General features: G+C 41.5%; 4 protein-coding genes and 1 non-coding gene across 7 annotated transcripts; 2 read left to right on the top strand and 3 right to left on the bottom strand.

Moving 5' to 3' along the window:
* Window positions 1-89,158: 89,158 nt before the first annotated feature.
* Window positions 89,159-121,624, top strand: hsd11b2 (hydroxysteroid (11-beta) dehydrogenase 2). 3 transcript variants are annotated; one of them, XM_085408231.1, is made up of 5 exons: window positions 89,159-89,665; window positions 110,334-110,546; window positions 113,473-113,658; window positions 114,751-114,888; window positions 117,350-121,624. In XM_085408231.1, exons 1-5 carry the CDS (start codon window positions 89,386-89,388, stop codon window positions 117,751-117,753), a joined length of 1,221 nt encoding a protein of 406 aa, XP_085264357.1. In that variant the 5' UTR covers window positions 89,159-89,385; the 3' UTR covers window positions 117,754-121,624. The 3 variants fall into 3 exon arrangements, with proteins under 3 accessions (XP_085264357.1, XP_085264492.1, XP_085264436.1); XM_085408310.1 differs by lacking the exon at window positions 89,159-89,665 and adding an exon at window positions 109,694-109,868; XM_085408366.1 differs by lacking the exon at window positions 110,334-110,546.
* On the bottom strand, window positions 105,842-108,739 carry LOC146678128 (uncharacterized). Its single transcript, XM_085408110.1, has 2 exons — window positions 106,472-108,739; window positions 105,842-106,268 (listed from the first exon to the last, which is right to left on the bottom strand). Exon 1 carries the CDS (start codon window positions 107,124-107,126, stop codon window positions 106,572-106,574), a length of 555 nt encoding a protein of 184 aa, XP_085264236.1. The 5' UTR covers window positions 107,127-108,739; the 3' UTR covers window positions 105,842-106,268; window positions 106,472-106,571.
* Window positions 121,625-125,901: 4,277 nt separating the features above from the next.
* On the bottom strand, window positions 125,902-125,973 carry trnaq-cug (transfer RNA glutamine (anticodon CUG)). Its single transcript has one exon. It is a non-coding gene; the product is annotated as a tRNA-Gln (tRNA).
* Window positions 125,974-128,968: 2,995 nt separating this feature from the next.
* LOC146678125 (calcium and integrin-binding family member 2-like) lies at window positions 128,969-134,451 on the bottom strand. The gene is made up of 6 exons (XM_085410689.1): window positions 134,159-134,451; window positions 133,856-133,890; window positions 132,391-132,502; window positions 132,119-132,266; window positions 131,321-131,516; window positions 128,969-129,608 (listed from the first exon to the last, which is right to left on the bottom strand). Exons 1-6 carry the CDS (start codon window positions 134,207-134,209, stop codon window positions 129,587-129,589), a joined length of 564 nt encoding a protein of 187 aa, XP_085266815.1. The 5' UTR covers window positions 134,210-134,451; the 3' UTR covers window positions 128,969-129,586.
* A 1,047-nt stretch (window positions 134,452-135,498) lies between these two features.
* Window positions 135,499-143,814, top strand: LOC146678124 (isocitrate dehydrogenase [NAD] subunit alpha, mitochondrial-like). The gene is made up of 11 exons (XM_085408096.1): window positions 135,499-135,587; window positions 136,719-136,784; window positions 136,964-137,047; window positions 137,636-137,750; window positions 137,843-138,030; window positions 140,466-140,599; window positions 141,270-141,372; window positions 141,666-141,730; window positions 141,815-141,899; window positions 142,676-142,828; window positions 143,674-143,814. The coding sequence occupies exons 1-11, from the start codon at window positions 135,561-135,563 to the stop codon at window positions 143,755-143,757; spliced, it is 1,104 nt and encodes a 367-aa protein (XP_085264222.1). The 5' UTR covers window positions 135,499-135,560; the 3' UTR covers window positions 143,758-143,814.
* The last annotated feature ends 365 nt before the right edge of the window (window positions 143,815-144,179 follow it).

Raw genomic sequence — 144,179 nt, 5'->3', positions numbered from 1 at the left:
TCTAAGGTTTGGAATATTGTTTTTGCTATTGTGGGATGTTGTGTGTTAACATTCGTAGATACTACAAAAACAGTCCATAATTTTGTTGGGAGGTATAGCTTGTCTGTTAAGAAAATGTAAGCATTGTGGAAATGTGTTCACTGACTGCATATTGGGTGAACACGACATGAAATGTGTGAATGGTATGGCCACAACAGACCGATGCTGTGCTAATTGTGTTTAGAGTTTTGCAAATGTGACAACTGTTTGGACAAACGCTTGTTAGCGACTGAAAAAAACTGTAACAAGCAAGAAAACTACATGTAAACTTACAGGCCACATGAATCTGAGTGGCCACACACACAAACTCAAATACACAGTGGGCCAAAATTCAAAACTGGAACTAACGGGCTAACATTAATAATTATTGAAAAAAATCTTCCTCCAGATATAAGAAACAATCTTTTCTTATTGACTCAAACAAATTTTGCTGAAAAACTGAATATGGAACAAGCAAGGCTTAATACTAAACGATATATATTAGCTGTATAATACCAGTAGGCCAGCTCTAATAGTAATGGCTTTGCGGGCCAAATGTAATTACACTGCAGGCCAAATTTGGCCCGTGGGCCAGAGTTTGACACCTATGATTCACATCATGGGAAGTTTGTGTCTCTTGTCCCCCATGGAGCGGTGACTCAGCACAATGTGAAGGTGTGATCACATTCAGATTTCCACAACAGGAGTAAAACATGTGCACACACACGGTGCTGAGTGTTAACAGATGCGTGTCCTCTGGCTGGCTGCTTGGCTCTCACTCCTCTGCAGGTCTGATTGCTTGGTGCAGACTTAATTAATGCAGCGTGAAACTCAAGAATCTCTCTGAACAAACAGCAGAAAGCTGTAACCTCAGATGGCAGAAGACGTAATGAGAGCAGGATTGTGCAATGATATGATGGTTGTTTCATAACTGCTAACAAGCCCATATTTCTCCCATTGTGGAGCAGGTTAAAGGGGACTTCTCAGAATCTTTGTGTAATGGATATATATATACCGTATATATATATATATATATATATATATATATATATATATATATATATATATACCGTATATATATACCGTATATATATATATATATATATATATATATATATATATATATATATATATATATATATATATATATATATATATATATATATATATATATACGGTATATATATACGGTATATATATATATATATATATATATATATATATATATATATATATATATATATATATATATATATATAAATCCCCTCTCGCCCCTGCCGACGAGAGCTACCAGAGGCCTGGGAGCTTGAGGGTCCTGTGATCTCCGATGTAGTTCCTGGGACATCCTGGAGCCACTTGCCTAGCTTGTAAGTCACGGCACCCGGCACTCCGATTACCACTGGGACCACTGTTGCCTTTACCCTCCACATCTTCTCGAGCTCTCCTATGAGCCCTTGGTACTTCTCCAGCTTCTTGTGTTACTTCTTCCTGATGTTGCTGTCACTTGGTATCGCTGCATCTATCACGTGGAGGGAGTGGAGGGTGAAGGTAACAGTGATCTTAGTGGTAATTGGAGCGCTCGGTGCAGTAACCCCCCAAGCTAGGGGCAAATATGCATTTGGAGCAAATCTACCAAATCAACAGTTTTTTTTTTTTTTACTGAAACATATTCCAATTATAGTTATATAACAGACATAGACATAATATGTAGACTCTCAGCTTTCATTTGAGGGTATCAACATTCAAATTGGATGAAGGGTCCTTAACATGTGCCACATTCATTCTATAAGGACCAAAAGTAATTGGACAATTGACTCAAAGGGTGTTTCTGGGGCAGGTGTGGGCAATTCCTTCGCTATGTCATTATCAATCAAGCAGAAAAAGGCTTACAGTTGCCGATTTGAGGTGTGGTGCTTGCATTTGGAAGTTTTTTCTGTGAAGAGACAACATGCCATCAAGGGAGCTCTCCATGCAGGTAAAACAAACTATTCTTAAGCTGCGGAAAAAAAAACATTTGAGAAAAAGCAGCACGGTGGCACGGTGGTTAGCACTGTTGCTGCACAGCAAGAAGGTCCTGAGTCCAGTTCCACCATCTGGCAGGGGTCTTTCTGTGTGGAGTTTGCATGTTCTCCCCGTGTTTGCGTGGGTTCTCCCCGGGCTCTCTGGCTTCCTCCCACAGTCCAAAGACATGCAGTTAGTGGGGATAGGTTAATTGATCAATCCAAATTGCCCATAGGTGTGAATGCAGGAGTGAATACGAGTGCGAATGGTTGTCTGTCTCTGTGTGTTAGTCCTGCGACAGACTGGCGACCTGTCCAGGGTGTACCCCACCTCTCGCCCTATCACAGCTGGGATAGGCTCCAGCGGTCCTGAAAAGGATTAGCGGAAGCGAATGGATGGATGGATAGACATTTGAGGAATTGCTACGATTATTACGAGTGGAAAAAGCTACAGTTTGGTACATCCTGAAAAAGAAAAAGAAAAAACAGGTGAACTCAGCAATGCAAAAAGACCTAGCCGTCCACGGAAGACAACAGTGGGGGACAGTGTTGGGAAGGTTACTTTTAAAATGTATCCCACTACAGATTACAGATTACATGCCCCACAATGTATTTTGTAACGTATTCCATTATGTTACTCAATGAAAGTAACGTATTCTGAATACTTTGGATTACTTAATATGTTGTCATGCTTTTTACAGCTACATGAATGTACTATTGCTGTGTGATTTATTACTTTTACTGAAGGTTACTCTCCATACCAACACCAACTACTGTTTAAATCTTAATATAAATGAGTAACAGTAGGTGGACATTAGGTAAGGCTGCACTTTTTGCAGTGATCTCGTATAGAAAACTATTCCGCGCGTAAATAAAACAGGTCCGCGGCTCCGAACCGTAGTAAAGGGACCTCTGGCTAATACGTCGGGTTCGTGTCGGGCTCGTAGCTGAAAACTAGCTTTACTTTGTTATCTGGGTCAAGTTTGCTAGTGAGAGACAGAGAGAGGCGTTGAAAGGCTGCTCCAACCAAACGTATTGTTTCGGAAGAAAACACGAACACGGTGTACAGTCGAGTCTTAACAGCTTACTTACAGCTGGGCTACACTGCCCATGAGGCTACATTCTTTAGGGCTATGCCTGTAACACTCAGCCTGTTGCCTTCATATTAAATCATTTTGTGAATAATTTAAAAAAATATTTCTTCACGTCATTATGCTCGATGCAAGTAGAGGTGACGTGCCGCGAGATTGAGACACAGGCATTAGAGGCTTTTAATGCGTGTTTTGTTTGGGTTTCCACTGGCGTGGAGAGGGCATAGCCTTATGAAACAGGAGAACACCACCATGTAATCCCTTTATTTCAACAAAGTAACTGTATTCTGAATACCACATTTTTAAACAGTAACTGTAACGGAATACAGTTACTCATGTTTTGTATTTTAAATACGTAGCGGCGGTACATGTATTCCATTATTCCCCAACACTGCGTGATAGACGCAGCAATACCGAATGACAGCAACATCCCCAACACTGGTGGTGGATGATGATGACATTTGCATGGTGAAGAGAAACCCCTTGACAACAGCCAACCAAGTGAAGAACACTCTCCTGGAGGTAGGGATATCGATTCTTTGGACAGATGAAACCAAGATCAACCTCTACCAGAACCACAGCAAAAAAAAAGTATGGAGAAGGCGTGGAACAGCTCATGATCCAAGCACGCCGCATCATCTCTAAAACACGGCGGAGACAGTGTGATGGCTTGGGCGTGCATAGCTGCCAGTGGCACCAGGACACTAGTGTTTATTGGCACAGGACAGAGTCAGCTGAGGTGTTCAGAGACTCACTGTCTGCTCAAATCCAGCTAAATGCAGTCAAATTGACTGGACGGCATTTTGTAATACAGATGGACAATGAGCCAAAAAACAAGACAAAACAAAAAAACTGTTTAGTTTCCCACATTTGTATGCAATCTTTTTGCTCAGCCCACTTTTAAAATCCATTGTGGTAATGTACAGAATTAAATTAGAAAAATGTTGTCACTCTCTGTCCAAATATTTAGGGACCTAACTGTATACAAAACGGAGATTTGCTCAAGTCTAACGAAGCCTCATTTGCAACAGTTTTCCATGCTGCACCCATATGGAAAACAAATCCTCTCAACTGTTTGAATCTAATCACATGCTGCAGGTCCAGGCTTAGGACATCCTGTTGTCTATGGCGCAAATTATGTCCCTTTAATATGTGTACTGGAGATGATTCTCAAAAATGCAGTGGCTGTCGTCAAAGTGTCTGATCAGAGACCAGCAGCTGGAAGCTGTTAAGTCTACTTAATGTCTATTAAACTGTTCTCCAGAGCTTCAGCTGTTCTCCTTTCCATGAAGCTGTTGTGAAATATTAAACTGACTGAATTTTGCTGCAAAAACACTGGACCCCTACAGTTTAACTGAGTGTTCGCAGCAGTGTGGCTGAACTTTGGATATGAGGACAAGTATGTTACTGGCCAATGGGATTCACTCAGTTTTTTCCACTTCAGCACTCAGTTTGTGGTTCTCATGTTTATGCTTAAAGTCCTCTCTTACACTGTGGCTCAGACTGACCATACCCCTAATCCATTCAGGGTTAGGGGTATGGCTTGGTTAATGTTAACCTCTTTATTGAATCTTTGCTTGCTTAAAACAGCTTTTAACTGTCAAGGTATGTGGGGAAAAGCATTGCCTTTATTTACAGTGTAGCCCCTGTGTCTCCCTCTGTGTGTCAAAGTGGACATCGTGATGTGAGTATTGTTTTTGTTCCCACTCCTTGTGTTCTGTGTTTCTTTTTTTTTTTTTTTGAAAAAATTACTTTATTTAAATATCAAAATACACAATTACAAATACACATAATACAAGCACCATTGTCAGGGCTCGTGTGCGGAGGCGAGGAAGGGATGACCCACATGCAGGACTCGTGGTGCAGAACGAGGTTTATTGAATATGTAGACAACAGATGATAGGATGGATGGCTGGCTGGCTGGACTTAGCGGACTGGTAGACTGACTGACTGGACGGAACACACGACAGAAACAACATCATCAATGACCCGACACTGAATGGGTAGAACAGAGGGCTTAAATACACAGACTGGTGATAATGATGATAATGAGGGACCGGTGAGTACACAGCTGAACATAATGAACTAATGATAATGGGAAGAGGATTGAACATAATACACACAGACCAAGGCTAACACAATAAAACAGGAAGTGGAACAGGCAGTAGATAAACAGTGAGTGTGAACTGAAAACACTGGGTCACCGACCCAGGAACCCTGACAACCATGCACAAATTATTCACATCTTGTTTTACATTTTACAATAATAAAAGCTCCCACGGCAAGTTGTTACCTAGTTTCATATCTCTCGTTTTCCTTCTTCTCAGCTCAGTTACAATGTTTTTACGTACTATGAAACTACTTATCATTTTTTGTTCTATAACCCCTTTAGCCCTTGTTTTCCATATGTGTACATTTATAATGCACATCACCAACCAAAACAATCTCCTTTTATTTTCACTCATCTTTTCTTTAAACAAACCGTATCTTACTGATTTTGTATTATTTTCAATATTAAAACCTACTTTATCTATCCTCCTTATTTCAACCGTCCTGTAACATGATATCAATAGATGATCAAGAGTTTCGTCTTCATCACAATTCTCCATGGGGCATTTCTTTGTAGTAACGAAGCAACTCCACAGAACTACAGCTCTTACTGGGAGACGTCCGACAGAGATAAGCCACACTGTATCTCTCATGTTCTCGGATATTACTTTATCATATATGTTTTTAACTATTTTCTGATTTTCTTCTTTTTCCACAGCCTTATATTGTATCATACCTTCATTTTTTTTAGATTGATTTTATTATATATTTGTTTTGAGTTTAATTGTAAAAGATTTAAGCCATCCAATTTCCACTGATCCACAAGATCCCCAAACACTAGTTTAAAGTATGGCACTCCCGTTCGGGCTCTCCCTTTCATTTTTTTCCACAAAGATTTCTTCCCTTGGATCCAGTGGGTGCTTCGCTCAAATGCGCTATATACATTTTTTAGAAAAGGAATCATCAAAATAACGCTAAGATCTGGCGCTCCTAATCCTCCATTTTCTTTTCCTTTATACATTAATTTCCTCTGCGTTACTTCGCGGTTTCTTCTGTTCTGTGTTTCCTCATCCCGTCATGTGCTCCTAAATGTTCTCGTTCTCCCTCCAAGCCGTCTCTGTGTACTTCCTCTTTTACTTTGAAGGTCTGTGTCTCATGTAAGTGTATTCTGCTTTGCTTCCTTTCTCGTCAGTTCTGATTTCTCCCAGCTGTGTTTCCCCCCTGTCTCCCGTTCCCTTATTGCCCCTGTGAATATATAAGCCCTGTGTTTTCTCTTGCTGGTTGCTGGTTCTTCTGTGATGTCTTCCCCAACTCGCCCTGTGTTTCCTCCGTGGTCCTTCCTGTGTTCCTTTGCATGTCACTCTGTGAGTTTTGGTTTCACTTTCATGTATTTAGGTTTTCCCAGTTTAGTTATTTCTTAGTTCCTGTCCTCGCCATCTCCACCTTAAATAAACTCACTCCTTATACCGACCTGCCTGCACTTGGGTCCTCACTTTACCTCCACACGGCCTGCCTCGCAAGCCGTGACACACACATTCCAGAACAAAGGGAAACAAGGGACAGCAGCACAATACACACATACGGCCATCCAAAATAAACAAGTCCACAGAGTGCTCATGAACCCTGGGTCCCCCAGACCCAGGTCCTTGACATAAAACTGTAATCCAAAAAAGCTGGAATTGGACTTCATTTTAAATGCAACATCTTCTAGTTCTGAAAAATGCGGTTAAAGCAAAACCTCGTACTGGACAGATCACCTCAGATGGCAGAAGTGTATGTCAGAAGGATAACAACATTTTTTATTAAAATGTAAAAAATAATAGAAATGATTGCTCAGTATTAAGTGTCGTTTATTAAAACAGATATGCAGGTTGTAAGTCATAAAATAAATTTTTAATCTTTAATCTCAGTCCATCATTTAACTCTTAGAAAACCCAAACATACTCAGGTGGTTTTCGGTTCTGACTGGATTTGTAATTTCTTCACTGAACATAAATGAACTCATTTGTATAGCTCAGAACTGGTTCAGTTTACATTGTTCTCATGCCTCAGGATGTAACCTCTCAGACAGAGGTGCTAAAATGAGGTGATCTGACCTGTAATTATGCTATTCTTGCAAAAACACCCCACCCTGCAGCTGTTTAAGCAGGGCAATGCCCACGCACACAGTGCCAGAGTAGCGCAGGCCTTCAGCATTCCCTGGCCAGCATTTATTACCAATATGCGTCTTGTTGAACATGCCTGAGACATGCTGGGTCTACATCAGTCACAACCAATGACCACCGCACAGGTGAAAGCTGCAGCAACACATCCGCCACTTGTCCAGACAGGTGACTGAAGGTGTGACCAGCCTAAGAGTCAGGTTTTGTGTGTTTATATTTTGTTTCTATGTACCCATCATCACTGGCTGTGTATCAAGTACTATGACACATTTCAAGTGTAAGTAAATGTAAGAATAAACCGTAGCAAACAGTGCTGGGCGAGTCATGTAAAAGACTGTACAACATTCCTCTTTATTCAGCGTGACAAAAAACCCACGTCTCCTGCCTGACAACAACTGAAGAGTGAAAACAAGCAGTTTGTTTTCTTTTGTTCGATGTGTAACGTGAAGAGGAACACTAAGCAAAACCAAATGCTGCACTTCAGGGGAAGATCCCCCAGGCATGAGAAAACAGAAACCTCCATTCCTCAGTGGAGCTGTTGTCTTCTTTTTTTCACTTAGAAATTCATCAGGCATCGGCTGAGGCAGGGACAGAGGGTCTCTGACAGAGCACTTCTGTTTCACTGCGATGTCTCTGTTGGTCTGATGTGAAAGCAGATTAGGCTAACTTCTGGTCACCTTTGTCTGCAGTTTCACTCCAAAGTCTGAGCCCTGATTAGTTCACATGCGCTGCTCAGTGCTACAACGCATGTCCTAGTTTGTGTCCAGATATGATCACATTCACAAAGCCTTGCTTAGACACCTGTAGCAGCACGTAGTTTCATGTTCTTATGCTGAAGCATTTTGATCTCTGATGCTGAACAATGCTGCAGATTAGTTATTGACTTGTTATTGTTGGTGTGGCTCCAAAGTGTAGTGGCTTATGCATCTGCCTAACAAACCAAAGATCCTTGAGTCACTCCTCCGAGGAGATGGAAGTCCCTTGGGTTTTCATCAGGGAAAGCATCCTAGATAAAATCTACCAAATCAAATATGTTTGGCCACCCAGCGTGGCGACGAGGGAACAGCGGAAAGTAGCTTTTATTGTTTGTGTGAAACTAGTTTATAACAAAATATAACAATGCAACATTCACACAATTAGAGCGTGCACAGATAAGCCAAACCCAGTGTCCACTCACACACTGAGGCTTTACTATTAATCCTGTGTCATACAGAATCAATCATTTAAGATCAAAACAGTCAAATTTAATGACTACAACATTTTGCAGCTTATTGCAAGTTATACCTAAGTAGACTCCTTGTAATTGAGCATTTTAGATTAATTTATAAGTACATTTACTAAATCTGAGTACTTTCTCCATCTCTATAAGACAGTTTAAAATAATTAGATTTTGTACAGTTACTCAGACAAGTGGTGTTATGACATATGAAATAGTAGGTCTGTCTTCTTTTAAGGTACAGCAACTCCTTCATCCACTTCATAACTGTAAAGCCATGTCATCCACCTCAACAAAACATGCATTAATATCAAAGAAATACAACTCTGCGGTGTCGTTGGCGGCCACCTGGAAAATATCAGCTCTCCCCAGCTGGTTGGGAAATGGTTGCAGGAGGTTTCTGGCTGTTGCTTGGTGAAGCTGGTCACAAATAGACAAACAGTGCTTCAACAAAAACCTCCTCGTGACAACTTTGGCTGCTTGCTCTGCTCGCCTGTAGTTTGTATGGAAGATGCCGACTTGCAAACACTCATCAACTACACCAGGTTTCGTGCAAGCTTACCGACTTACCAAAGGGTTTCAACCTTCAAAGTAAAAATGGCATTTTTTGAAATGTGTTAGCAGCAAAGCACAGCTTTTACTCTGAAGGTGAACATTCCTTTGTTCTATTATTAGCTGCACTTCAAGTTTTGTGTTTTACTAGCGCTTGGTAGCTTGTTAATAAGTGTTAAAATAGCATCTTCCACGCAAACTATAGTTGACTGCTGCAATCTGTGAGTAACCAAAGCAGTTACAATGATGTTTTTGCTGCATTTGCATCCACACCCAGCAACAACCAGCAACCTTTAGCCAACTGGTTGGGGAATGCACATTTTTCTTTGGGGGGTCTAGGTCTCTGTGGCCTAAGTTGCTCCAGGTTGTGCAGCTGCCAGGATTTCATGCTCTGGTGCTTATGTAGTGCTTTTGTACTCTAACTGAACCTTTTTATTTTACACCTCATTCGTCTAATTACAAGCACATTCATACCAGCACTTTTTTAGCATTACAAATTCATGCACACACTCACACTCCAACGATTGCAAGGGTAACTTGGGGTTCAGTATTATGCCCAAGGTTACATGAAGATTGGAGCAGCTGGGGTTTGAACCGGCAACATGCTGATTAGTAGACAATATGCTGTATATCTCATGTCTCACACACATCTATATGAAGCCTGATGTCATCAAAAAGAGCTCTTTTCTCTGTTGTGTATTAAAAAATGATCATATTGCTGAACTTTTAAAAGTGGATCAGATCATAATGCATCTGACACTGTTCCCAAAGATATACACATCAATCACAGTCACCTCACACAGTGAGTTAACTTCTCTTTTTTCATACTTACCACAACTATTCCTGTCATTTTTCTTGTGAAGAACTAAGATGAACTGAGACACAGTCTGAAAATGTGTGCTGTAAACCACATTAATATGATTCTCCACCTCTCTCTCAATTGCTGTTTTTTTGTGTGGCTGCTCTGAAAATCTTTAAAATGTATCCTTCAGATGTGGTTGGAGAACAAATTACATGAAGCTGTTTTCACACTTCCTGAGTGATACATAATCAGGTTGTTCAGATGTGTTTTAAACCCATTGCTCTTTGAGTTTCTTTACAGGAATAGGCTTGTCTCCAGGGACCTTGCTGACCCAACTGCTGATAGAAATCTTTCTTGCAACAGATAAAAACAGCAAGTTTAGGTTGATATTTGGTCAGTTCTGACATAGAATCACATAACATGCATAAAACAGTCCACTGTGTTAAAAGTGAACTGAACAACAATGAACTGCAGTCCTTTCCAAAAACACATGCTGGGTGGGAGGTTAGAAAACAATGTTGCAAGCACCAGATTCACAATGTTGCCTTAACAAAGATGCATGGTTTTACAAGGACTGTCTAACTGGTTCCCACTTGTGGTTCAGTGATCCCCGCTTGACGTCACTGTAGCAGAATTTATGATAACATACTGCGTACAGATGACCAAAACGTTAATTCGTATAATCAGCGTTGGCATAACATTTGTCTAAAACCATAAACAGAAAACAACAGGCTTCCACTTGACTGGTAAAATCAAAATCAAATCTGGTACCTACATGTGCTCAATTTACAATATACCTGGTGGTCTCTGTCCTGCAAGACACCAATTAAGAAACTTCCAGCTTAACTTAGGTATCTCCCGGTCCCTAACCTGGTACTCAATCTATAAGTCTCAAACATACTACCTATGAGAGGTTCCCCACTGTTACCCAACCTAAAAATGTCAAATCTACTACCTACATGTGGTCCCCGGCCTGGTACCCAACCTAGAAGTTATTAACCTACAAGTCCTCCACCTACTATCTACCTGAGGATTCCCAATTTCTTACACAACAAAGGTGTTCCACTATAGAAATCTGACACATGCTGCTTATTTGGGACTTCCAGTAGTGGTGTCTTCCAAATCATCAACATAGTACCTTTACCTGGTTCCAAACCAAGAGGAACCAGGTAACTGCAGCTGTTTAAATTATTTTGAACAACTTTTAAAGTAAAAGGCACCAGGTTATTTTAGGACACATGCAGAGTAAGGTCAAGATCTTACGTAATCAGAGACAGACACAATAATTCCTACATAACTGGAAGTTCCCAACCTCAGTCTCTATTTATTTATTTATTTATTTATTTATTTATTTATGTAAGCATCAAAAGTCACAGCCGATTTGAAAAATCTCTGAACCAACCGAAGTACAGATGTTTTTTCTTTATCTTCCGTAACAGAAAAATCTGTCTGTTCTCCTGTCAATCACCTGTCCACAGATATGCACCTGGGACTTTTATCTGCAGTGCAGATGAAAATAGAAACTTATCTTCACATCTTATATGCCTCGTGCATTTTCAGGACAAGTTTTGGCTTCTTTTTGGTTATGAAACAGTCTCTTATCCACATTTAGCCTCAGTCCGTGATAAAAACTTGTACAGCTTGTTTTGCAGTCAGTTAAGATGTACCATGACAACCGATAAACAGAAATTATTGTACTCCAACACAGGAGTGCTCACAAGGGAAGGTTGTTTCCAATTATCTCTCAGGGATTTTTTAATCTGCACCCAGTCAGGTACCCAACCTAGGATTCGTAAATATGCTGCCTCCATAACGGCTCTAATGTAGAAATTTCCAGCTACTACCTACCCAGGCTGACCAAGATTCGAAGTGACAGTGAGGTTCCTAGCCTTGAAGTCTACTACCCATTACCTTCCTGGAATTTCCTGACATGTTTGAAATCTCATCTATTTACTCAAGCATCTCAGTAGAGTGAGTAACTCTGAATGCACTCTGAAGATTTCAATCAACCCAATTTAAATGTTTTTCTTTTACCCTCATGAGCAGAGAGATCCGCCTGTACTCCTGCCACTCATCTTCCCTGTGAGCCGTGGATTGATCTGATGTGCTGCCGGGAATCTTGGTGAATTATCTGGAGTGCAGCTGAAAATAGAAACCTGTCTTCTTATCTCTGCTGTTGTTTTGGTTTTCAGGGCAAGCTTGGTCTTCTTTTGTTTATGAAACGGCCTTTGACCCTGAGGTAACAACAGCCCCCGATGAAAACATTATGCAGTTAGACAAGCTGTTCTACACCAGTGACGAGTTTTGTTAGAAATCATCATGCGTTCTTTATTAACACAGGTTCATTCATTGCTGTGTCTAAATGGTTCATCGAGGTTTACAAAGTACTTCTAGAAAAAAAAAAAACATTCCTGCAGCCAAAATTTCAGACAGGCTGACAAGTTTCCACTGCACAGTCCTCTCATTCCTTTATTTTCTTTTCAAAGTAGTGAATCTTTGATGAGCAAGATAAGATGACACTAAAATGCAAAATTATAGGCCAAAGTTCACGTGACTATCATGACAGAATCCCATCATCATATCTCTGTTTTTTTAGCTGTTTCCGTGCTAATCAGACCGAGGTATCTTTAACCCTGACTCTGACTTTTCTGGCAGATTTATGTTAAGGTCCTATGTGAACTGACTCAACCTCCTCTAACACGAAACCACATGCCAGCATTAAAGACAAGAACCCCACAGACCTCAAGAACTGAAGCAGAACGATTTAGATAATACACACCTAGACAAACAAAACAGAGTTCGTGATGAAAATAGCTTTGCATTAAAAACAGTCTGTGTTAGCAATGGTATGTTGTTAAATGTACAAAAGATAGCATCTGATCCTAAAATCCAGAAATAGATCCCTAATTTTTTCCAGCACATTACAGCATTTTTTGTTGTGCAATGTTTAAACAAAGGCTTTATCAAAGAACAACCAGCAAATCCTCTGAGAAAAACAGCAGACTTTTCTGTCTGGAGGGACCGTTTTAAAGAGGGATTATTATGTTCATTTCCAGCTTCTATTCTTGAACTCCATTAAAGTAACTTGGAATGACTAACAGATGAAAAAAATCCTAATTTCTTATGCTGTCCTTTTGTGCAGGCCCCTGTTATCCTGTAAAACAGGCGATTTTAGTAGCAATTATAAGCTTTAAACTTACAAGAAAACAGAACTTCACCAGTGAAAAAAATGCTGCTTAGACAAAAGTGAATTAAAACATCTTTAACCAGGACACATGATTGCAACAAGATATATGTAGATGTATAAATGGTAAATGGCCTGCATTTGTATAGCGCTTTTCTAGTCATTAAGGACCCCAAAGCGCTTCACACTACATTCAGTCATTCACCCATTCACACACACACATTCACACACTGGCGATAGCAAGCTACATTAGATTAGATTAGATAGAACTTTATTAATCCCTCGGGTGGGTTCCTCTGGGAAATTCGATTTCCAAAAAAGCACAGCACCGACAGAAGTTACAGAGTTACAGAATATTATATATATATATATATATATATATATATATATAATACACACACACACATATATATATAAATACAGAGACAATATAAATAAAATATACGAAGGGGATAAATAGAATAAATAGGAATAAAAAATAAAAATACAAGTGAATTGCACATTTCAAGTATTGAGTCTATTGCACTGTTGACTATTTACAAAAGTATTGCACAAAAGGTATTGCACAGTGAGGTGAAGAGGCACTACAGCTTAGTTGTTCCCCCCTCCTTTGTCCTCCTGTTTCCCCTCCCTCTCCCCTCCAGAGAGGAGTTAAACAGTTTGATGGCGTGTGGGACAAAGGAGTTTTTAAGTCTGTTAGTTCTTGTCTTTGGGAGAAGCAACCTGTCACTGAACAGACTCTTCTGGTTGTTAATGGCCGTGTGCAGAGGATGCCCAGCATTGTTCATAATGTCCAGCAGTTTCTTTAATGTCCTTTTCTCTGCCACTGTCACCAGAGTGTCCAGCTTCATGCCGACCACAGAGCTAGCCCTCCTGATCAGTTTCTCCAGCCTGGATGAGTCCTTCTTTGCTGTGCTGCTCCCCCAGCACACCACAGCATAGAAAAGTACTCCAGCAACCACCGACTGGTAAAACATCCTCAGGAGCTTCCTGCAGATGTTAAAAGACCTCAGCCTCCTGAGGAAGTACAGTCGGCTTTGGGCTTTTTTATACAGGTGCTCTGTGTTGCATGACCAGTCCAGTTTATTGTCCACCCACAGCCCGAGGTACTTGTACTTGTTGACCACCTCCACCTCCTCCCCCTCTATCTGAACTGGCAGTGGACCTTCTCTGGACCTCCCGAAGTCCACAACCAGTTCCTTAGTCTTTGAGGTGTTGAGTTGCAGGTGGTTTGTGTGACTCCATGCGACAAAGTTCCTCACCAGACTTCTGTACTCCTCTTCCTGATCATCCCAGATACACCCCATGATGGCCGTGTCATCTGCAAACTTCTGAATATGGCATAGTTCAGAGTTGTAGCAGAAGTCAGAGGTGTACAGGGTGAAGAGAAGAGGGGACAGCACAGTTCCCTGTGGTGCTCCTGTGCTGCTGACCACTGTGTCAGACGTGATGTCCTTCAGCCTGACGTACTGTGGTCTGTCAGTGAGGTAGTCGGAGATCCAAGCCACCAGGCAGGGGTCCACCTCCATCCTGTTCAGTTTTTCCTGAAGCATACAGGGCCGGATGGTATTAAAGGCACTGGAAAAGTCAAGAAACAGGATCCTGACCGTGCCTTTTCCCCCATCCAGGTGTGAGTGGGCTCTGTGTAGGAGGTACAGGATGGCATCCTCCACTCCGACACCCGCCTTGTATGCAAACTGTAGTGGGTCCTGGGCATGTTGTACCTGTGGTCGGAGGAGGTTGAGGAAGAGCCGCTCTAGAGTCTTCATAAGATGTGACGTCAGTGCCACCGGTCGGAAGCCACAGCTGCCCTGGGGCACACTGACAGAGGCGTGCCTTACCGTATGCAGTGTGTGTTTTTGTAAATATAAACCTTTATTTATAAGAAGACGAGGCAGGACAAATAACTTTTCTCTTTTGTGGGGATTCATTGTTCTTTCTTTTGCTTCATCTGAAAGTCATCTGAGGTAAACCTCCTGCAGGCTGACCATAAAAGGCTTAAAGATTATTTTCCCCTAAATGTTTTAGTAATGTGTTTAAACTGCATTGTGATGTGTTTTTGGGTCAGTTCCAGAGTCCTGCTCACTTCCTCCTCCTCCTCCTCCTCCTCCTCCTTCAGCTGAACATTTGAGAACAATTAGCACATTATGATCAGGATTACACCCCATAAGAGGTCTATAGTGCGAGTCCTCGTGATAACTCGTGATCTATCATACGCAGCTCGGAACATTTAGCGTGAATTTTTAATGATGTTATTCAACAAAATCAGCGAAGGTCCTTGAACTGAAGCTTGAAAACATGAAAGTCACATTTACAGGTAAAAAGCTGATATATGAACATTTAAGTGTCTCCAGTAAATAACGAGAATGAGTTTGATACAATTTTACACTTTTTAAATTCTATGGATCTTGAAACTAAAACTCTGCATGTGTGGCTGTTTTTACTCTAACATTTAAATTTACATTATTAAACTTTTTTTTTCCTTGGTGAATAAAAATCTGAAATTTCTCAGCTAAACAAAACATTTTGCTTCCCGTCCCATTTGTGTTCAGACTGTGGTGATAAGCAGAACACTCTTTTTTTCGATACTTCCATTAGAATGTCCATGTAACACTCTGTGCACACAGTTTACTTGTGTACCACTATATTCTACTGAATATATACTGAACGTTAATACAAAGATGGTCAGAAATGTTTTGTAAATGACTTGCCAAACTTTTAAAATCATACATAACATAATTATCATGGAGAACAAAGTAAATGTTTGAATCATGCTATAAAACTTTTGCTTAACAGTGAAAATACAAAACAGGGAATTGATTGGCACCCAGTCTGCAATCCACAAAGCATCAAACCCCTGCAGCTGCTCATGAAGGTGGTGGGTACTCACAAGTTGGTCCCATACGAGCTGCTGCTCTGGGGATGGTTTGCCTCCCTGATCCCTCTTTGGTGAGGTGCTTTGGGCATGCCCAACTGGGAAAAGACCACAGGCAGAACCAGGGCGTGGTTTGGGAACACATGAGAAGTGTTGTAGGTAGTGAATAGGTGGAGGGAGGTGTGAGCATCTGTACTGAGATTATTATTCTCCTGCAGCCTGGACTAGAGCCCTATGAAATGGATGATAGTGAGTTTTGACCTGTAGTTTTTCTCCACACAATGACCTAGAATAGTCAGAAAACTTACACATTATGGACAAAAGTACTGGGCCACCTACTCTCCACACCCACTGAAGCTGCTCAGCCACAGTTGTTGTAATGCCAGGGGAGGTTTGGATCTCTGCAGTTATTGAGTCAGCAGAGCGTTGGCGACTTTTACAAACTCGGCAACCCCACTCTGTAACTTTGCATGGTTTGAGTTTGCTGTGGTTCCTAAACGCTTCCACTTTGCAATAATACCAATGACAGCTGATTGTGGATGATCTAGGAAACAAAAAATTCGATTTTACATTTCAGTCAAATTCAACGAGCTCATTAGAACAACCCATTCTTTCACAAATGTTTGTAAAAGCAGACTCCGTGGCTAGCTGCTTGATTTTATGCACCTGCACCAACAGGACTGAAAATACCTAAATTCAAAGGTTAAGATTATCTATAGGCTGCAACAAAAGCATGCTTTCTTCTCATTGGTCACTTTCTGCATTAAAAACTGAGAAATGCTGTAATAGCATTTTTTCTTTTTTATGCACAAATTAAAAACACTCAAACTCATTGGGAAGCATACTTTGTAAATTGAGCTCTCAGTATAAACATCAGTCTGCAATCGAACCTTGTCATTAATCTAGTTGCTGTCGGGGGGCCTCTCCAGCTGAGACCGACACTGCCTCTGTGTCTTGAATGTAAACTCAGGAAATGAGCTGCCATGGATAAATGAGCCGCACATGAAGGTCCCTGGACAGTCCACACACTCAGCTGGCGAAAGAAATTGAGAAAAAGTCTGAAAGCTCCAGCAATAACAAGCCATCAGCAGCCATTTTCCACTCAGTGGGACAGTAGGAATATTTACTCTTTTATTAGGAGACATTTTAAAAAAAAAACCAGGAAATGAAACAGTATAGAAATCAGTAGGATACCTTAAGGTTTGGGGGTGTTTTTCCTTATAAAGTTTATGGTATTTTCATTATTTTTGTTTCTTTTAGGCTGTTTCTGCCCAGCTTGCCTCAGAATCATGTGTCTGAAAAAAACAGAGCCAGTCATTTTTGGGAACTGGGCAGATAAAGTCAGTTTTTTCCCCTCCGGATATTAGCTCCAAAATAATGAACTTTACATAATTAATTATAATTATATAATAATTATAAAATTATAAATAATTAAATCGTTCAATAGTGCAACATAAAGGGCAGGAATAAATAAGGTGGAAGAAAAACGAAGAACATTAAATGTCTTGGACTAAAATGACATGTTTTGACATGTCTGCGATCGTCAGTCAGGGAGATCAGAGCTGAGATGTCCTGACTGGAAAAACCTCGTCACCTTTAGCCCACTTCCAACTCTGCGCCTCCACACCCACCTACTCTGGTTTACTATAACTCTGAGGAGTCAGCTTCGCAGCTGTGGAGGGTGTCTGAGTTAAGTGGGTAAGTTAGGAATGCTACAGCAAGCTCTGGTTATCATACGGATGTACTGGGATTGTGGCCATGACCTGATGGGAAATGCATGTTTTCTGTATAGGATGCATTCAGATAAGCACAACATAAGAGACTAAAACATTTATGCATTTAACTACTGCTACTTTTACTAACATTTAAAAGAACGAAAATAAACAGGTGCAAAGAGCTTTATAGGAAAATCCAGATACATCAGAGAGCCGGACAGAGCCGGAAATCCCATCACTAGTGGGCACTCAGTGTTACTGATCCATCCATCCATCCATCCATCCATTCGCTTCCGCTTATCCTTTTCAGGGTCGCGGGGGGCGCTGGAGCCTATCCCAGCTGTCATAGGGCGAGAGGCAGGGTACACCCTGGACAGGTCGCCAGTCTGTCGCAGGGCTAACACACAGGGACAGACAACCATTCACACTCACATTCACACTCACATTCACACCTAGTGGCAATTTGGATTATCCAATTAACCTATCCCCACAAGCTGCATGTCTTTGGACGGTGGGAGGAAGCCGGAGTACCCGGAGAGAACCCACGCAAACACGGGGAGAACATGCAAACTCCTGTTACTGATCCCAAAGGTGCAAACAAAGTGAACGCACAGGGGGGTTGTGAGAACAACTGGGAAAGTCCAAGTCACAACAACAGTCACTTCAAGGCATTTATATTTTAAGATAAAGACTGTTACTGTAGTTAAATTACTTTTCCACTGAAAAAGTAGAGTAACTAATTACTGTTCATTTTTAGGTATTTTAATTACAGTGACTTACAATTAAACTCGCTGAATATCATTATTTAATTTCAATAATTTATCTTCTAAACGTAGAAGTAAACACTTTAACATCGCTGTAGCGCAGCTGTGCGTCATTTTGCACCAGTTTGCTGCACAGTCGTATTCTAAAGCAGAAGATGTCGGACTCGGCCTTGTTCATCATCCATGGATAACACCGCGGCAACTCCTGCTAAGCAGGCAAAGCCTGATTTTACTTCAGCAGCACAGAAAGCGTCTGAAGGTGAGCTTAAAAAAATGATTGCAAGCTACGTTGTGGAAGAGATGCTACCGCTGCGTACTGTAGAGTCTCTGTCTTTAAAAAAAAAAAAAATTATTATCTAAAGAGTTTAATTTCTATTGTTTGCCCACTCAAGGTTTATAGGGATTTTAAGAAGTATTTAGTTAAATTACTTATTTAGTAATTAAGTTACTTTTCTGACACAGTAATTAGATAAGTATTTTAAATACAATATTGACTAAGTAATTAGTAATTAATTACTTTTTTAAAGTAACTTACCCAACACTGGTAAAGACCCTAAAAATACAGAGAAAATCCCAACAACCTTTGAGCAAGCGGTTGGTAACAGTGGGAGGGAAAATCTTTCTTCTAACAGGAAGAAAGTCCTGGCAGAACCAGGGGGTTGTTGGGGGTGAGGGGAGGGAGACAGAAATTATTAATAACTCATGATAATTAATGAGTGGTGTGTTACTGACTGTCCTGATAGGTGGAGTGGTTAACCATTATTAGCGAACTGGATACTACAGGTATAAATATCTAACAGAGTAAATGTGGGCCCCTCACATCAGGTGTGTCCTGTCCTCTAATTAAAGCACAGTTCAAAAGAAATTCTGCACTGTTTCTTTGCGCTGCGTGCAGTTATGTGTCAGCTTCAGTTTATTTTTATTTCACGACACATGCAATGATATGCTGAGCTGGAAAGGTATGACACTTCCTGATAGATCACAGCAGCTCAGTAAAACGTGCCCTAAAGAAGGCTTTACTCTACAAAGACTAATGACAAAGTGCAACAAGGCTGATGCTGCAGGCTGAGCTCTGATATCTGTGTTTAATTATCTGCAACGTCAGTTTTCACACTAACTGCCCTCTCCGGAGTTACACTTTCTTAAAGCATTCTCTGCAGATGTAGCATCTCACCGTCTGTAATTTTTCGGCACTGCTTTTCTGACACTGTGTCTGAACTTGTCCAACAACAGGTGTCCAGTCCCAGTAATCCTCCCTTCCACGCATTTGTTTGGGTTGGCGCTTCACCCACGCAGGCGCACAAGCATAGGGGTTCAATTCTCCCAGAACACCGTGTCCTGGAAATCTGTGTCACATTTTCGGCTGCCGTAAATAATGGAGCGCTGCCAAGAGAACGAACACCTAAACACACTAAAGGGAATGAGGCAGGACCAGAGGTGGTGTAAACACACGTTAAAATAACCTGCAGGCAAAAGTAACTGTAAAGAATGAGTTCAAGTTCAAATTTTATTCGCTACATGCAGTGGCAGGTTGTCCTGCAGTGGAATGAACCCGCCCGACCGTACACACACAACACAGACATCACATGGGGATACAAGTCAGAGAACGGATGCATGAATCAAACCAAATCAAATCAAATCACTTTTTATTGTCACATCACATGTGCAGGCACACTGGCACAGCACATGCGAGTGAAATTCTTGTGTGCGAGCCCCACAAGCAACAGAGATGTGCAAACACAACAACACAAACGAGCAAAATACAAGAATGGCCAACCTGAAACTAATAAATATATGTACAATATATAATAGTGTGTGCATTTCTGGATGTGTATACTAAATATTTTCCTACGTGTGTGTGTGTGTGTGTGTGTGTGCGTGTGTGTGTGTGTGTGTGTGTGTGTGTGTGTGTGTGTGTGTGTGTGTGTATACACATTTTTACAAATTAAATAGTAAAAAAATAAAATAAAATAATAATAATAATAATAATAATAATAATAATAATAATAATAAAATATATAAAATATACAGAGTTGAATATGTGCAAAACAAGTGGCATTTATATACAGTGTGGAGTGCATAATGTTGAAGTTCCAGTAGTGAAGCTGAGGTGTCTATGACGTGTTCAGCAGTCTGATGGCCTGGTGGAAGAAGCTGTCTCTCAGTCTGCTAGTTCGGGACCGGATGCTGCAGAACCTCCTTCCTGATGGAAGCAGTCTGAACAGTTTATGGCTGGGGTGACTGGAGTCCTTGATGATCCTCCCCGCTTTCCTCAGGCAGCGCTTCCTGTAGATGTCTTGGAGGGAGGGAAGCTCACCTCCAATTATCCGTTCAGAGCACCGCACTACTCGCTGGAGAGCTTTGCAGTTGTAGGCGGTGCTGTTGCCATACCAGGTGGTGATGCATCCAGTGAGGATGCTCTCAATGGCACAGCGATAGAAGGTCCTGAGGATGCGGGGGCTCATGCCGAATCTTTTCAGTCTCCTGAGAAAGAAGAGGCGCTGCTGCGCCTTCTTCACTGTTTTGTTTGTGTGTACTGACCACGTAAGATCCTCAGCCAGGTGTACGCCAAGGAACCGGAAGCTGCTCACTCTCTCCACAGCAGCGCCGTTGATGGTGATGGGGGTGTGTACTTCTCTGCACCTCCGGAAGTCCACTATCAACTCCTTTGTCTTTGCGACGTTGAGGGTGAGATGGTTGTCTTGACACCAGTGGGTCAGTGAGATGGAAATCTCCTGTAAAACGTACTAAACAGCAGACAATGAGATCTCAAACACCTACCAGGAATAAACACCCAGGCTCTTCCTCCAATATTTAACCTGCGATCTGCTTTATTCTCATGTTCTCCGAAACATTTTCCTTAATGAGCTGAAACTGCCTCTACACCCCCCCCCCTCAGCTAACAAACCGGCAGATAATCTATATCATTCAGCTTGTTCTGGTCCTCTGTTTGCAAACTGGGCGTAACCACATAGATAAACTGACACAGCAACTACAAAAAAAGCTTTGAAGATTATATTTATTTGTTTAACAGAGTCTGGTGAAGTCAGCACCCAAACCACGAAGTTCAAACAATGCAGAGGTAAGCAGTTTCTGTAGACCAGGGAGATCAAACTCATTTCACATCATGAGCCACACACAGCTTTGATCTTAAGTGGGCGGACCGAGTCAAATGGCTTTTTTCTGTGAATGAAAAGAAGTTTAACTACACACGTAATCCCTGAGATTTCTTTTTTTTTTATTTGCTTATCAAGAGATTATACAAACTTATATACATTGTATTGTATGCATCTTACATATTTTCTCAAACATTTCTTTCCCAATCATTTTAACTTTTTCTTGTTAAACAAAAAACAAATTAAAATACAAAAAACATCATACCAACATAAGAACAGAAAATTGAGGAAAAAAAGAAGAAGAAAACGTGAGTAAACTAGAAAAAATGTTAAATAAATAAATAAAAATGAATAAAAAACAAAATAAAATTAAAATTAATAAATAAATTAAAAAATAAAAAATAAAATAAAAGAATAGAAGGGGGGGGGGGCTTAAATCCTATGCCTACCTTACAAAAGAGTAAATTTCAAATTCTTTTCAATCTAGTCGCAGGTGGGTAAGTTGAATTGTTCTAAATACTAAGGAAAAGATTTGAGATATTCCACAAAGGGTCTCCACTTGTGGATAAATTTTGCAGAACTAACTTTCACTGTGAGTGAGATCTTCTCCACCCTCAAGAATGTCCGGACAGTATTAAACAATTGCAATGCAATTGCTTATCGGGGCCTGGAGCCTGGGGCTTGCTCGGGCCACTTCGGAGGTGGGGTGCCCCCGGCCTCTCGGCCTGGGGCTCGGTCACTCAGGCACGGCTGGCTGCCGGCGGAGCTCACGGGCGCGTCACTGCAACTCCCCCTGGCTTCTGCTCCGCGGCTGCTGAGTGAGCCCTCATCTGGGACTCTCCTCAGCTCTTTCTGGGACAGTGGCGCGGCTGCCCCTCTGTTGGTCTTCCTTGGTCTCTTGTGTTCTGGGGGCCTCTGGATGTCTGGAGTTTTGATCTCCTCCATACCTGCTTCATGCCCTGGAGGACGGGGCTGTGGCCCCCCCACACCCTCTAGCAGATCGTTACATGAAGGAACCTTTTAAAAAACAAAAAACAAGCGCGTCCATGCTCACAGGTGTACACACGGGTGATCACACCCACAAACTACACCCTTTTTGGCTCCTACCTCAAAGCACACTGTGTTCTGTTGATCTTATGTGCTGCACAATAATGTTTAATATTTAGTATTTACTGTCATATTCCCATATATCATTGTGATGTTGTTTATTCTATTACTCTTGTTCTCTTCTGCTTGTTTTCTTTTTTCTTTCTCAGCAGGTGACCCAGGTGATTTTTTTTCTTCTTTTTTTTCTCTGCTCATTCTGTTGGTTTTTGTCTTTTGCCCTTCTCCCCCGTCCCTCTTCTCAGCTGTTTCTCTTTCCCTCTTTCTTTCTCCCCTTCTTTCCCCCAGTCAAGTCTGTCCCGTATTCAGTAAGTGAAAATAAAATAAACAATAAAAGGTGAATCAAATGGACCATTATGACAAGGCTGGGATGGTCAATTTGGTAAAGTAAATCCGTTGGGCATCTTTCTTTGCCTTTAGACAATAATTCTGATGGCAAAAGAGCCAAACGGGACAGGCCAAAAAAAAAACAAAAAACAAAAAAAAAACAAAAAAACAATTGCAATGCAGAAGTAAAATACAGCGTCTAGCAAGAAGAGAACAAAAAGCCAAGATCTCAGTTTGCTGGGGAGTTATATATATATATATATTTTTTTTTTTTTCGCTTTTTTTTTTCTTCCTTTTCTAAAAAAAAAAAAAAAAAAAAAAAAAAAAACTCCTGGGTCACCTGTATGGAGAGAAAGAAAAACAAAAAAAAACAGGGGAGACAGCAAACAACAAAGAGCAACATAATAATAAAAAAAAAAGCACCATCACAATAAACTAGCTAGTCATAGATATCAATAGTTACTAAATAATAAACGATATTGTGCAGCACGCAAGATAGACAGCGCACAGTGTGCTTTGAGGCAGCAGCCAAGAAAGCTGTAGTCCGCATCTGTGAATACCCATGTGTACACCTGTGTGCATACCTGTGTGGATCAGCATGCTTGCATTCCAAAGGTTTCTCCATGTAATGATCTGCTAGAGAGTGTGGGGAGCCACAGCCCTGTCCTCTATGGTATCAAGCAGGTATGGAGGAGATCAAAACTCCAGACATCCAGAGGCCCCCAGAACACAAGAGACCAAGGAAGACCCACAGAGGGGCAGCCGCGCCACTGTCCCAGTAAGAGCTAAGGAGAGTCCCAGATGAGAGCTCATTCAGCAGCCGCGGAGCAGAAGCCAGGGGGAGTTGCAGTGACGCGCCCGTGAGCTCCGCCGGCAGCCAGCTGTGCCTGAGTGACCGAGCCCCAGGCCGAGAGGCCGGGGGCACCCCACCTCCAAAGTGGCCCGAGCGAGCCCCAATAAGCGGCCGCCAAGGAGTGAGCCGGTGTGTACCCGGACGCCCACCCCCAGATACAAAGAACCACCAACGCACCGATACCTGGGGAGTTATATTAAGACGGGTCCCTGGAACTCCAAATATGGCAATTAGAGGGTCTTCTCGGATCTGAATTCCAAAACCTCCTGAAAGAACAGAAAAGAAATCACTCCAAAATTTGATTTTTGATTAGGCCCAACAACCGTTGTGTCAGCAAGGAGAATTGGGAAATTTGGAAACAGTGATGAGACACAGTGTCTAATTTGCAAACAGAGAAACAAGTGAGAAGAAAGGTAGGCTAAATTTTGAGTATAGCTCTGAGAAACTAAGAAAGACATCATCTCTGTAAAGGGCTCTCATGGTTTTTATGCCTCTTTCATGCCACATCAAATTCATACGGAGCCCCGCAGGGAACATGGGAGAAAAAAAAATTAAGACGGACTTTTAGATAAGTAAAATCATCCGACCGAACGGTTGCAACGATAAGCTGTGTCCTCTTCAGTTCCAGTCCATTTAATTTCACATCTCTTCTCCTGTCCTTCTATTGAACAGTCCAGCACTTGCAGGCCCCCCATGTTCTCTTTAACAGCTACAACACTACTTTTCCCATACAGGTTAAATGGATATAGTCACTTCTGTTCACTATCGATCATCTCCTCACTTTCCAAAAATAACAAAAAATTTCCCCACATTTTTTTTTTTAAAGGAAGCATGTTTACCCTTTATCATAGACGTAAGTTTCTCCAAAGTGAGGGATTTTGACAGTGTCGACAACCAAGTTCTCAAGTGTGGTCTACTAATGGATCTCCATGATTTGGCTATGCTATATAGAAGATTGTGGTTTTTTGGTTAACTTTGCTCAGCTGGATTTCAGCGGGGAAAATTCCTAGGATGCATAGTTTAGGACATAGATTCAGCTTGACACTTGTAATATGCGCAATTACATCTAAAACTTCTTTCCAAAACTTTTGGATTTCTGAGCATTCCCACAGGCAATGCATCAGTGTGCCTTTTGACGTGAAAGCGCGTATCGCTCTTACTGTTAACAAGCAGCGGTGCTGCGGTGGGCACCTCGCCCGTGCCAAAGCACTCACAGGCAGAGGATAGTCCTCCCCCAGCTGCTAACAGGGCAGGAGATGTTCAACTATGCGTCCGAACTGCAAATGAATCACGCATGAGCGAAGCCGCTGCTCCCACACTGACTGTAACGCAATCAGTTCTTCTTTTACTGTTATGTTGTTTTGTGGATCACAAGGTTTAAAACAATTTATATAAACACACACACACTCACACACACAAAGTAACTCCACCAGAGTGCCAATTTCGGGTCACTTTTGCTGATCCAAGCCCGGATAAAGGAGCAGGGTTGGAATTGTGACATTAAAAAACAATAATTGCTAAAAAGGAATTTCATTCGTAATTCTAAATATATTCTAAATGCATTTAGGACGTTTTATACTGACTTTACGTCTCTTCCACAATATTCTGCTCTTGCTCTTGATGAAGGCGGTCGCACTTTTCTCCTCTCCTCCTCTCCCTTAGCTTCCCTGTGTAGCCTCTTATGTCCTTGTCTAGTCTCGTGTTTTTTTGTATTACTTTTCCCTGGAACATTCTCTCACAGTCTGTTCTCTAAAACCTAAAAGAGGAATTATGGATTTAATCAACTGGTCCCTAAATGCAATTGACACCCCTTTCTCAACGAGAAGTTTGGGCTTGGGTGAGCCTGAGTGCTAAAGATATCGACCTATTCGGAACCATGATAACAGGGTCCTTGCTGATCGGAGCTGGCTTGGCCCTGACTTATCGAAGAATTAAGAAAGCGGAACCGGCTGTTCAAACCCCCACAAGGCTGCCCGCTGGGATTGAAACGATGGGAAGAGGCGTGAGTTTCTCAAAATGGGCTCATTGAGTGCAGCACGGATAAGATCTTGGAGAGGCTTATGGCTGCCGTGAATACTCAGAATAAGATCTGAGTGCAGACTGGATTACATCTTGGAAGGGTTCGCTCGGAATAACATCTCTGAGCGCAAATTGGATGACATCTTGGGGAGGCTCACTGTGGTCGTGAGTTCTCAGAATCGGCTCTTTGAGCACAAGAATGACAACATCACAGAGCGCAAGTTTGATAACATCATGGCGAAGCTCACGGCTCTCCAACGGGAGATTGAGAGTGTTGGACTGTTAGAACTGCTTTGAAATTCATATGAGTTGTTCGCACTAAAGTAAAAAGCACCATCACTTCATGCGGATACCCTTTCGGCGCCAGCTGCGGTCGCAAGGCTGGAGCCGAATAAAAACACCCTGATAACGACTGTGTTCAGTCTGTTCCTTCCCATTCCATGCAAGGGCACCTGGGTTGGCTGGAAGACTGTTTACTTAGCCTGGCAGGGCAAAGGACACTGTCTCAGCTGAACTATGGACACACACACACACACAGTGGGGCAAAAAAGTATTTAGTCAGCCACCGATTGTGCAAGTTCCTCCATAATTTTCACCAGAGGTACACTTCAACTGTGAGAGACAGAATGTGAAAAAAAAAATCCATGAATCCACATGGTAGGATTTGTAAAGAATTTATTCGTAAATCAGGGTGGAAAATAAGTATTTGGTCAATAACAAAAATACAACTCAATACTTTGTAACATAACCTTTGTTGGCAATAACAGAGGTCAAACGTTTACTATAGGTCTTTACCAGGTTTGCACACACAGTAGCTGGTATTTTGGCCCATTCCTCCATGCAGATCTTCTCGAGAGCAGTGATGTTTTGGGGCTGTCGCCGAGCAACACGGACTTTCAACTCCCGCCACAGATTTTCTATGGGGTTGAGGTCTGGAGACTGGCTAGGCCACTCCAGGACTTTCAAATGCTTCTTACGGAGCCACTCCTTTGTTGCCCGGGCGGTGTGTTTTGGATCATTGTCATGTTGGAAGACCCAGCCTCGTTTCATCTTCAAAGTTCTCACTGATGGAAGGAGGTTTTGGCTCAAAATCTCACGATACATGGCCCCATTCATTCTGTCCTTAACACGGATCAGTCGTCCTGTCCCCTTGGCAGAAAAACAGCCCCATAGCATGATGTTTCCACCCCCATGCTTCACAGTAGGTATGGTGTTCTTGGGATGCAACTCCGTATTCTTCTTCCTCCAAACACGACGAGTTGAGTTTATACCAAAAAGTTCTACTTTGGTTTCATCTGACCACATGACATTCTCCCAATCCTCTGCTGTATCATCCATGTGCTCTCTGGCAAACTTCAGACGGGCCTGGACATGCACTGGCTTCAGCAGCGGAACACGTCTGGCACTGCGGGATTTGATTCCCTGCCGTTGTAGTGTGTTACTGATGGTGACCTTTGTTACTTTGGTCCCAGCTCTCTGCAGGTCATTCACCAGGTCCCCCCGTGTGGTTCTGGGATCTTTGCTCACCGTTCTCATGATCATTTTGACCCCACGGGATGAGATCTTGCGTGGAGCCCCAGATCGAGGGAGATTATCAGTGGTCTTGTATGTCTTCCATTTTCTGATGATTGCTCCCACAGTTGATTTTTTCACACCAAGCTGCTTGCCTATTGTAGATTCACTCTTCCCAGTCTGGTGCAGGTCTACAATACTTTTCCTGGTGTCATTCAAAAGCTCTTTGGTCTTGGCCATGGCGGAGTTTGGAGTCTGACTGTTTGAGGCTGTGGACAGGTGTCTTTTATACAGATGATGAGTTCAAACAGGTGCCATTCATACAGGTAACGAGTGGGGGACAGAAAAGCTTCTTACAGAAGACGTTACAGGTCTGTGAGAGCCAGAGATTTTCCTTGTTTGAGGTGACCAAATACTTATTTTCCACCCTGATTTACGAATAAATTCTTTACAAATCCTACCATGTGAATTCATGGATTTTTTTTTCACATTCTGTCTCTCACAGTTGAAGTGTACCTCTGGTGCAAATTACTATTTCACTGCAGGGCAACCTGCACGTGGCGAATAAATCCTTGATTGATTGATTGATTGATTGATTGATTGATTGATTGATTGATTGATTATTTCTCTCTCCAACAACGTAGGTTACAATTACATTAGCATGACCAATTAAGCAAATTAGGCGATGACATCAATTAGCGACTTTTAGGACAGCCAATAGCGATTTTCCTTACTGAGGAGTTGGCAACACTGGCAGTGTGACTCTGAAGTGCAGTACTGTATGTCGACGATGTCGACGAGACGTTTTGCACCGTCAAAAAATGAAATTGACTATTTGATTTCACCTGTCGCTGGTTATTTTTAGAACATAACACCCGCGATAAACGAGGGACAGCTGAGAAATATAACATTTGAATCCCTTTTCTCTTTTGCTCTGAGGCGCAGGGAAAAAATATCGACAAGTCGATGAACATCATTTACAGATATATTGGGTAAATGCCCGAGACATCTATAGAAATGTAAATCGCCACTTGATTCATTATTTGCTTAACTTGTTTTGGACCATAAACAAGGCACGAATAGGACACTGGAAACAAAGCTCCCCACAGGAGTTTCCGCATCGGAAGTTGCATATGCTAACGTGCACATAGTCAATAGGCAGTGATGAGTAGATAAGGGAGGCAGGTGAAAAATATGGAGAAATTGATTGAATTTCAAGTTTACACCAAATCAGGATAGGTGAATTTAGCCAGTAGGTCAGCTTATGAATATGCGAAGACCAGTAGTACATTATATAATTTGGTAGGGAAAGACCCCAATTAGAGGTAAACTGTTGTAATAAAGAGAGCCTCAATCAGCCAGGATCTGAGCAGTACCAAGAGTGACTGGGAAGATGATTTTAATGCTCTAGTAGGGGTGTATAATCTAAGTAGCTCAATGAGGGAGCTTGGCGCTATATTGTTAATGATTCGGAAGGTGAGCAGCAGAATTCTGAATTGAATGCGATACTTAACGGGAAGCCAATCTTTCAATCAAAGAGGCCATGGATCCAATTTTAAGGAGTAATAAAAAAAATTACAGGGGATTTTTAAGAAGAAGAAGCCATTCACCCTGACCACCTATACAGCTGTGATGAAGTAAGGAAAACTATCCACAGAAACCCAAAAAGCTGTTTGGTACCAGGTTGTAAACATGCTAAATTCAGAGTTGAAACAGGGTATTTTAACATAGGAGACCATGGAGATTAATGCACTTTATGAGCCAATCTTAAATGTCTGTAACAGGAAGTGCAGTCTGTCGCTCTTCCAAGCTCCTTCCATTTTTTATGACACGTGGTTGCTCCATGTGAAAACGCCGCAGACAGCTGAGGGGTTTCGTTCCTTTGCTGGAAGGCTCAGTGATGTGTAGTGATCCTGGTTCTTCATATGGCTCCTCCCACAAAGAAGCACGATCCTCTACAAAGTGTTCAAAGTCTGCAAGAGTTTTTGGTTGCCTTGTTTCTTTGTACAGCTGTTTCGAGTGTCTCTGTAGTCCTTTCACATCTGTTTGTGGTCAACTCATTCACTTTACAACATTAACTGCTCACTGCTATCCCTTTGGGTTAGTGGTCTGTGCAAAACGATTATAAAAATCAAACAATCCAACAAAATGCATCTATCTTGTATTGGGTGCCAAACAGCAGCACTTGCATGTATATTTGATTAACAATTCCTGGGTCTCGGGAGGTTTTGGCATGAATGATGGTGAAAAAAGAAAGGCCAACTTCACATTGGGGAGAAGTGCTTCATCTGTTTGTTCCTAGAAAACGGAGACAGTTTACTTCCCTGTAAAACTGACTTTATGGCCCACATGGCTCAGTCATAATGAAAGCCAAGCTGCATCTAGAGTTTAATATTAAAAAGAACCATTACATGCATTATTTAACCCGAGACCTTCGGAGAACAACAGGCGCACAATTCTCTGTTGCTTTTAATTTCCTATGCAGTTAAAAAACTTTATTTATGACTGCAATAAATGTCAGTGAGTCACAATGAAAATGTCCCAGCCACAGCCCAGACCAAAGGAAGCTAATTAAAACAAGTCCTGTAGAATCATGTATCTCTAAATTGTAGTTTGTCAAGCTCTAGCTTTATTTAAAGACAAAGGCATGCATTCCTCTTTTTTACTCGTTGGTTATCTTGCATCCAAATAAAATGCCAATAATTCAGTTGACCTCCAAATAACCGAAACCTGACAGTCTATGTTTCAGGGAGGAGGAGCCAGAAGCGTTTTCCAGGCTCATCCGACAACAGCTCAGACAATAAAACATGCAGAGAAACTCGGTGTTAATGATGGAGAACTAACCTAATAAATATCATGTAATCTTGTTCACAGCTATTTCCTGGTGAGTTCTGGCTGAACATCGATCTATCACTCAGAGTATTAAAACTTAAAAATGTCATGATCGTCTGGTTTTGGAGCCAGAGAACGTTTTGCTTTAGTTTAGCTTTCTGTTATTTATTAGTGCTTACATGTATTGCTTTTTTTTTGCATGACGCCTTGTTTGAGTTCTGAATGGTGTTATTTGATTTCATGTCCAGAGATCCTTAGGTTTATCAAGTGTTCCCATTCTCTTCCTCCAGTCTTATCTTTGCATTTTTTCTCCCTCGTTCCCCGTTCAGTTGTGCCTTGATTTATTTTGTTAACTGTTGTTCTCTGTGTTATTCATGTTGTTATTCCGTTTTGCCTAATCGTGCATCACACCTGTTACTTCTCACCTTGTTATCAGGTGTTTTTTTTAATTGCACACCAGATATAAAAACAATGCCAAATTATCAGAAGAAGGCAGCAGCAGGGTAAATTTCATGGTGTGATCCAGTTGAAGCTGTATCACGATTTTTCAGGCAGTTTGAACAAATCATTTCTGACAGCTGATTGACCTGAAGCAGTGTCTTACTGTGTGCCTGAGGTAAAATAGGATTACTTTATATTTCCATGTCAGTGCAGGTTTTTGAGCTACAAGTGCACTCTTTGCCAGCTGCAGTGGTCTGAGTGGTCAGATTTGTTTATTCGCATGCAAAAATGTGATCTGAAAATAAATTATTGCAGCAAATTGCACATCCGGTGTGTAAAGTCCTTTTGTCTGTTCGGTGTAGGAGATGTCTGTCTGCTGTTGCGTATTCCCAGCCTCTGCATTCCCATTTCCAAGTCTACCTTGAGCTCTCTGGTTCGGTATTCCCTGTTTTGCTTGTTGGTTTGGAAATTCTTCAGATTTCCTTGAATTAAAGACATATCTGAGTTTTATTCCTGGCTCCAGCATCTTGCATTGGGTTACGCCTTTTTCTGTACATAGCTGAAATATGAAAGGAAAATAGATACACCTGTAACTTCTTCAGAATGAGCAACAAACCCAGGAAAAATATGATAATTTCTATTTATTTTTTATTTGTCTTCAGCTATTTTTTTCTGTAAATGTGATTCAATTTATGCAGTGTGAGCATTCAAGTATGCATTGCACTCACAGAAGCACATTATAGCATCACCGAGTCATCCCTAATGGTCCTAGCAATCTTTACTCTGTGAGATCTATGACTATATTTATGACAAATAAGCCAAACCCTAAAAAAATTTCTTCGGTAAAAATATTTTTTGACATGCACCAGCTAAACCGCCCTGATAACACTGACCTTGGAGGACTATTTTCTGATAGCACAGGGTTATGGTTAGGTAGAGGGATGAACACGAGAGTTATGTTGTGTTATGTTAGGAGACTAAGTAGTGTTTCCTAGTTGGTCAATGACTCAATAAAGTGGATAACACGAATTAGCAGTAAGGTGGCCTCCTGGGTCCAAACCGAAGACTGTGTGTGACTGATCATTTCTGCTGTAACTATTTCATTTATTTCACCATTCCCCAAATGTCCTAACCCCTGCTGAACGCTGGAATGAACGTCCTGTTCTGTCAGAAAGAAAATCAAGGCTGGATGACAAATCGCTCCTAAATCTCAAAAGTAGCTGTCGCTGGAGTTTTTAGATTGGCCGGTGATAAAGAGGAAAAAGCTCCGACACGTGTTAGTCTCACGTGAGGCCACGGCTGAGAGCGTTATGGTGTCATATGGTCAGAACTAGAGCAAAGCAGCATGTGATTGAGCCAGAACTATATGAGAGTGCAATGTTTTGTGTTTTTAAATCGTATCTATCTCTAATTTGTGACATGTGGTTTAAAGGTTAAGGCAATTAAGGCTTCACAGTGAAAGTCGTCAAACCAACAGGTGATGGTTCCTGTGTTAGTCTATGGGAAAATAAAATCAATACAATACCATGCACCCAAATCTGTTTCCATACTTACTTTGATGATTGTAAACTCAAAGACTGACATCCTAATGTGACATAAAGGGGCCTGTTGAAGTTCCTCTGTTTGTCTCTGGATTGTTGAGTGTCAGGTTTGTCAGATAAAGCAACATATGATATAAAACTGTTATTTCCATTTAGTTACTTCCCTTTCCCACAGCCATCTACCCTCTCGGCATTCCCGGTACTTTTTATCACAGCTTTCACTTCCCTTTTAATTACTTTTACTATCAGGTCACAAGACTCTAAGATTATAAGCCTGTTCAAGAAGTCACACACCTCATCTGATACACTGAGTTATTAAAATGGCACACGTACTAAGGCAAGGCAAGTTTATTTGTATAGCACAATTCAACAACAAGGTGATTCAAAGTGCTTTACAGAGACATTAGAAACAAAAATAAATAAAAAGCATGATTTAAAATTGATTAAAACAAGCAAACAAACTAACTAACTAATTAACAAACAAACAAACAAACAAACAAACAAACAACAGTATATAAAATCAAAACAGATAAAATCAGTAGTTAAATGTAAGTTTTGAAATTTAAGCTTAAAGTGTGGATTTGGTGCTTTATTCAAATGCAGCTGAGAACAGGTGAGTCTTCAACCTGGATTTAAATAAACTGAGTGTTTCAGCTGATCTGAGGCTTTCTGGGAGTTTGTTCCAGATATAAGGAGCATAAAAGCTGAATGCAGCTTCTCCGTGTCTGGTTCTGACTCTGGGAACTGATAAAAGACCGGATCCAGATGACCTGAGGGATCTGGAAGGTTCATACTGGGTCAGGAGGTCACTGATGTATTTTGGTCCTAAACCATTCAGAGCTTTATAGGCCAGCATCAGAACTTTAAAGTCTATCCTCTGACGGACAGGCAGCCAGTGTAAAGACCTCAGAGCTGGACTGATGTGGTCCACTTTTTTGGTCTTAGTGAGGACTCGAGCAGCAGAGTTCTGAATGAGCTGTAGTTGTCTGACTGGTTTTTTAGGTAGACCTGTAAAGATGCTGTTACAGTAATCAAGCCTACTAAAGATGAATGCATGGACTAGTTTTTCCAGGTCCTGTTGAGACATCAGATCTTTTATCCTTGAAATATTCTTGAGGTGATAGTAAGCTGACTTTGTTATTGTCTTAATGTGTTTTTCTAAGTTTAGGTCTGCATCCATCACTACACCCAAATTTCTCGCCTGGTTTGTGGTTTTTAGATGTATAGATTGAAGTTCTCTGGTGACCTGTAATCGTTTTTCTTTGGCGCCAAAGACTATTACCTCAGTTTTGTTTTTGTTTAGCTGGAGAAAATTGTGGCACAACCAGTCATTGATTTCCTCAATGCATTTACCAAGAGCCTGTACAGGGCCTCGGTCTCCTGGTGACATTGTGATATATATTTGTGTGTCATCTGCATAGCTGTGATAGTTTATTTTGTTGTTGTTTATAATCTGTGCCAGTGGGAGCATGTAGATGTTAAACAGAAGGGGTCCCAAGATGAAACCTTGGGGAACTCCACATGTGATACTTGTCTGCTCAGATGTGAAGTTACCTTTTGATACAAAGTATTTCCTGTTTTCTAAGTATGTTTTGAACCAGTTTAGTACAGTTCCTGAAAGACCTGTCCAGTTCTCCAGTCGTTTGAGTAATATGTTGTGGTCAACTGTATCAAATGCTGCACTGAGATCCAGTAAAACTAGGACTGACATTTTTCCACTGTCTGTATTCAGACATATGTCATTAAACACTTTGGTCAGAGCGGTTTCAGTGCTGTGGTTCTGTCTAAAACCTGACTGGAAGGCATCGTAGCAGTTATTCTGTTTTAAGAAGTAACTGAGCTGTTGAGAAACTGCTTTTTCAATGATCTTACTTAAAAATGGGAGATTTGAGATCGGCCTGTAGTTGTTCATTTGTGTCTTGTCAAGATTGTCCTTTTTCAGTATAGGTTTTATTACAGCAGTTTTTAGTGATTCTGGAAACACACCTGATAATAAAGAAAAGTTGACGATCTGTAACAGGTCTGACTCTAAAGTCTTTGAGACCTTTTTGAAAAAACTTGAAACGTGTTTGAAAAAACACATACTAATACAAAGCACAGAGGAGGCAGTGAGGTGTGACCCACTGATATCATTGATGTTTTTACATTTACAGCCATGCTGATTTTCAGAGTTTGGAATTATATCTGGCTACCTCAAACTGAAGTCTTGCCATCTTACAGAAAAGTTGTCATGACATGAAGCACAGATTTCCAAAATGACACCCAGCACACAGATTTTAAGAAACAGAAAAAATTATAGATTTTTTGTTTTCCCGGAGAGTTACACAGGATTTTAGAATTGGAGTCAAAGGCAGTCATATCCGATATATTCATAATTGATGCCGCTTTCAGCATTAGAACCAAACTGGAGGGTGACTGGACGTCAGCGTGCACCATCTGATGACAGGATTTACATCACCTGGACAGCAGCATATATCAGGGAAAATAAAACACTTTGTCAGACTGCAGCCTGTAGGAATGTGGGTTGGATGTCCTAACTCAGCTCATAAATATCAAAACCCCATCCATTCTAAATCCAAGGAATTTCACTGGAGGAAGGAGGCATCCAGCTTTGCCAGTCTTGAAAAAGGATTGGCAGGGTTAGAGGGCAGGACTGGACAGCTGCTGCAGACAGAGGTGAGAAAAGGGGGTAAAAAAGAGAGTTTAGATCTTTAGATCAGTTTTCTATATTACAGAATGCAAATCTGACAACAAATGAGAAACAAATAACAAATTTTAACACTTTAAACACATAAAAAACATGCGATAACAGAGTGCCTGACATTAGTATTTTACTTGATGGACATTGAATCAGAAGACCTCAGGATTCAAAACTCCTGTGAGGCTGTTAGAGATAAAATATCTTTTCTGGTTCAGTCAGAGTAAAAACTAAGGAGTACTTAAGTTTGTGGTGATAGAGACATCCAGATATTCCTCTCACCGATGAGTCCGATTGTGGCTCACAGAGAACTTTAGAGGTTGAGTAAGTCTGACCAAAAGAGAAAAGATAACATGATCTTCATGACATACTGCCGCAGACACGTGATGTAAGAGTCCTGCGGAGGAGGTGGTGGTGGCGGAGGAGTAGGAGGAGGGGGTTTTGACTCACATGGGGTCAGAATCCCCTCCTCCACACCTCCCATTCAACTACATGGGATGTGCTCTGATTGGTTGGTTCAGGAGGACACAGTGTTCTTGTTTCATGCCCACAGTCATGAAAGTCTCTCATCTCTTCAGAGTGCACTTCAATAACCTACATGCATTTCCAGGAGACTCAGCAAAACCATAACCACTGCTTACCCTAACCTTACCCTGACATTACTGTACCCCTAACCTAACATTATCCTAATCTTACGCTTGTGTTAAACTCAGCATTCACCTCAGAACTCGGAGACTTTCTTTTTGTCCACTAAAAGGAGGTGAGCCCGCCACAATGAACCGCTTTAGTCACTAAAACAGCAGTAATACAAGTACACACAGATGTACCCACACACACAGAGAAACACACACACATGCAAATACACACACACACACACACTAGCTAATCTGGTCTTTCCTGGCAGCCTAAACACATCGGTCACATTAAGAGAATTGAGTAATTAAGGAGAGAAAAGCAGCATGTTCCCACTGATTTAATCAGTTTACGACCAGTGTGTGTGAGTGTATGTGTGTGTGTGTGAGTGTATGTGTGTGTGAGTGTATGTGTGTGTGTGCGAGCTTCAGGCTATAATACCCGGAATACCACACTGTTATATTTATTTATTTATTTATTTCCTGGGAATGCATTTTGGAAAAGTAGGGTCTGCTTTAAAGTACTGGCCAAAATACAGGACAGCGCCCCGGCTTCCCTGTTCCAGCGTCTGCTTTTGAGACTTTTTTTAAGATGCTAAACTTGGTAAGGTTACAGGATCTTTGCTGTAACAGTGAAGAGCTGCCATCAGGGCAAACCAAAACAGGAAGTGCATAAACCTCCACAAATCTGCTTATAAGACAGAGGAAATGCTGGAGAATTCTGCTGCGTGTAGGTTTCCTTATGGTGCCAAATGATACAAATAAATGCACATATCTCTGACTGGAGCTGCTCACAGATAATTCCACTGCCTTTAATCAGTTTGACCAAAGGTGAACAAATCCAGGCTAAAATTGGGTGTTGGAGGGAACGTCAGTGCCTGTAGGTGACATTAGAAGACTTTTACCCCTGCTTACAGGGTGCTGCTCTGCTGACAGCTTTCACGCATTTCCGTTGTCTTACTGGTTCCAAAACAAGCGCATATTCTAGTGTTAACAAGTTTCTATCAGATTTATGCCCAATCCCAATTTTCTGTGTGGCACAGCCCCTGCATTTTTCCAGGCTTCCGAATGAAGCATGGTCATTTTTAGCATTAGGTCACACCTAAAGTTCAATCTCCAAAAGAAACAGAGCGCTATCCTGCCCAGCAGCATGAGGGATATGTCCAAGGTGGGAACTGGGATTGGGGTTTTGTCTTCACTTTCACATGCAGGCTGTAGCATCTCAACCTGCTATTTGCTGCTGTAGCATATCAAGTGTGATTTGTAATAATCCACGCTGCATAACAGGATGAAAAAAAGCAGCACGTTGACATGTGCAGCTCCAAGCCACGTTTCCAGTTAACATAACGACGTACTCTAACACGGTGGCCTGAGCTCTGTTTTCCACAGTGGGTTCATCCGATCTTAATGGAAAGTTTAGGTCAACGTGTCTTTTAGAAAAGTCGCGTTCAATCCTGCTAAAGCTGTCTGCTATCTTTAAACTCCACCTCCATTTCTCTGCAGCAAGCTATTACTGCAAATCTGCTTATCAGCTCACCCACTCCATCAGGAACATTACGTTTGGAACAGAAACCACGAGAAGTAGTATTTACACCTCGGTCCAAGACAACAACAACAACAACAACATGCCAGAACGGCCGGCTCTTTATATAGCCGTGATGTCCCGGCCTTTAATCTCTCAGTGTTTGAGAACACTTGGTCTCACAGTACAGATTATCCAAACCTGATTCCTGAAAGTTGATAAACAAACCAATCAGCACCACTACTTTGATGATGGAATTTAAAGGCAACGTTCCTCTGGTTGAGGCAGTAAAACACTGGTGATGTGATGTGACCACAGCAAGATAAAAACCTCAGGTGAAGCTGGATCCATGGCGTAATGGCCTTTGCAGCAGTATCAAAGGTATTTAAAACATGGACGCGTTGAGCATGATGGAATAAAGTGTTCCCACTAGATTATAAATAACAGATGTTTTAACACACTTTATGGTTGCTATTTGAGGAACATTTCATTTATGAGCACATGTTTTAAATGACTGACCACCTGCTGCACTTGCTCCATGTTTCTGCTCTGAGGACGTTATGTACTAAATACTGAATAAATGCAGCGTTTCCTCTGATGTCAGTGAATGAAATGATTTTATTAGAATCTGAAACTGACATGCTGGCAGAGAAACCACATTCAAGTTATCAAACAGTTCTCCGGACATCTGTGATCTAACAAATAAAGAGAACATGTCATTTATAAATGGATTGCTATAAAAATGCAATCTATTATTATTATTATTATTATTATTATTATTATTATTATTATTATTATTATTGTTGTTGTTGTTGTTGTTGTTATTTATTCAGTATATTTGGGATGTTAAGCTTGACAGAAACTGGCAGTTTGTTTTTTGTTTGTTTGTTTTTGTTGTTTTATTGTAAACACTCCAAATAGAAAAAGCTGGAGGATGTTATGATGAAAAAAGGACATAAAAATTTGATTGATTACATTTGCAATGAATCAAATTTGCAGAAATTATAACTGAACATCTAAAATTCTAATCTATAATTCCTTTAAACAAGAATGACTCTTTTAGAGAAATTAAAAATAATATTTATAATAACATAAATGCTTTTTAATACAGTCATGGATGTTGTCTGCTTATATACGGATGACACTGTTTGTTATCTCTCTAATCATGACTGTTGAGTTTTCAATTTTTTATTAACCTAATAAAAATCTTTAAAAGTTGTTTTTTTTTCCAGACAAAGAAGTAACACTTCTGAGAACACAACCACTGCTCTTATTTGATTTTTTTTTTCACATTGAGTTCAGTAGCTTGTTGTTTTAACAGATGTGTTTTTTATACTTTTATATATACCAAAAAAATATTTTTGTCTTGACTATTCATGCAACTTTTGTGCAACAAACTTGTCATTGCCTTTGATTTTGAGAAGAGAAAATGTGTTATCATCTGGCTATAGTAAGTTAAAGTGAGTGGATGTGACAGTAGAGGAATTACTGATGAAGCTGTTTATGGCTTTTCGTTCCTCTGTCTGATCTCATATATAAACTTGAAACAAACAATCTGTAGTACCTCAGATGCAGACGGCCACCTCCAATTCAAGGCTGTATCATGCAAATTCAACACACACACCACGAAAATCACTCTAAATTCATAATCCAGTAAAACTATGAGCAAGACTCATGGTCAGATAATGAGTAAGAAGTTGGTCATATGCTTAATGATGTGACAGAAACTGATCTCTGAGGGACACAGCAGGTGTACGATCCTTCAAGTTGAAGAATTTTATTCCTCAGTGTATAGCCTAAAGCTCGCACACACACATTCCATTCCAAGATGGCTACATTTTTATTTTCTTTTACCTCATAAGTGTGAACTTTGTCTATGATAGGTTTGTAACGTAAACCTATTCGCTGGAACGTTAAGGACAATTTGCTACACAGTAAAAAGCAAGACACAAGTCACCAAAGTTCTTTGGGTCACTCATGCATGAAGGAGGCCTACCTGGAGCCAAGTGTCGTTCCACCCACTTGACCTCCGTCAGAGACTCTCAGCCAGGTTCCCCATAGCACTCCTTATATTGTGGCTACATGAATATGCATAGGGTCATTAATATATAACATCTTACATAGGTATACAAGTGAACAAAGAATACTGTGTGTGTGTGTGTGTGTGGGGGGGGGGGGGTCCAGAGTGTGACCCCATAAAGACTTCCCTAAACCTGCTGGTCTGGAAGCTCAGCAGTTCATCTAAACAAAAGGCACTTAGACTAAAACTGACATAGCTACGTTTATCCTACCATAAAACAATAAGACAAGGTACGACCTCTCCCATACTCCCAGGACGTAGGTGTGAATGCCAGAACACGCTGGAATGCACACCAAGCCTTTGCAGACTGCTAAAGATCACACATCCTATCACTACACAATCGATTATACACCTCTAAGCATATACGGTTAAATATTTCCTAATACAAATGACAATAATAAAATCTAAACCCATCAGTCTATAGGTTCACTTCCGAGATCAGACAGTCTCACTGCATAAGGAGATGCTGAACATTTCTGATTGTAATCTGGAAATCTGTTGAAGACTGCTTGTGCAATAGCTTCTCTCCATCTCACGTTCCTGCCTGCTCCGGAGGTCCATTTGGACACAGTATTGGCAGCTTCATCACCTTTTTCAAACATGTTTCTTTGATTATGTTTTTCTTATGTATTTGTGTTCATTGCTTATGAAAATGTGTTCATAATGAGTTGCTTATAATAATGATTATGTCATGGAAAAAACTTTTTGTGTGTGCGTGTGAATGTACAAGCTAAAGTGAGCAGATTAACCTATACAACAAACTTACCTTTCCATGCAAGAATGACAAAAGCAACTGCAGAAGAAGAAGAAGAGTAAATAACAGCGCGGTCCAGGAACAGATTTTGGTTTGTGACAGGTATTAGTGTCTCGGTCATGGACACCAGTGGATTTGGGATCAGGAGCTTTGAGGCTCAGCTGCTGCCAGCAGGCTCGTGACTATACAGATTAACTGTTGAGCAATAAGGAAGCCAGATTTTTGCAGCCCCTGTCACTTCAAAATGATTTGTCCCTCAGATCTGTCTGACAGGTTTGCTCGTTACGATTTCAGATGTATTAGCTAGGTGACAGCAGGTCAGAAAAGTCACAGTGTTATTCCTCAAACAACACAACGACATAAAAAAGCCCTCACTTAACCCTCGTTAATTCATTAACCCCTGATGAGTTGATCAAGGAGCCATAAAGCAGCGGGAGCAGCCGACGGAGGCGGAGGAAGAGCTGGAGGGGGGGGGGGGGGGGGTTGCCTCAGAGATTAATGAAAGACTTCAGGTTACACTCTAAAGAGGACTACCTTCTGAAGTTTTGAACATTTGTAAAGTAAAAATGATCGTGCAACATTAAACATGGCTGTATAAACAAAAGAAAGTGCATTCTAACAACCTGCTTGATCTGTTAATCATTAAGTGTCTGTGTGAGATAATGCTGGCAAGTGATATTATTGCTGGCAACAGCAAATAAAAATGTAGCCAACCGAGGCGTGATGTGTTACTGTAGAGGTGCTGGCCGAGTCCTCATCACATGAACTTTAACCAAACAAACCAATCAGACAATAGCAAACAAGTTTAGTCAGTGTCAGTGACCTCTCACAGATCCAATTACAGTTACCAGAATGTAATCCACCATTATCTTTCTCTAGATCCTGTAGTCACTATTACAGGAGTCTGCATGAAGTAAAAAGCTTTGGAACTATGTGATACTTAGTTTTTCTGTTATATAATTTTTCCACGAAAGATGTATTTTTATTTTTTATTCCTATTTATTCTATTTATCCCCTTTGTATATTTTATTTATATTTGTCTCTGTATTTATATATGTGTGTGTGTGTGTGTGTGTGTGTGTGTGTGTGTGTGTGTGTGTGTGTGTGTGTGTGTATATATATATATATATATGTATATATATAACAATTCTGTAACTGTAACTTCGGTCGTTGCTGTGCTTTTTGGAAGTCGAATTTCCCAGAGGAACCCACCCGAGGGATTAATAAAGTTCTATCTTATCTTATCTTATCTTATCTTATAATTTTACTGTATTGTGATTTAAGCTCCCACAGAGACAGTTACTAGCGCTGAGGGACAGAGAGGAATGCCAAGAGAGCCCATCAGGCAGCAAAAGGCACATGATGAGACTGAAAAGCAAATATCGTGGTCAACCAAGGGCCTCCGGGGAGGTGTCATCTCCATGCAGAAGGCCTGTGTGAACACACAAAGACAAACAAGCATAGACATGCTTTTTTTGTCAGATTTATTTCTCATTTATGAATCTCGATGTTTAATTGTACTCGTGCGCATAAGCCTCATTTCCACTAAAATCTTAAGCCTAAATAACATAAATAACATAACACAAAATGAATTCTTCTTCCAGGTATTGGAAGAACAGGTATGGGAAGAAATATTCAATGATAGGTAGACATCAACCTTTAATAAAGGGAAATCATTATTAAAAAAACAAATTCCTTTTCTGTATTACTAAAAAAGGCATCAAAATGGCATCAGTTTACTCAAGGAAAGAAAAAAAACATTGCTGCTGCGATGTGTATGATAGGACCCGCAATTATCAAAAATAAAAGTAAAAGATGAAATGATGAAGAAAAATACAAAAACCTTCCAATGAAAGTTGTAAATGGTAAATTGTGCATTTGGAGATGCATTTAAAAGAAATGCAGACTCTTCCTGTCTTCCCGTCCCTGTTTGTCTTCACTAAATCAGGCTTGACTTGGTTTACACTTGTTAAAATGTGTCCACACAGTCACAACACACATACTTCCATAATAAGCAACAATTTATGTGTGGGGAAAGGCCTATGAATTGTTTTTGTGTGAACACATCATTTATTTCTGAGAGGCAGTAGACCTGAGGTTGCAATCAGAGACATTTCAGCATGTAGTCCAATATAAACAAACATGGGTCAGAAGAAGGTCACACTCTTGATGGGAGCTAAGGTTGCGACTGCTGACCAGCTGACATCTATCATGTCAGTCATGTCCACACTCAGATTAACATGAGCTCACATGAAAAAAATGAAAGTTCACACGGCAGTATGTTGTTTACTGGTGAAGCACTAATTGTTAAATGAGGCGTATGCAGAATTGTATTGTTACTGTTCCTGTTTACTGTGAACATGGAGTGTTTTGACAGCATCTGAATCAGTATGTGTCCATGATGTAAGTACTCATGTCACGCGATCCTCTAATGAGAGTTCTGCCACAGACATATCCTGCTGAAGCCCCTCCAGCTCCACAAAGAGAGCATTCTTCTTCTAGCGCAGTGGGATAGGGATTTTGCATTGTAGCTGAGGGCCGACTGTCCCGATCATCTCCGTTCACATGTTCAGCTGAGTTATTTCTGAATCCCGATGAAGAAAACAGGTCAGAGTGTTCGCAGCCAAGCAGGAGTCCAGCAGCGATCATCTAACCCGAGTCTTCCTCATCCTCTTCTTCATGGGAAAAGGACTGAGCTGCCTTTCCATTTCAGGCTTCAGTGTTTTATTCACAGGTCTTGAAATATTAGCAAAAGATAATATTACAGGCTCCCAAGTATCTTAACTGTTCAAGATTAATTGCAGCGATCCAATTTGACTGATGCATCCTAAGTTTTAGTCTCAACAAACACTGGAATTAAATCTGTTTCTGATTCCACAAACGGTCTGCGAAAGTGAGTGTGAGTCAAATTATATTTGTGAACTTTCGGTAATGAGGGAGCTTGGAGCCGGTGTGTCTGCGACTCAGTCAGGTGACTGGGCAATGAGTTCCACCTCCTTTTTATCTGGCCGATCAATGTACTAATATTCAGCAATTGCTGTTAATAAATCAATATCACTTATTGTTGTGTATGTATTTGTATGTAAACTTAACCGTGATACAATATAAAAAGAAAAGGTAGGAGGACCCATGATTAAGCCATGAGGAACCCCACATTTATCATATATCAAGGTCAAGGTCAAGGTAACTTTATTTATACCCAAAGTAAATTTACCTTGCCTATGGGTATAAATAGAGTTACCTTGACCTTGACCTTGATATGTGATAAATGTGGGGTTCCTCATGGCTTAATCATGGGTCCTCTACCTTTTCATCATTTTTTTCTTCCACTGGCTCATTTATCACATTTATATTACTATTGCATGCCCACTCTACAGTGTCCTTTGGTCTATGATTTTATTCAGCACAATGAAAGTTTGGTGGATATAAAATAGATGTTAATGTCATAAAATTAAGATGCCGTGCTTTTATAACCTGCTTATCTACATCAAACTGTCAGCTCATATTAACACAAAGCAAGACTTCAGTCGGGTTTCCTTTTCACCCTTTTCTGTAAAGTCTGAACTCTGGAGGTTCTGGAAATGTTGCTTATGTCCATGTCCATCTTGTCACTTTTGTCTTCTTAATAAATTAATCAACAGAAACAGTAACAGGAATATACAACCGAAACCAACACACACGTACATTTTAGGATGTTGAAGATTCTTATCAATATAGGGTATTTATGAGATTATCATATTGCACAGCAACCACCTATCAGCACTGCAAAAAGCGTCCATCCGCAGTGTCAATGCACCTATAAAAGCATTACTTTACTTTAATTTCATAACAAAACTCTTTTATAGCCAGCAAATTTCATTATGCATGATATAGGAAGATAACATTCTGTTGCTATCAGTTATAGTACAGTACTGTGGAAAAATCGATAGACACGCCTCATTCCTTTAAATTCCTTTAAAGTCTCTTGTGTACTTTAATTGTACTTTACTGTACAATTTAAGAACATTACTTCCACCAATTTTGTCGGCACTTTCAGTACCACTGTTTGAAATGTTGTACCGTTTCAGACACTCACTTTTCTACCACTCATCTGACGTCCTCTGTATCTTCCAATTTCAAATTTGGATTCATAACTCCATAAACCCTGTGACCACTGATTCTTCTAGCACAGCGTAATTTGGTATACAACTGCCTTTTCTCCCTGTTTTGCACTTCACAAGAATAGCTTCTTGTCAGCCACCCTTCTACTGAGACCACTTCTCATAAGGATTCGAACAATAGATGGATCAGCTAAAGATCCAGATGTATCTCCTGCATCAGGTTGTATTTCTTAGGGACATGCCATTTAAATACAGTTCATCTGCTGTAGACAGTTTTTTTTGGTCTGATTCTACAGTTTGATGTCCAGTGCATGCCAAGTTTTTGGCTAAAAGCTCACCTTGTTGGTGCAAAAATACTCTTTTACATCTGTCAAACTGGAATCTTTGGCATTCCAGTGAACAAATGATGTGTTTTTGTGATAGACTGCTACTAATAAACTGATTAAAGATACAGTTTAACATGGCTGTTATCTGATATGTGTTGGTTCATCCCTTTATGAACCAGTTTAGCCTTTTATGCTTGAATGAGATCAGTGTTAAGTGGATTAACAAACAAAAAGAAATATGATCCTGGTCACGTACAAAGACCGTCTGGATCCTTGGAATCGTAATATAAAGAAATAAAAGGTCACTCACATTTGTTAATTGTAAAAGTTTTAACCTTGGCGTCCCTGTAGCTTCTTTTCCTCCCTTTGATTGGCTGGATTTTCTCGTTAAATATTTCTTTACAACCTGCAGCTATGCCTTTGGGGTGTCATTACAGTGAATAGCTGAACTGCTGGTGTGATTAGAGGTTATAAACATAATGAATTACAGTCTATGTCTTGGTGTTCATCTGAACAACAGACTGGACTGGACTCATAACTCAGACGCCCTCTACAGGAAAGGGCAGAGCAGGCTGTACCTGCTGCGGAGACTCAGGTTGTTTGGAGTGGAGGGCCCACTCCTGAAGACCTATGACTCTGTGGTGGCCTCAGCCATCTATTATGGTGTGGTCTGCTGGGGGGCAGCATCTCTGCTGGGGACAGGAAGAGACTGAACAGGCTGATCAGATGGGCCAGCTCTGTTCTAGGATGTCCTCTGGACGCAGTGGAGGTGGTGAGGGACAGGAGAATGGTGGCTAAGCTGTCATCCCTGTTGGACAACATCTCCCACCCCATGCAGCAGACTGTGACAGCACTGAGCAGCTCCTTCAGTGGGAGACTGCGGCACCCACGGTGTGGGACGGAGAGATTTCGCAGGTCTTTCCTCCCCACTGCTGTCAGACTCCACAACAAAGACTTTAACTGATCAAACACATCCACACATATGCAATAATCTTTCTGGCATTGTTGTATTTTTACTCAGTTGTATATAGAATTTGTATTCTATTTTTATCTTATTGTATATTTTAATCTATTTTATTCTACTGTATATGGTATTTTATTTTATTCTATTCTGTACAGTTGTGTACTGTATTTATTCTTATTGTATTCTAATTTTTGCTTCATAACTTTTGCACTGTCCAGTTCCTGCTGTGACAAAACAAAATCTTATCTTATGTCATGGTTCTGGGTTACTTCGACCCAGCGTTTTGTGTTAATTCTGATTTTGTTTTTAGGGTTGGCTTTGGTGTTTAGTGTTTTATCATCCCTACCTGTGTCTTTCCTCTGTTCTCTGTTCGTGTCCCTGAGTTTTGTGTTGTAAAACAGTAAAACCTTGTGTGTAGTTACAGTGCGTGTCTGCCTGTGTTCCTTGTTGCGTCGTCTGCATTACTCTTTTTTAGTTGGTATTTCACAGTGTCTCTCTGTTCTCATCTCGTGTTCCTCTCCATGTTGCATGTTCCAGGTTTATTAGTTTTTCCCAGTTTAGGTTCGTGTCTTTGTGCAGTCCTCGCCACCCTTGTTTCTGTTTATATTTCACCCTTTGTAAATAAATGCTCACCTGCATCTAGCCGTTTCCTGCATCTTGGGTCCTCATTTAACTCCACCGCACGACTGCTGTCCCAGCCATGACAGTCTAGATTTGCTTTCAATTTAGTTTTGTTCAAGTTCCCCATACGAAGCCAGCAGTCACCTGAAGGACACTGTGACCTTTGGATATATTAACTTGTCTAAATTCCAATGAGCCTGTGTGTTATATAATACATTTCTGAGCTACTAAAGCTCACCATCGGACTGTAAATGGATCAGAAACTACAGGGAGGCTGTGCTCTTTCCAAAAAGACGAATTATAATAATCCTCTTTAATTGTAAGTGTGTAACATAAAGTCATTATGATTTACACCAAATTAGAGGCTTTGGCGTAAATCATTTTTAATGGAATCATCTGATTAATAATGTGTTCTGTAGTAAAACCTATCCCAAAAAATCTGAGCTTCCATTTTGGTGAAATTCTAGTATTGTGTTAGCCTGTCACACTGTGCATTGTGCCCATAAAGTTTATGGATGAGGTTTGCTAACCGAGATTGTTAGCACTGCCATCTCTGGTATAAATTTGGTTGCACCTAGCTGAGCAAACCAGCATGATGGTGACCAAAAAGAAACAGCCGGAGATGCCACGCAGGCTAGATCCACCTTTTGCATACGGTTTATGGCTCAGACACGTGGAGAAAAATGTAGAAACAGAACATCAAAGAGATAAACAGCATAATGTTAACATCAAAAAGATAAACAGCATCAAAGAGATAAACAGCATTATGTTAAATTTGATTTGATTTGATATACCTTTATTAGTCCCACAAGGGGAAATTTCATAAGGCTGCCGACCTATTAAATGTTAAAGGACATAATGTTCTCTCATATTTCACCCCCCCCAAAAAAAAAGACATTGAGCAAACAATAAACGCAAGAATTCATGCCCATGACATCGGCAATATTAACACCGAGACAATCTGGACCACCTGATTAAGATTTATCTGATTGAAAAAAAAAAAAAAAAAAAAAAAAAAAAGATTTATCTGATTGATATGCATGTTTATGCAGTCCAAGATTCCAACAGCAAATTCCTGCAGTAATATACATTTTAAATCTTCTTAATCGATAAAAATTTCATAAGAAAACAAGAATCCTTTTGAGGCAGTTTGAAAGAAAAGCAGAGACAAAACATAAAAGTGGGGTCAGAGGTCAAATGAGACCTGATATTTGGGCACAAACTACAATTTGATATTTAAAACTTTCATATACCAATATCATATCCTAATGTTGCCAATACAAATAGAGGCAGTAAAGTTTTAAAGATAAAAGACATTTTGTATGAAAGTTTGACCTTATTTGATCTTGTAGAAGAGGTCAGAGTGATATTTAGAATGCTCAATATTATCACGTTGAGCTTCTGATCAATCTATTGATTTTGAAGATGGTCAAATGTGACATGATATTTTAAGTCTATATACAACACTTCCACTATGTTGACAATACACACCACATTTGTCAGAATCATAGTTTCCATTTTTCCAGGCTTTTTGTCAGTTTTGGACAATAAATTGTGAAGTTGACCTCGATGGATCTAAGCCAGATTTTAATGGACTGTTAACACGACCTCATTTTACACCCCTACACACTTTTATCAGAATCCATTCAGAACTTTTCAGTTTATCGTGTTTGCAGACCAGTGTTTGTCAAGTTACTTGAAAAAAGTAACTTGACTTGAAAAAAGTAAATATTTAAAAAGTAACTAATTACTGATTACTTCTCCCAAAACGTAATATCGTTACTTTACTGATTACATATTTTCAAAAGTAATTAGTTCCTTAGTTACTTTTTAAAAACATGATACACACCCTGAATAGGTAATAAAGCAACAGACCTTTCAGCCCAATTCTGCTTTTTCTACATAATCCATCATATAAAATGTAATCAAATGAAAACGTCTCTTTTTAAAAATTGTTTTATTTTTTAAGCAAAAATTAAATTATATGCAACAGTCTTTGACTTGAAGAAATTTGTTTAACATTTAAACCTATTGTCACAGTTCTGGTCATTTTGACCCAGCTTTTTCTGTTTCTCATGTCTTGGTGTTTTTTCTGTGTTAGGATTTATGTTCTGATTCTTTAGTGGTGCTGTTTTGATTATTATTATTGTAGGTTTAGTTCAATATCAAGTGTGCGTCTTTGTTTTTGTTTCTTGTTTGCTGTTTTACTTTGAAGGTTCGTGTCTGATGTCAGTGTGTTCAGTTTTACTTCCCCCCTATCGCGTTAGCCCTAATTTCACCCAGCTGTGTCTCCTTCCTGTTTCCCATTCCCTGATTACTCCCCTGTGTATATAAGCCCTGTGTTTTCCTTTGTTCTCTGTTGTGTTGTGTCCTCTACATGCTGTATGTTGGTCTCCTGGTCCTGTTTAGTTTCGCTATTCCAATTCAGTCTGTGATACCTATGTTCATATTTTTGGTTTTGTTTTGGTGAGTAATTTTGGTAATTTATCTGGAGTTTTTTCCAGCAATAAAATCTGCTATTTGAGTTTAAGTCCCATCTCCAAGAGTCCTGAATTTTGGGTCCACCACTCCTGCCTGCCTGCCTGCCACACAGCCTATCAGCATATAAAATAAAATAATTGTTTGTGCTTACACTAACTCTTTCAAATAGATGCAAGTAAAACACAGCAGAAAATAAATAAAATCAAAGATTAAGTGGCACAGAGTCCTGTTGCTTCTACATCTATTTTCACCTGTTTAGCAGGAGTGGAGCAGGTGGTGATTTGCCCGGTGCCACAGCGGTCATGTCAGTGGGGGGATCTGGGGGTTTCTCTGTGATTTTCACATTCCCATGGCAGTGTGCTCAGTGGGGGGGGGGTTTCGCTGTAAAAATAAGTTTTCTTCCCATGCAGACTGTACAGCAGATGTAACCCAGTTCCTAAAATCATTTCAAACAAAAGAGAAGAAAAAGTAAAACATTTTATGTTCATTGTTTCTGTTCTTACTGTCCTAGTTTGATGTAAGTGAAACGAGATCAATATATTTATTTAAACAAAAAAAGGGGACAGAGATTTATATATTTGTTCTGGTTAAACAAGGGTTAAGTTTCTCCAAGGGTTGATGAGTTCTGATGAGAGCCTATTGTCTTACTCCACTCCTCGTGTGTCAGCCAATCGGTGAAGCTCTAGGCAGCTCTTGTCCCGCCTTAGTATCAGCTCCCAAGTTTTCAGTCTCTTTCTTCTACAGCCGAACAGAGCAGGCAGACTAAAACTTTGTTATCGGTATGCTGGCGAAATTAACCCCTAATGAGTTAAAAAATACCATCTAAACTGATATTGTTCACAAAGTATGGTTTTGCACTTGTTGTCGTAGAGGACAGAGCGAAACTGGAAGATTTACTGAGCGGTGGCTTTACGGAAACACTGAGCATCCACTCGATGGCGGTAAGCTAAATGTGGCTAATCAGGCACGTGATGTGCGGAGTGTGGGTACAGTTGTTGGGTGTCTCTGGAACGCACTGTTATGCTAGTTAGATCATTAACTAAGTCATTAACATGTGAAAAGCTGCAAATGTTTAAAGCAGCTGAAAATAAGTTTATGAGAGATAATTGTAAGCAGACTTTATGCTGCTTCCTGCTTAGTTTTGATGCCAATCAGTTATTTTACAATGCTCAGTATTGAATACCTGGAGGTAATTTTTAGTGTATTTCCACTTGTGCTAGTAGGCTTATGGTACAAGCGGGATTAAGCACGTCTATTTTAATACTCCTATTCGTAGCCTGAGTCCTTGTGCTTACATGTTATTGAAATTACTTGCACTTTGTTCAATTTCTGATAAGCATTTGCATATTATTCCATTTCTTAAAAGGGGTAATATACTTATTTATTTGTGATTAGATATATATGTACAGTGAGTTTATTTTGATGGATGTATGAATGTGTGTGTGAATGGGTGGATGACTGGATATGTAAAGCGCTTTGGGGTCCTTAGGGACTAGAAAAGCGCTATATAAATACAGGCCATTTACCATTTACCATTTAATTAATGTTTACAATGAAAGTGAATTATATGGTGACTATAATTCCTGAATGTTTGAAGCCTTGTAGATCATCTTTAATCTTACTGCAGGTTACAAACAAGTATTGAATCTTGATACTGTGAAATTTTGAATACTGTGAACTTTGACCCTTGATATTTTAACGTTGTACAACATGACTGAACTGATGATGACTGAATTGACGATAGCTGATTTGAATTGTAGTTACTGCAGTGTGACACTACTTTAGTTTAATTTGTGAGAGTTATTCTTAAAGTGGACGTGACATATATTTGACCATTGTTTATAGGTCAGGTTTTTATACGGGACGAATGCAAAGACCAGGTCAGCGATTCCAGAACCCAGAGTGTTCCAGTGTTCACTGGATGGCAAGATCCTTGGAGACAATATACATACACACGCACATTCATTCGCACATTGATGGACTACAATCCTCTACTGTACAAGTAGTACAGTAGGACAGACAATCACACACACACTCCTCATCGGACGAACTCTATTGCAATACACCCGTTTGTCATGGGCCCCACCGGTACCATTTGGACTTAAAAGGACTAATTCTTTTACTTGTGCACGATTTTAGTTTTATTTTTTTATTTTTTTTTTTTTTTGCTACTTTGGGGGAAATTTTTACACTGGAAGTTCTGTTAAAACCTGTTGTAATACTGTGTGGTTACAAAATTATTTTAAAAGGCTTTTAAGCCACACAGCTGTGTTTGTCTGGGTTCTTTGCCATTCATGTACCAGAGCTCTAAGAGTCGTTCTTAATCTTCTGATACTAGCCCAAATTACTCATTACCTTGGTAATTATCTACTGGTACTGTATATAACTCCACATAAGTGCTACACAGACGCTAAGGTTTTTGTCACTTTTTACGGAATCAAACTCATAGTAAGGTCAGTACTTCCACACTTTAAACGCTGCACGGTCGTACTCTCCCCCACACTCTATATATTATCCATTGTTGATCTACACACGTCGGTTGCTGCCATGAACGTCGCACGCGCTTACGTCATTGTCATGAGAAACACTGGCAAACAAACTCATGGTAACGCAGTAATGCAACGTGCTTAAGGGAAAGTAACAGTAATCTAATTACTTTGTTTGCAAAAGTAATCCCTTACTTGTTACTTGAAAAAGTAATTGGATTACAGTAGCGCATTGCACATAACTGCCTATCACTGTGACAGACTGATGAAAACACACAAACACTACCACAATCACAGCCTCCTTAACGGAGGTAAAGATGTCTGAATTCTATCATCAAACTGAACTTTGGTTTGTAACAATGTCCGGGAAACTATTGCATCCTCATTAACATGCATATTTATGCAGACCTTCGTCCAACAATTCAGAATCGGTCTCTTTCTTCTTTCTAAACCCAGATGTTCTGTATGTGATGCTCCTTCATGGCCCGGAAGGTTATGAAACAGATCAATTGGCTCGACTTCAGCATATTGCTTCAATGTACTGAAAAGGAGCAGACAACATTTTTGTCCTAGCTTCCTGGTACACGAGTTTGTTTTCCTGGGAAAAATGAATGTCGCTTTGTGTCTGTGATGAGCCAGAAACATGTTTTCCACTGTGAGATAGAAAATATCAGCATTCATTTAATAATCTCATGTTTCAACCACATGACAAGCAAATACAGGGCAACGAGACACAACTTGTTCTTTTTTTTTTTTTTTAAAGAAAGATGCTGTTGTCTATGCACCCAGGGTTAAAATTACCTAATCAAAATACAGGTGGTATTTACCACAACACATACACACAGGTCTTGTCCACAACTTTTCTTGCTTCAGCATCAGAAAGTAAAAATGATCCAGCGTGTACTCTGGCCATCCTTGTGGTGAAATACAGAAGCACTGCAAGTCACAAATGTAGCAGTCACAATGGTGTGGTGTCTCTTTAAGACAATGTAAGGTAAGGGTTAGTGTGCCCTCTGTGTGGTGTATTAGAGCAACGTGGTTGTGCAGAAGTGTATGTACTCGGAAGGACTTTATATCTTTCAACTCTTTGACTTTTTGCAACGTTACAGGTTGTAGAAACACTTTGCTTCATGTATGATAAGCAGCAGCCGTTCAACCAGGCCTTGTAAGGCTGACGAAGAGAGTGTGCATTAAAGGACAAGCACTGTGGAATTCCCAGTATCAGTGTGGTCGTGAGTTTTTCTGACTGTCCTGTTAAGTGTTACTACTACTCCTCTCAAACACTGAGTACATCCCATGTTACACAAAGTAATCGGAACAGTTTGACAGGGGTTTGAAAACTTGCTGGAAATTTGAGTATTTAAATCTCCAAATGTCTCTGTAGCCCCATAAAAAACCCAAGAAACAAAACAATTTAGCCAGGCTTTAAAGACCTCTTAAATGTCTGTCACATTTTCACCTGATATGAGTCTTCTGTGAGTCCTACACACAAATTTCATTTGGTTTTTACTTTCTTTTTTAAATTATTTTTTGGTTACATGCAGTCACCAAAGAGAGTCTGACTGGGAATAAACCTGGTTTAAGAAAAGCTTCCTGCACAAGGTTTATTCCCTATCCTCTCAGATAGTACAGTGATCACTTAGCAGCCGGTCCTGTTCGTGCTTCTTAGCTGCTCTAAGAACTGCCCTCAGGTCTTGGTTTTCCACCATAAAACCCACTGGTGTCCAGGGTGATCAGCTGGTGTGGGCCACCTGAGGAGATCTATGACACACTGACCTCAATCTGAAGCTCCTGTGTTCACCACAAGCTGCTAAGTAGGCCAGAGCAGCTCTCACTGCTCAGTGCTCTGTAGGTGGTCTCATGATGTCACATTGTTGTAATAGATGCATTGTGCAGTTTAGCATTTTCTTGATGAAATGTGTAAGACATTCACAGAAAAAGACTTGATTGGGATGAGCGTGCATGTTCCTCTAAAACCTGTCTATACCTTTCAGCATTGATGGTGCCTTTCCAGATGTGCAGGCTGAAAATCCCACAGTGATTAACGCATGCCCATACCATCAGAGACGCAGGATTTTGAAGTGAGTGCTGATTAAAAGCCTCATTAGTACATATCTTACAAATCGACTTCCAAATTCTGATTCATCCAATCACGGAACTAAGTTTACCACTTGTTCAGTCAATTTTAAATGAGGTTTAGAGAAGACAGAAGAACATCATGTTCCCACGTGGTTTCTTGTTTGCATGACAGAGCCTTAACCTGCATTTGTGGATGGCACAGTGAATTTTGTGTAAATGTTCCTGAGCTCGTGCAGTGATCTCCCTGACAGAATCATGGCTTGTTTTTAGGGCACTGTTTATTTTCAGCTGTTTGTGCACAGAGATTCCTCCAGATTCTCTAAATCTGTAGATGATATTATGTCCCGTAGATGATGTGATATTGAAAGTCTTTACAATTTTACATTGAGGAACATTACACAAACACATATTTTATTCGGCTGCTGTGTGCTTGGAACATTTGCAACAGGTGGTGGAAATGAGAGTCATTTCTTGTTTGCAACTAGATATGAGTCTTCTGTGAAACCTGCACACAAATTTGGTTTGCTTGGGAAAAACTAGGTGTTGGTGATGACAGTCTCACTGGGAATAAACCTCAAGAGGTTTTTAGAGAAGCTTTGTGCACAAGGTTTATTCCCTATCCTTTCAGATAGTACAGTGATCACTTAGCAGCCAGTCCTGTTGGTGCTTCTTAGCTGCTCTAAGAAGTGCCCTCAGGTCTTGGTTTTCCACCATAGAACCGGTTGGTTTCCAAGGCGACCAGCTGGTGTGGGCCACCTGAGGAGATCTGCGACACATTGACCTCAATCTGAAGCTCCTTTGTTCACTGTTAGCTGCTAAGTAGGCCAGAGCAGAGGCCGGCCAACTCCCACCGCTTCATCCTAACGCTCTGCAGGTGGTCACATGACCATGTTTCCAAAGCCATAATGTTTTTAATAGCTGCAATATGTACTGTAGGTCCCTCACCTACAGTACAGCCTCTGAGCATTGCAGTAGAACTCCTCATTGAGAGTCTAACCTTTGGGGAATCACAGTGAACAACCTGACACATTTTGAAAGAAATGAAAGTTACTTGAGCAATTAAACCCATATCAGAACTCAAAGTGCTATAAAACAAAATCGCAACTGGAAAAAAGTTGGGATGCTGTGAAAAATGTAAATAAGTACCGAATGCAATGATTTGCACATCTCATGAACCCATATTTCAGCCAGAGTAGAACATGAGCAACATATCAAATGGTAAACTGAGAAAATGTACCATTTAAAAACAAAATATATTCGCTCATTTTCAGTTTGATTGCAGCAGCATATCCTGTTGGGACAGGGACACGTCTCCACTTTTAGCATCCCATCTTCTTCTAAAAACTGTCAATAAACATCTGGGAAATGAGGAGACTAGCTCCCTGTCATTTGGGCGAGGAAGTTTGTCTCATTTTTGTCTGATAGAGGATTCTGGCTGCTCAACAGTCCTGAGTCCTCTTTTGGTTTCTTGGTGTGCTAAATGTCTGAAAGTTCTGGACAGCAGGCAGGCAAGCTCAGAAGCCATGCAGTTTAGCATTGTCTTGGTGAAATACGGAAAGGCCTTCACTGAAAAATATGTCATTTGGATGGAAGCTTATGTTGCTCTGAAACATATATACCTTTCAGCATATATACCTTTCATAGGCACTGAGGCATCCCCTTACCATCAGAGACGCAGGTTTAAGGACTGAGCACCACATGGTTCCACACCTCTTTAGTCTGGAGGATGTTTTCTGACAGGATCTTTAAATGGTCTGATTTTAGAACAGTTTTTCACTTTGCTTCAGTTCATTTTAAATGAGGTCTTCACAAATGGCTTCTTCTTCACATGATAAAGCTTTAACTGGGATTTGAGAATGGCATGATGGACGGGAAGTGTTCCTGAGCCATGCACTGATGTTTTCTATGCTCTATTGTGAAGAAAAAAATATTGATTTATGACATTTTCAAGTCAGTACATTCTGTCCTTATTTACATTTTGCATAGCTTCCACTGCAAGATGCCATTGGGTTATCTAAAAGGTCAGTAGAAATTGAAACTTCATCTGTTTTTTACTGATCAGTTAGTTTGTGCAGCCTCAAGTAAAAATGACCAAGTTTAAGGATTTCTGCAGCTGTTGCAAGGTTTGTAGGTGTAGGTGACTGTGGGCATCTGTCACAACCACCAAATATGCAAATTATATTCTGTCCAAAGCTGGGGAGACTGGTTCAATAATTTTGATTGATTCTGACTTGAACATACTCAGAGGGGCTGATGTTCAAGACAGTATCAGGAAAAACCTGTTTGATCGATCGATTGAAAACTATTTGTGATATAAAAAAAAGAAACTGCAGCACTGTTATGGAAGTTCAGAGGTCTCCACTTGAAGTGAGTCAGAGGTTCTCTGACTGGAGGCAGACATCACTGTTTAGCTGTCTGTGGGGGATCAGACTTCCGGTTTGGCGATGAGTGAGTGAGGTAGACACGGCAATAGCTCCGCTTAATTTCGATCTTAAAACTCCAAATAGACCATAATTATACGCAGTAACCGAAACTTAAACTACTGTCTGATAAAGTGGCTGGGTGTCTACAGGCCAGTTGAAAATGCCCAAAAAAGTTTCGCCAAAGTTGGACACACCGGACAGGGAAGGCCCGAGTGAAGCCTCCGGCCACAGTAAAGACGCCAGCGGAACCGTCACGAGCACAAGCAATACAGTGTTGGGGGCTATTGCGGCACTCCGCTCTGAACTGGCAGGTGTTAAGTCTGAAATTTGTGACAAAATTGAAAATAAGATCTCAGAAGTCACAGCAGAGGGGAGATAGCCAGCTTGAAAGCCGAGAATGACAAAGCCATAACAACGTTAAGGAACGAGATAGAGTCACATGGTCATACGCTGCAAGAGCTAGCCGACACGGCTAGCGGCTCATCCGATGCAATACGGGAGAACAAAGTTGAGACGCTTCGTGGGCAAGTGACATCGCTTTCTGAAAAATGCCTCGACCTCGAGGGACGCTCGAAGCGTCAGAACCTAAGAGTGGTAGGGGTGAAAGAAGGCAAAGAGGACGGGCAGAATGCCAGGGAGTTTGCAGGGAGGCTGTTAAAAGAAGTGCTTGGTCTGGACGAGACACCTGTGATTGACAGACCCCACAGAGCTTTGAGAAAGAAGCCCGGAGATAACGAACCACCCCGACATCTTATTGTAAGAGTTCACTACTGCCACACCTATGAGGACATCATGAAGAAAGTCATGGGCACCCGGGATATAACATTTTGTGGCCGGCGGATTCAGATTTCCCGGGACCTGCCGCCTGAGGTGGCAAAGCGCCGAGCTACGTTCACCGCTGTGAGGAGGATGCTACGCGACAAACCGGGGGTCAAATACGGACTTCTTTACCCAGCCAAACTACAAGTGTCTCACGATGGTGTTGAGAAGGTTTTTACTGATCCGGAAAAAGCACAACAGCATGCAGAACGCCTCATCGGCGACGTGGATAACGGAAGATCACTGGATCCTGTCCCACGTGAGATAAGGGCAGATAATGCCACAATACACCACCCAGAACGCGAATAACCTCTACACAGGTGACATCTAGCACTTTACTACTGACAGGGTTTTTTTTTCTCTGTGTACCTAAGAGTCAATAATCCGGGCAGCTTGCAGTTAAAGGTATATGTTAGTAACGTTATACTTGTTAATGATGTTACATGTTGCGGGTTCACACTTGGTTTTAAGGGCTTGTAGTTAGACACCCTTTAACTTGTTTTTGAATAACTGTATTGTTTTGTTTAATAGTGACAATAATGTACCATCTGATCCTTTTTTTTGTGATATCTGGTCTATGCTTAATGTCTTTATGGAGCTACACAGAGCACTTGTTATGTCGGAGGTTGCGACAGAGGATGGTTGGAAGTACGCATGGTCTCGTTGGGAGGATGGCAGGTTCCCCTCCCTGCTATGACCTAGGTGTGTGTGTGGTTTTGTTTGTTTGTTTTTCTTTTTTATTATTTCTGCTGTGTTTACTTTGTATTTTCATGGGTGGGGTTGTTGGGTGGGAAGGTGCTATGGTAGAAAATGTTCTAGTCAATATGGGACAATACACATAAATCACTAACAGTATGGCCTCAATAGATGGTGATGGAAATGATGGGGTGAACAGGAGAGGGCTTGAAACCTTTTGCACTTGGAATGTGAATGGCATCAGTGAACCAATAAAACGTGGTAAGGTGTTGGCATACCTAAAGTCATTGAGATCAGATGTTATTTTCTTGCAAGAGACGCATCTTGAAAACGATGGACATTTCAGGATTACAGCTAAGTGGATAGGGCAGGTTTATCACTCAAGGTTTTCCGCAAAGGCAAGGGGTACAGCAATAATTATTCGTAAAAATGTGCCATTCATACATAAATCTACCCTGGCAGATAAGGAGGGGAGATATATCATGGTGGTAGGAGAAATTCAGTCTATATCAATCACATTGCTGAATGTCTATGGCCCGAACAGGGATGACCCAGAGTTCTTTAGAAAAACGTTTAGCTTGATCCTGGATATTTCAACTATAAACTTGATACTTGGGGGAGACTTTAATTTAGTTTTAGATACCTATCTGGACAGGTCGTCAGCTCAGAGAATTGCACCATCGAATGCTTCTAGGTTTCTGAAATCGTTTATTGATAATGTGGGTCTTGTGGATGTTTGGAGAACGTTGAATGCAACCGGAAGGGAATATTCCTTTCATAATACGTACTCCCGTATAGACTACTTTCTATTAGATAGTAAACTGTTACATGGAGTCCAAAGTAGTAAATATCATAATATCCGTATATCAGATCATAGCCCAGTGTCTATTTCACTAAATTTACTGGAATCAGGTGGTAATTATAAACACTGGCAATTAGACCCTCAACTTCTTACGAGGAAAACATTCTGCAATTATTTGGAAGAACAGATCAAGTTGTTTTTTGAGATGAATGAATGAAGATGATGTATCACCTCTTTTATTGTGGGAGACGTTTAAAGCATATGTTAGAGGCTGTGTCATTTCTTTTCAGTCGCCTGAAAAAAAACGTAATAACATGGAACGCATTCAGTTGGAGGTTCAAATACAAAAACTGGACTCTGAGAATGCCAGACAACCATCTGTACAGCTACACAGTAAAATATCAGCTCTGAAGTATAAACTCAACAACTTGCTCTCAGATAAAATTTCCAGGGCCTTCATGTATGTTAAGCAGGCCTATTTTGAATTTGGTGATAAGCCACATAAATTACTGGCCAGGCATCTAAGGAAGAGGGAAAGTGATAGGGCCATTCATGCAATCAGGTCAGACTCAGGGTTGTTGACTAATTCTTATAAGGATATTAATACTGCTTTTAGACAGTTTTATGAACAGTTATATACATCTCAGTGTAATGCACCTCCTGAAATTATGCAGGATTTTCTAAGCAAATGTAACTTGCCTACATTGGCACAAAAGGACAGGACATCTCCAGATGCAGACTTAACATGTCCAGAATTGATTAATACCATACGCTCCCTGAAAAACTGGAAGAGCCCAGGACCTGATGGTCTATGAAATGAGTTTTATAAAAAGTTTAGCAGTTTACTAACCCCATATTTGCTGAATATGTTTAATATGGCCTTGGAAGATGGTGCACTCCCACAGACCCTGAATGAAGCAACTGTGACTCTCATTCCAAAGAAAGGAAAGGATCCAGAATTGGTCAGTTCTTACCGACCAATCTCTTTATTGAACACAGATCAGAAAATACTGACCAAGTCTTTAGCCAGGAGACTTAGTTCTCACATAGGTAAACTGGTTCACCCAGATCAAACAGGGTTTATCCCAGCAAGACATGCATCTCATTACCTGAGACGTCTTTTTGACATTATTTATTCCTCTAGGGATCCAGATAAAGACCTAGTGATATTGAGCCTTGATGCAGAAAAGGCCTTTGACTGTGTCGAATGGTCATATCTATATGCAGTATTAAGTAAGTTCGGAGTTGGACCTAAATTTGCCAATTAAATGTAGTAATCTTGATTTACTAAATCGTTTTCCCTTTAGAAAAACATCAGAAAAATTTTCATATCTTGGAATTGAAGTTACTAAGTCATACAAGTCATTATATGAAGCCAATTTTGTGAGAATTCTGGATACATTTAACATGAGGTTGAATTTTGGAAATCACTCCCACTTTCCATGATAGGTAGGGTGAATGCGATCAAAATGATTTGTCTCCCCCAACTCCTATATCTGTTTCAAAATATCCCTGTGTATCTAAAAGCTACATTTTTTCAAAACTTGGATTCAGTCCTTATCCCTTTTATCTGGAATTATAAGAGCCACAGGATAAAAAAGGCCCACCTTTGTAAAGAGAAAATACATGGTGGCCTAGCTTTACCAGACTTTAAAAATAACTACTTTGCAGCTAATATGCAATACATAGCTTATTGGCTAGATGATACAGTTATAATGGGAAGTTGGTTGGACATGGAGCAAGAGGACTGTATGCCTTATTCTCTTGGTGCAATTGCATTGTCTCCTGTTCGTTTTAAAAAGACGTACTACAACTGTAATCCAGTTATTCACAATACAATTCAAATCTGGAGACAGATCGTGAAAGAGTATAGACTCAGAGCCTTCTCGCTTTTGACACCTATTACAGCTAATCCTGCATTTAAACCCTCCGTTTTAGATGGGACATTTGATCGCTGGAAGGAAATGGGGTTGCGAAATGTGGGACACCTATATTTTCAGGGCTCTTTTGCTTCATTTCAACAGCTTAAGGAGAAGTACAATTTATTAGCCTGTGATATTTTTAGATACCTTCAAATAAGGTCCCAACTACAACAATTTGAGTCTGCAACTCCAGGTAAGCTTGACCAATGCCTGGTGGATTGTATAACAGAAAAGCATGCAGTTGCTTTTATATATGAGATATTACAGTCACTCCGGCAGAAGGATACAGGTAAAATAAAATCAGCTTGGGAAAAGGAATTAGGGTCAGACATTCATAATGATATCTGGACTAAAGGGCTACGTTATGTTAATTCCTGCTCTATCAACGCCCGACATAGATTCATTCAGCACAGATTGCACTACTCGAAGACCAGATTACATCGGATATTTCCTGAAACGTCACCCATCTGTGATAAATGTCAATGTGCAGAAGCTGATCTGCTTCACAGTTTTGTAATGTGTACCAAATTACAAAGTTTTTGGGCTTCAGTTTTTTCTTTTTTTTTCCAAACTTTTTGATGTGCAGTTAGACCCCGACCCCATTTTGATTTTTATTGGACTATCGGGACAATCTAAAAAACTTAAGAGCACACAGATTCCCCTCCTGTCCTATGGCCTGATGTGTGCAAAGAGACTGACTCTCCTCCTATGGATTTTGCTGTGTAGATATGAGAGCTACACTATCCTAAGTGAGATGGATCAGAGCAGGTTTTTACCAGAATCTTTCAATTAATCATGTTACACAAGATCCCAACATGATGCAAACTTGTGCCAAAGACTTCAAAGGCACCAGAAGGTTTGGCAACTCAGCCCTATGGGAAACCCCTTGATTGCCTCTGAGTGGTCCAGATGTCGGGTGAACAATGTTTCACAAAAACTTTGGGAGACCTTTTATTTCTTTCTCTTTTCATTTTTATTTTTTTGTGCTTCCAGAATAAAAGTTGAAGCTCTAAGCATAATATTTTGTGCATAATTTATAGAAAAAAGCAGAATCGTGTGACGCTGTATGCATGCACATGAAAATACATGAGGATTTGGGAGGTTAAATCCCAAGTCATGATCTGATTGTGTAAACTGAATTTAATTGGCTTGTGTGTTATGTAAAACAAAAACAGCTAGGGGAATGCTCACATGCCAATCAAAGGATGAGAGTGGTTGCTCCGATTGCAGCTCTTTGAGACCTCATCCAGCGAGCCTGTTATCAGTGAAAAGACAGAAAAGTTCCTCTGTGCTCACACGAGGTGGTGCCATCGATAATGGTGACAATAGGAACTGCTGATCTGGTTGCAGCATCGCAGACTTGTGGGTATTTTTACCTTTATGCTGATTGCAAGCTTGATTTTCTGGAGCCACAGTTTACCATATTTGGACACGAGGGTGGTGTGGGAAGCTATCACTTAACAGATACATGCTAATGAGACATCCAGTTTCATCAGATGCTTGCTGTGTCTCCCCATTATGCTCAAGGTGGCTGTAGCAGAGGCACAGGCAGGAGACACTGGTTTGTGTCCCATTGTGATCCTTTGTGTTCTGTTTTTGTTTTTTTTTCTACTCACGTTGTAGGTTTCAGTGCCTAAAACTATATAATTAGGGTTAGAAAAAGATAAGAGCTTAGGTAATGATGCTCACTGGAAAGCAACAACCTGGGAGTTGCTGATCTCTCGGGACTGAGAGTACCTGAGGCCACGGCCCCAACTTTAATCTTTAACTAAATCCAAACCGATGATCATGAAGGGGGAAATCAACAAAGACCAACATTGTGTGGTGTTTTACTCTTTCTTTGAAGCCAGCCTCAGTTTCACACTTGTTTTAATGCCCAACTTCCTACACACCTTTATGTCTGTTAGAACATTAAAGCATTTCTCAAAGTCTCCCAGCGTCTCATTTAGGAGTCCACAAACAGGGATTTATGTGGTTCATACACTGAGTCATAACTGTGGTTAAGAAAGATGGTAGTTTGAGTAACACCAGAGCTTCCTCGTTTGCTCACTTTTCCCTGTAAAATCACAGCAACAAACCACACAGTGACCTGATTGTAAGATGACCCTCGTTTCTAACATCTGTTTTAGAGCAAAATGAAGGAAATAGTTTGACTCCTGCATATAATCATTAATAATCTCTGGATCACGTCCTCTCCTTCCAAGCTCATTGCCTGTGACAGCTGTAATTCTTCTGCTTCGTTTTTGCAGCTGTTCTTTACAGAAAATCCTTATCTGTCATAAAATGAAAGAAAATACAGAGAAGCTAACACCGATACATTACAAACTGAGTAATTTAAATACTTTTAATTTGAAAGCAGAAAACTCCCACCAATGCCTGTGAATTATATACTTATGTACTTGTAGTCAAAGGAGCTTGCAAAGAAAAGCGTCTGGACTTCTTTAAGTTGCTTGAAGACGTTTCACCTCTCATCCGAGAAGCTTCTTCAGTTCTAAGGTCAAATGGTGGAGAGTCCCAGATATAAACCTAGTGGGAGTGACCCCCACAGAGGGACAAAAGGACCCCCTGATGATCCTCTAATCACCTGAGCCAAGGTGTGAAACTGGGTGTGGGTCCCAATCAGCCAGAGTTTCGGGTGTGTTCATTGTGAAACCTGGCCCCACCTTATCATGCGAATTCCTGAGGTCAGATGGCCCAGGATGTGAGTGGGCGTTAAGGCGTCTGGGAAGGGATCTCAAAACTGGATTATAGATGGCAGAGAGTTGGTGTCGTAAACCCCCGCCTCTGTTCAAAGATGGTCGCTCACAGTGGACATAGATGGCTTCTTTCACTCCTCTTTCAAACCATCTGTCCTCTCTGTCCAAAATGTGAACATTGGCATCCTCAAAGAGTGTCCTTTATCCTTAAGATGCAGATGGACTGCTGAGTCTTGTCCTGTGGAGGTGGCTCTTCTGTGTTGTGCCATGCGCTTGTGAAGTGGCTGTTTGGTCTCTCCAATGTAGAGGTCTGGGCATTCCTCACTGCACTGTACAGCATACACCACGTTGTTAAGTTTGTGTTTTGGCGTTTTGTCTTTCGGGTGAACCAGTTTCTGTCTGAGTGTGTTGCTGGGTCTGAAATACACTGGGATGTCATGCTTGGAGAAAACTCTCCTGAGTTTTTCTGATACACCGGCTACATAGGGAATGACAATGTTGTTGCGTCTGTCCTTCTTATCCTCCTTCGCTGGTGTCTGGTCTTCTTTTCTGTGCCTCTTTGCTGACTTTAAAAACGCCCATTTAGGATAGCCGCACGTTTTGAGTGCTTCCTTTACATGTGTGTGTTCCTTCTTTTTTCCTTCAGGTTGATTGGGTCCCACACCCAATTTCACACCTTGGCTCAGGTGATTAGAGGATCATCAGGGGGTCCTTTTGTCCCTCTGTGGGGGTCACTCCCACTAGGTTTATATCTGGGACTCTCCACCATTTGACCTTAGAACTGAAGAAGCTTCTCGGATGAGAGGTGAAACGTCTTCAAGCAACTTAAAGAAGTCCAGACGCTTTTCTTTGCAAGCTCCTTTGACTACGATGACCTGGATGACTGAGAACCTTCACAGACTTATGTACTTGTATTTTTTCATACAAGCCATAAAGGAGCCATTTCCAGCTTTTGGCTTGACAAGGATTCAGCAATGCTTTGACAAAGTGTTGAAAATACTGTCTTGAAACAGACTGAAAATAGTGAGGTTAGGTAAGAGTTAGTTAAATTCTGCATTTGCAGGTTGGAGCACAGTTGGAAGGTTGTTGGAGGATAAGTCACCTGACCTTTAATACCAGTGCCCCAAGTTCAAGTCACATTGCAGTTTTTTCATAAATCCTTCTCTTGTTTTTTTAAATATGTTACTAATTACAAATGTCCCACTTGGTTATGTTTAGCCATTAAAAACTGCTTGGTTCAAGTGAGGCATGAAAAGCTCTTGAAGAGGTTTACAAAAGTATTCTGTCTTGGATTGTGTGTCTTTTTTAAAATATCTGTTTGGGCAACTTCTGTAATGGTTAAGAGTAATTCTTGGTCTTTAGATTCTTTGGGATGTGTTGTTATTTAAGATGCTGGTATCAGTAAAACAGTGTGTGGTGAAGAAATAAATATCATCTTCAATTTGAGCCAGTGAGTAAAATGCTTTATGATGTCCAGCAGCTCTCTTTGGTCTCAGGGCCCCATTTCAGCATTAGATCGTTCCTCTAATCTCCCAAGCATTTGTTTTATCACCCTGTTTAATCAAGATCTAATCTTCTGGAAGAGTCTGGAGCTCTGAAACTCTCCGATCGACGTACACCATAGCAGCCAGCCGCGCCTAGGCCTGTATTTAGGCAGTTGTCCAAAATTAAATTGGATTCTAGGAACTGCTGACCGGCTGAAGACCTGAAGTTTTTTGTTTTTGGCAGCCTGGTCTTGGCCAGAAAATGGCAGGCTGTACTGGGTTTCTTTTATTCACAGAGAGTTCGAGGCATGTTTGGCACAACAAGCTACAATCAGACCCAGCTCGACCAGGCGGAGGAAAGCCGTTTTTTCTGGAAGTCTACTGTGGAACAAGTGCACTGTGGGACAGACAGAACTTTATTGCATAAGAGAAGATTTTTATCTAATTACACTCCAAGAACAATTTTTGTAGCCCCATGCTGCTCAGGCGAACTTTAGGTTAACCTTCAACTGGGAATCTCAAAGGAAACAAAGAACCAAAACTGGATGGGAACCCTATGAATATGAAGCTACTGATCAGGAGATTATTTCCATTTGATGAATGTTTAAATGTCTGGACCCAGACCCAGCCTCACTCTGTGGGGCTGTGTATTCACATCATGCGGTACCTAAAGAGCTTCATGGCTTTGACATCATCGTCACCAAAGTGATGAAGGCAGGTGCCGGTCATTTCAACACACTTATCAAGTGCTAACAACACAAAACAGAAACACACAAGTGGTAGTTACAGGCCAACTAGTGGATGTAGTGCAGCTTTCAATAGTTAAACACTGAGATATATCTGTTTGGTAGAGCACAAAGCTAAAAACACTCCAAATTACTTAAAAGTTCACATGAATTTGTCTCTCGTGCAGCAGCAATAAGCCCCATGGATGATCTTCCTACAATGATACAACAATAAGACACAGCAGGTACGTCTCAGGTGAAATTATGAATTGTACCATTATCCCTGAAACTAAAGCTGCAGAGGGGGATCTTACCAGCTCCTGAAGATTTAACTCAGAATCTGGCAGCAGAACAGGTAGCAGCTCACTGACAGAATTATGGAATAAAACCACCCAATTCATCAGATTTTTTTCAAATGAATATGACTCCATGATTTGCTTTTTTGTTGTTGTTTTAAATTATTTGTTTGGGAGTGTGAACATATTGTACCAGCTGCTTCACTTTAGCTGTCTCTAGACTTCAGTCTCTCAGCTAGGTGTGCCTGACCAGCACTGAAGTTGGTCTAATGGGAGCGTGTGGTATTTCAAAGCAATGAGACGGTGCACAACAGCGCAGCTTTGACTCCTGCATAATCTACAAAGGAATCTGTGTGTGTTTAAAATAAAAACAAACCAAAGTGTCCTCAAACAAATAAAACTCAACTAAAATTAACTCAAAGATAATCAAACTTGTCATGCTTGACTGCCTCCAACTGTGTCAAAGGCAACAAGCAATAGGTGGCTGAAGGTGAGGCTTGCAACAAACTTGCACAAAGGCAAATAGAGAGATAGCCGAATATGTTTTGGGTTTTTAAAAATGTTAGCAGTTAGCTCGCAAGCTTTCTGACTTAACCCCCAGGTAAACATGAACAATCAGATATACCACAACTGTCGCTGGAGATTCTGAAACTTGTTCTGATGCTACTTTTGGCTGGTGATATAGAACTAAATCCTGGACCTAATTCAAACATCAGTGATTTGGACTGGCTACAACTAATTAGCCTAGTTAGCCTAGGCCTGCCTGGGCCTCCATTTCAGCTGCCTGGGCCTCCATTTCAGCTTCCTGGGCCTCCATTTCAGCTTCCTGGGCATCCACCTCAGCTGCCTGGGCCTCCATTTCAGCTAGCTGGGCTTTCACCTCAGTTGCTCGGGCCTCCACCTCGGCTGCCAGGGCTTACGCCTCAGCTGCCTGGGCCTCCAACTCAGCTGCCTGGGCCTCCATTTCAGCTGACTGGGCCTCCACCTCGGCTGCCTGGGCCTCCACCTCGGCTGCCTGGGCTTACACCTCAGCTGCCTGGGCCTCTAACTCAGCTGCCTGGGCCTCCACCTCGGCTGCCTGGGCTTACACCTCAGCTGCCTGGGCCTCTAACTCAGCTGCCTGGGCCTCTAACTCAGCAGCCTGGGCCTCCACCTCAGCTAGCTGGGCCTCCACCTCAGCTAGCTGGGCCTCCACCTCAGCTGCCTGGGCCTACACTTCAGCTGCCTGGACTTCCACCTCAGCTGCTCGGACCTCCACCTAGGCTGTCTGGGTCTCCACCTCGGCTGCCTGGGCCTCCACCTCGGCTGCCTGGGCCCCCATCTCAGCTGCCTGGGCCCCCACCTGCTGTACCCAAACTACAGTCTCCGGTAAAGGGTTTCTCATCATTAAATGCTCATAGTATTGTCAACAAAAGGACAAGAAATCCTGCTATTAAAATTTACAGAGGAACAAAGATCTGCAAGACATTTAATCAGGCTAAAGTAATCTGGGACACTAAAAATAAACCAAAGGGGCTTCTATGTGGACACATTAACATTCGCAGTATGTTACCAAAGCATGAGCAACTGGAACATATTCTAAGCAATTCCAGTATTTCTATTTTGGGTATCTCTGAATCTTGGCTCACAAGTTCTTCCCCTGAGTCTGCGGTTGTCTTTCCAGAGTACACAGTATTCAGAAGGGATAGAATTGGAACAAGAGGAGGAGGAATACTTGTGTATGTAAAAAAACACCTGGATTGCTCTTTACTTAGTTCACCAATAGATGTCGAAATAGAACATATTTCTGTTAAAATCACTCTTTCCCCAGAAATGTCATTTACGTTGATCTGTTTATATCGCCCTCCTTCAGCAAAGAATATTTTTTATGAACAACTACAGATATTACTTAAATATCATGCTATAAATAATAAGTCTAATGAAATAATTGTAATGGGAGATTTTAATGTCAACTGGGACTGTGAAAAGGACAGAAAAACACTCAAGGACATAATGGAGACTTTGAACTTTACTCAACACATTGAACAACCCACAAGAATAACAAGACACTCTAAAACTAAAATAGATCTGGTTTTCAGTAATAAGCCCGAGCGAATTATTAAATCTTATAATTTTATCACTGGTATTTCAGACCACAATTTTATATTATTTTCTAGAAAACTTATAAAATCACGGGTTAAGAATGACTTTCAAAGTTCATCTAATAGGAGATCCTTTTATGAATTATGCTCCTCCCCTTTGTGAGTGTGGACGCTTCATCTCTTTGCTCTTGAATGCTTTGCTTCTTATATTGATTTTTATTGATTTTTATGCTGATTTTTTCCCTTTTTTCCGTGTGAGCTTACCTGCGATAACTTCTGGACACTTGTAGATCATTAGGACTAGAGTGTTCTTAACAGAAACAGCAACATTTTATGGTTACCTTGTCCTCAGCGCTCCATGTGTCTGTGGCCTAGACACAGCTGAAGCCTGATTACAGCGTCTGGGCACCGAGCAGCCTCAATAGCCTGGAAAGGTGCTAACCGCTAGGCAAACTAGCAACAAGATGCCTTCCCTCTCCACAGATGACTACCACAGCCTCCTGCAGAAGATTGCAGTACTGGAGACAAAAATTCATCGCTTAGAAGTAAACGTGGAGGTAAATGGACTGTGTGGAAATGAAACAACCTTGCCTTTGATTCAAAACAATGGCGATGAGCAAGCTAGTACACAGCTAAGGAGCACAGATAACATGACCAAGAAAGTAGACTCTGTGCATTATTATAAATCCTCAAGTGATAATCCCCCCTTAGACTGTCTTGGTGCAAAACCAAGACATAAATCATGTCTCCTGGAAGGGGGAGGACGTATCACAGGCAGGGCACAGCGAGCTGAAATCTCTGAAACCGACTGGCCTTCACTTCCTACGAGACAGAGAAGCTCTTCTACCCCTGTATACGGGAGGAAACAGGACTGGACAACCGTGAATAGGAAGGTTAACAACAAACCTCCAAAACAACTGAATGTGAAACTGCAGAACAGATTTGCTCCACTATCAAAGGACCCTGGATCTATATCGGACAACCATCCATCTAAAAGCAGCGAAATAAGGTCTGAAAATCTGTTGAAAAGTGAAAGGCCACAGGGAAAGCTAAAGGCTAGGCCTGAAACTCTGATTGTGGGTGACTCTGCCGTAAAGGATGTACAAAGGATGTGCGGTAAGAACACTAAAGTCCTCTGCTTTCCTAACGATATGGTCAACAACCTGAAGGAGAGAATTCTTCAAATTGCAGATGAATATCCAACTGTGACAAACATTGTTCTGCATACAGGGTCAAACGATGTGTCCAAACAACAGTCGGAGGTTCTGAAACGGGACTTTACTGGATTATTAAATACTGTAAACTCTCTGAATGCAGCTGTATTCATCAGTGGACCTGTACCGCTGGTCAGAGGAGGAGACGAGAGATTCAGCAGGTTGTTTACACTGAATAAATGGCTTATATCAGCATGTGCTGACCACTCAGTGCACTTTATCGACAACTTTAATATTTTTTGGGAACGCAGGCATCTGTTCAAAGCAAATGGATTTAATTTTAACAAGTCAGGGGTGAAACTGTTCACCTCCAACTTGTTTTATTCCATACGTCATCCATCCGTGCTTGGTGCCAAGGCTGAGATAAACGAGGAGTTATCTCATAAAGAGGAACAAACAGTACTCCAAGAACAGACAAAGCCCAGCAGAAACCTTGAGGAGGAGCTCCATTTGCCCCCACCCGGGAAGAGCCTCAGAAAGGAGAGACATCCATGGCATCTGAGGAAGAGCCTCAGAAAGGAGAGACATCTAAGGCAAGAAGAGGGGTCCCTATTTGCCTCCAACTCTCTCAACAACACCAACGACCAGGACAAGGGACCACGACCTTCCCCAGTCCCCCAAACCCCTGACAGGCCATCACCCTCCTCCCCCTCCCTTTCTCCCTCCTCCCCACACCTGAAATTCACTGAGGAGATGATGGAGCGGGTCAATGCTGGGCTCAGATCTACCCCCCATCCCAATCCCTTTTTGTCCCCCATAAACCCCCCACCAGAGCGGCTAAAGGTTCGCCATCGAGCCCCACCCTCAACAGAGCAATCGAAGTCACATTGCCCAGCCTCGCCCCCCTTAGTTCCTCTTCATGCCCTGTCTCCGCAGTCTGATGCGTGATGTGTGAAGGGTCCGGGCTGTGAGGATTATGGCAGTGATGACTTTTCCCAGGAGAAGCTGGGACCCTGTTTACTAGAAGGTTTTAAAATTTCTGTACTTTTAGGTGACAGGAGACATGTGGCCTGGTCAAAACACAGAGAGCTGCACTCTAAAAGATCTTTAAACATAGTAAACATACCTTGTGTGCCACAGACTGCTCCCAAACACGAGGGGACAAGTAATACCTCTAAAACACTTAAGTTGGCTTTATTAAACATTAGATCTCTAGCTGGGAAAACATTTTTAATTAATGATTTAATCACTGAGCACAGCCTTGATTTTATGTTTTTAACTGAAACTTGGTTGGACCAAAGTAACAGTGGAGCTGTTCTCATCGAGACGACCCCTCCTAACTACAGTTTTATCAGTGAGGTCAGGGCGAGCAGGAGAGGAGGAGGGGTTGCTGTCTTATTTAATGAATCATTTCAATGTAAGCAGCTATCTCCTGGAAGTTTTCAGTCTTTTGAATATGTGGCTTTACAGCTGAAGGCCCCATCCAAAGTTGTGTTTCTTAATGTTTACAGGCCTCCCAAATACTGCACAGACTTTTTTAATGACCTCAGTGAACTGCTGTCTGTGATCTGTGTTGATTTTGACTGTGTAATTATTGCTGGGGATTTTAACATTCATGTGGACAACCCTCAGGACAAAGGGACTAAAGACCTGAGTAACACTCTGGGCAACTTTGGGCTGACTCAGCATGTAACAGAGGCCACACATAATAGAGGACACACTCTTGACCTACTGATCTCCAAAGGCCTGAGCATTTCAAAGGTTACTGTGTCTGATGTGGGCCTGTCTGATCATTACTGTGTTTTCTTTGAAAGTAAAATCTCAGCCCACACAAATATATCAACAACAGTGATCACAAAACGGTGTATAACTGAACACAGTAGTGCAATTTTTAACCAGGTCTTCCCATTAACACCTGACCTGTCCAGAGGGTCAGTCAATGAGCTCGTCAATAGCTTCAATGCTAACATGTTAAATGTAATGGACACTATTGCTCCCATTAAGGTGAAGGTTATCTCTGGAAGGAAAAAGTCTCCATGGAGAAACTCCACACTGGTGAAAAATGAAAAAAGAGAGTGTAGGAAAGCTGAGCGCAGATGGAGAAAAACAAACCTCCAGGTTCATTATGACATCTATAAAGAGAAACTTCACAATTATAATTTACAACTGAGTAGTGCAAGGAGGTCCTACTTCTCTGACATCATCACTAAAAACAGCCATAATGCTCGGGTCTTATTTTCTACAGTTGACAGGCTAACAAACCCTCCTGTGCCAGTGGCAGCTGAACTTCATTCAACCATGGCCTGCAATGACTTTGCCAAATTCTTCACTGAAAAAATCCAAAAAAATAAACAAGCAATTGGTACATCAACAGCAGATCCAGGATATGTACTGTGTCCACCAAAAAACTGTTTAAACACCATGAAACAGTTTCAACCTATTAACAGCAAAGACCTGGAGGACATCTTAGGTCAACTGAACTCCTCCTCCTGCTGTTTAGATGTCCTGCCGACAAGTTTTTTCAAAAAGGTCTCAAAGACTTTAGAGTCAGACCTGTTACAGATCGTCAACTTTTCTTTATTATCAGGTGTGTTTCCAGAATCACTAAAAACTGCTGTAATCAAACCTATACTGAAAAAGGACAATCTTGACAAGACACAAATGAACAACTACAGGCCGATCTCAAATCTCCCGTTTTTAAGTAAGATCATTGAAAAAGCAGTTTCTCAACAGCTCAGTTACTTCTTAAAACAGAATAACTGCTACGATGCCTTCCAGTCAGGTTTTAGACAGAACCACAGCACTGAAACCGCTCTGACCAAAGTGTTTAATGACATATGTCTGAATACAGACAGTGGAAAAATGTCAGTCTTTGTTTTACTGGATCTCAGTGCAGCATTTGATACAGTTGACCACAACATATTACTCAAACGACTGGAGAACTGGACAGGTCTTTCAGGAACTGTACTAAACTGGTTCAAAACATACGTAGAAAACAGGAAATACTTTATATCAATAGGTAACTTCACATCTGAGCAGACAAGTATCACATGTGGAGTTCCCCAAGGTTCCATCTTGGGACCCCTTCTGTTTAACATCTACATGCTCCCACTGGCACAGATTATAAACAACAACAAAATAAACTATCACAGCTATGCAGATGACACACAAATATATATCACAATGTCACCAGGAGACCGAGGCCCTGTACAGGCTCTTGGTAAATGCATTGAGGAAATCAATGACTGGTTGTGCCACAATTTTCTCCAGCTAAACAAAAACAAAACTGAGGTAATAGTCTTTGGCGCCAAAGAAAAACGATTACAGGTCACCAGAGAACTTCAATCTATACATCTAAAAACCACAAACCAGGCGAGAAATTTGGGTGTAGTGATGGATGCAGACCTAAACTTAGAAAAACACATTAAGACAATAACAAAGTCAGCTTACTATCACCTCAAGAATATATCAAGGATAAAAGATCTGATGTCTCAACAGGACCTGGAAAAACTAGTCCATGCATTCATCTTTAGTAGGCTTGATTACTGTAACAGCATCTTTACAGGTCTACCTAAAAAATCAGTCAGACAACTACAGCTCATTCAGAACTCTGCTGCTCGAGTCCTCACTAAGACCAAAAAAGTGGACCACATCAGTCCAGCTCTGAGGTCCTTACACTGGCTGCCTGTCCGTCAGAGGATAGACTTTAAAGTTCTGATGCTGGCCTATAAAGCTCTGAATGGTTTAGGACCAAAATACATCAGTGACCTCCTGACCCAGTATGAACCATCCAGATCCCTCAGGTCATCTGGATCCGGTCTTTTATCAGTTCCCAGAGTCAGAACCAGACACGGAGAAGCTGCATTCAGCTTTTATGCTCCTTATATCTGGAACAAACTCCCAGAAAGCCTCAGATCAGCTGAAACACTCAGTTTATTTAAATCCAGGTTGAAGACTCACCTGTTCTCAGCTGCATTTGAATAAAGCACCAAATCCACACTTTAAGCTTAAATTTCAAAACTTACATTTAACTACTGATTTTATCTACTGTTCTGATTTTATCTGTTTTGATTTTATATACTGTTGTTTTTTTGTTTGTTTGTTAATTAGTTAGTTAGTTTATTTGCTTGTTTTAATCAATTTTAAATCATGCTTTTTATTTGTTCTTGTTTCTAATGTCTCTGTAAAGCACTTTTAATCACCTTGTTGTTGAATTGTGCTATACAAATAAACTTGCCTTGCCTTGCCTTGCCTTGAATTCATACCAAGAAGTCAGCGACAAAATGTAGCAGAAGCATTAGCATCAGTTAACTGGGAGCCTTTATTGTGTAGTGATGATCCACAATTCTGCAGCAGTCACTTCACTGACATTGTCAAGGATGTTATATCAACATACTCCATTAGAGGTCGACAAAAAATAAAGACAACATCTAATTTGCCCTGGTTAAACAAAGAGTGCAAGAATTTAATGAAAACAAGAGATCAATTACTAAAGCAGTTTCTGAAAACAGGTCTAACTCTGGATAGACAGAGATTTACTTCAATGCGGAATAAAGTAACAAGAAGTTTGAGACAGGCCAAAGCAAAAAATTTTATAAATATAATTGAAAGAGCCAAAGGTAATGGTAAAATTATCTGGCAACACTTAAATAAATTACTTGGCCGTCATTCAAACAAAAGTAAAAACACAATTGAACTTTATGTAAATAACTCTATTGTTAGAGAGCCTCTATCTATTGCCAGTAACTTAAACACTTTCTTTATTTCATCTGTTAAGGAGATCAGTCAGAGCTTTGACTCAGTCATATGCTCTGATAATGTGAATGATGTTGGTCAAAATTTGTTCACCATCACTCATATTTCAGACACTGAAGTTGCTAAACTAATTACAGGTTTAAAACAATCAAAAGCACTTGATGTATATGGTATTAACACAAACTTCCTAAAGGAACATATGGATTTTCTTGTACGTCCAACAACTCATGTTTTGAATATGTCTTTCAAACACTCCATTGTTCCAACAGATTGGAAAATTGCTGCAGTTACACCAATTTTCAAAGCAGGTGTGAAGACTGACATGGCTAATTATCGCCCCATAAGCATACTCCCGGTCGTATCTAAAATAGCTGAGAAGTGGGTGGTTAAACTCCTCACTGCTCACCTAGAAAACACCCAACCCTCATTACATCCATTGCAGTTTGGCTTTCGGGCACATCACTCCACAGATACTGCCCTGTGTATGTTAGTGGAGAACTTGAAGAGCTTGCTGGACAAGAGTCCCTGTGTTGGAGCTGTATTTTTAGATCTGAGGAAGGCTTTCGACTCTGTAAACCATCAGATATTGTTATCCAGATTGACTCGGTTTAATATCTCCAGTCAGGCTCTTCAGTGGTTTGCCTCATATCTCTCACACAGGAAACAGTGTGTGGTGTTGGATGGGGTTAAATCTCCATATTTAGACTGTGATACAGGGGTTCCTCAAGGATCTGTTCTTGGGCCCTTATTGTTCTCTCTTTTTATCAATAACTTACCTGAAGTCTGTCCAAATATATTTACTCAAATGTATGCAGATGATGCAGTTATATATACGCAAGCAAATAGTGTCCAGCAGGTGGCAAAAGATCTTACAGCTGCTTTAGCATTAATACATAGCTGGCTGGAGGACTCATGCCTAATGTTGAACACCTCAAAAACTGTCGGTATGTATTTTTCAAAACGCCCCTTAAACTTGAAGCAGTCAAACATATTCCTGGATGGAGTAGAGCTTGAATTAGCTCCAGAATTTAAATATCTTGGGGTCATTCTAGACCCAACATTATCCTTCAAGAGTCACATAAATAAAGTGTCCCAGGTACTTAAATTTAATAATCGAAATTTTAATCATATACGTAATACTTTAAATATGAATGTTGCAAAAACTTATTTTTACTCAATGATCATCTCTCATATGGACTATTGTTTGACGTCCTGGTCACTTGCTTGTCCAACAACACTTAAAACTATTGAAAACATTTATAAAAGAAGTTTAAAACTACTTGACAAAAAACCGACTTCCCACCACCACTGTCATGTGTTAAAAAAACATAAATTACTGAACTTCAATAACTTAGTGAAACTTAAAAGAGTGAGTTTAATATATAAAGTCTTACACTCCCTTGCTCCACCACCACTAAAGCAGTTCATTAGGCATAAAGAAAGCTCAGACAGGACCACTCGAGCTACAATCCGAGGAGACTTGTTTATACCCCACAGACGGACAGCATTTGGGCAGAACGTCCTTTCTGTCCAGGGTGGCCATCTGTGGAACAGTCTTCCTCAACCCATTAGAGAATGCTCGACATTCAATTTGTTTAAGGCAAAGGTTAAAAACTGGTTATGGACAAATCAAGTGTGTGATCATGTATAAGTTGTATAGTTTTACTGTTTTATTTGGGAACAGAATGGTGTGTATGTGTAAGTTTGGTGATGGAGTTTTTATTATGAATGAATGATGAATTTTTATGAATTATTATGTCTATTTTTATGCTTAAGGACAACAGATGGAAATTAGCCCTTGGCTATAATCTGGTATGTTTACATTCATGTCATTTTTTTTTTACATTTATGTTCATTAACATGCACTGTCCTAAATAAATAAATAAATAAATAAACTTGATTGATTTTTGCAGGAAATTCGAGAGTTAAAAACAGAAATAAGGAGCTTTTTTAATATTGTAAAATATATGGATGAAAATAAGAAAGCAGAATAAAATAACAGGATAAAAACAAAGTTTAATTGTGGTCAGACGTTTACATTCATTCATCGTGACCATGAATGTCAAGATTTTTAAAGATTTTAATGTGTTCTTTGAACTGTTGTATTTCCATAAATATGTACAATACATTTGTACATTTACTTAATCTTTTAGTTAATGGTGCTAAATATTCCACATTGTCTATTAACTTGACAAGTCCAGTGTTTATTAACTTCTCGTTAATAAGCAACTGAAAATACCAAGATTACCAGTTCCAACAATTACACATAAGTACAAATTATTTTGATGTGTCACTAGTTCGCCAAGGTCAAACTGTCACCATTAGATGTAAGACAATTTGTTAGCATGTTCGAGAACAACTCAGGAACCACCAAGGCTCAAGTCTGCTATGAACTTGAACCCGCTAGTTTTATATCTCCATGGACTGAGAGGGTGCCAGCCAAGGAAGAAACCCCCTGTTTAAAAGTAAACACTTTCAAGCATGACTGAAATTTGCAGCTGTCCACATGGACAAGTCAAATGCTTTCTTGAGACAAGTTTGATTGTCATGTGAGACAAAGACTGAGCTGTCTGGCCACAATGATAAGAGGTTTGTTTGGAGGAGTAAAGATTCCGTATCATTTTTGACGAGCATGATGGTGGTAGAGTCATGCTCTGGGGTTGTTTTGCTGCCAGAGGTGCTGGTACATTGTACAAAGTGGATGGAATAATGAGATCACCTCCTAATTCTTCCATTTCACTTCAGATCAACAGCTAGGTGGTTGAAATTTGGACACAGTTGGGAGTTTCAGCAATAAATCCAAAAACGTTCCCAAAGCTCTGTCCTCAGTTTGTCTTCCCGTTCTTAAGGATGTTTTCTTGACAGCCACATTTCCACTGAGACCCTTTATGATGGCACTTCAGTGGATGGATCGACTGAAGGGCTAGATATACAGTTGCAGTCAGAAGTTCACATACACTCATCATCAACATGAATGTTATGACAGTTTGGGGCTTTACGTGGTTTCTTTGAACTGGTTTTTGGTTTTTCTTGGTGGAGTGATTGTACAGATGTACAGTATGATTTTACATCATACTGCATAATGACTTTAAAAAACAAACTTCACAGAAAAAGTATGAAAATATCAACTTTAAGGTGTATAAACACTCTCACCGTGGACACTGGTATATATTATACAGTTGTGGGAAAAAGAAAGTACACCCTCGTTTTTATTGTAAGGTTTTATATACCAGGATGTAACTAAGGACCTGGCCACCTCAAAGTCACTGAGTCCACCTTGAACTTCAGCTGTCCGACAGCTAAAGCTGGGACCAAACTGGGTCATGCCATAGGGCAATGACCCCAGGCACAGCATAAAATCTCCAACGGAATGGCAGAAAAAGAAGAGAATCAATGTGCTGCAATTACTAGGGGTGCAACAATACACAAAATTCACGGTTCGGTTCGGTTCGATACTTTGGTGTCACGGTTCGATATTTTTTCGATACAATAAAAAGTTCATGCCTTTTTAATTTGTCATTTATTAAAATTATAAATATATATTTTAACTCAAAAGTACAGTTTTAAAATTTAATGTTGCTGAAACAACAAAGTAATAAAAAAATAAATCTATCTGATCGAGAAATCGCTCATCTTTGGAAAAGAGAGTTTATTACAGAGAAATGTCTCTTTCCAAAATAAAAGCTATACTATATGCTTCTTCTGGGCTATATTCTCAGCAGCATATTAAACATATCAGGTCCCCATAAGGAGAATCATGTGCTAACGGCTGTCTAAATGACTCGGGTAAAGTTTGTAGCATGCGTGCTTGTTGTTTTTGTCTGCTTCCACTTGTCTTTGCACTAGGATGATGTTGGAGTAAATGTGCAGTCATATTCGTTGTGTTCCCACTAGTGCTGTCAGCGTTAATATCATTAAAATGACTTTAACGCCATAACGCGGCAAATCTCCGTTAATGAGCTACTGCGGATCGTCCCGTGCGTGGGGCTGGACGGCGTCAACACGTTAACAAGCTAACGGCGCTAATGCACTAGTTCCCACCCATGTAATTGAGCATTGCGTGGCACATCCGACATACTGTTTTACTTTAGTCCATGACGCGCTTACCTTCAGGGTCATACGTCACATGAAGACCAAAATAGTTCCAAACGCCAGATCTGAATGAGGGTTGGGGAGGTTCAATTTGCCATGTTGCAACGAGCTTAGCTTCTGTCTCGCTAGCTTGCGTTGCGCTCAGTGGATCTGCGCTCGACAGTGCAGCCTAGGCGGAGTAGTCGAACGCAGATCCACTGAGCTCTCAACACAGACAGCATCGTCAGAAGAAAAGTTGATAAAATAAATTAAAAATGTTGTATTGTTCGATACATATGCGCACCGAACCGAAAGCACTGTATCGAACGGTTCAATATCGATACAAGTATTGTTGCACCCCTAGCAATTACCCAGTCAAAGTCCAGACTGCAACTTGATTGAAATGCTTTGCCAGGACCTTCAGAGAGTTGTGCATAAACAAAAGCCTGCAAACCTCAATGAACCCAAGCCTGCTGTAAAGAAGAGTGGACTAAAATTCCTCCACAACAAGAGGAGACAGATAAAGTCACAGAGAAAAGCATTACTTGAGAGTTATTGCTACTGAAGTCGGTTACAGTGCAAAAATTTTGATCATGGGTTATCATTAGTTTCACAAACTCTAATAAGGACTAGATTATTTTCTAGTAATTGACAGAGGGTGAACTCTCTTTTCACTATGATGTTTGCCTCTTTCGGTTCTGTTTTGGACAGCTGGAAGCTCAGTGGTGCAGCGCTGAGAATTTAACATTACAGTTACTCAACTCCTCATTGCAGCGACAGGCTTTCATTATATTTGGGGTTTAAAACCTCGTGTGTGTTGAGTTTTACAGCACACCATATATGATTTAACATGACATGATCTATGGGTAGAGTTTGAGCTCAACATGAAGCATTTGAGAGGACGACTTAAAAAGATTTTGACTCAGTGTGAATTCAACCAACAAGCCTTGGTAATATTAGTGCCTTGCTTTGTGCACAGTAACCTTCCCCTGACCCAAAAGCCCTTTGAATCAGTGTTGATGTCTCAAGAAAGAGGTTGGTTCAGAATGTCCAGATTATACGAATATTTTTCAGGGAAAGATTATGATTTCCAGGATTCGTGGCTTGGAGGCGTTGTGTTTTTGTAGGAACAGCACAGTCAGTGGGGGTTTGGAGCCACTGCTGAAGAACAACATGCAGCGGAACTAAAGCTGAATGAATCTGATTCATTTGGGAACAATAAACAATTGAGAGTGCTCTGATGATGGAGAGGTTATCAGGACTCAGCTGAGTGAGAAGAGAACAGCACGTGAAGACAAAGTGTTCTGACAGAGAAAAAAAGAAAATGGGGATTCCCTTTTGTCAAGCATGTCAGTCACACACAGGGAAACAACTGTTATTCTCATTAATCCCAAAGATATTTAGGTTTTTAAGAGAGTAATGACCAGCAAATATCAGCCCAGCTTTAAATATTATCTGTTTATAACAGTGAATGCTATAATTACAATATTAAAATAATAAAAACCAAACCAAACAATAAGAACTGGAGAATATTTCAGGAAAGAGTGAAAGTGGGTTTTTTTCTAATGTCACCTGGATGCTGACTCTTCGTTAAAGTGGAAAATCATGGGAGTTCTGGCTGTTCCACCTTCAGTTACCAATTTACTTGCCGTCCCTGAACAGAGCTGACGTTTACGCTCCCCTGAGGACATCAGATAAAAGTGACTTCAAGATCGCACGTGACATGATAGATGATAGTGGCCTCTGGAAGGAATGTTTTACTGGAGGTCGGTCATAAAAAATTACTCCTAGGAGAGATTTTGGATCTCAGTGACATCTGGGCCGAGTACACACTGAGGGCCGAGACTTTAGCTTAGATTATGTGCATCCGCGCATTTACCGACTATGTAACCTGTGACACTGATTGTAATTGCACTTTATATTTCCAAATTTGTAACGCACTGGGGTTTGCTACGGCTTGTGAAGGTTATATTGTCAGTTTGAATATAAAACCTTGTCTTGTCCTGATGTGTGATTCCAGACGTGAGCTGGACCTGAGGTGGGAAGTAACAAACACTTCTTTACTGTAGTTAAGTACAATTTTCAGGTATCTGTACTTCACTTGAGTAAGTTTTTTTCTGACTACTTTTTACTTTTACTCCCTACATTTTTAAACAAACATCTGTACTTTTCATCTGTACTTTTAAACTGATTTCATTCTAAACAGAAATACATGTCTGCCAGTGCTGTTCATTTATTAATTATGACGTGTGATTCTTTTCCCCACACTGAACTGTTATAACCAGGTTAGTTTTCCCCACCTGCTGAATCCACTTTAACCCCTGGATGTAATTTTTCTTCACATTCTAGCTGAGTATAATAAAAATGTAAAAAAGTTAGACTAACGTTTTTATTCCTGTCTACTGATAATATTTTATCATTGTGTTAACACAGCCCAAGGTTCAGTTAGCTTTGCACAAAAACAGAAACGTCCTCCAAACAGCTACTATTTACTTTCTTACTTTGAGTACATTTCAGGGCCTGTACTTTTTTACTTTTACTTGAGTAAAGACGTTGAATCAGTACTTCAACTTTTACTGGAGTAGTTTTGAACAGTAGAATTTGTACTTCTACTTGAGTATACAGGGAGTGCAGAATTATTAGGCAAATGAGTATTTTGTCCACATCATCCTCTCCATGCATGTTGTCTTACTCCAAGCTGTATAGGCTCGAAAGCCTACTACCAATTAAGCATATTAGGTGATGTGCATCTCTGTAATGAGAAGGGGTGTGGTCTAATGACATCAACACCCTATATCAGGTGTGCATAATTATTAGGCAACGTCCTTTCCTTTGGCAAAATGGGTCAAAAGAAGGACTTGACAGGCTCAGAAAAGTCAAAAATAGTGAGATATCTTGCAGAGGGATGCAGCAGTCTCAAAATTGCAAAGCTTCTGAAGCGTGATCATCGAACAATCAAGCGTTTCATTCAAAATAGTCAACAGGGTCGCAAGAAGCGTGTGGAAAAACCAAGGTGCAAAATAACTGCCCATGAACTGAGAAAAGTCAAGCGTGCAGCTGCCAAGATGCCACTTGCCACCAGTTCGGCCATATTTCAGAGCTGCAACATCACTGGAGTGCCCAAAAGCACAAGGTGTGCAATACTCAGAGACATGGCCAAGGTAAGAAAGGCTGAAAGACGACCACCACTGAACAAGACACACAAGCTGAAACGTCAAGACTGGGCCAAGAAATATCTCAAGACTGGTTTTTCTAAGGTTTTATGGACTGATGAAATGAGAGTGAGTCTTGATGGACCAGATGGATGGGCCCGTGGCTGGATTGGTAAAGGGCAGAGAGCTCCAGTCCGACTCAGACGCCAGCAAGGTGGAGGTGGAGTACTGGTTTGGGCTGGTATCATCAAAGATGAGCTTGTGGGGCCTTTTCGGGTTGAGGATGGAGTCAAGCTCAACTCCCAGTCCTACTGCCAGTTTCTGGAAGACACCTTCTTCAAGCAGTGGTACAGGAAGAAGTCTGCATCCTTCAAGAAAAACATGATGTTCATGCAGGACAATGCTCCATCACACACGTCCAAGTACTCCACAGCGTGGCTGGCAAGAAAGGGTATAAAAGAAGAAGAACTAATGACATGGCCTCCTTGTTCACCTGATCTGAACCCCATTGAGAACCTGTGGTCCATCATCAAATGTTAGATTTACAAGGAGGGAAAACAGTACACCTCTCTGAACAGTGTCTGGGAGGCTGTGGTTGCTGCTGCACGCAATGTTGATGGTGAACAGATCAAAACACTGACAGAATCCATGGATGGCAGGCTTTTGAGTGTCCTTGCAAAGAAAGGTGGCTATATTGGTCGCTGATTTGTTTTTGTTTTGTTTTTGAATGTCAGAAATGTTTATTTGTGAATGTGGAGATGTTATATTGGTTTCACTGGTAAAAATAAATAATTGAAATGGGTATATATTTGTTTTTTGTTAAGTTGCCTAATAATTGTGCACAGTAATAGTCACCTGCACACACAGATATCCCCCTAAAATAGCTAAAACTACAAACAAACTAAAAACTACTTCCAAAAACATTCAGCTTTGATATTAATGAGTTTTTTGGGTTCATTGAGAACATGGTTGTTGTTCAATAATAAAATTATTCCTCAAAAATACAACTTGCCTAATAATTCTGCACTCCCTGTAGAATGTCTGTACTTTTTGCCAACTCTGCCAAAAAGGCAGTAAAAGAGCTGATGATCCTCTCAAATGTGCATCCTTAGCCAACATAAAGGACAAGTTAGCCACCTTAATGTGATAAAAGAAAGACTGTGCTGACCGGTCACTTGTGTGCTTCACTCTGATGCAGCTTCACTCCAGTACATCTGCCTACAGCAGGATACCTTCACTGTTTTCACTATTTATCTTGAAAACTGTTTAGATTCCTACTCACAACTGCTGCTCAGCAGATATCGACCCACATCATGGATCAATTCGCCAGATCAGGAACATGCAGCTGTGAATGCAGAGAAGAATCAGTACAAACGGGGGAGAGAAAAAGACACAAAGTTAAAGGTCACAGATTCTGCTAATTTTTTTCTTGGCCTCTACTAGAGTAACCTTGCTTGGTTCCCAGTTCAGGATAACCTTTATAATATACTTTATAGCCTCTCAGTTTATTCTGTCTTGTGGCCTCCTGCTTGGGACGTGCTCAGGATGCCTGTCTCACCTAAAACTTGGACTAAAATCTGTGACATGTCTGTTTCCATCTAATATATAAGTTAGTTGCAAGCATTAAGAAACATAATCACAGAGAAAATTGTTAAGTTTAGTTCTTTAATGCTCACCACTACCCACACAGTGGATATTCATCAGCAATAAGTCACTGTGGTGTCTGGGCAGCTGTCAGTGCTTTAGAGATTACATTTCTAATTCAGTAGATCGTCTTCTCTAGTAGAGCTCTGTTGCAGTGTGGTGGTAGATATACCACCACACTGTTGTTTTGAGCCTGAACATGAGGCTTCGTGGCCAGAAAGACACCAGACTGATCCTTTAAAGCTGCAGTGAGGTAGTGCGATCAGTTTAAGTAGTGGCTCGACCCCTGCAAGAACGTGTTATCCTCCAAACTGAAGTTTAGTCTGACTTAACAACTGATCACTGTCAAACATCCCGTGAGATTTTTCAAAGATCGTCAAGTTTTTTTGTTTGTTTGGTGTTTTCCTTTGGTAAAGTACAGTACATATCACTCTTTGGGTTTCAGTTCTGACATCAATTTAGCTTTTAATTTACATTTATAAACAGTGACCAGCACCTGGAAAATAAAGTCTTTTAATAGATAGCTTTAAAATGTTACTGGAAGCCCATAAAAAAGCGTCCATCAGCAGACCATCGGATTGGTTCCAGCACTGCCCCTAATTAGGAGCTGGGTCCTACCCAAGAGTTTGTGCTCGCCCTAGCATGTCCAGGCTCCAGTTTTTGCAAAGCTTCTTGTGACAATTTTAACTGTTGATGGTGCCTTACACAACACAAAGTAAATAGAACTAAACAGATAGGAGGAACAAACTGCAGCTTCACCAAGGTGACCCGACATCCTCTTATCTGTCGGTCAAGTTCCTGCAGTGCCTCTCCTGTCTTTAATCTTGCAGGTTGCAGGACATCCAGTTGAAACCGGCGGTCACGGTGTGAGTGGAAAAGCTGATCTGCAACACGTGGAGAAAGGCTCCTCGGCCCCTCCGGGGTGTGATACGTGTCAAACAGCACTGAGATTAAGGGAAGGGGGTTAGAGCTGCAGTGTGACCGTGCAGCTCAGCAGGCATGTTCTCAGCGGCGGGTAATCGTGTCAGACAGGTGACAAGACTTGCTGTGAACTGTTGACCTGAACCCGATGCTGCTCACGCCAAAGTCACAGAGGAGAAGGAGAAAAGAAGCAGGAACAGGGTTATTAGTGCTGAGACAATGGGCCTCGCTCTCAAACAGTGTGTACGACTGCTTTTCCTTACCTCAATCTGTTGCAGTACGCTGCAACCAAAGTTAGAGCTACCTTAGCAGCTTCCAAATTTGTACCCAGAATGATTCATGTTTGGATATTTTACAAAATGGTAACATTTATGTTACAGTTTTTCAAAGCAACAATAAAAAATGCTTGTGAGTTTAAGTAAACAGCAATGAAGAAAGGTTTCATGCATTTACCACAGTGATCATAGCTCACATTTAAATGTTTGTCATATAAAATTAATATTCAGAGAACAATCAATTCTTGTTGGATTTTATCGCTTCCCCTCTGGTTTCAGAGAAACATCCCACATCTGGGTGTTTTTTTCTGTTCTCGTGGGGAGTTTCTCAACTCATGCTGACACATTAGGTGCTTTTTGTCCTCCAACCTCCTTCCTTCTTTTTCGTTGGTCTCTAATTCTCTTTTTGATGTCAAACCTTCTTTTGTTGATCTGAGCCACAGTCCCAGGGGGCAGGCAGCCTTCACCACCTTGATTATTCCAGCTTTAGCACTGGACTACTTCTGGCTTCAGCTTTTGTTTGACACTGATTTTTCAGACTTTTTCAGAACACATCAAATACATCACAGCTGTCACAGTGATGCACACACTAAGGTAAATGAATTTACTCAAACAGAGAAATGAGCTTGGACTGACTGCTAACGCTGGACACATACAACCAACAAATACATTTTCGATTAAAAATCATACTCAGTGTGTACCTTTAATTAATCTCGCTTAATCTACAGTTTTGTGTGTGAACAAGGTAAGAATATTTCACATCAGTGTCTCTGAACTAACCTTTTGTGCTTAAAGGTCCACAGGGACCTTTGCCCTATGTCCAGGGAAGACATAAGGAACACTGGAAAGATTTATTTACATTTTGGCTGAGGTGTAGTCATGTTTGAGAAGAATGCAGCTCATGAAGAGCAGTTTGCTCAATCCTCCTAATCCTGAATGTCCTCTCAGCCTGTCACAGTACTTTGTTTAGTCCCTGATTAATTTGGCCCACAGCAATTGAACTCTGAAGGTTTTAATACCAAAAGCAAACAAAAGCAACTCTCAAAACATTAGCTGTCCCCAATACAGAGTACAGCATGTTAATACTTGCTGAGATTTGAAAGCTCCAAAAAGTCCAAAGTGCAGCGTTCAGTGGAACAGCAACGGGTCTGCTTTGTGGTCTCAGTTCACCGTTACCCGCCTGTGCACAGATCAAAAGTCTACTGACTGCCTCTGAAGTCATCTGATACATCAGTCTTGAATGAAGTCTTGGTTTTCAAGTATATAAGCACTTAAAAAGAGAACAGCAGACTAATCCTGAGTCACCCTCTCTGCGCGCAGGACTTGATGAGATGCTGGAAAGCTTCCTCTGAGAGTCTGCTCAGGGTCCACATGATTCATCATCTCTTTCGTGCACATCGACGGTTTGCTCTGTTACTTCACAGTAAGGAGTTCCTGGGTTCAAAGCTGAGCTGTGTAAAGTTTTCATGACCTCCATCTGTGTAAGATGTTATCAAAAACATGCTAAATGCCCTTGACGTTTTGAGCTGCCCCCCTACAGATGCCAACCTACGCTTCCATCCATCTTTGTTCTTAACTGCTTGTTCCATTTGGGGGAGGATGGAGAGATCCCAGCATGTCCGACATTGAGTGGGACTATGATGGTTTGGCTTTGACCATAGGACAAATGTGTTTTATCTGAGTACCACTTCTCTTCTCTCAGGTGTTGTGTCAGTTAGCCGTCTTCAGGTTTTTTCTTTTTGAGCTGTTAACTTTTGTAAATTAGAGCCAAATGAAATGTGGGACATAGGATAGAATCCAATACAGTCCTGCACGAAGTGGAAAAGCTAACGATCCTAACTTAGAGTTGCAGGGGGGCTGAAAGCTAATCCAGCTGTAATAGGATGAGATGTGGGCTGCACCTGTCCACCATGGGGCCAACGCAAAGTCAGACACACTCACTCTGACATCACAGGCTCAGGGAGGAATATGAACTTCACACAGAGATGGAAATGCTGACCGAGGGGCTTCTAGCTGTCAGGCGACTGCACTGAAAAACTGAAACTCTTTAGAAACAGCCTGGATGTTATCAGAAGGTTTCTCGTAAACATGATGTGCAGAGGCAGGTCTGTTCCCTGCAGCACTTTTATGGTGAGAAACATGAAAGACCACCTAAGGCCAGCAGCACCTGCTGTTTGTGGAGAAAATAAATTTATTGTTGACTTTTCCATAAATTCTTGGAAGCAGCAGCTCACCTGAGATGACGCGTGCCATCGTGCTGTCTTTAAAACGTTTACAGGTCCAACAGGTTCTGGAAGAATACAATAATAAGCTTTATTTATAAAGATCACAAAGTGATTTACAGCATGTCCAGATAAAACAAATCAGCACAATAAAACCTGATAAAAATCAAACTTCTAAAGGCGTGGAAAACAAATAACCAAATTTCCCATCATCCTGTTCTCATATCAAATTCGTCTTCCTGAATTCTAGCTAATATTGTGATAAATAACCAAAACAAAACAAGTCTGATCGTAGAAATGTTACACAAGAATTTAAAAAGTGGCTACTCAGCATGTTAGATGTGAACACACGTGGGTTCAGAGAAGACCTAAACCGCTTTGATCAGATTAAAAGAAAAAGCAAAAACAAACCTAGAGCTCCGAGACCAGCCCCGTCTCGTACAAATAACAAACCAAATTATTTGATGTCTTTCAGCAACACATTTATTCCTGTGTGTGCATGTTCAGTCCTTGAATGAGGTCCCTTGGCTGCAGCCCTGACACTGATGTGTAATTTACAGTTGTAGAAATAATGGATGAATTCATGTCAGCGTCCATCAGAGTACTTTCTTGGAAATTTATCACTTCTTTTTCAGAAATCATGAGCACAGTTGTCTGGAAATTAGTGTTACCCAATGCAATATACAAATGAAATCAATGACAGCATAAAAAGGGAAGCTTGATGGAAAAGAGAACAAAGTTAGTGTGAGCCGAAATAGTAAATTATGTAGAATTTGGCTCTTTGGAGCCAAAACAGAAGGAAATAAAAGAAAAGCTTCAGCATGCACTCTTTAGTGATGTTAGCTAAACAGCAAAAATTGCAACTTGTACTTTCCAGTTCTTATTCTATAAGTAATTTGGCCTCACTGGCCAGATTTAAACTGTGAGAATTTAGACTTTAGAGTAAACCCTGAAAAGACGTCATCAAATCCAGCTTGTCACTTCTTTTAATGTTCAAGCCTCTCGCCCCTGCAGTCAAAGCTCATCCCAGCTGTGTGTGGACTTGTTCTCCGAGTGTGCGATGGGATTTTCTGGCTTCTCCTGCTGTCAAAAACATACCAGGTTAACGCTCCTGTCAAAGTGGCGTCCTCACTCTGAGCCATCCTCAGATCAGCGGCTCTGAGTGCTTCTGCATTTTTTCAAATGATATAGGTTAAAGGCTTGGTTGGAGTTAGACAAAGGACAAAATACACTTTATTTTCTTTCAGCTCATCATTAAGAGCCAAACGTCAAACAAATGCAACGGCGCAAGAGTTAAGGGGTCGGCATTTGGCTGTTGCTCAACAGCTGTTAATCAGAGAACAGCCCAGCTCCTCTCTTTGTCCCTGGCTGGGAGTGTCAAGCACCAAATTGAAATGAGTCGAGAAAGTTGTTTCTGAGCCAAGTTTCAGTCAGAAGAAAGCCCAACAGTTCCAAGTCTCCTTTGTCTGGTCAATCTCAGCCGGCGCAACTGGAGCAGGTCGCGTTAACTGTTCGATGAGCAAACGTCGACCCATAAAAAGGAATATCCTGCATCCATTACTCAAAGGTACAGCGGGGAAAATAAGTATTTGACACATCAGCATTTTTATCAGTAAGGGGATTTCCAAGTGGACCATTGACACAACATTTCCACCAGATGTTGCCATCAAGCCAAATATTGACGTCATACAAACAAATCAGAACATATAAGTATACAAGTTAAACCACAATAAATAAAGTGAAATGACACAGGGAATAAGTATTGAATACATGGAGATAACAAGGGGCAAAATGACATAGAAAGCCAGGAGATCACCTGAAATCTGTCAGTATTGATAGAGAAATCCTGTCCCCTATCAGTACTAATTGATATCAGCTGCTTTAGTCCTAATTGATGGCCTATAAAGGCTCCTCATTACCCAGAAGGCACACAGGAAAGACTTCATGATGGGTAAAAGCAAAGAACTCTCTCAAGATCTTCGTAATCTTATCGTTGAAAAGCATTTTGATGGGAATGGTTATAGGTGCATTTCCAGAATGCTGAATGTTCCTGTGAGCACTGTGGGGGCCATTATCCGGAAATGGAAAGTGCATCAGTTCACCATAAACCTGCCACGATCAGGTGCTCCACGCAAGATCCCTGTCCGAGGAGTCCAAAGAATAATCAGGAGGGTTCTCCAAGAGCCAAGAACCACTCGGACAGAACTTCAGGAAGACCTTGCATCAGCAGGTACTGTTGTTTCAAAGAAAACTATAAGCAATGCACTGAACCGCCATGGCATCCATGCACGCTCACCACGCAAGACTCCATTGCTGAACAAAAAGCATGTCAAGGCTCGGTTAAAATTTGCGCAACAGCATTTGGAGAAGCCTGTGGATTATTGGACGACTATAGTATGGTCAGATGAAAGCAAAATTGAACTTTTTGGCAGTCATTCTACACACCATGTTTGGAGAAGAAATGGCACTGCTCACCACCCCAAGAACACCATACCAACAGTCAAGTTTGGGGGTGGAAGCATCATGGTTTGGGGCTGCTTTTCAGCAAGGGGTACTGGCAGACTTCATATTACTGAAGGCAGGATGAATGGAGAGATGTACCGGGACATTCTGGATAGAAATCTGCTGCCATCTACCAGGAAGCTAAAAATGAAAAGAGGGTGGACATTTCAGCAAGACAATGATCCCAAACACAAGGCCAAGGAAACAATGAAGTGGTTTCAAAGAAAGATAATCAAGTTGCTTGAATGGCCCAGTCAATCACCTGACCTAAATCCCATAGAAAATCTATGGAGAGAACTGAAGATTAAAGTTCATAAAAGAGGCCCAAGGAACCTTCAAGATTTAAAGACCGTTTGTGTGGAAGAATGGGCCAGAATCACTCCTGAGCAATGCAGACGACTGGTCTATCCATACAAGAGGCGTCTAGAAGCTGTAATCACCAACAAAGGCTTTTCTACAAAGTATTGAATAAAGTGTGTTCAATACTTATTCCCTGTGTCATTTCACTTTATTTATTATGGTTTAACTTGTATACTTATATGTTCTGATTTGATTGTATGACTTCAATATTTGGCTTGATGGCAACATCTGGTGGAAATGTTGTGTCAATAGTCCACTTGGAAATCCCCTTACTGATAAAAATGCTGATGTGTCAAATACTTATTTTCCCCGCTGTATATAGGCATCATTACAGTGCAAATACAAATACAGCGATGCAAAGAACTTAAAGGAGACGAGAGAGGTGCAGGGGGGTGCTGGTGCTTGTTTGAAGGTTTCGATTTTTAAAAAAGAAAATGTGTTTTTTGCATGATGTGCGGCAGTGTGACAAAGTAACTCCAACTGGAGCTTTTGTGTTGACCTTTAAGAGTGCAGTGCAGTCGTTATTGACGTCACTAAATTCGATTCATCAATACACTAATCGGTAATCTGTCTCAGTCTTCTGATGAGCTCCATGTGGCGCTGTAATGACCTCATACAAATTTCAACATAAAGTTCAAGCACAAAAGTTCATTCTTAAACCACTGAGCCCAACATAAGGTCTGCTTACTGGTTTTTCCTGAACACCGGGCGCTCAGAGCTCTGGAATTGGGATTTTATTTGTTTGTCTTTTTTTTAAACAGTGAATGAGATTTTAATGCGAGCTGTCAGTCGAACAAAGGACTCAGTCTGTCCGCTGAGTGAAAACCTTGTATCTCCACTTCTGGCAGCTTTCCTGCTTTCAGATCAGCTGCTGCACAAGTCAAGGTCACATTCTGACCTGTGAAACTCATAAAAACATTATCAGTAGAAACAGAGAAGTCATATAAGACATGACGTTTCCCGCGCCGTGTGTGTGTGTGTCAGGTTTGTGCTTTGTTTTTATTTTTATGTTAATATTGCATAAAAACTTTGATAAATGATCAGGTAATTCACACTCATGATTGTTCTTGAGCCAAACTTGCTCTCTCAGTGTGTGTGTGTGTGTGTGTGTGTGTGTGTGTGTGTGTGTGTGTGTGTGTGTGGGCTGCAGATTAGATGCAGGGCTACAGCCTTTAGTCCCTCCTCCTTCCCCTGCAGATCTCTATATATACAGTGAGTGAGAGAAGCAGCCGAAGAGCTCTGTACCGGCTGCTCGTCAGAACACAGAGTGTGAGAGGGAGTGTGTACAGCAGAGAGGGAGAGCAACAAATAGACACACACTCAGACTGAGTTACTATCTGACAGAGGGGACAGCACGCTCTTGTTTCTTTAAACTTCAAACTTGCAGCTGCAGGAAAGAAGGACAGACAGGTAAAAATTAGGCAGACAGGTAGAACAGGTGAAAAAGCCACTCATACTCTCCTTCAGTGATGGAAGACTACACTCTCCCCTTCTGGATTTACCTGGCCATTGTGACTGTGTTCATCGGCGGAGCCATGAAGAAGATCTTGGCGTCCCACCTGAACACCACCTCCACCGTGGTGGCCTGGCTGGGGGCCACCGTGCTGGTGGAGAGGCTGTGGGCGTTCTGCCTACCGGCCATGCTGCTCCCGGTGCTATTTGGCATCACCTTCTGCATCTACTATGCAACCAAGACCAGCCAGCCACGAGCCATGCTGCCTGCCCACGGCAAAGCCGTAATCATCACAGGTAAGAGGAGGCACTGCCCACTCATTCTGGTGTTTTATCGACACTAGAAATCAGACGTTTGTGTATTTATTCTGGGTTGGGTCTTATTTTCACAACAGCGTGTGTATGCAGTCTTTTTAGTTGTTGTCAGTTGTGCACTTTAGGTGAAATCCTCCTAATTTCTCCTCAATGATAAGGGTTTCTGTCAGATTTAGGATCCTGGGTGTCGGGAAGATGGGGAACTGGTTGCTCCAAAAGCATGAAAACCAACAATCTTTGCTTGAAAACAAGCAAACTTTGTAAATTTCTGAAAAGTGCATCATCAGATTTTGCTCAAACTTGTTTTGAGTTTATCAACGTATCTATCAGCAGGAGCATGTAATTTAAGATATGCTTATTTTACCCCGAGAAAAATCTGTCCTGAAATTACAGTACATCGGTGTTCTCTGTCTAAAATAAACCTCAAGCTGGCAGGAATCCCAAAGCTTATAAAGATCCCTGATCCTGTAATTTGCAGTTAGAATTTCATGCAAGCATGCAAAAGCAGAGCAGAAAAATATTAAATGCAGCCTTAAAACTTAATATTATACTGTTTTCAACAGAGCCTCTGAGGGGAAGGGTAGAGGCGAGCAGGCTTTCAGAGGTGAAAAGGAGAAGTTTTGTAATCTTTAGTGTGACTGTAAATGATCACAGACGTGGTGAGGTCCCGGTGTACTGAGCCCTCTTTAAAAACCATTCGAATCACCGCTCGGATCAAGGAGGTGATCTGATCCCAAAGGAAAACAGTGTGTGTTGGCTCTCTGTTTGTGTGTGTGACAGGGAATAAACTTTATGCACAATGGGCGCCTGCAGGGAGGGGGTGGGGGAGTGTGGTGGTCAAATGGGATTTCCCTTCACAATAAAAGTCAGCGTATAAGGGAAACGTCAGCGGTGTGTTTGCTGATCACAGATGACTGTTTTTGCTGCGCTCTCTGTTATCTGAGCACTGTGGAGTGAGTCTAATAGAAGACTTATATTCATGGGTTTGTGTGTGTGTGTGTGTGTGTGTGTGTGTGTGTGTGTGTGTGTGTGTGTGTGTGTGTGTGTGGGCTGACCTCCGTCTCCATGCAGCCTTAATCACACTTTTGTTGGCTGACATCCAGCTGGCCCAGGCCTCTTTGTGTCATAGTTAACGAGATAATCAGATCTACAGATTAATGCGTCACTTTAATCACACCACGCTTTGCTTTTGTGTAACTGTACTCTCCTGTAATCTCCGTAGAAGCACACATATAGTGGAAACTTTCCCAAACTGCTCCTCAGGTAACCCTGAAAGGTAGGAAACAGCCGTTACTGTGGAGACAGAAAGACGCTCAGCCGTTGTGTTAAATTACCTGTTGCTTCCCTGTAAATGTCAAACACAGATCACATTAAAAAATATAATGAAATCTGCCTTGATCTACTGAGAGGGTGTTCATTGTTATTCATTAGTCCTTACCTGTTGTTTTCTTAATTTATTACTTGTTTAGTTCTCCTAGCTTCACATTTGGAGAAGTTAAGCTCAGAAAATAGGCGCGAAGTTTCTTAATTTGGAGCCCAAGTTCTATCGACCAATCACATCCGAGCAGATAAAAAGTGCGTGTGGAGAAAAAACAAGAGGTCACATTTGCAATTTCATAACAGTGACAATGGTAAGTCTCGATAGCAGCCAGTGACATTCACTGCCATCCATCTAATTTCTTTCTAAATAATTATAGGGTGTGTTTATTTTTTATAGCTCACTTGATTAGATTCTATCAAGGCATAAAGTTAAAGGTGTGGTTCCGGCGATGTCTCTTCTAAGTGCCTGCTGAGCTTTCTTAATATTTGACTGACTGTGTTGGAGCCTATGGAGAATTTTAATGCAGTTATCCCCTGGCTTACATAATAACCTGACACTCCAGCCTCTGGCAGTCACTTTTGGCTGCAAACACTTAAGCTTCAAAACCAGACTTCACAGTGGCTACGGTCACTTTTTACAAACAGCTACTGTAATGATAATTTCCCATGACACACAGTTTCTGAGATTTTTTGACATATAAAAAACAGGCTATTACCAACGCGCATATTTCCTGTAAGGCAGCACGGTGGTTAGCACTGTTGCCGCACAGCAAGAAGGTCCTGAGTTCAATTCCACCATCAGGCCGGGGTCTTTCTGTGTGGACTTTGCATGTGTTTGTGTGGGTTCCCTCCGGGTACTCCGGCTTCCTCCCACCGTCCAAAGACATGCAGCTTGTGGGGATAGGTTAATTGGATAATTGCCACTAGGTGTGAATGTCAGTATGAATGGTTGTCTGTCCCTGTGTGTTGGCCCTGCGACAGACTGGCGACCTGTCCAGGGTGTACCCCGCCTCTCGCCCTATGACAGCTGGGATAGGCTCCAGCGCCCCCCGCGACCCTGAAAAGGACAAGCGGAAGCGAATGGATGGATGGATGGATGTTTCCTGTAAGCTGCACACGATCAAAAACCCAAATACTAGAGCAATTACATAAATACACACAGGTAAAATGCGTCTTGGGAGGTTTTCTGTGTATTTTTCAAACAAATAAAAGTTATGTTAATTATTATCATCCCAAACAAAGTGAAATGTCATTCAGCTGCACAGGATTGGCCCGTATTTCCTGTTATATTTTCTTGCTTTGTGGGGATGTCAGTTTGTTTGCAAACACCTTTACACTTTGAACAAAGGTGTGGTCCAGATCTCTGCCACTCACCTCCCACACAGGAAGGAGTGCTCCTTTGAACGGGAGGAAAAAAATCTAGGTTAAACAAATAAAGCCGTTCACGTTCACGCATTAAACTGCACCGGCACCAGTGAGTATAACACATCACACAGCATCCATCAAGCAGCAGACCTTTAGAAAAACAGATGTTAGCCATAAACTGGTCTCGGTGTCAGTCAGTCCACTTCTCTCGTTAAGAGTGAAATGTCTGGATGAACTGGCACAACGTTTGTCTCCAGTATTACTTACCCTACAGGCACAAATGATGGTAGGATACTGGAGGAGCAGAAGTCTGCATGAACAAACTCAAATGAGACGACACCTTTAGGGTGAAAGGATGATGGGGTATTAAACAGCAATAGCAGGAGCAATGAGATGAACTAAAACAATACTCTGACTACTCACCAAAAGACTACCTCTAATAGCAATGAAACAGCCAAAACTGACTGGGCAGCGCTGCAGGTTGATGTCCTGCCAACGTGTTAAGGAAACCTCTCAGAGCCTTTAGACTCTTTCAGAGGGAGGGAAGGGAGTCATGGTCAGAACTGCTGATGACGGACACCTTAAGATGGTAAGTTGATGAGAATCTAAGGTTTTCTAAAACGCCTGCAGTAGTCTCCTGCAGGAGATGGCCTAGACCAGGGGTGGGCAATTCCAGGCGTCGAGGGCCGGTACCCGGCAGGTTTTAGATCTCACCTTGGGTCAACACACCTGAATCACATGATTAATTCGTTACCAGGCCTCTAGAGAACTTCAGGACATGTTGAGGAGCTAATTTAGCCATTTAAATCAGCTGTGTTGGTTCAAGGACACATCTAAAATCTGCAGGGACAGCGGCCCTCGTGGCCTGGAGTTGCCCACCCCTGGCCTAGACAAATCCCAGTCCTCTACTAAGTCCAAAGCACCATCTTGCCAGAAGCCCACCAAAATGTAATGGTTTCTTTCATTGCTCGGGCTTCGTCTCTCCAAGTCTGATGAAATTTGATCCTGTTGACAGACAAACACAGCTAAAAACAAACTTGGTTCTGTTAGACACATTTGTATCAGAAGCATGAATGTCTAAACTACACATTTCATCAAACCACTTTCTCCACGTTGAAACAGCTGCGTTCAGTAACTAACAATCAAAATATTTCTGTAGCAAAACCTACATTACATCTATAATCCCTTAACTGTGAGTAATCAGATTTTCTTCCTTCTACTTATTCGATCTTTGCTCTTTTGTATGCCCGTCTTCTTTCATCATTTTATTCATGTTTTTCTCTCTCGTTCTCTGTATTTACTCAATTGTGCTCCATTTTCCTTCATTGTTTTCCATTTCTACATTTTACTTCCTTGTTTCATAGTGCTGTTTCCCTTTTTTGGAATATTTTTCACTTTCCTTTCCCATTTGACTCGTGCACTTTCTTATGCTTCCACCCCTCGTTTCTCCTCCCTCATCTCAGTCACTCGGTTCAACAGAAAGTTCATCAGAGTTCACCTTTTCATAAACGCAGACTTAGAGTTCACCTCATGTCGTAGTCAAGAGTTTTAAAAGTTTTAAAAACTGTTTGCAGCTGCATCCGGGGTGAAGTCTTGTGTAATACGCCTCTGCTTATTAACAGTCTAGAAACCGAGGCTTTGTTATTCAAAGGTTTGATTCTGCAAGCTTTGCAGTCTTGACCTCTGCTTACAGTTGGACAATTGCATTGATGAAGCAATGGCAACCTTCATCATGTCCTCACGTCGAGTTCACGCACAGAAAACTTTTCTTTCACGCAGTCAGGCAAATAATAGCAGGATATTAGAAAACATTGCTCAATGTTTGCACCAAAAGCATTTTGTTCATAAAAACACCACAGAAGGCAAGGAGTGAAAAAACCGTGTTCACTGATTCCACATCAACAGGAACAGTAAGTGAAACGTGGAGTCTCATTGTCAGCTTGGTCAGCAGAAACCTGTGATCCAACCAAAATGTCTTCAAACCCAGAAAGCTAAATCATAGATTTAAACTGTAGTGCAGTTTCCAGACAAATTCAATTTCTCAAGCTGAATCTTGATAAGATGACATGGAATATTTTCATTTGTAAACATGCAACCCTAGAATTTCATCTTGGATCCTTAAAACCTCTCTGTGAATCATAACAGAAGTATGCTTTAGACCTTTTAGTCCAAAAAGTCTAAAAGAAGATTGGAAACCACTGCATTCTCCCAAATGGTCCATAGAACTTCATAAAATACCCTTAAACATCTCTACAACCTCTGCGGAGACACCAATCATATTTCTCGTTTGCTCGTCCTAGAAGCTCCTGTGAGTTTCTTGAACTCTCGTGGTTACATTCCTGGGTTATTCCCTGTGTTAACGATGAAGTTCTCTGAACACAGATATTAGGTGTGAATGTGATATTACGACAGTTCTGATCACTTCCAGGTGTATCTCACAGCTGATTTATAGACCCCCATGACCTTCCAAGTCCAGCAAAAGGGAGAAATAGAAATCCTCAGACACATTTCTTTCACACCTCTTTAAACTTTTTCATGAAGCTCTAAACACTAAGCGATGGCTCACATTTCGTAGTTCAGCACAAACATTGGCTGTCACCCTTTTTCACTAACAGTGTTGTAACATCACAATCCTGACTTTTTCATCCCACATCTGTAACTTTTTGGGGTCATTTTTTAACCTCGTTTGATTGATGGCAGTCTTTGTATCCTATAACGTTTTCTGTCTGCAGGGTGTTATATTAACCAAAGGAGATTCCCCAGTACAGGAAAAATTGCCTTGGTAATCAAAGAAAAACGTTTTTCTTTCCCTTTTCCCCTTGATTAAAAGGGGAAAACAGTTGGAGGGTTTTTGGGGGGGTTTGTTTCTTTTTACAAAGACATATTATTACTTCTCTCCAAACCACAGGGTTAAGTTTAGGATTGCGAGCTGGTGTTGGGGTCTTCACTGATGATCACTTAGACCTCAGACTTCATGAGTGATTCGTGGTATTTTTGTCTTTTTCTTGGGAAGAACATTTGCCACACACTGTGCAAGTTTAATATCAACAAATTAAAATTTTAGTGGTTTTATGTGAGTTAGCTCTCCTGTCGGTGGCAGTTAGATTAGATTAGATTAGATTAGATAGAACTTTATTAATCCCTCGGGTGGGTTCCTCTGGGAAATTCGATTTCCAAAAAAGCACAGCACCGACAGAAGTTACAGAGTTACAGAATATTATATATAATACACACACACACACACACATATATAAATACAGAGACAATATAAATAAAATATACGAAGGGGATAAATAGAATAAATAGGAATAAAAATAAAAATACAAGTGAATTGCACATTTCAAGTATTGAGTCTATTGCACTGTTGACTATTTACAAAAGTATTGCACAAAAGGTATTGCACAGTGAGGTGAAGAGGCACTACAGCTTAGTTGTTCCCCCCTCCTTTGTCCTCCTGTTTCCCCTCCCTCTCCCCTCCAGGGAGGAGTTAAACAGTCTGATGGCGTGTGGGACAAAGGACAAAGTTATTTAGGTCTCTACAAAGTGTCTTTTCGACCTTATTCATATTTGTTCTTCTCTGTCTCTGCACACATTGTTTTCTTAACCTCAGGAGCCTCTCAGAGCCTCAGCCATAAATTGCAGCGCTGCTCCCCTTTAGACCTGGAGCCTCTTTTCTGCAATACCGCAGTCACATATTCACCTCAAAACCTCTGACCACAAACACAAACATTTTTTTATTCCTACGTATTCGTTTTTGCCCTGATCATATCTCAAACGGTGTCACTACCTTGACGTACGAATCATGACAAAGCAAACCAAACAAACCATCTCAAATACGTTTTCCACCACAGCATGATTCAACAAACAACAGGACTTACTGTTTCTGTAAATGTGGTTTCTCCTGTCGCTGTCCTTTAGCCATCAACCAAGAATCTGCAGCTCCCGGGGAACCTGAAGATGAATAGGATCATACGACGATTTGAGCGGACATATCAAATTAATTGTGTTATGTAAGGGGAAGGGGATCAGGGTCAGACAAACTTGTTTGTTCTTTGACGTGGCTAACACAGAAAGTGTTAAGCTGGGCTCAGCTTTTTCAGCACTGTGATGACGTGGTGAATTTTTCATTAGTCAGGCTTCCGCGTCTGCAGTCACACACTCGGTATACCGAGGATAGACCAGCGCATTAACAGGCGTGCTTTTCTTCTCTGCTCTTTGAGATGAAAATGCTCTTTAGGGGGGAAAACAAATTGGATGAATTCAGAATTTCACCAAAAAACAACAAAGATGAAGTACTTTAAATCTGCACACAGTATAGTTCCTTTTGAGACCCTCGGCTGTGTGTGGTGGCCCTTTGACTCAAGACTCAAGAGCTGGTCTCCTGGCCTTATGTCAATTTTGTTTTGAGTCTGAGAGCTAAAAGACATCACAGCATGAAACCGGCTCCCCCTCCCCACATTCCCCTCTGTTATCAGATATCAAGCTGCTCACAATAACAAAGCACAGCTCAAAATATCCTGGCAGTTGAACAGCAAGTGGAACTCAGCAGAAAGCGTTTGCAGCTATGAATCAGGTGTTTCTGCAGCGTGGAGCAGAGCTGAGGTATTTATTTCACTCTCACTCAGCGGCTTTTTTCTCAGGACGTGACTCTGGAAATCCTCCAAGGACACGGATAGAAACAACTTGCCAACGCCTCGACACTCTCGCCAGCAGAGCTCTTTCAGACACCCGCTGCACAAAAGAACAAACAGAACAGCGAGTACCGCTGTGGATCAGGTTGTAGGACCAGGACTTCTGGGAAACTGGGCGAGCTGCGGGGTACGTGACAGATCCCCACGGTGGCTGTTTCTGAGGGACACTGCAGTCCTGCTGGAGGAACATATGTGGGTGTGTGAACACAACGGCTCTGCGGTTGGTTCCTCATAAAGTTTGAGGAAAAATAACAGCTCGCTCCACTGATCAGGGAATGAAGGAATTCAGGAATCTGTTAATTATTATTGACTAATTACTTAGTTTAAAAATGCAGTGAAACAGTTCCAAGAGCGTCTGAGACCGCATGCCTCTGCCAAGGCTGAAAACTCCTTTCACACCATGCATGTGTTAATGCCTAATCTTAGCCCAGATAACAGTAAGATTATTGTGTAATGATTAAAACTTTCCAGTTGTGCTGTAAAACATGTCCATATTATTTTCAGAAACAAACAAAAAACAAAACAAGCATTGGTGAAGGTAAAGAAAAAGGTTCACGCATTAACAAAGAACTTTGTGTTTGAGTCGATCTTTTGTCAGATTCTGTTCGAAATGAAAACTCTGCATTTGTGAGCTACACCTGAAGGACTGGATGGAGGAAGTGCAGGGTGCAATGCTGTGACACCAGAAACCAGGTTCACACCCAGACTCTTGCCTGTGGCTGAGCCAACAAAAGCTCTTTTGTGCAGGTTTAGGTACTTTTCAGGACCTGAAACAGGATCTGAGCAGAACCAGGAAGCCGTCATAATGCTGCAGGTAGTACAGGTGGAGCCTGGAGTCAGGAACAGACTGTCAGACACAAGACATGAAAACTTATCCCTAACCTGGCGGCGGTGTCTCACACGTGTTTCTCTGTAAGCGTCTGAGTGGTCATTTTGCCTGTTTTGTAATGTTTTGTGTTTCCAACAAGAACAGTTAACAGATGAAGGTTCTGGTTCGGGGGCCATGAGCTGCGTGACTAGAGTCCCAGATTAGATATTGTGCTAGAACACTGTGTGATATTTTGCTGAAAGTATCATGTATTTATAACATAGGTATATATGATTTATATAAAGCAACTTTTTGGAGTCAAAGTCACATAAACCAAAACCAGTGTTTGCTTTCTTTTTTTCTTCAGAGGCAAAGACAAGTGCATCTCGTTTTCTTTTTCGTTGGCTCTGCAGCTTGACGTTAACAGTAAAAGAGAGATACTCCCATACAGCTTATGACAAAATTTGATCCGAAGTGATTGATGGCCCTAATCATAACCTTTTGACCTCCCCCCTCCGGAAGCGCGCCATCTGTCGCTAAGCGTGTCGAATTGCATCCTGAGAAGGGAGGGGGAAACCTCCGGAAGCGCGCCATCTGTTGTTGGGGAAAAAAAAGTTTTTAGAGGGAGGGAGTGCAGCGGGGGAGGAGAATAAAAAAGCAGAGAGGTGGAGTCCGTCACAATTTCTAAGGCACAGACGCAAGATGGATTTCCTTCTGCAGCCCAGCAGCGTTCCTGTGTCCGATGAGATCTGCTCTCCCAAAGAAGAAGGCTTTGAATATGACATATTCAAATACAGCATATTTACTATGGAAGGCCTCGATCCGGACCTTATGACCCTACCGGAAATACTCCGGAAGTGTCTAGTCATTTTCAGACCTGATGCGTCATGTTCCCTAAGCATGAGGGGAGGGGTATGGTTCCTGAAGCACAGCGGTGATGCAGCAGATGATTCTGTGATGTATAGAGAGACAGAGCGGCAGTTAGTTTTCCGCAAACTCATAGTTTGAATTCTGTTTCGATATTATGACAATTTTCTCTGTTTTTTACAATAGCGGATGTAATTTTACTTTCTTAAGCTGCACCGGCGTTTGTAATGGGAATAAAGAGTGACTTCCTGTAGAGATTTCAATAGTATTTTATTTTCCTATAATACAGACGCTGTAAAAAACCTTTAAGATACACCATAGCTTGTGATGAAAAGAAGAACTTTCTATCCGCTTGTAACCTACAGGCTGCCTATGTGTAAAAAATGAATAAATATCCCTTAGTGAATACTACTTTTCCTTTTGAGAGACTGAAAAACAAACCATAATTGCCGCGACAGGCGATCTTGTTTCACACACACACACACACACACACACACACACACGCACACACACACACACACACACACACACACACACACACACACACACACACACACACACACACACACCCCGCGGGTCAAGGAGGAGTGAGACAGCAGATATCAGTTTTTTCTCAATGCTTATAACCTATAACGCGCCCCCCAAAAAATATTATTATTATTATTAAAACATCTATATGAGGTAGCTTTTGCACAGCCTGCTCCTTGGTAGTTTTTTTCTTCATTACTTTTACAATGGGTTTTCTCAATAGACAGAAAATGATGACGCTGAGGAGTCAACAGCCGATATTATCATTGCTTGTAACCCGGTAAATAATTTCGTACATCTCCCTATAAAATAAGCCTTAGTGGAAAAAAGCTCATATTCGAATAAGTTTATTCCCCTCTGTGGGGAAAGAGTTTTTTTCCTCAGAGTCAACCATGAGGCGAGTTTTGTCAACAGGAGACGAGCAAGAATAACTGTTGCCCATAAAGTAAAACAAATATCCGCCTCAAAGTCGTATTTTACCGTTGCAGAATGTGGAAAACAGACAGCCCTCACAAGAAGCCCCCCCCCCCAAAAAAAGAAATTGGACACCCCAACTTTCCCCCCTCCCGACTGCGCGCACACACACACACACACACAAACACACACACACACAAAACAGAGACCCGAAGGATGAGAAAAAACAAAAAACCCTCTCTAACTGACAAAAGTACACCACTGGTAGTAAACAACATCACCCACTTAGGCAGAAATGACTTATACGCATAACACAAACTGAAAACCGGTCCATGAAAATCGTCTCTGTGCCAGAGTGTTTAAGGGTTTTCGCTCAAAGTTTTAATGGGATTTTTGAAAAGGATTTCCTTTGATCTTTTTTGATACTATTTATTTGTAAATTTTCATCGTCCTGTTGAAAGGTCCAGATCATCTTCATCTTTTAGTCAAGTTATCCTGAGCTCTCTGAATAGATTAATTGAATCGTTTAGTCATTGACTGCACACTGGCCATTTCCTCATCATGCTTTACAGTTAATATATGAGACCCATTTTATTGAAAGTTACCTATGGTCTGGTGAATATATCTCCTTTTCACTCATCTGCACAGATAATTTGACTAAACTGGATTTTAATTTAGGGACGTCATGAGCTTTTCTCTATCACTTCTCATAAACAACAACCGGTGAACTAGTAAAACAGAACTTCTTTTTTTTCTTTTTTTCTTTTGTCCTCAGCGCGGGTGAAAAAACTCGGGCTGCACGTAACCGAAGCTGCTCACTGCAAAGGTCGGTGCTGGTAACCAGAACACGGAGGGCCCCCTCCACCGACTCATACAACTTTTTTTTTGTCGTGTAGTCGTCGCCACAAACCAAAAAAAACAAAACAAAACATCTACAGCTTATACAAATTTAAATTACATACATACATTTAAATCCTACACTCCTCTTGCAGGATTGAGTAAATAGTTCGTACGTGCATGCGTGCATGGATGTTTTATGGTATTTGTGTTCTTGTGTGTGAGGCTGCGTGTGCATGTGTGTGATGTGGACTCAGTAGGATTTCTTTTGTGGTTTTTTGTATGTCTGGCTGGAGTCGTGCAGGGAACAGACAGGGTTGAAGAAGAGGTGGAGCAAGAAATGTTCTAGACAGTATTGCTAAGAGCAACGTGTTCTTTCTTCTGAAAATCTGAAAATCTTTTTAGGATCTCAGGATGGCCTGTGCACACGGACAGCTGTTTTCAACTGTGATGAACCCTGTCACTCCATTATCCCACTGTGCAAGACTAGTTTCTTGCACGTTAAATGCTGTAAACATGCACGTTTCAGTCAGCACAGGAGAACTACATTTAAAGCACGATGTCAGCATCATCGGGAACATTATGAATCTCACAATCTTCAGAGACTAAAGATTGCTCAGTATCCCTGGTACCAAGTACCAAATATGTACCGAGTTCTGTCACTCTGATGGTTGATTGAGCAGAAGGGCTGGAAGATGCCATTTTCATGGAGAATTTCAAGCCCAACAGATGGGAATTACCGTTCTTTTCCAAAGTTACAGCTGCTAGAGACGCAGTGGCCAACTCTACGGTTTTTGAAAATAGCTGCCACACCTACCCGCACCCTTTAAGATCAACCCACTTCCAGACCACGCCCTCTTCTGTTATTTAAAAAGAAGACCGCCGTCTCATTCCTTCAAACCTTTATTTATTTATTTATTTTTTAGCTCAAAAACAGAGAGAAGTATGGCCTCTACAGCCCTGCGCCACCCTGCGGAGGAGGAGGAAAGTTCTGCGGACGAGGGCACAATATTACCTGACACGTCCGGTTACTATCGACCCTTGGAAAAGCAGCAGCAAGCGGACGAGCTTGACGGTTGGGCATCTTCTTTGTTCATCGATATCGTGAAAACTGCTGTGTATCATCTTGTCAACCTCGTAATCAACAAGTACCTCACTGACACATGCAACGGTTGTATGTCCGATCAACCCCACCAGAAACAGCACGAGTGTTCGCGAGTGTTGGAGGATGACTTTTACGCTGAAAATTATTACAGCATCAGAAAAAGACTCCTCACCCCTCGTTTCATTCCATCCATTCATCGGCTGCTGATTGCTTGCCACATCAAAATGGACGACGTCAAAGTCTGCATGGTGGCGGAAACTCTCTTGCACGAACTGAAATCGGAAAGGAAAGTCTTTGACGCCATCGCCGAGGCATACCACAATCTGGTAGGGTTGGACATGGTGAAAATCAGACAGCTACGGTTGGTCGCAGAGTTTTACAAAGGGGGCTGCTAATTTTTTCTCTGACAGACTGATTTTTTCATTCTTAGAACATGTAACCAGCATTTTACCAAACAATGTATTCTACATATAGTGCATTTAAAAAAAAAAAAATGTACCCACGTAATCGGTGATGAATTGTGAAGTTACAATTCTTTTCTGAAAAAGCATTTTTATTTTTGTATATAAATAAATGTTGATGTTGTGCTATGGGATTGTATGTTTCAATTTTACTTATAATGTGCCAAATCACTACAACAGGCGGCTCAAGGCGATGCCATCCAGAGTAAGGATCTTGTTAGCCACAGTGTTTCTAAGATTTTTACGCCCCGTTACAATAACCTTAGTTCTATCTGAACTTAGAAGCAGAAAATTAAAGCTCATTATGTGTCTAAGACATCCCGGCAGTTTAACCAATAAAAGCGGGTATCATATGCATAGCAGTGAAAATGTATGCTATGCTATGCCTTCTAAAGCGCGTATAATGTAAACAAAACTGGTCTTTGCACAGAAGCCTGTGGAGCTTCATAATTAACCTCAGTGTGTGAAGAGGACTCTCCATTTAATAATAGCTGTAATAAAATGTTCTGGCCAACAGTGTTAAACGCTGCACTTGGGTCTAGCAGGGAAGATTTCAACTTTTCAATATGAATGAAGGCTGAAAACTGATTAGATTAATGTCTGATGATCTTTTCTGTGCTTCTTCAAGTTTGTAACACCAAACATATTAAAGGATGATGTAAGGCTCACAGGAAGAGTTTAATTAGACACACATTTACTATTTTCTTTACACTCTTTCTTTCTTGACATGTTTAATATGCTTACTATCAGAGGAGAAAATGACCCTTGTGTAGTTTAAAAACTTTTTATTGAATCAAACTGTAATGTTGTTGAACTCTGACGGACGTGTCTTTTAATCTTGTCAACAAATCCTTAATCACCTAAATCTGCCATTTATCATCTAGTAAAATGTTCCCTCTGCTTCTGTTGCACATCTCCCTGGACACTCTCTGCTTCACCCGTCCTGTGCAGGTGGTCCAACCCCTGCCTGCCTCCTTAAACTGGGGTGTTTAAATCTCTTTACCTCTGTTGTGAACTTCACACAAAGTTTGTGGTAACAAAATCAAACTGACGAGGATCTCGTTTGAAAAAGAAAAAGAAAAAAACAAACAAAAAAAAAAAAACCCACACACACACAGTCACGAGACAAAATAAAAACAGACTGCTCAAAGCAAAAGCAGAGCCCTCGCAGCTGGTAGTACAAAACACAGCGACAACATGCGTATTAGATACCCTCAGTGCCAAAAGCATAAATATGAAAAAAATGGGATCACCAAGAATATCCTAAAAATGGCGATGAGGTGGGTGTTACAGTGGAAAAACAAAAAGCAGCCAAATTTTCATCTGAAAATGTTGAATTTTAGTAAAAACAATGCTCTGTAGTGTGATACTGTCGTTACAGACAAAGCAGATGTTTAAAGCCTTCGGATGCTCATTTGAAATGCACACATTCTCCTTATCAGCTGGAAACATTAAAGCCGTAAAATGACTTTTTTCGAACGGATAAAAACTATTGAACAGCAGCAATAGTGTTTCCTGCATTTAATCCATCACTACTATGTTCTATATAAATCCAGATTCCTTTTATAGTTTGCAGTGAAATTTGTTAAACCATTGCTTAATGGGACAGAAGTACAAGTCGCTCTTTACTAACACATTTGTAGATGAGTTTATTGCTGAACAACACAGCTAGCAGTCTCACACACTCTTTAGGTTTTTTCAAGTTATGTGTGTAATGGTTTAGTCTATCAAACCTTACCCTTTTCTCCCCAGTATCACAACAGTATGACTCCCAAAGTACGGCTCAGTAAACAACCAATGATTCTAAAGCCAGAACAGAAAGATACAGTTGGAAGATGAATGATTGCGTTTTTATGATGCGTAGTAAAACGACCCCCTCTTCTTCTTCTCTGTGTTGTTGTTGTTGTTCGTGTGTGTGCGCGCGCGCGTGTGTGTGTGTGTGTGTGCCTTAGAAGTCAATTAATACATTAGCCATACTTAAAAAACATCTGAATTTCATTTAGAACTGAGATTCTAAGTTGTAAGCAGAAATCTTATGCACAGCCAGAAACATGTTTCCCCCCCACTTTCACAATGCTGAGGTGTCAAATCCACAACCCCCAACAAATGGTTTGTTACACGCGGGTGTGAAGGGCAAGCTTTACTTACACAGCCTCACACACACTAGATTTTTAAAGTTTTTGGGTACAGGGGTTTAGCCGCAGATGCAACATCCACTTTTGATAAAGATCACGCCACCTGTTTATTTCTAAAGAAATTAAGCATCTTTATTAAGCTCTTATTTATAAAAGTCTACACAATAATAGACACAGTGTGCTCTGTGACATTACAGTCTTCTACTTCTGCTTCCATCGGTTTGCATTTTAAACTCCCGGCCTTTCAGTTTGTTATGAACAACTTTATATCACAAAATGTTAGAAATATAAAGTGAACCATGCGACTTTTTTTTTTTATTTTCTGTTTGATGGAAGGACTTAAGACACGAGTTATTTAAACAATTCTAAATGACAGTGTGATGGCCATAGCACTTTATGTGGGCCAAATGTGTTAAGGATAATGTTTATCAATGTAAAATTGCAAAGAACTTGTGGATAGAATATAACATTTTGTAAACAGTTACCTCAGAAGCTGTACTGGTAGATCTATGTATGTAAGGTAAAACTATCCACAGTACTTCCACTTAAGTAGCTAAACACATAAAGTCACCCTTACCAATAATCCGCTGCTCCTTGAAAAAGTAGCGCAAACAGACAACTGACTGAGCAATGATAAGTAGAGCTACCCGAGGCCGAGACTCAAGCAGAAGAAATTAAAAGTTGTTGTTTTTGTGGCTCGAAAAATTAAAGAAAGTATGTTTAATAATTCAACAAGACCCGCACCTTCAACACATGTACATTCAAATTCTGGTACAGGCTCAACATTGCTGCTGTTCAATAGTTTTTATCCGTTCGAAAAAAGTCATTTTACGGCTTTAATGTTTCCAGCTGATAAGGAGAATGTGTGCATTTCAAATGAGCGTCCGAAGGCTTTAAACATCTGCTTTGTCTGTAACGACAGTATCACACTACAGAGCATTGTTTTTACTAAAATTCAACATTTTCAGATGAAAATTTGGCTGCTTTTTGTTTTTCCACTGTAACACCCACCTCATCGCCATTTTTAGGATATTCTTGGTGATCCCATTTTTTTCATATTTATGCTTTTGGCACTGAGGGTATCTAATACGCATGTTGTCGCTGTGTTTTGTACTACCAGCTGCGAGGGCTCTGCTTTTGCTTTGAGCAGTCTGTTTTTATTTTGTCTCGTGACTGTGTGTGTGTGGTTTTTTTTTTTTTTGTTTGTTTTTTTCTTTTTCTTTTTCAAACGAGATCCTCGTCAGTTTGATTTTGTTACCACAAACTTTGTGTGAAGTTCACAACAGAGGTAAAGAGATTTAAACACCCCAGTTTAAGGAGGCAGGCAGGGGTTGGACCACCTGCACAGGGCTGGTGAAGCAGAGAGTGTCCAGGGAGATGTGCAACAGAAGCAGAGGGAACATTTTACTAGATGATAAATGGCAGATTTAGGTGATTAAGGATTTGTTGACAAGATTAAAAGACACGTCCGTCAGAGTTCAACAACATTACAGTTTGATTAAATAAAAAGTTTTTAAACTACACAAGGGTCATTTTCTCCTCTGATAGTAAGCATATTAAACATGTCAAGAAAGAAAGAGTGTAAAGAAAATAGTAAATGTGTGTCTAATTAAACTCTTCCTGTGAGCCTTACATCATCCTTTAATATGTTTGGTGTTACAAACTTGAAGAAGCACAGAAAAGATCATCAGACATTAATCTAATCAGTTTTCAGCCTTCATTCATATTGAAAAGTTGAAATCTTCCCTGCTAGACCCAAGTGCAGCGTTTAACACCGTTGGCCAGAACATTTTATTACAGCTATTATTAAATGGAGAGTCCTCTTCACACACTGAGGTTAATTATGAAGCTCCACAGGCTTCTGTGCAAAGACCAGTTTTGTTTACATTATACGCGCTTTAGAAGGCATAGCATAGCATACATTTTCACTGCTATGCATATGATACCCGCTTTTATTGGTTAAACTGCCGGGATGTCTTAGACACATAATGAGCTTTAATTTTCTGCTTCTAAGTTCAGATAGAACTAAGGTTATTGTAACGGGGCGTAAAAATCTTAGAAACACTGTGGCTAACAAGATCCTTACTCTGGATGGCATCGCCTTGAGCCGCCTGTTGTAGTGATTTGGCACATTATAAGTAAAATTGAAACATACAATCCCATAGCACAACATCAACATTTATTTATATACAAAAATAAAAATGCTTTTTCAGAAAAGAATTGTAACTTCACAATTCATCACCGATTACGTGGGTACATTTTTTTTTTTTTAAATGCACTATATGTAGAATACATTGTTTGGTAAAATGCTGGTTACATGTTCTAAGAATGAAAAAATCAGTCTGTCAGAGAAAAAATTAGCAGCCCCCTTTGTAAAACTCTGCGACCAACCGTAGCTGTCTGATTTTCACCATGTCCAACCCTACCAGATTGTGGTATGCCTCGGCGATGGCGTCAAAGACTTTCCTTTCCGATTTCAGTTCGTGCAAGAGAGTTTCCGCCACCATGCAGACTTTGACGTCGTCCATTTTGATGTGGCGAGCAATCAGCAGCCGATGAATGGATGGAATGAAACGAGGGGTGAGGAGTCTTTTTCTGATGCTGTAATAATTTTCAGCGTAAAAGTCATCCTCCAACACTCGCGAACACTCGTGCTGTTTCTGGTGGGGTTGATCGGACATACAACCGTTGCATGTGTCAGTGAGGTACTTGTTGATTACGAGGTTGACAAGATGATACACAGCAGTTTTCACGATATCGATGAACAAAGAAGATGCCCAACCGTCAAGCTCGTCCGCTTGCTGCTGCTTTTCCAAGGGTCGATAGTAACCGGACGTGTCAGGTAATATTGTGCCCTCGTCCGCAGAACTTTCCTCCTCCTCCGCAGGGTGGCGCAGGGCTGTAGAGGCCATACTTCTCTCTGTTTTTGAGCTAAAAAATAAATAAATAAATAAAGGTTTGAAGGAATGAGACGGCGGTCTTCTTTTTAAATAACAGAAGAGGGCGTGGTCTGGAAGTGGGTTGATCTTAAAGGGTGCGGGTAGGTGTGGCAGCTATTTTCAAAAACCGTAGAGTTGGCCACTGCGTCTCTAGCAGCTGTAACTTTGGAAAAGAACGGTAATTCCCATCTGTTGGGCTTGAAATTCTCCATGAAAATGGCATCTTCCAGCCCTTCTGCTCAATCAACCATCAGAGTGACAGAACTCGGTACATATTTGGTACTTGGTACCAGGGATACTGAGCAATCTTTAGTCTCTGAAGATTGTGAGATTCATAATGTTCCCGATGATGCTGACATCGTGCTTTAAATGTAGTTCTCCTGTGCTGACTGAAACGTGCATGTTTACAGCATTTAACGTGCAAGAAACTAGTCTTGCACAGTGGGATAATGGAGTGACAGGGTTCATCACAGTTGAAAACAGCTGTCCGTGTGCACAGGCCATCCTGAGATCCTAAAAAGATTTTCAGATTTTCAGAAGAAAGAACACGTTGCTCTTAGCAATACTGTCTAGAACATTTCTTGCTCCACCTCTTCTTCAACCCTGTCTGTTCCCTGCACGACTCCAGCCAGACATACAAAAAACCACAAAAGAAATCCTACTGAGTCCACATCACACACATGCACACGCAGCCTCACACACAAGAACACAAATACCATAAAACATCCATGCACGCATGCACGTACGAACTATTTACTCAATCCTGCAAGAGGAGTGTAGGATTTAAATGTATGTATGTAATTTAAATTTGTATAAGCTGTAGATGTTTTGTTTTGTTTTTTTTGGTTTGTGGCGACGACTACACGACAAAAAAAAAGTTGTATGAGTCGGTGGAGGGGGCCCTCCGTGTTCTGGTTACCAGCACCGACCTTTGCAGTGAGCAGCTTCGGTTACGTGCAGCCCGAGTTTTTTCACCCGCGCTGAGGACAAAAGAAAAAAAAAAAAAAAAGAAGTTCTGTTTTACTAGTTCACCGGTTGTTGTTTATGAGAAGTGATAGAGAAAAGCTCATGACGTCCCTAAATTAAAATCCAGTTTAGTCAAATTATCTGTGCAGATGAGTGAAAAGGAGATATATTCACCAGACCATAGGTAACTTTCAATAAAATGGGTCTCATATATTAACTGTAAAGCATGATGAGGAAATGGCCAGTGTGCAGTCAATGACTAAACGATTCAATTAATCTATTCAGAGAGCTCAGGATAACTTGACTAAAAGATGAAGATGATCTGGACCTTTCAACAGGACGATGAAAATTTACAAATAAATAGTATCAAAAAAGATCAAAGGAAATCCTTTTCAAAAATCCCATTAAAACTTTGAGCGAAAACCCTTAAACACTCTGGCACAGAGACGATTTTCATGGACCGGTTTTCAGTTTGTGTTATGCGTATAAGTCATTTCTGCCTAAGTGGGTGATGTTGTTTACTACCAGTGGTGTACTTTTGTCAGTTAGAGAGGGTTTTTTGTTTTTTCTCATCCTTCGGGTCTCTGTTTTGTGTGTGTGTGTGTTTGTGTGTGTGTGTGTGTGTGCGCGCAGTCGGGAGGGGGGAAAGTTGGGGTGTCCAATTTCTTTTTTTGGGGGGGGGGGGGGGGGGGGGGGGGGGCTTCTTGTGAGGGCTGTCTGTTTTCCACATTCTGCAACGGTAAAATACGACTTTGAGGCGGATATTTGTTTTACTTTATGGGCAACAGTTATTCTTGCTCGTCTCCTGTTGACAAAACTCGCCTCATGGTTGACTCTGAGGAAAAAAACTCTTTCCCCACAGAGGGGAATAAACTTATTCGAATATGAGCTTTTTTCCACTAAGGCTTATTTTATAGGGAGATGTACGAAATTATTTACCGGGTTACAAGCAATGATAATATCGGCTGTTGACTCCTCAGCGTCATCATTTTCTGTCTATTGAGAAAACCCATTGTAAAAGTAATGAAGAAAAAAACTACCAAGGAGCAGGCTGTGCAAAAGCTACCTCATATAGATGTTTTAATAATAATAATAATATTTTTTGGGGGGCGCGTTATAGGTTATAAGCATTGAGAAAAAACTGATATCTGCTGTCTCACTCCTCCTTGACCCGCGGGGTGTGTGTGTGTGTGTGTGTGTGTGTGTGTGTGTGTGTGTGTGTGTGTGTGTGTGTGTGTGTGTGTGTGTGTGTGAAACAAGATCGCCTGTCGCGGCAATTATGGTTTGTTTTTCAGTCTCTCAAAAGGAAAAGTAGTATTCACTAAGGGATATTTATTCATTTTTTACACATAGGCAGCCTGTAGGTTACAAGCGGATAGAAAGTTCTTCTTTTCATCACAAGCTATGGTGTATCTTAAAGGTTTTTTACAGCGTCTGTATTATAGGAAAATAAAATACTATTGAAATCTCTACAGGAAGTCACTCTTTATTCCCATTACAAACGCCGGTGCAGCTTAAGAAAGTAAAATTACATCCGCTATTGTAAAAAACAGAGAAAATTGTCATAATATCGAAACAGAATTCAAACTATGAGTTTGCGGAAAACTAACTGCCGCTCTGTCTCTCTATACATCACAGAATCATCTGCTGCATCACCGCTGTGCTTCAGGAACCATACCCCTCCCCTCATGCTTAGGGAACATGACGCATCAGGTCTGAAAATGACTAGACACTTCCGGAGTATTTCCGGTAGGGTCATAAGGTCCGGATCGAGGCCTTCCATAGTAAATATGCTGTATTTGAATATGTCATATTCAAAGCCTTCTTCTTTGGGAGAGCAGATCTCATCGGACACAGGAACGCTGCTGGGCTGCAGAAGGAAATCCATCTTGCGTCTGTGCCTTAGAAATTGTGACGGACTCCACCTCTCTGCTTTTTTATTCTCCTCCCCCGCTGCACTCCCTCCCTCTAAAAACTTTTTTTTCCCCAACAACAGATGGCGCGCTTCCGGAGGTTTCCCCCCTCCCTTCTCAGGATGCAATTCGACACGCTTAGCGACAGATGGCGCGCTTCCGGAGGGGGGAGGGGGGAGGTCAAAAGGTTATGATTAGGGCCATCAATCACTTCGGATCAAATTTTGTCATAAGCTGTATGGGAGTATCTCTCTAGTAAAGAGACATGAACTTGAAAAAAATGCTCGCTCTGTCCCTGCAGGCTGCGACTCTGGCTTTGGGAATGCAACGGCTAAACATCTGGACTCCCTGGGCTTTGAAGTGTTCGCCACAGTGTTGGATCTGAATGGAGACGGAGCCAAGGAGCTGCAGAGGACCTGCTCACACCGCCTCACCCTCCTCCAGGTGGACATCACCCAGCCACAACAAGTGCAACAGGCCTTGCTGGACACCAAAGCCAAACTGGGGCTCAAAGGTAAAGACGAACTGCTTTTTCTGAGTCTGTTCATACCAGACAAACCAGCTAGGATTAGGCTTAATGGATTTAATGGAGCTACCGCCACATTTATCAAGTGTTTCAGGGTCACAAGTTAGGATGATCGCGTGTTCTTATGACTGCGGTTTGAGATGTAACATTTAAATCTCAGCACGAGTTTGACATCTGAAATGGCTCGTGTAGTCTTCTCCAAACTGTACTCTGTTTTAGAAGTAGATCCAAAGAAAACAGGAATGATGCCAAGTTTTACTTTTAATATATTTTATATGGTTCAAAGTATGTTTGACAAAGGACAGATTATTTATTGAACTTAAAAGCTGAAATAAAACTTTTGAACCCCATAAAAAGAACAAATCTCTGCAGTCCAGATGTCAATAGAGCATAAAAAATATTCTCTGAATATCTTTCTGGATTTCGTTTGAAATGTTCTGACGAAATCGTCAGCAGCTTCAAGTACATCTTCACCTGTTGACCTGTTATCATCAAAAGTCTTGGGTATTAAAAAAATACAAAGAACTAAACTTCAAAGCGGCTCCATCAACATTAGCAACACTAAATTAGTGACATCTTGACTGCAGGGAGCTGAGTGATTATGAATGAAGTCACCGGGCAGTTAAGGGTTAAACAAAACTGGAACAGGAAGGAGTTCAGAAAAACAACAGCAATCTGCAGGGAACAGGTGTATGTGGGGTTTACCGCAGCGAGGTGGCCTGTCAGTTAACTTGTGACTTGACACGCCGGTGTGATAAAGTTTAATCACCTGCTGAGCTTCTGGTGAACTTCACAAGATCAAGGTTCGAAGGGAGAGAGATTTATGAGCACCGGTAAATGCTGGACTGCTCCTTTAAATGGTCGGCTGATTCTGCACAGCGTGCTGGTTCAGAGCGTGCAGCGATGCACAGGAATGTGTGGTGGAGTTTGTCCAACAGCCTTCTAGGAAATCACAGTGGCAGAGGAGGCGCTCAGGCAGCAAAACCACTGCAAATGGCTCGGACTGCTTTGCGAGTGGAGGACTGTTCGAGAGGTGTAGTGCAGGTGTCTCATATTTCACACACAGATATCAGAGTGTTGATTCAGTCTGTGATTGGCTCAGCCCTGCAGCACCCACTGGCTTTGTAATTAGACATCTTAGACCGCTGGCTTCATGTCCCAGTCATTTAAGGATACACACAGTGTGTGTGCGTGTGTGGATGTAATAAAATATCTGGAAGGAAAGGTCACTTAAACACACGCTGGAACTGCGCATGTGGTTTATGTCCTTGCATGAGTGTGCACTTTTTTACTCGTGTTGTTGGGACATGGATTTGGCCACAGTCACACTGTAAGGATTCGCCTCCCTGCGAGACATAAATCATGAAACTGTTGTGTGGTTTGCTTGGAGATTTCTAAGAGCGGATTCAGAAAAAGATTCAGAAAGAATCCCCTCTTGCTTTATTTTAATTGAAGATCAATCGAGTTGTAGTTTTTCCATAAAATTTCCCAGCTATGAGAAAATAAAAACATACTTTTAGAAAATCCTGCAAATCTATTAAATGTCTCATTTAGAAACGAATTCTTTGTTCTGGCACCAAACGCCCATCTGCTGCATTCTGTTTGCTTGAATTGCCATTAAGATGTCCTGAAGCTCATTGGACAAAGTTTAGAAGGCTACACACCTGATTATGCAATAAAACATTGATAAGCAGAGATTATGGTGAGGATAAAACACTCTATTTAAAGCCTCAAGTGTTCCCAGAAGCCAAAGAAAAGAAAGCTGGAGTGCCTCTTCATAGATCTGGCTATCAGACAAAACTAGTGATTGAGCAAGATAGTCCTTGACCAGGGAGGGAACCCAAAGATCACTCCAAGAGAGGGCTCTGTGGGGATGTCTGCCTTACATAAGGACTCTTAGAGTGGTAATAAGTGTTCATTAATAACCACAAAGACACATTAAGGTTGCCTTTCACAATAAAATTCTTTACTGCAGCTTATTTCAAGCAGCTTCGGTTTTACAATTTTAGTTTTATCCGAAGGTCACCTCCAGTTCCAGTTCACAGAACATGAACTGCTGCCTTCTGGTTTGGAAACTTTATGTTTGACCTTTTTACCGCTGACCCAGAGTCAAAGTTTGGCCTGTTGTTTGCCTGCTTATCATTCATCAGCTCAGACCTAAACAAAGTTCCCACAGCGGCCTCCGAAACAAACACTGTGATTCTGGGACAGCCGCTTCAGATGAGGACGAGTGAGGCTTATTTACACCAGCAGAGCGAGAGAGAGAGTTGTTGGTGTACTACAGCTGAATGTGTTGGCAGTCTGAGGGTCTGCGGAACAAATGTTACATAAAAGTTCTGAGAAAACACACCAGGCCTCCACATGTTCGCTGTGAATCCAAGAGATCAATCAAAAGTACTCAGACTCTCACCACAGAGGAAACATGGTCCATCATTAGAAAAGTAATGACTTATTTATTCAAATATACCCAAATTCTTCAAAAGTAAGGTACAGAAGATGATTTAAATTTTAAAGTTCTGTCAGTCAGCTCGATAATTAAAACTAAAACAATTAGAATGGTTCACATTATTTCACAGTATTTGTGCGCAAATATGTGTGTAAAATACAAAATAGCATCAAATACTTGGAGTGCAATTACCTTAAGTTTCACTTAAGTAGCAAGAAATAATACTAAAGTCAAACTCTTTATTCATTTGAATACCAAAGGTCAGCATCTACTAAAAAAGATTTTTCACAATCAAATCTGAAACGCTGTAATTAATTAAATGTATCCTGTCATGTCAGTAACTATTAAATTCGCCTTTTTGTTGTCCTCTGGCACACAAGCCATCTGTTTTACCATTAGTGCTTTCATGTGTCTGTGTCAACACACCACATTTCCTAACCTCTGCCGTGCGTTGGTTTGTCTTTGCAGGTCTGTGGGCTTTGGTGAATAACGCCGGCGTGTGTGTGAACTTCGGAGAAGTCGAGCTGTCGCTGATGTCCAACTACCGTGGGTGCATGGAGGTCAATTTCTTCGGCACGCTGAGCATCACCAAGGCCTTCTTGCCGCTGCTGCGACAGACCAAGGGACGCATTGTGACCATCTCCAGTCCCGCCGGTGTGTGTCTGAGACGTTCACACACACACACATACAAAGATGCTGTGATAAATCTTACGTGAGTGCTCCAAAGTGAGTGAGCCACACTTAAACTGTTGCCTTCAAACAGCCAAAGCAAACAAACAGCGCTGCTGCCGGCCGTTTGTCCAACTCGACTCTGTCATCATGCCAAAACACCACAGTGCAACCAAATCAATCAGAAAGGTTCATCCCCAGGTGCAGTTAATGAGCTCAGCAGCTTCCACTGACATCTGCTGTTGGTTAGACTGTAAGACAGAGTTTAACATTTTCTCTGTATGTGGTGAGGTGGAAAGGGAACAGTTCATGCTCTGGGCCCTAAAAACACTAAACACATCTGCAGAAGATATATATCGTCCTCTTTCTTAGACTCACATTGTTACATCTAACACAGAAATGAATAACCAGGATATCCAAGAGTGGACTTAATGAGACTAATATATGCTGTTATAACAAAGCTAATTTGGCTACTGTGCCTACGGAAGAAATGTTATAGTTAATTTTGACCATAATGTACAAATTTATTTAAGAATTTCTTCCCTGATCAGCTTTTTGCATTTTGTTGATTCAGTTTAATAAAAATTCCACTAGTTACATTTTCTTAGTTTAGTTTTTTATGTCAAATTTTTAGTCCAGTTGGATCCAGCAAAGTGAACTGATGTGGTTCTTTGACCACAACTCAGAAGCAAGACCCACTTTTTTCATTTTTTCATCTGGTAGATCTGTAACTTGAATCACAAGTTACTTTGATGGTTTGTTTATTATGTCTTATGAGCACTGCTGTGAGAAAGGCTGGAGGGTTTTCTGAATTAGTACCTGAGTAAGTGCAGGCGTTGCGCACCAGTGGATGAATACTCTGACAAATTAACCTGCGTAAGTTAGTTCAAGTGAAGGTTTAAAAAACAGGAAGGAAAGAAAGCACTTTAGGGCTCATTTGGTCTGGTTCTGTGGGTGAAGGCAGCTGCACAGCAGCAGAACAAACAAAGAAGAAAATGACCAATTCTTTTGTAGAGTATTTAGCCTTAATCTTACTACATGAAAGAGGTCATGCTGACGCTTTACCGGTGCTTCTAGGTGACCAGCCATTTCCCTGCCTGGCAGCATATGGAGCATCTAAAGCAGCTCTGAACCTCATCACTGAGACTCTGAGACATGAGCTGGAGCCCTGGGGAGTCCAAGTGTCCACCATCCTGCCATCCTCATACAGGACAGGTACCAGTACCAAACAGTACCCTGGACACCTCAACTCACCACAGTTTACAGAGGAATGAGCAGAGATTTGAGGTCAAACAGAGTAGTTGGGTCATTGGCTGCATTCAGTCAGTTAAAAACCTGCATGAATGATTTATGTCATGCTGGTATTCGGACCTACTAAGGCACAATAGTCAACGGAAACAAATTGTTATTTTTATATGAAATGTGATAAGATGTAGGAGTTCCACAAGGCTCAATCAACGGTCATCCAATATTTTCATTTTCTAGTTAGACGCTTTAATCAAACGAAATAAATCTGTTGTTACTGCATTATAAAACTAGACACGGGAAACTAAAAGAAACTTTATTTGACACTTTTTTAAGTTAAACTGTAGTATTTTTAATAGCTTCGTTTAATGGTACCAACCAGAGAATTAGATTTATTCATTGTTTTCAAAACCAACTCGTACTATTCACATCACTTCATATTCTTATCAAATAATTTTCTGTAATATTGACAGACCAAGAAATCTGTAAAAAACTAAAGTAAAAAAATTTTAAAAACTGTTCCACATTCTGGTTCAAAAAGTAAAAGTGATGAGTGGAATATTTGTTTGGCTGCCAAACCTTCCAGAGAAGATGACAAGTTGTGACGAAGGGCTCGCTAAGCGCTGAGGTGAGATGTAGAAATAAGCTTAAGATTTTTATTAATTCGGATCCATCGGGAATAAACTGCACTCCTCATCCTGCAGGAGTTGTACACTGTGGTTTGGCCTCATGTCAAACACAATGACAGCCCTCCTGCTGAGGAAAGTACGCTCGTGATGAGAAACACATGTGTGATGGACCATCTGTTTTCACACATGCACACACTCAGCGCTGACTTGGGATTTCGAAACTCTTCGGGGATGGATGGATATGATTAGAGGGAGGGAGGGAGCATGCCTCAGTAATTCACTTTGTCCTGCAGTTGCTGTGCTCAGGAGACAGATCAACATAACAACTCAACAACCTGATTATGTTGAAATGTAGAGACAATATCTAACTCACAATCACGGGCCAGTGATGGAGTAAGTACTTGCATAATTTACTTTAGGAAAATTAGCAGTAACGCATTAAAGTACTGACAATAAAAAGTCCCTGAAGTATTAAAAGTTCTGACTGTGCAATAGAGTATATTATACTATCAGTGCATTATTCTCTTCTGACTCAGAGTCTGTTGTAACCTGAGATGCAAAATTGCAGAAACTGGGAGAAAATAAACACCTGAGCATCAACCAATAGACGCATTGCTCCATGCAATTAAATTACGCTTTCTAATCTTTAGCAGTCTTAATGACTTTGTAAAGGGATCTAATTCAATGTTATGTCAAAGCTATTTATCATTTTTTCATAAACATTTAAAAAGCATGAAATATCTAATTTTCTTCCTATGCTTCTATAAGAAATTGACAAATCTTAAATAAATTGTTTGGCAGTAACAAAAAGCAAGTTGCAACTTGTGCATAATCATCAGCATAGAAAGTGCATTTTGGAAAATAAAAATTAAATACTTAAATGCTGCTAGTAGGACTGTTAATATTGATCTAAACCACACAAACGCTGATTATTTTTTTCATTATTTATATGATTTGAAAAACAGTGTGATTATCTGTCTCAAAGGCCTTTACAAACCAGTGAAGACTGCAGTAAAAGAAAGTTAGTCTCCTCCAGGAAAACCCCTCGTTAATAGCTTACCAGTGTTTGCCAGGCAGTGATGGGATCAGCTTTAACCCTAAACTCTAAATTACTTTTGTACACTTTATTATCACACATTAGAGTGAAATGTGTTTCTTATTGGTCTGAAGGTAAAAGAAAATCTTTAAACAGTGAAAAAAGCTTTTAAAAGTCCACTTGCACTCAGCTGTAATAAAAACAGGTTGTAATGTTTACCACTGCAGTGTGACCAAAACTATTCTAGTCCTCCTGGGTCCTCACAAAAACAATAAAAGCAAACAGCAGCTTCAAACAGGAAAACGTAGGACAGCAAAAGAACCACAGAGAGGAGTTCCCGTCACGCCGGCTGTGGTGATGACAGGGATGTAAACACCGAGCTGGCTCACTTTCCATCTGTTTACTCTTTAATCCTGAAGAAACAGGTTTGCATTTAAGCTTCTTATCCCACTCTTCAACTTGAACTTTCCAAGACCTGCTGACACCATGTTCAACAGTTAAACAGCCAGTCCGCAGCTGAGTCAAGGCTCACACTGAGGCAGTGAAGTGTCAAAAGCTGCTGATTCTGTGCAGGCAGCTACAGCCGTCCCTTTTGTTGAAATTAAACCTGCATGTGAAGCAGAGATGCTGATTCTAAACCTAAAAAACTACACACCGAAGGCCTAAAATGGATTTTCACTTTAAATGTCGAAGTTAAAAAGCAAGCAATATTGGGGTTTGGTGTCATTGATGTTGCTATGGTAACACTGCCCTCTTCTGTCTGCAGCTCAGTCCAGTAACTCCGCCTACTGGGAGAAACAGCACAAGCATCTGCTGCAGAATCTGTCCCCGGCGTTGCTTGAGGACTACGGTGAGGAGTACGTGACCGAGACCAAGGATCTGTTCCAGACCTTTGCCAAACACACCACCACCAACCTCCAGCCTGTTGTTGACACCATCGTGCAGGCGCTGCTGGCTCCGCAGCCTCAGCCGCGTTACTTTGCAGGCTCTGGCTTGAGCCTCATGTACTTCCTCCACACCTACTTTCCTTACAGCATGAGCAACAACTTTCTGAAGAAAAGGTTTTTGAAGAAGAATGTTATCCCGCGCGCTCTGAGGAAGCAGTCAGCCTTTGATCTGAACCTCAGCCTTCATAACAACAACAATGAGGAGAAGCTACAGCAGATGTGAGACAGTCAACACAGAGGGTATTATCCTGCAGATAGAGGACCACTTCTGTAACACACTCATAGAGCTGTCGTTTTATGTTTTTTAAAATGTTGAAGGGAACATTGAGATGCACCAAGATGGTTTCTGTTTGTCTCTGTAATGTCTGGCCTGCATGGGGAGGTCAGGGGGTGGGGTTCGGCAGATGCAACCACAGGCCGATCACGGGACACCTTCACCTCTGCCAGCTGTACTGTATAAACACCGGAAGGATCACACTGATGTCATGTGCCTTTATCACATAGAAAGCAGCTTTGCAGGTGGAAGCAAACACTACAGCAGCTCATTAAACCAACACCAGCACAGCCATACAAAAATATCGTTTGCAGAAAGATATCAATTTTTATCACCTACATCATATTAAATTATTTAGCTTCATAATCATAATAAAAAGTTAATTTTCTATCAACCCATCAACAGTCAGTGTGATTCTTAGATTGAGACTAAGCTAGATGACATAAAATCTACTGACTCAGCACGACTCGTCCCGTGTTGAATCAAATTATATGCCTGATTCAAAGACTGCAGATTATTATAAATTCTCAAAAACCCCAGCAACAACAGTTTTCTTGCTGTCTAAAGGAGCTTTTACTGACTATCGCTCTGGAGTTTAACAAATCAAACACTGGTCTGGTCCATCTCCGGATGTCAGGTCTGGCCCCACACTGATTCGACTGATGCTGCTACCTGAACCTGATGTTCAGCCAAAATTAACGCACAAAAAAAAGAGCCAAATCTGACATTTGTGTCCGGGCCAGAGCAACATCACAGCTGAGTCAAGCCACCTGTGAGCATCTTAAAGCAGCAAGTTACAAAGTCAAAGTTAAAAATCTAAGGGAAACCTCAGATCTGTAACTCAAATCTCGTCCGGCCAGCTCCACGTTTATATTCAGTACAGAAACTGGTAGAATGAGAACACACCTGCTGAATACTGTGTCTTTGCTCAACAGAGTCAACTGACAACAAGTCAGAGGCCCTTATTAGAAGCAGATTTCATTATTTGCAGGCCCTCATTTATGGTTCCTGATGTTCCATCGTCTCTAAGTCGCCTCTGTCAGTGCGCCCCAGGTGTGTGAATGGGTGGATGACTGGATATGTAAAGCGCTTTGGGGTCCTTAGGGACTAGTAAGGCGCTATATAAATACAGGCCATTTACCATCTAAGTCATAAACACTTTTTAGTGAGGCACAAAGAACTGCGTCACAGTAAATTCATTACATACATGAATCGTTAGTCATGGCACAGTCAGGAATCATTTGGGATTTTTGCATTAAATAACAGCGTGTAGAAATACTGAATGAAACTTTTGTCTAATTTTTGCTAAAATCTTTGGCCTTCTGTGAAAAAACAAAAGAAAAAAGGAGTAAAAAGGGAACAAACAGTGAAATGAGCTGCTGCAGTGCTGCGTCCATCCACCTGCATCAGAGAGAAACATATTCTTCTTTTTTTTTTTTTTTTTTTTTTTTTTTTTTTGCTGAGTACACATCCAGAAATGAATTTAATAGCAGTTTATGGGATGCAGATTTTAGTCAGACAATTTTTCAATGCAGAATGTCACTCGAGAAATTTTGCCTCCCTTTTTTGAACCATGATACAAGACCAGTCTGCCCTCAACAAGACAAGTGTGCGCGGTGACAGCAACTCATCTACATCCTCCAAATGTCACTGTAGATGAGCATCTGGTGGCTTTTAGAGGAGACTGCCCTTTCAAACAGTATACAACAAGCAAGCAGTCTTTTTTTTTTTTTTTTTTTTTTTTTTTTTTTTGCCTGTCCCGTTTGGCTCTTTTGCCATCAGAATTGTTGTCTAAAGGCAAAGAAAGATGCCCAACGGATTTACTTTGCCAAACTGACCATCCCAGCCTTGCCGTAATGGTCCATTTGATTCACCTTTTATTGTTTATTTTATTTTCACTTACTGAATACGGGACAGACTTGACTGGGGGAAAGAAGGGGAGAAAGAAAGAGGGAAAGAGAAACAGCTGAGAAGAGGGACGGGGGAGAAGGGCAAAAGACAAAAACCAACAGAACGGGCAGAGAAAAAAAAATGCATATATCAATCACCTGGATCACCTGCTGAGAAAGAAAAAAGAAAGCAAGCAGAAGAGAACAAGAGTAATAGAATAAACAGCATCACAATGATATATGGGAATATGACAGTAAATACTAAATGTTAAACATTATTGTGCGGCACATAAGATCAACAGAACACAGTGTGCTTTGAGGTAGGAGCCAAAAAGGGTGTAGTTTGTGGGTGTGATCACCCGTGTGTACACCTGTGAGCATGGACGCGCTTGTTTTTTGTTTTTTTAAAAGGTTCCTTCATGTAATAATCTGCTAGAGGGTGTGGGGGGGCCACAGCCCCGTCCTCCAGGGCGTGAAGCAGGTGTGGAGGAGATCAAAACTCCAGACATCCAGAGGCCCCCAGAACACAAGAGACCAAGGAAGACCAACAGAGGGGCAGCTGCGCCACTGTCCCGGAAAGAGCTGAGGAGAGTCCCAGATGAGGGCTCGCTCAGCAGCCGCGGAGCAGAAGCCAGGGGGGGTTGCAGTGACGCGCCCGTGAGCTCCGCCGGCAGCCAGCTGCGCCTGAGTGACCGAGCCCCAGGCCGAGAGGCCGGGGGCACCCCACCTCCGAAGTGGCCCGAGCGAGCCCCAGGCTCCAGGCCCCGATAAGCGGCCACCAAGGAGTGAGCCGGTGTGTACCTGGACGCCCATCCCCGGACACAAAGAACCACCAACGCACCGATGTCTGAGGGAGTCCGCCACTGGCAGGGGAAGTGGTGGTAGGGGGAGATAGGCCTCCAAACCTTGGAGGGCCTGAGATGTCCCCAGAGAGGTGAGAAACATATTCTTCTTCAGGTATTTAAAGACTTTACTTACACTTGTGATCTCTGGGGTCCGGGTATTTTCTGCAGGAAGCAAATTGAGGCAAAATAATTTCAAAACAAAATCACGCTTTCAGTTTGACGTATTTTGGTTTCATTTTATATGCAAAACCAAAACACAGTGACTTTATTATCTGATTTTGGCTTGAGAAGTTTGCTCATCAACGCCAAACATGGTTATCAGACTTCCTGTTTGCATTTCGCCTTCGAAATAAAAGCACAACTAACTCTGGTGATGAATGTAGATAGTTGAGCTTAAACTTAATTTTGATCTTTTTAGCCTCTGAAATCCAGATGATCCAGCTACATTTTGGTTCTTGACAGTGAGCCACAGACACGTTTCTGTTATTCTCATGGAAACTAGAAAGAAACATGCTGTTTTCTCGCAGGACAGCCTGCTGGTTTCTCTCACTAAATGCTGACTTCATCTTCAGGATCTTTGTTTCTTCACCCTGTGTCGTCATTGTCTCTTTGATTAAATGTATAAACATGGATCAATAAATCATGTAGCAGTTTTTTTCTGCTGTTGTAAATGCAACAATTCAAGCCTCAAAACTTTATACAACACATGTACAGAGCAGATATGGTATTATATGCTGGGGTGTTGCTATGAGTCATGCAGACACTACATAGCTAAAAAACAAACTTTTGTGCACATGTTCAGGGTGTTGTGTTTCTGTGGTTGGAAACAGCCTGTCTCTCATCAGACTCACCTCCAAAAACATCCCCGAGTTTTTTCATTTTGTGTTTTTTGTTCTGTCTATTTGTGTGTTTGTTTTGTTTCTCAGCCCATTTCGAATCAAACTATTTATGGCATCTTTTCTTTTATCACCATTCAAATTGTGACTTTGTTTCTTTTTATAAAAAAAATTTAAGAAAACTAAAAAAAAAAAAAACATGATGTAAAACGTTCACTTGGTTGATTCTGTAATAGAAATAAAGTTGGCTTTTCAGACTTCTACCTTTGCGGCGATTTGTGAATTTGTGTAGAAATATGAAGATATCCCCTCTAGAACAGTACACAGTGGTCCCTCCCTATATCACGACGGTGCAATTTTCTCTGTTTTTTTGGTTAGGTTTGGGAGTTGTTGTTTTTTTTACAGCGCATTGTGCTCTGCGTCCTGATTGGCTGTAGACCATTTTCAATCAATCTCGTGCTGTGTCTCCTGTACAGTACAGAATGCGTTCAGCTTGTCAAATTTACATAAATCTTTGCCAGCAGAAGACAACAAACACAACGGTGTCGACGTCAAAGGATTATAAGGCACATTAAGCGAAACAAAACTGTCAGATAATTCAAACTTAACTTCCTCTACTTCCATACCATTAATAATAATGGATTGGATTTATATAGCGTGTTTCAAGGCACCCAAAGCGCTTTACAATGCCACTATTCATTCACTCTCACATTCACACACTGGTGGAGGCAGCTACAGTTGTAGCCACAGCTGCCCTGGGGCAGACTGACAGAAGCGAGGCTGCCATATCGCACCATCGGCCAACACCAGTAGGCGGTAGGGTGAAGTGTCTTGCCCAAGGACACAACGACCAGGACAGAGAGCTCGGGGATCGAACCGGCGACCTTCCGGGTACAGATACGCTTCCCAACCCCCTGAGCCACGGTCGCCCCATTGATTCATTAATGTTGAATTCTCTTGCAGCTGATCTATTCCCATGTTCTGGACCTGAAAACAGGGTTTTTCTACGAAGGTTTGATCTTTGAGAGTTTAAACAAGAAAGAAAAGTGTGGAAATGTCGATGCCTGTCTAAGAAAAGTGTATAAAGTGTGTAGAGAGGGGTTTTACAGCCTTAAAACATCTATAATAATTGTAAAAAAAATAAAGTTCCCTACTTCACCTATCGCGGGTTATTTTTAGAACGTAACACTCGCGATAAACGAGGGACCGCTGTATATAAAAAGTGCAACTTAGAGTGACTTGTTGTGGTTTTCACTCTGTACACTACCACAGTAGACCTGACTGAAGTGCAGACTTATAGCTTCAACTCAAGAGTTTGACAAAAGTATTGCATGAACTGTTGTCTCTCATTTTAAAGCCTCAAAATTAATTGGACAACTGGCTGACAGGCAGGTTCATGGCCAGGTGAGGTCTGTTCACTCATTATTTCATGACAAATTAAGGAGATAAATATCTAGAGTTTATTTCAAGTTGAACTTCATATCAGTGATGCACGTGTAGGAGGCCATCATTAGGCTGACAAACCTAAATAAAGCTATCAGAGAGATAGCAAAAAAATGTAGGAGTGTTCAAATCAACAGTCTGATACATTCCTAAAAAGAAGGAGTGCAGGAAACTCAACAACACCAAAAGTCCTCAGATGTACATGGGGATGTACAATAGCTGATAATGGGCCCAAGACATTTCTTATGAGACTAACAGTCTTAGTCGCTAAAAATGATAATGTCAAGTTTGTCATGGTTTAGTTTGAGAAAGTTCAAAGACATCCAGCAATTAATATTGTTAAGAAAATCTGAACCTTTCTGCAATGTGCTATCAGCACATGGTTTTAGACAGAGGTAGAACTGTGTATCATCTGCATAAGAGTGATAGGAAATTTGGTGTTTCTGAAAAATAGAGCCTAATGGGAGCATGTATAAGGAGAATAAGACGGGGCCCAGAATAGAGCCCTGAGGTATTCCACAAGTAAGTGTAGCAGGGGAAGAGTTTTGTTGCCCTGCATCAAGGAGTTCTGCTCTCTAAGTAAGAGGCAAACCATTTTAGAGCAGAACCTTGGATGCCGACGCACGTCTTCAAACGGTTTCATAGGATTGTGTGATCAACAGTGCTGCACTCAGGTCTAAAAGAATTAAAACAGTACTTTTCCAGAGTCAGCAGGGTAAAGGTCCTTTCGCACATAAAAATTAGATGTAAAGGATTTGTAAACAGCTGAATTCTGTCATTATTAACATTTTACACAACCTCCTAATTTTTTTTCATCCATGGTGAAAGATCTACCGTGACATCAAACGAACCCTGGTACGTGTTTGACGGCGCTGACAGTAATATTTGTCTAACTTTTCTGCGCCGTGTTAACACCTCAGCCCAGTCCAACACATCGGTGATGATCCAAATCCAGGTTTTTTGCAAAGAATCACTGCTGCAGATTTATGATCTGCTGGAAGCACCGAAGCCAGCAGAGCCCAGACTGTAAGAGCAGCACACATGTTCAAACACATGAAGTGAGAATGAGCAATGTCTAGATTTTTGGTTTCTTGTAAACGACAGAAGAAGAAGGAGTCGGGCTCAGGTTTGTGAGTCTCAAAGCTTTGTCCCTCGAAGCTGTAGCCACATTTCACTTTGTACTTCTGATATTCATCCCTTACGTTACATTTTTTTTAGCTTTTACACTGCACACATTAAACCGTCTCCTTTTGCATACCAGGGAAACCATATGCTCTGCACTGTGCACTCTTTTTATTTATTTTTGCCAAACGGCTCTTTTGTAAGCTCATTATGACCTCCTCAGTCTGACCTGCAGCTCTATTAAATGGGCCTTTCTCTCCTCTAGGCTGATAAGGTGATTTCGCTTCAGCTCTTAGACTGCTGACAGACTGCTGAGAGCGGACGGTTTGTCCAGTTAGAACTGATTTCCTGCTTTTAAATCCAGAGCATGAACTCCTGCATAAATCACCGATGAGGTAACATCAAGGTCGTGTTCAGGTCAGGTTGACCTTGTCCATCCATTCTGCCAGGACTGCAACCCTCTGTGTCATTCCTGCTTTGTTTCCACTAATGAAGGCGATTTAATGAGGACATTAGGCGTTTTAATGAGGAACTAAGACTTTAAATCTATGATTTGATAAACAGAGAGGATCACCCACAGTCTGGCTCAATCTGGACCTCCAAACGTCTGACTGGTGGCCCGAATCCTCACCACTATACAAAGTGAGGGGTCATGTTCAGTTTAAGGGGCAAATAAGGCATCACTGCTTCTCATTTACAATGTTTAAAATAATGAGCCGTTAACCATGAGAGACATGTGGAACATCAAACATCCCTGCTTTGTTTCTGTGCACATTCTCTTACATTTGTCTTTGTGCATGACTATGAAATGTATGTGATTACTCAAGCTAATCACCTGATCTTAAAAGTTAAAGAAGTGAAGTACTGTGTAAAACTCTTGAGCCACACTTCACTTCTTTATCTTTTGCTTCCAAAGAGCCAGACCCGTCAACAGTTTGGACACACCTTCTCATTTTGTTTATTTTTGTGTTTATTTTTATTGCTTTCTACATTGTAGATACATACTGATGATATCAAATATATGAAGCAAGAATTATGTAGCAAAGAAAAAAACTGATAAATAACTCTAAATAAGTCTTTTAGATTCCTGAACCACCCTTAGCTTTGTTGACAGCGCTGCAAACCCTTGGTCTTTTCTCAATGAGCTCCATGATGTAGTCACCTGAAATGGTTCTCACTTCACAGACGCCTTATCACCCACTCACATCCTGGGCCTTTTGACCTCAGTAAATCACACGGCAGGGTGGGACTAGGTTTCACAATGGGTTCACCCGAAACCTTGTCTGATTGTGACCGACACCCATTTTCACACCTTGGCTTGGGTGATTAGGCAGAGGAACAGTGGGGGTCCATGATCCTCTTGGAGACACTCCCATAGGGCTTAAAATCTGGGACTCTCCACCAATTGCTTTTAGGACTGAAGGAGCTTCTCAGATGATCCACCATGCAACATCATCTGGAAAAACCTGACAGAAAACAACTTCTTTTTTTTAACCATTTTTCAGTGTTTGGGACAAGGACTCCAAACACAGTGCCAGTGCAGTAAAAGCATTCTTGGATATAAAAACAGACAATGGAACATTATCAGTCATGGATTAGCCTCCCCAGAACCTGAAGCTCAACATTATCAAAGCAGTGCGGGATTCAACAAGCCTGTAAATCTATTCCTGAATAAGATTTTTTTTAAATGCTTAACAGAGTTAAGGTTGTGTTGAAGAATAAAGATGGTCATAGAAACCGGACTGCTGCATTTACATTTATATTTGCTCTTTTCAATAAACCACTGCATGTATTTCTTGTATTTCATATCAAAAAGTAAAGATATGAGGTATGAATGTCACCTGGTCCTATGACACTTGCGCACAGGGCTGCGCTTCTACTAACTGCTGTGACTTTATTCAGTCAATTTTATTTTTTATACTTGATGGATTTATTCCTGTGTATCAGGAGAAAAATGATGGCAGGTTCCACCGAGATTTGAACTCGGATCGCTGGATTCAGAGTCCAGAGTGCTAACCATTACACCATGGAACCACGTGCTTACATCGTCGGAAATTTCATTATTTAAAAGTCGAACAGACATGACCTCCCCGATATGATTTATGTAAGCTGTTGGGAGGATTTTTTTTCGCTGTACAACGATCCGTTTATTTACATACGAATCGTCTATAGATTTCATGTTAAAACCTCAAATCTAGCATCGCCTCTGACGTCACATCCCCCGGATTTTGGACGTAAAGGTTGTATATACAACTGTGAAACGTATTAGTTCCCGGGTCCATCAGCACGGTGGATAAAATCTGACAAAACAAACGAACGAACATGGTTTTGCGACCACACCGGTCACTAATAGTTCGGTCAGTGCTTATTTAATCGTTTTACTGTTTCAGTACAGAAACGTTTGTCAGTAAATCCACCACTCGCCACCAGGTGTCAGTGTAACACAGCAGAACAACTACCTGCAAACAATAAACGGCACAACACAGCCAGCACGGTGTGGAAGGTATCTGTTAGTCATCATTTTTCTTCTTCTTTATATTATTATGTTGTTGATCCGTGGAGTATTTTATTTTATTGCAAATTATTTTTGTCACTTTCTGAGGATGAATTCAACTCCATGTGTTCACTGCTGATTGCACACACGTGATTGCTAAAAACTAGAAGCACTGCTGGATGAATTGTTCTGTGGATGAATTGTGAGTTGGATGTGAAGCGCAGCTCCTGCTAAAATTCTACTGACCTCAGATCAACACTGGTCTCATGTTTCTGTCAGTGAAAACAGGTCGATGTTGTTGCTATCTGCTGATCATCAGCTGCTGTTTCATCCTGCCAACACGTCGATGCTCCTCAGCTTCAGTTACACAACAATCTAATATCACACACTCTCCTCTGTGGTTATTTAAAGTCTGGCAGCGTGTAGTCTGCAGACTTTACCTGCTTCACCTCCAGCATAGACACCACATGGACAACAAAAGCACCTTACTGGTGATAATCCATGTGTATGCGTCCTGTTAGTTTTGAGGTATACTTACAGACTCGGTTTGATTTCAGATGAGTACAGTGATTAGAACTGCGACCTCAGAGCAAGATGGTTCTTTGCTCTCAGGTCCTGGTACCTGCTCTCCGTCTGTTCTCCCACAGTCCTGGCACACCTTCACGGGTTTTTCAAAAGGGAAAAAAAAAAATCACACTGATAACAAAGAAGTCTTAAGTTGTCTGACCTTGGTGTGAATTTGCTGAGACGTCCACTCCTTTGTGATTGTGTTAATGCACAACGGCAAAATGTCAAAACCTCTGCTTTTATAGAGTTGCTCTAATTTATAGATGATCAGCTAAGTGCATTTGATTAGCAGCATCTTAATTCCAATGGAAGCAGTATGTTTGCTTAGTTTTACACATGACTGCATAGAGTCCTGTTAAAACATGCCTTTTCACAGGACTGTACTATAAAATAGAAATAAATTCATGTTGTCTCAGCAGGTTGTATTGAAAAACATGATGACAATTTACCCACAAAAATGTTCCTTTGATTTTTTAATGTTTTGTTTTTTAAGTGTTTGAGTTCAAATTAGTTGTTAGTCTGAGGGCATCGGTCAACGATTCAAATTAGAGTGCTACTAAAGTGCTACTACTGCAGCTCCACCTGCTGACACACTAACATTACTGACTTCCTGTTTATTGTTGTTGTGACTCTTCTGACTCAGTATGCTAACCTCACGTTTCTCCACCATCACTGCAGAGAGAGAAACCTCGTTTGGCAAAAATCGACATTTAATCTTTTTGTTATTCTGGTTGAGATTAGCATATGCTGCATAGATCATTACAGACTGGTGGCCTTGCGGGGTGCTCATCCTGCCCTGCGTGCAGTGTGCTGTACCTGTAAATGTCAGGTGTGTCCTGGTGGAGGTTGTGTAATCCAGCAGATGAAGGCTGCTGTGCTGCAGCAGCAGGAACGCCGTGTCTTCACCACAGTTGGCTGCTCATGATAATCAGGACGGATGTGCCTCTGCAGCCTGAACTGAACAGCAGCTGCAGGAGGAGGCGCTTCAGCTTATTCACACCACCCAGAGTTCAAACTCACAGCCAGCTGACTGTACTGTGAAGGAGAGGTGAACTCATCTTGTACCTTCTAGTTTCCCAGTAATTCCAGGCCTCTTAGTACAGACGGATGTCTGAAGCTCCGTCTTTACACATCTATTTCTTATTCCTTGAATCACTACAGCCGACTCTGACCCCACAGTTTACAGGAGACCACTAGCAGCTACGCTAACTGATCTGTAGACTGGATCACGTCTCTAGAGGTTAGAACAGGAGTAGTCATTCCTCTATTGTTAGACATGACTGGGTACAGATAATGCAAATGATTCCAGCCAGTAATTCCTCTTGGCTGCTTTTCTGCAGTCCTCGTTCAGAATTTTAGGGGAAAAATCTTTTGAAGACATTTGAGCTGGGTGAACTAGAAGGAAAGTTATAAATAGATTTGTGATAAAATGATTTTTGTGGGGTTTGAATCTTTCGGTGGATTAGCAGAGTATTTAAATCAAAAGTGATAAGTTTGAGATAACGTGTTATCTGCAGGCTCTAAAAGTGTAACGACTGAACGGCCCATCCAAACTGCAGCTCCTCCACCTCCTCCCCCAGCATGACAGTGCTCCCTGTAACCAACAGCCCAGTGAGAGTCCTACTAGGTGAAACTATGCAGTATTGTAAATCATTTCTCATATAAATTGTGCATTAAGAGAAAGGCTTACAGTGAAAGGTGCTTTGAAGTGTCTTCCTGTAGCAGAGCAAACCTTCAGACCTTCAAAGCTGCAGACCAACAGCATTCCTGGACCTCCTCCTGTTCTTCCTCTAGACACTTGATGGTACAAACCAATGTTAAGACCTGATGTGTTTAGCTGCAGGATGAGGAACAGCTCGCGCCCTCGCCTGAACCTGGATCGGTTTTCTCAGACAAGAAGCCTCGTGAAGCATCGAGTGACAGAACAACCTTTTATTTGATTCTAGCCATAAAATATTTTGTCTTGAAAGAGTGAAAGCTGTCATATCAAGTTAGTAGGAGGCAGGAAAAAGTTTTATCAAAGCCAGGAGTACAGGTGAGATGACAGAGAGAGCCCTTCCATCAACTGAGCTACAGTTTACTATGATTGTCGTTATGCACCAGAATGCTTCACTAAACCAGATGTACAAATTCACCAGCTAGAAGCAATTTACAACATGCACTTTATGGAGAAAGATTGCATAGCTCCTCACTGTTTTGCCCTTTAAAGATGTGCTTTTAAAAAGAATCCAGTTTTGGATGAGGCCTTTCTGAAAAGCACTAAATTCAGAAAAGCCCTGTTCTGTATCCACTGCAGCGCCGTCCTCACAGATGTTTCTCAGAAAATCGGAAACGTCCACAGGGGAGAAGAAAGTCAGCCCTGTCTAAGCTGAGTTCAAACTCCATCCCAGAGAGAGGCTTCATGCAGTAACCGTATCCCCTCTGGAATGACTGCGTGATCGAGACAGTCCAGGTCTCAGGATCTTTCAGGAAAGAAGACTCCCCGCCGGCAGTAGAAAGGACAGGCACTGAGTCGAGCTGGGTCCGAGGTTCAGGTGGAATCGGGGTCGAAGAGAGACGTCTTTCCTCTGCAGGATCTCAGCTGCCTCATATTCGTATGTGGAAATTGCTGAAGACACAAAGCAAGCAGATGTGGGTGACTTCTAGGACTGACTGAATCATCATTAACTGTTTGAACCTCTCAGGCTGTAACTGGATGAAACTGTGAAATTTAGCCTCGTTGTATCAACTGCAGGATGGTAATGGTGCATCTCAGTTGCTGTCAGGAGTCTGTTTTTACTCTTTAAATTAAAACTCTGACAATTATCTTTGCATGTAATGTTTCATAGGATTCACCTCCAGGGCAGAGCGACTGGAAAACATGCTCATGGAAAACATGCTCACTTTGAGCTGCCTCAAACTACTTTACAATGTCGGGTAAATACCCCACAGTGCTACAGAGAAAACTTCCACAATTAGACGACCCCCTATGAGCAAGTACTTGGTGACAATGGGAAGGAAAAAGTCCCTTTTAACAAGAAGAAAACTCTAGCAGAACCGGGCTCAGGGAGGGCCGGCCGGTTGGGGGTCCGCAGCAGGTGCTGCAGAGTCTGTTGTAAGCAGACATAAATGACTGGACGAGCGTAAATGCTGCTATCTGTGCGCCGCACCTTGCAGACGCGCGTTCACGCCGACGTTTATGACAGTCGAGCTGCTCGGCTTTGTGACGTCAGATTAACTGGCCGACCGTAACCAGGGTGACGCGGGAGGTGATGTACCTGCTAGTAAAAACATAATGGCTTTCCAGCTTTCTCTTTTTACAGTTTAACTGCTTCTGTTGCCATAGTAACACCAACCCTTGAGCCCAGTTTCCAGCTATTATCTCTGAGCGGCGGTGCAGTGTGATAGACAAATTAATGACTGAACTCAATGACTTGATAAATGCACCCTCCTCCTCCTCACTCTACTCTTCTTCCCCTTGTCTCTCCCTTCACCCCTCCTCTGTGCTCACTGTGGGACACTGTGATGGATTGCCAGCAGTAAAACTCGTGGGTTTTATCTCTGCAGCTTTATGCAGAGCAGCAGAAGACTCAGCAGCCTGAGTGAGAAACACTCACAGCCAGGATCAGGACCTGGATCAGGACCTGGATCAGGACCATCCTCTGTCCTTTCAGGAGACATCCCGCCGGCAGCTTCACGGTGAAGCTTCTCATTGATTTGATGCTGTCCCTTCATGCAGCCCCTCAGTTCAGCCTCAATCGTGAAACAACTGATGTGTGTTGAGCAGCAGATCAAACAAGAACTACAAATATCTTCCAGCGCACAGTAAGACTCATTTAGTAAGTTTGACACCGCTGCATTAGTGGGAGGATCATACTGAGCCGCAGCACAGTCTGTACGGCTGACTGTGAATTAAAAGGCTAAAATAGTGTGTGCCTTTGTGGTGGATGGATGAAAACTGTTGATAACCCTGCAGATCATCGTGTTTTAGTGATACTGCCAGCAGAACAGAAGAAAACTGACCCTAAAGCATATTTTCCTCCAAAAAATGCTGCTTCAAGAGCAGAGAGCACAGAGCTGATGTGTTATGTGACATTATTGTGATGAGCTGGCAACAGCACCCCATGACAGCCTGGAGGGGAAATATAAGAAACAGTCAGACAACAGTCTGAGCAGCAAAAAACACTTTGGACCGATTCCAAACACAGAAATTAAGGATTAAAAAACCAATCACATACTTTTCTAACTTCGCGCTGTCACTGTGGAGGTTTGTGGGAGAGGAGCAGCCACGTCTCTGCCTTACTTTAAAAAATGAACACATAACAGAAGAGATGACGGTACCTCAGAAAGTCAGGAGCCTTGGAGATCATGTTCTCAAAGTCGGCGAATGAGAGCTTGTTGTCTCCGTCGAGGTCGGCCTCCTCGATGGCTTTGTCACACACCAGCGTGACCTCCTCGGGCGTCAGCTCCCCTTTGGTCAGCTTGTTCAGGGTCTTCTCCAGGTCCTCCTTACAGATGAAGTTGTCCCTGTTAAAGTCTGGACCAGATCCCCAACGAGACGACTCAGTACTGGGCTGCCACAAAAACCTGAACTTATTCTACGAATAATCTCCATGTAATCAACAGTAATAACTGCAAATAATGAAATCATTTTGTAAACTATACATTTTCTTAGACTTTATTTAGATTTTTCATATATTATTTTGAGACCATTTAAATCTATTTAGACATTTAATGTTAATTTAGTGACATTTAATTAATATTTAGAAGAATAATTTTTAGACTAATAATAATTATTTAAATTTTTTGATTATTTTGAATGATAATTCTTTTATTCACATATTTTTGGCCATTTTATTTACATTTAGGAGAGATTTGTGTATATTAACATTTTACTTTCTTTTAATATTTTCAGAAATTATAATAATCATTTTCCAGGAATTAATAATTTTCTCTTAATTATATACTTACGAAGTTGAAATAATTAATTAAAATAATCTTTTATATAGTCATGCTATTTTTGTTTAAATCGGGAAAACAGCACTTATTCTGAAGCGAGTACTCGCCGAGGCACATTGCTGCCACAGGTGTGTCATCTCAGACCCAACCCGAGCTTCTCCACCTGAAGGCGCACGTTACCGTATATCTTGAAGGCGTAAATGGTCTTGAGCTCTCTGGGTGAAGCTTCGCAGAGGGCAGAAAACATATCGATGAAGTCGCTGAAGCTCAGGTTCCCCTGTCCGTCCTCGGAGAACGTCTCCACGATTCTCTCTCTAAACGGGTTTTCCTGTCAGCACAGACACAAAACATCACACAGTTGAACATAACGGCCAACAAAAACCGGGATGTGAGACACATTTGTTTTAAAGTCTTGCATCAGCCAGCAGAATTTTGACCTGTACAAACTGTACCTTCAGTTCAGGCATGGTGACGATGAGCGTCATCGGGACTTTGATGTCGGGGTTGTTGGTGTAGTCCAGCGGCACTAAATGTGGCGCCAGCTCACGATATCGAGCGTGTAACCTGCAGCACATTAGAGCAAAGTCAGCAGTTTACACAGGAGTCTAATACATTCACTTTAATAACATTTTACATTCAGGATCCCAAATTTCAGACTGATGAGAGAAAAGCAACAAGTTTCCATCAGTCAGTCAGTGATCAAAGCCTTCCTAACAAAATGATGCAACCTTAAGATAAAAGCTGCTGGAACAAGGAAGGAGAATCTGAAACACGCCGACGCTGTCCGTCTGTAGCTGTAAAGTGTTTGTCTGAGCGACTCCAATCTGCTCATTTCCACCTCTAGAGTTTCAGTCTTGACCTTTATTTATCCCACCCAGGGACTGTTTCTTGAAGGTCACCCCCTCTCATGCCATTTTCTTCTGATTGGTCAACTCGCAGAAGCCTGCTGAAGGGCAGCATCCAGACTTTTTTAGCTTTACTGGCACCAAATGATGGAATCAAAGCATTCAGAGCAATCTGAAGTTTGAGTGTTTGGCTCACAGGGATTTCCTTTATTATTTTTCTAAACTGTGCAGGTTTAATATGAAGGTCTAACTCTGGGTCATGTGACAGGAAATACAGGAACGGTGAATCAGCCTACGTTACAAGTCATCTTAAAATAAGTTAAAAAATCCAGTTTTGATGTTTGAAATCAGCTCAGTTAATCTCACTTCAGTCTACTGAACAGTTTCACCTCATACTATGAAAACAGGTGGAGCTGCAGGTCCTGGAGGTGCATAGGTGTGGGTGGAAATTTTGCACAAATTTTTTTCCCAGCATTTTTGTTTCTTCACAACGTCATGACTACACGAGATCTTTCCAGTGCTGAAAAACTCATTTAAGCTCTGTTTAAAGCATGCAACCCAAATCCACTTTAAGCCCACTCAAGTGTCACAATCTGAAGCTAAAATGTGTTTTTTGTTTGGTACAATTCTTCCTGTAACCTTTTCTGAGCATTAGTAACATCCACTTTGATGTAGAGGAACAGAAATACCATCTGTACCATGGATGTTTGATCTGTTTCTAATTACTTATTGGAGAAAACTTCAAAAAGTGCATTTTGAGTAAACTTTGAAGGGTCGTATCACCATGCAGGACAGGTGTGTGAAGCATATAAAGTGTTTCCTTTTGTGCTTCGTTAAAATGAGTCAATCAGCTATTAAAATATACTCCAAGCGCGCTGCGTTCAGTGTGAGTTTAGTAGATCCCAGTACAGTAAAGCCAATCATCAAAACCATTGTGTAAACACATCGCGCCTACAATACACAGCAGGAAAAATAGCCGAGCTGCAGTCGTTCCTCTCCCTCAGTGAGTGATGAAGGTGTAGATTCAAAAAGAAAAGAAGACCAGCAGACTTTCGCCGTGCGCCACACTCACCGCAGGATTTCCTTCCGGGTGAAGAAGGTGCAGTCCTGGGAACAAACAGAGAGACGAAGAAAGTGAGTCAGAGCGGCCAGTCCTCAGGGAGGATCTGCTTTCACCATCAGTCAGCATCTTCACCACTACCACCACCACCATCATCATCATCATCCAGTGCAGCAGGATGCAGAGCCAATCAGCAGCAGGAGGCAGATCTGATGTGGTCTGCGTTCTGCTGAGCCATGAAGGCAGACACCTCTCCACCTTTCACGCCTCTCTGAAGGACATCCAGCTGTCCGCCTCCATCCTGCCCCCCCTCACCTGATACGCCTCCAGCTGTTCCTCGGTGAAGGTTGTCTGCTTGTTGCCCATCTTGGCCGGCGGATCCTCCCATCACACAGCTGCATCACACTCTGAGCTGGCTTTGCATCCGGCAGCAGGTCTGCGCACAGCCGGGACATCCACTCTTCTGATCCGGGTCTCAGTCTGCGAGCCTGATGCTGCTGCTGCTGCTGCTGGTCCCAACGCGGAGGAAAACAGGATTGTGACGCCTCAGAGGACAGGAGGAGGAGGTGCAGGCATCACAGTGCTGCTTTCAGCTGCTGCTTGGAAAACCATGAACTGTAAATGCAGGAAGAAATTCTGGAATTACATCATTAGATTAGTCTGTACGATGACTTTATCAGAATGTTTGTTTATTTTTTGTTTTGTTTATTTTTATGTTAAATAAATTACTTTTTATAACTTTACATCCATCTTTCTTTATTTCAACCACACATTTCTTCGATCTGCTTTCCAGCTTGGGTTCAATCAGCGTAAAAGTTGTAAAACCCATTTTCTTTTTCAACTGATTTTTCATGTATTGTTTGTTTCTTTTCCTTTTATAATAATAAAGTTATGCTAAAATAAATACAGAAATGTATGTTTGCAGATTTTCTTTCTCGAGATGAATGTTAGACTGGCTGTTCTGTGCCATCAGATCTCAGACATCATTTGAACACTAAGCCACAGCTCTGAGCTTAGAGCCACAGGTTCTAAGCTCACAGTAAACAAAGTAAAGTCAATAACAAAAGTGCACGCACACGAGTCTGAGTGTTTTTTTTGCATGCAGGTCTAGAAATTAAAGCTCTGACAGTGGACATCAAGTGTTGGGTAGAGCAGGAGCAGTGGCTCTTTCTCAAAATATAAACCTCAGAATCAAAAAACTACTCAGACACCAGGGGGTAAGTGATGTACACAGGTGTATTTTTCAAATGACATAAATCAAATTCTCTTGTTTCACACAAACATACATTTTGTCCAATAAATAAGTAAAGAAATAAAACTAAGTGAGCAACAAAAAAAAGATATAATAAATAGACATGGCAACCACTAAAAAAAACCAGCCTAATTACAGCAAATAAAAAAACAAAAAAGAAGTGAACAAACTTTTAATATGTTCTAATCACGGTGATGACTGTAGAGTAGCGCCCTTTTGCCTTGTTTGTGTAGATTCGGATCTTCCTAATTGCTCCTGAAGGCAGCACTAATTCTGATGGTGGTGCAGCGTCCAGCAGGTGGCGCCAAAAACAGCCTGTGGCGCCAATGACTCGTACAGCCACAAAACTCTCTCGGAGTGAGTCATCTTGCTCGCACAGGATCTTTATCCCGGCTGGTTTTCGGCAGCAGCTCGGAGTGAGTCATCTCTTCCACAGACGATCTCGGAGAGCTCTTCCTGAGCAGAATGGCAGGCAACGCGTGGAGGTCACTGGTAAGAAGCACCGTGTTTATTCCCGGTTTTAGACCACCAAAGCTCTGTGTGTTACAGATGAACGGGGCTGTGTGTGTGTGTCCTGAAGCCTGTGTTTGTGACTTTGTCTGTCTTTACGCGCTCTCCGCGTGTTTTTTCGGGCTGATGTACCTTGGTTAGCTCTTAGCCAGGAACCCACGTCCTTCACGTGAACGGAAGCTTCTGGAGCTGACGGAGACGTGTACCCTCGTCTCACCTGTCTAATACAACTTTGACTTTACATATTCCCCTCCGCCAACCTCAATCTGGTTACCTTGACAATACGTCGACCTGTCCCGCTCTTTCTGCTCTTTAGTTCTCTGTGATCCCCAAATCCATACTAGAGTGACGGAGAAACCAACGTCAGCCTCCGTTTAAATTTGCACGAATTTAAGCTCAGTTTAGAGTTTAGATGGAATCATTAGATCGTAGAAGTTAGTTGAAAACATTTCACGAAAAGTGGATATCCTCTGATAACTTCTGCATACATGAAATTCAACATGTAGCTAGTTCATGGTAGACTCAAACTAGGTGTGGCTGCTGAGAAATGTTTGCTTTAACTAATGTGGAGACGAACACCAGACTCCCTTTTTAAATAAAGCAATTTACCTTAAACTCGTACTATGATTAAATTCCAGGTCCCGTTTTAACTGACGGAAAAGATGTCAAATAATGTGAGGCTCCTGAGATAAACTCGGCATTGAAAAAAGTCACCGTAATGTAATAGGCAGTAAAAAATGTGAGAGATATACTACATTATCCAAAAATAATCAACATCAGCATACAAAGGATCTACAAAACAGAACAGCGGAAGTGGTGGTAATAATTTTCTCCCTTCTTGTAATTTGTTACTGATGCTTGAATTTAGCCCTAGAACTTAAAGTTTGTACATATAAGCTCCTCAAGTCATTTTTAAATGTTATAATATGAATTATTAGGAGTGTTTCAAGCCTCAGCAGCAAATAATCAAGGTGATTCTTTGCAGTTTTGTTTTACACATCAACAGCAAGTGTTTTCAAACAGCTGAACACAGACTAACCATCATGATCAGGTTGTTTTTGAGCTGCTTTGGTGTGTTTTGTGTTGAGTTGACCTTTACGTCGTCTCTTCCAGCTGACCCAGGCAGTGGGGGTGGCGGTCAGAAAACCGGCTCTGGCTTCAGCCTCCTTTTCAAGAGGGGTGAGTAGATCCACCTCTGCCTTCCTGGGATGCAATCAAAGAGATGCTTTTCGCTTCACAACTCCCAGAAAATCCATTTATAAATAACAGGAAATGTTTTACATGAAAGCAGACACCTTGATCTCGGCTGGACTGTGATCTGCTCCAGCTGTCTGAGTTGTGTCTCTCTGTCTCTGCAGGTGAAGACAGTCACCATGATTCCCGGTGATGGAATCGGTCCAGAGATCTCCGCTGCTGTCATGAAGATCTTTGAAGCAGCAAAGGCAAGTTTGATCAGACTTTAGAGGCCAAATCTGGAAAATGATCTCACCTGAGTCCTCTCAGAGTCAGTGGATTTTTGGAACAGTAACTTTAACATATTTAATAAAGCCATGAAAAAATGTACTTTAATGCTGTGGGTATTTTCTGCGTTATAAGCACCTCGAAGTACATAGCTGGTGCGTTCTAATTTGCCTTGTTTTTTCCACCATTTTTCATCTCTCGTAACTTCTTTAGTTCTTTGTACCCTTCAAGGGTTACCCAAAATACACTTTTTATTTAAGTTTTCTCGAGTAAATGATCAGAATATAGAGCAACCTTCAGGGGATCCATGCACTTTTCTGTTCCTCTGTGTCGAAGTCCAGGTCTCGAGGCCTGGACTTTGACACCCCTGCGTTAGAGCATTTTGATAAATCTTTAGTGTGTTTTCAGCCCTGAAAATTTCATGTGATATCACCTTTTCTTATAAAGTTATGTGAGCTCAACATGCTGGAAATAAATAAATACAAAGCACTGCTGGCTATTCTAAGAGGGTCAGGTGGGAGGCACTGATTGGTTTTGGATCAGTTTCTAAATAGAATTTTCCTCTGAAGGCTCCAATCACGTGGGAGGAGAGGAACGTGACGGCGATAAAGGGACCTGGCGGCAGATGGATGATCCCTCCTGACGCCAAAGAGTCCATGGACCGGAGCAAGATCGGTCTGAAAGGTCTGCACGTGTCCGTTACCTTTAGACAGATTTCCTGGAAGATTCCTGCTCGTCAGTGTTTTTTGTTTTTTACATTTTTTTTTCTCCATCAGGACCCCTGAAGACACCCATCGCTGCAGGTCACCCCTCCATGAACCTGCTGCTCAGGAAGACCTTTGACCTGTACGCAAACGTGAGGCCCTGCGTCTCCATCGAGGGCTACAAGACTCCGTACACCGATGTCAACCTGGTCACCATCCGGGAGAACACGGAGGGCGAGTACAGCGGCATCGAACACATGGTGAGTGAACGGAGGCCGAGTGTGCGACAGCTCCAAGCTGAGAGGGTTACAGCGGGCTGTCCTGAGTAATCCTGACAGCTGTGTGAAAGCAGCCGTCACAGGCGATGCACAAACTGCAGACAGAGAGGAGTTCTGCTTAATTTTCTGACACAGTATGTGAAACGTTTGGTAGTGCATTTGTTTAAAGTGCTTCATTTTGTTCTGTTTTTATTTGTGGACTGTGCCAGAGCAGCTTTGCATGATTCACATTTCAAAATAAGCCTCACTTATTCTACACAGTGGGCCTTGCTGCTGCTGTGGTTCATGAAACAAGCTGTTTTAGCTCCTCCCCTTGTAAGTCAGCTTCCTTCCGATTGGTTGCCCCTCAAAAACAGTGTTTGAACAACAGGTGGGTGGGGCTTCTTTGCCTCAGATAACCATATTAGGGATTTCCTCTGTTGCTGACATCATTCAGAGCCAGGAGTAGAAAAAACTGTGTGAGGTCTTTTGGATCACGGGGGTTACTGTAGGTACACTGAGCTCATTATTAGAAGCTTTGGCCGTTTTTAAGGTGAACATCCACCACTGTTCATCAACAGCTAGCAAGTTTACACTTATTAAGGCTGTGCACCCTGCCAGGATTATCCACACCTGTTCATTTAGGAGCTGCATGGCATCCTTTTGTCCTTCAGCCTGTCAGGGTTTTTTTCTGTATTCAAACAAAAATAATCACCAATGAGCAAATGTGTGCAGGAATCTGTCACAGTGACTGTTGTCCAGTTCTTTAGCGTGTGAGTCAGGATGCTGCTGGAAGCTGTTAGCAGGTGTTGTTATCTGTGTTAACTGGTTGGTCTACCTGCCTCCTCACCTGTTCCCTGCAGGTCAGCTAGCAGCTGCAGGCAGGACGCTCTGCTCCTGTTCGTCTCTCCTGGTAAGAAGGAGGAAGCGGCGCCAGAGTCGTATTCACAGAGCACCTCGTTCCACCTCTGATAGATTCACTTTCATCCCAAAGACACAAACTAAGGACCTGAGACTGTTTCACATTCTGCTCACTGTGCTGCAGACATGATGAGCATGCTAACTATCATCCTGCACTGAGCAGCTCCCTTATTCAGACTGTGGATCCAGGTCTTTAATTCTCTGGACTCCTGATTGGACAGTTAGTTTCTTATGCTGATTAGATCCTTTGATATTTGTTATCAACTCAAGTTTAAAGCACAATCCTCTGAACCTTCAAATATTTCTGCTTCGTTTCAGCCTGTTCTGCTCTCCTTCACCTTTGTAAACATTTGGGCATAGACACACCATAGACAGGTGAATGGAAAGCACAGCAGGCTGAAATAAAGCGGAATGGTCCTTTAAATCTTCTTGGTGCTTCTGGATGTTTTGTGAATACGGCAGAACCACTGCCAGCTTCCTGAAGCTCACCTGTTCACCCACACATTCCCGACGTGGATCCGTCTGCATTCACACTGTCAGCTCAGATCTGGAGACGGTGTTAGCACGAAGCCCAGCAGCAGGGAGAACCTGTTAGCATGAACGCTGGTGTCCGTGTTCAAAGAACGAGGCATCCGAGCAGATCTTCCAGCTGGCAGTGAACGTGTGTGTGTGTAAAGTCTCACATCCATCCCCTGGGAACCTCCACCTGTTCTCCGTCTGGTGATTCGTGTCGCCCCTCCTCCTTGTCTCAACTTTTACCCACAGCTGACCTCAGGATGGACTAATAACTGCAGCAGCTGAAACTCTGTAAGGTCAAACCTTATTTGAGAACAAGTTTAACTTGGTAAAGACCTCGAATCTCATGGAAAAGATGTTTGCTAGTGTCCTAGAGGTCTGAAACCTCCCCTTGTATATATCTGATTAATTATGTCCCCAAAACGATGCTTTTATATCTTTGAAAGATTAGGCCTCCCCTCCCTGTGTGCGTCACATACCTCTTGTTTCCTAATCTGGAAACTGTTCCATGTATTTCCACAGAAAAGCTGTGGAGAAGCTTTTTCTGCACCGGCACGGCACCGAAACCTTGACTGAGCACAAAGGTTGAAGCAGCACAGGCTGCAGTTACAGGCTGCAGGAGGGTCTGTTACACTAATTTTCCTCTGCCTGAATTGCAGGGTCTCCTCGACTTCCTGTTTTAAAACGCAGCGTTTAAATCGATCGAACCAGCTGTAACCTTCTATTTTTTGCTCCGTTACCTATTGGCTAACGCAGCAGACACGCTTCCTGTTGCGTGCATGTGTGTGGAGGCAGGACGATCCACTATTAGAATTACCCCGTTTTCCACTGATTTCCACTAGTTTGCCAGATGTGTATTCAGCCACATCCATCTTTTCCTTCTGTGTTTCTGGTAATAGGTGCAGTCTCTTGCGTCCCTCCACAGTTTGATTGTTGATTCGATTGTGTTCTGTCCAGCTGTGAGTAACTTCAGTGCGTTTCTTATCTTTTTGTTGCCGTAGATCGTCGACGGTGTTGTTCAGAGCATCAAACTGATCACCGAGAACGCTAGCAGACGCATCGCTGAGTACGCCTTCGAGTACGCCAGGAACAACAAAAGAACGAGCGTGACCGCCGTCCACAAAGCCAACATCATGTGAGTGCAGCCCATCGCCCTGTGTGTCAGTCAGTGAGACCGGAATGTTTAGTCCTCGTGTGCCGAGGAAGAACAAATTCAGAAAACTGATCAGGCAACTCATTTATTCACCAGTGTAAGGTTTGACTTCCTAATCATCAGTAACTGCCAACAAAAGCACTTTATTAGCAGGAAAGAAATGGAGGTGAGGTAGATTCATCCAGTCGGAGGCCCATGGGAGATGGACCAAACCCAAAGTCCATCTCACATGGACAGTGGGCAGCCTGCCTCCAGCGAGGGTTACCACCTGTTGATAGTCAGTCCACAGGTTACTGAGTTTCAGCTTTTAGGACGGGGCACAAGTGCACCTCTGTAAAGGAAAGGGGTCGATTAGAGATAACATACAGAAAGAAGGAGAGTGGAAATAAATGAACAAAGAATAGTTGTTGAAAGCCAAAATCCAAGTAATCACTCCACCTTAGCTTGCACGTCTGAGGGAGAGGAGTGATTAGAGGACTTATTTAATCGAATTACTTCAAACAGTTTGGGGGTTATTATTTATGTTTCCTTTAAATAAAATGTCACCCATGTTTTGTCACTCACACACTCAGACTCTGTCCCTGTCAGGCGTCGTGTTCCCCCGCAGTGCAGATGTTGTGTTGCTGTTGTGTAACTCCGACTCTGTTTGCAGGCGGATGTCAGACGGTCTCTTTCTGAGAAAGTGCCGCGAGGTGGCTGAAAACTACAAAGACATCAAGTTTACCGAGATGTACCTCGACACAGTGTGCCTCAATGTGAGTCCGCCAAACAGTTCAGCAGCCAGATGTTCTGCAGCTGTTTCACAGTCTGCATTTAATGTGTTTACCTCATTAATCCAGACAGTGAAATAATTATGTTTAATGAGTGTGTTCAGAGCTGGATGGACGTGGGGGTTAATTTCAGTATTCAGTAGTATTGCTTTTCCAGAATTCTGACTTTTTTCTCAGAAAGAAAGAAAGATGTGCCCACTTTTTGTTTAGTTTTGTTTCCAGTGGCCCTTATCCTCTTCCGTACTTTCCTGACATGTCCCGATGCTTGTGTTTTCCAGATGGTCCAGGATCCAACCCAGTTTGACGTCCTGGTGATGCCCAACCTGTACGGAGACATCCTGAGGTCAGTGAATTATTCGCTCTGAAACCTGTGTTGCCAATCAGAGGCTGTGATTGGAAGTGCTGAGGTCATGTGACTGTGTTTCAGCGATCTGTGCGCTGGTCTGATCGGAGGCCTCGGCATCACTCCCAGCGGGAACATCGGCGCCAACGGAGTCGCCATATTCGAATCGGTTTGTATGGCGTTGTCTTTTTTAGTGCCGTGCAGCTTCATCTGAGTTATGATACTTCATCTGTTTTTATTGTGCTTCATACACTGAGTACTTTACTCTTCATGCTGTAGTTTTACTGCACTTGCTTGTTGTTCTGCACAAAAAGCATGTACAATCTTTAAAAGCAGATGCTTTAAAAAGATTAAATATTCTTTTCTGATCTTCTGTAATTTGTTATATGATGTCAGGTGTTCTTAGTCTTTCAACCAATGAGGCAAATGACTCCCTGGGAACAAAAGCTCCATTCCCAGGGATTCATTTACTGCTGGTAGAAGTAGAAATTTAGGGAGGGGGCTCTCACCCCAGAGATGTCACTGTGGTCATTTGGGAATGAGTTTGAGAGTCTGTGCAGTTGCCTGAGTTGTAACCTTACTGTGGACACACACAGTCGTGTCCTTAAAGAGACAGGAGCTACTGAAAATGTCAGTAAAGGGATGAATAAGGATTTAATCTGAACTGTGAATTATGCAGAGCTGCTCCGGTCGAGCCCTGGGGTGAAGTAATGTTGAGCTCCACCTCGACCTGGTACACAGAAAAATCCCATCAGTAAAACTCTTTAAAAGATATTTTTCCCACAAAACTGAATGCTTGGATTGAACTTGTAACAGGCAGTTTTACAGTGTAATTATCTGAGTGTTAACCAGTCCTGTAATCCTGTGACCAAACGTCTGTAATCAGGAGACCTGCAGATTTATTGTTGTTTTGCTGACAAACTAAAATGAATGTTTGTGCTGCAGGTCCACGGCACCGCCCCTGACATCGCCGGCATGGACCTGGCGAACCCCACTGCCCTGTTACTGAGTGCTGTCATGATGCTGCGTCACATGGGTCTGCATGACCATGCCGACAAGATCCAGACGGCCTGTTTTGACACCATCAGAGACAAGAAGGTGAGGCTGAAGTCTCTCCTTGGAGGGCTCCAGTATTTTTGTTCCTTTAAGTCGAAGTTTCAAACAATGAAAGCAGCGTGTCTGTAACTCATTGTGCCAAAAGCTCCGACTGATCCAAACACTGAATTTTTACTCTTGGTTTTGGATGATGACAAAGAAAGGGGAGTGTCTTAGCAGCCCCACCCACCTACCTTCTATTTATGACGGGCAGCCAATCACGAGCAAGGTGGCCTGAAAAGCTCGAGAGAAAGCAGAGAAGCTTAAACGGCATGTATCAGGCGATCTGGTTGGTTTCATCGACGCCCAGAATAAATAGGATTATTTTCAGTTGTGAATCGTCCAAAGCCACTCTAGTGGAGTCTGAGAACCTCTGCTAATGTCATTAATAACAGCTGGAATGATATTGAGGACACCTGAAATGCTCTCAGAGAGAAGCTGCAGTTACTCCAGGACCGCCAGGAAAAAATCTTACACTTACTTTCAGTTGTGCATTCTGGAGGACGACCTCCTTAAAATCACACTTTGTATGATCTTTTTTCTAATGGTTTGTCACACTCCTGTATCTTGGAGCGAAGCAGACGGGAAACATGACACTCTGCTGACAGGGCTGCTTTTAATCTGAGTGGAGGCTGCTGGATACTTCCTGTTGAGCTCTTCTGAGATGACAGTTGATACATTGTTACGCCTTAGGAGGCTTATTCAACAGAAGTCAGTTTGAGCACCACCCAGTGGCTGTGGATGGGTCTGCACTTTAGTCCAGGCTGGCTGTCAGCAGCACCACCTGCTGGTTGGAGCAGATTCCTGTGAAATAAGAGCTGCTGCTCACTGATGTGTTTGTGTTTCAGGTTCTGACGAAGGACCTGGGAGGAAGTGCAAAGTGCTCTGAGTTCACAGCTGAGATCTGCCGTCGTGTCCAGGATCTGGGCTGAAGCTGCAGGGGAGAGGCCGCTGTTGGAGGCTCCCCCCCCCCCCCCCGCCCGCCCACCTATCCTGCTGACTCGTCATATCTCTCTGGAGCTGCTGGCTGTGGAGGGGTGGGGCTTCTGCAGCAAGATCTTGAGTCCTTAACATTCACAGCAAGCGTAACGCACAAGTTTCACCAAGAAGCATGAGATGAGCGTTTCTTACTGTAATATCAGATGAATGACGGTATCAGTGCTTCGTTCCATTCGCATATTCTTTATCGTATTTTTGTAACAGTAGTACTGCGGGTAAAAGGTCCTCTTATTTATTGTTTCCACTTCCTGTTACTGCTTTATTCACTGCTACTCACCCGGATATATAAAAATTCTACAAAGAAAGGTCTCTCCTCTGTTTTGTTTTTCTTTTGCACCTCAGACACTTGGACTCA

The sequence above is a fragment of the Rhamphochromis longiceps genome, linkage group LG1 (assembly GCF_057381845.1).
Source record: "Rhamphochromis longiceps isolate RC_006_pf linkage group LG1, R_longiceps_female_GT1.1, whole genome shotgun sequence".
In the NCBI taxonomy this organism is placed as follows: Eukaryota; Metazoa; Chordata; class Actinopteri; order Cichliformes; family Cichlidae; genus Rhamphochromis; species Rhamphochromis longiceps.
This window is presented reverse-complemented; position numbering and strand designations above follow the sequence as displayed.

Coding starts and splice junctions, on each gene's coding strand:
- LOC146678128 (XM_085408110.1), bottom strand. CDS start 107,126: ATGGCCTCTACAGCCCTGCGCCACCCTGCGGAGGAGGAGGAAAGTTCT.
- LOC146678125 (XM_085410689.1), bottom strand. CDS start 134,209: ATGGGCAACAAGCAGACAACCTTCACCGAGGAACAGCTGGAGGCGTAT. Junction 133,891..134,158: donor AACAGCTGGAGGCGTATCAG/GTGAGGGGGGGC, acceptor GTTTGTTCCCAG/GACTGCACCTTCTTCACCCG. Junction 129,609..131,320: donor AAGGCTCCTGACTTTCTGAG/GTACCGTCATCT, acceptor TTGTGTCTTCAG/CAATTTCCACATACGAATAT.
- LOC146678124 (XM_085408096.1), top strand. CDS start 135,561: ATGGCAGGCAACGCGTGGAGGTCACTG. Junction 141,900..142,675: donor GAGTCGCCATATTCGAATCG/GTTTGTATGGCG, acceptor TTTGTGCTGCAG/GTCCACGGCACCGCCCCTGA. Junction 142,829..143,673: donor ACACCATCAGAGACAAGAAG/GTGAGGCTGAAG, acceptor TTTGTGTTTCAG/GTTCTGACGAAGGACCTGGG.
- hsd11b2 (XM_085408231.1), top strand. CDS start 89,386: ATGGAAGACTACACTCTCCCCTTCTGGATTTACCTGGCCATTGTGACT. Junction 89,666..110,333: donor CAAAGCCGTAATCATCACAG/GTAAGAGGAGGC, acceptor CTGTCCCTGCAG/GCTGCGACTCTGGCTTTGGG. Junction 110,547..113,472: donor AGCCAAACTGGGGCTCAAAG/GTAAAGACGAAC, acceptor TTGTCTTTGCAG/GTCTGTGGGCTTTGGTGAAT.